General features: G+C 44.4%; 14 protein-coding genes across 18 annotated transcripts; 8 read left to right on the forward strand and 6 right to left on the reverse strand.

The window, feature by feature from the left end:
• The first annotated feature begins 1,567 nt into the window (after positions 1–1,567).
• On the forward strand, positions 1,568–6,591 carry LOC131263387 (DDB1- and CUL4-associated factor 11). 3 transcript variants are annotated; one of them, XR_009178252.1, is made up of 10 exons: positions 1,568–1,841; positions 2,159–2,524; positions 2,633–2,744; positions 3,040–3,463; positions 3,530–3,813; positions 4,102–4,339; positions 4,415–4,570; positions 4,662–4,768; positions 5,277–5,680; positions 5,807–6,591. XR_009178252.1 is itself a non-coding variant. In XM_058265579.1 (9 exons), exons 2-9 carry the CDS (start codon positions 2,346–2,348, stop codon positions 5,511–5,513), a joined length of 1,737 nt encoding a protein of 578 aa, XP_058121562.1. In that variant the 5' UTR covers positions 1,568–1,841; positions 2,159–2,345; the 3' UTR covers positions 5,514–6,591. The 3 variants fall into 3 exon arrangements, 2 of the variants coding, with proteins under 2 accessions (XP_058121562.1, XP_058121563.1); XM_058265579.1 differs by having other exon boundaries at positions 5,277–6,591; XM_058265580.1 differs by having other exon boundaries at positions 2,657–2,744; positions 5,277–6,591.
• A 1,915-nt stretch (positions 6,592–8,506) lies between these two features.
• Positions 8,507–24,569, reverse strand: LOC131263393 (F-box/LRR-repeat protein 20). 2 transcript variants are annotated; one of them, XM_058265587.1, is made up of 11 exons: positions 24,542–24,569; positions 21,421–22,220; positions 14,456–14,563; positions 14,288–14,371; positions 13,929–14,201; positions 13,744–13,846; positions 13,124–13,209; positions 12,833–13,024; positions 12,651–12,752; positions 12,371–12,583; positions 8,507–12,019 (listed from the first exon to the last, which is right to left on the reverse strand). In XM_058265587.1, the coding sequence occupies exons 2-11, from the start codon at positions 21,523–21,525 to the stop codon at positions 11,912–11,914; spliced, it is 1,374 nt and encodes a 457-aa protein (XP_058121570.1). In that variant the 5' UTR covers positions 21,526–22,220; positions 24,542–24,569; the 3' UTR covers positions 8,507–11,911. The 2 variants fall into 2 exon arrangements, with proteins under 2 accessions (XP_058121570.1, XP_058121569.1); XM_058265586.1 differs by lacking the exons at positions 21,421–22,220; positions 24,542–24,569 and adding an exon at positions 16,308–16,526.
• A 963-nt stretch (positions 24,570–25,532) lies between these two features.
• LOC131263404 (myosin-2 essential light chain) lies at positions 25,533–35,057 on the forward strand. 2 transcript variants are annotated; one of them, XM_058265600.1, is made up of 4 exons: positions 25,533–25,663; positions 25,768–25,795; positions 33,987–34,315; positions 34,394–35,057. In XM_058265600.1, exons 1-4 carry the CDS (start codon positions 25,661–25,663, stop codon positions 34,475–34,477), a joined length of 444 nt encoding a protein of 147 aa, XP_058121583.1. In that variant the 5' UTR covers positions 25,533–25,660; the 3' UTR covers positions 34,478–35,057. The 2 variants fall into 2 exon arrangements, with proteins under 2 accessions (XP_058121583.1, XP_058121584.1); XM_058265601.1 differs by lacking the exons at positions 25,533–25,663; positions 25,768–25,795 and adding an exon at positions 32,364–32,412.
• A 7-nt stretch (positions 35,058–35,064) lies between these two features.
• Positions 35,065–37,156, reverse strand: LOC131263397 (STE20-related kinase adapter protein alpha). Its single transcript, XM_058265590.1, has 3 exons — positions 36,159–37,156; positions 35,957–36,087; positions 35,065–35,893 (listed from the first exon to the last, which is right to left on the reverse strand). The coding sequence occupies exons 1-3, from the start codon at positions 37,034–37,036 to the stop codon at positions 35,808–35,810; spliced, it is 1,095 nt and encodes a 364-aa protein (XP_058121573.1). The 5' UTR covers positions 37,037–37,156; the 3' UTR covers positions 35,065–35,807.
• Positions 37,157–37,668: 512 nt separating this feature from the next.
• LOC131266728 (DNA-directed RNA polymerase II subunit RPB1) lies at positions 37,669–44,432 on the reverse strand. The gene is made up of 3 exons (XM_058269343.1): positions 41,835–44,432; positions 38,342–41,693; positions 37,669–38,274 (listed from the first exon to the last, which is right to left on the reverse strand). The coding sequence occupies exons 1-2, from the start codon at positions 44,151–44,153 to the stop codon at positions 38,376–38,378; spliced, it is 5,637 nt and encodes a 1,878-aa protein (XP_058125326.1). The 5' UTR covers positions 44,154–44,432; the 3' UTR covers positions 37,669–38,274; positions 38,342–38,375.
• Positions 44,433–44,856: 424 nt separating this feature from the next.
• Positions 44,857–46,944, forward strand: LOC131263088 (uncharacterized protein C19orf47). Its single transcript, XM_058265236.1, has 3 exons — positions 44,857–45,035; positions 45,123–45,449; positions 45,515–46,944. The coding sequence occupies exons 1-3, from the start codon at positions 45,017–45,019 to the stop codon at positions 46,537–46,539; spliced, it is 1,371 nt and encodes a 456-aa protein (XP_058121219.1). The 5' UTR covers positions 44,857–45,016; the 3' UTR covers positions 46,540–46,944.
• A 627-nt stretch (positions 46,945–47,571) lies between these two features.
• Positions 47,572–48,775, forward strand: LOC131263791 (peroxisomal membrane protein 11B). Its single transcript, XM_058266049.1, has 3 exons — positions 47,572–47,838; positions 47,916–48,037; positions 48,102–48,775. Exons 1-3 carry the CDS (start codon positions 47,783–47,785, stop codon positions 48,593–48,595), a joined length of 672 nt encoding a protein of 223 aa, XP_058122032.1. The 5' UTR covers positions 47,572–47,782; the 3' UTR covers positions 48,596–48,775.
• A 175-nt stretch (positions 48,776–48,950) lies between these two features.
• LOC131266463 (ankyrin repeat domain-containing protein 49) lies at positions 48,951–49,986 on the forward strand. The gene is made up of 2 exons (XM_058269005.1): positions 48,951–49,221; positions 49,292–49,986. The coding sequence occupies exons 1-2, from the start codon at positions 49,026–49,028 to the stop codon at positions 49,801–49,803; spliced, it is 708 nt and encodes a 235-aa protein (XP_058124988.1). The 5' UTR covers positions 48,951–49,025; the 3' UTR covers positions 49,804–49,986.
• Positions 49,987–50,000: 14 nt separating this feature from the next.
• Positions 50,001–51,921, reverse strand: LOC131266462 (probable aminopeptidase NPEPL1). Its single transcript, XM_058269004.1, has one exon. The coding sequence runs from the start codon at positions 51,771–51,773 to the stop codon at positions 50,193–50,195; it is 1,581 nt and encodes a 526-aa protein (XP_058124987.1). The 5' UTR covers positions 51,774–51,921; the 3' UTR covers positions 50,001–50,192.
• Positions 51,922–52,360: 439 nt separating this feature from the next.
• Positions 52,361–93,351, forward strand: LOC131263500 (kinesin-like protein KIF21B). Its single transcript, XM_058265705.1, has 15 exons — positions 52,361–52,514; positions 53,839–54,044; positions 63,320–63,403; positions 82,114–82,252; positions 84,120–84,203; positions 84,299–84,535; positions 84,614–85,082; positions 85,163–85,365; positions 85,464–87,457; positions 88,366–88,857; positions 90,282–90,428; positions 91,637–91,778; positions 91,859–92,148; positions 92,216–92,857; positions 93,156–93,351. Exons 3-15 carry the CDS (start codon positions 63,360–63,362, stop codon positions 93,349–93,351), a joined length of 5,079 nt encoding a protein of 1,692 aa, XP_058121688.1. The 5' UTR covers positions 52,361–52,514; positions 53,839–54,044; positions 63,320–63,359.
• A 7,678-nt stretch (positions 93,352–101,029) lies between these two features.
• LOC131263505 (uncharacterized) lies at positions 101,030–103,714 on the forward strand. Its single transcript, XM_058265711.1, has 2 exons — positions 101,030–101,544; positions 101,620–103,714. The coding sequence occupies exons 1-2, from the start codon at positions 101,030–101,032 to the stop codon at positions 103,310–103,312; spliced, it is 2,208 nt and encodes a 735-aa protein (XP_058121694.1). The 3' UTR covers positions 103,313–103,714.
• A 62-nt stretch (positions 103,715–103,776) lies between these two features.
• Positions 103,777–104,990, reverse strand: LOC131264105 (G protein-activated inward rectifier potassium channel 4-like). The gene is made up of 2 exons (XM_058266394.1): positions 104,829–104,990; positions 103,777–104,736 (listed from the first exon to the last, which is right to left on the reverse strand). Exons 1-2 carry the CDS (start codon positions 104,988–104,990, stop codon positions 103,777–103,779), a joined length of 1,122 nt encoding a protein of 373 aa, XP_058122377.1.
• A 539-nt stretch (positions 104,991–105,529) lies between these two features.
• Positions 105,530–107,875, reverse strand: LOC131264106 (ATP-sensitive inward rectifier potassium channel 11-like). The gene is made up of 6 exons (XM_058266395.1): positions 107,865–107,875; positions 107,477–107,677; positions 107,186–107,313; positions 106,920–107,119; positions 105,894–106,847; positions 105,530–105,811 (listed from the first exon to the last, which is right to left on the reverse strand). The coding sequence occupies exons 1-6, from the start codon at positions 107,873–107,875 to the stop codon at positions 105,530–105,532; spliced, it is 1,776 nt and encodes a 591-aa protein (XP_058122378.1).
• Positions 107,876–108,728: 853 nt separating this feature from the next.
• Positions 108,729–117,453, forward strand: LOC131263503 (uncharacterized). The gene is made up of 8 exons (XM_058265709.1): positions 108,729–109,553; positions 109,917–110,686; positions 110,818–111,073; positions 112,333–112,775; positions 113,255–114,181; positions 114,274–114,370; positions 115,043–115,189; positions 115,272–117,453. Exons 1-8 carry the CDS (start codon positions 109,337–109,339, stop codon positions 115,976–115,978), a joined length of 3,564 nt encoding a protein of 1,187 aa, XP_058121692.1. The 5' UTR covers positions 108,729–109,336; the 3' UTR covers positions 115,979–117,453.
• The last annotated feature ends 7,588 nt before the right edge of the window (positions 117,454–125,041 follow it).

The raw sequence follows: 125,041 nt of genomic DNA on the forward strand, positions 1-125,041 counted from the left end.
GTGAAATTGTGCGTGAAACCGAAGAAAATCAACTGCGATGAGCTCTGGGCTGGGCATCTACTTTGCAGGAGAGAATGCGAAAAATGGCAGAAACTGAAGAAAATACACAAAAAATATATAAAAAATCACACACAGACACAAAATTAATGAATAAACAAAGAAAACACTAACTTCAAATGCGCATACAAATTTCACATTGAAGAGACTGAAATGCCAAATTAATCATACCTTATAAAATAAAGAAACAAAAAAATGGAAAAAACAACAAATGAAAAAAAACTAGAACGCACAGTCATACATAAACACATGCGTGCGCTCAAACGTAGCCAGAAAACAGACAAGTATCATAGAAGAATATTGGTGCGGATGGTGAAAATCTGTTCAAAACCATCAACGAGAAAAGAGGACGAGGGTATAATGGTTTGGTGAAGAAAAACGGAACACGAATAAGCCAAGCAAACACAAAACAAAAAAAAAGTCAAGTTTTCGTATATTTATGACACAATGTGTATTGAAAACGAAAAATTGAGAAAATCTACTGTGAAAAGCAGATTGCATAAGAAAAATATGGTGCGTGCAGAAGATGTGGAGATGTGGTAGGAAAACTAATAGAAAGGAATAATGATTATTGATAGCAAAAGTAAGACTTTTTCTGCATACCCGACTCTGATAGAAGAAGAGTAACATTTATAAGGTTCTTAATGTTCAATAAACGGTCAAATAGTGCACACATTTATTATCGTTCTCATTCTGTCTAGCAGCAATATCTTATGTTTCTTGTTATCTTGCAGATTGGTACGAGAAATTGGTAAGATATGTACAAAGTTGTTCAAGTGGTTGGTTTTATTATGTGTCCTGTTTTAAGGTAAAGAACGGATGCCTATATTAAATTGCTTCCCTTGGAACAGCCTGTTGCCTGGATATATTTGCAATTATCCACAATACTTTCAATCAGTGCAGTGTTTAAATTAAACCACGCATAATCGGATTCATTGTCACTTAGCTTTGTACCGAATCTCAAGACTGGCCCCTTCCGGTATTACGAAAGGCTAACCACCGATCTATAATAAACCGTCTTTCGAACACAATAACTCTCTTCGGAGAGAGGCCTTGTCCCACTAGGGGATGTTGTGCCGTATAAAAAAAATCTAACAAGTTGTATATAAATTCCAATTTAAAAGCGGTATGTTATGTTTTTAATTAAATATATAGTTCTCAGCCAAAACAGCAATACGGGTTAGCTATCCATTTTAGTGGGGAGTCCGTATCTTTTACATATTTACTGCTAATCAACTTTGACATAACATCTTGAACAAAGCACATTTGCTTTGCAATACAGAAACGTACAAAATTATATGCAAAATGTATAGCTCTCTCGCAAAATAGCGATTGGTTGACTATTTTCAGTTGTTCACTTTTTTCAAAACCCGGGCGGTGGTTATAGCGCAGGTTAGATAAGCTCACCTCTGCCCAGGCTTCTACGGATGTAGCATTTGAACTTGCTATTATAAACACTAGCTTTGCATTTCTATCAAATGTCACTGTCATTTCAGTCCAACTACGTCGAAAATACAATACACACATTGTGCTCATCGATTCTATGATAATTTATCTGCGTTTTGCGTTTTGTTGTTCGCCCACGGTTGGGCGTATTATATTATCGTGATATAATCGGGCAAGAATTCGGCCGGTTGCCGAACATCGTCGTAATTCCGGAGAACAGGTGATACAGGGATTCGTACAGCTTGAGAAAAGAAACGTTTCGCTTCGACGACGACACGGAGCGAAAGCAAATCGCCTGCCAGAAGCGGTACATCGAGGTTGCAGAGCGTATCATCCGGGTAAATATCAGATGCCATAGGGAGACAGTATTGCGAACTTATTCAGGGCCATCAGGTAGACCTACTTTCGACTTTACAAATCAACTCAATTCAAGTGTTTTGGAGATGCATCTGTTGGGGCAACTATGGCCGCAATCTGTTTCTTGCACTGCTATTTACAACGTAGAAAATGTAGCATAAAGTATAGCATCGAGTTTTAGGGTGAAGGAAGAAAAATGGCTCCAGACCTGTTTTCCTTCCCAAGTAGGAATGATGTGTTAATTATAATCGTATCAGCAAGTGACATTAAATTAAAGTACTACTGTCATAACCTATAGGTCCTGGACGAAGCAGCTCCGCTGATTGCCTCATATTACTCAACTCAGTTCTATCGCAGCAGTGTACCTCAGCGGTCGCTTTGGTAATCGATCAACGCAGTGGAAAAAAAAGGAAACGAACGGAGGCGCTCGGTGATATCGGCGGGCGGCAACTTTCCAGGCATCCACTGGACCCGAATTTGCCTGCATGGGCAACAATTTGGTACGAAACCGTGTCCTGGACAACATGAGCGACGCGGAAAATGGAAATGAGGAAATGGCCGGCCATATCGCGGTCCTGCATGATCGGTTGTTGAACGACGAAGACGAACACGATGAGCTAGATGAAAACGAGTTTGCCTCCATCCTACGGCAACTGATTCGTAGGTGAGCTAGTGGGCCTCTGTTACAGCTGGCCGGTGGTTTGTACGCACCGCACCGGCTGGGGTGGGAATCCGGGGAACCAACCCGCCAAACCACTGCCTCCCGTAAAAGTACCGGTTTTTTACTCGATTTCAGTGGCGACATTATGGTGCTGAACTATGAGAACTTCATCCCAAATCCGCTGCCGGTGATCAAAAAAAAGCCAAACTTGGATAAACTGAAGGTAATGATGAAAAATGTACAGCTGTCAGACAGTTTCCTTCCGTTCACAGTTTACATGTAGCAAATGCTTCAGTTCCAACGTTTCGAAAAGTGTCCGTACTTGTCACAACCGACTTTACCAATGTTGTTGATGCTCTTGTTTACCACATATTGGCTAGAAAATATGTTCATCGACTCAGCCATTTGTTTAGAGTTGCCGAATACAGTTTAAAAGTCGAGATTATTTAGATGCGAGCAATTTATACGTAGCGAAGCAGGTTACTTAGATTCGATTTTCTTTTTTTTTTTCGCCACAGCAAAATGCCATCTATCATCACACGAAAAATGCATCGGGACACCATGCTATCGGTAGCAGCACGCCGGCCGATGGAGCCTTTTCGCTCGTACGCATGATTAGCGACCGGCAACGCGGTCTCGGCAAGCGGCAGGGTCCGTACATGCGGAGCGACCAGTGCAAAATCAACAACCACTTCCGCCCGAACGAGTTCACCGACACCGTACACAAGTGTGATGCGAAAGTATTCTGCGGTCAGTTCACAAACGACGGCAATCGGTTCGTAACCGCCAGCCAGGACACGCGAATACGTGTGTTTGATTCGTCGCGTGAAAACTACATCCTTCTGCGCTCGCTCGTGACGAAGCATGTGTCCTGGTCGATCCTTGACATCGACTTCAGCAGCGATGGGACCTCGTTCGTCTACAGCACCTGGGCCGATGCCTGTAAGTAGAGATGGCGCACCACGCCACAAATGATGATACCACCCTCACTGTGCGCGCCCTTCCTAGTGTTTCTTTCCAGACTGGACAACGACATGATCGACCGGATACACAGTCTTTATCTGAACCCGGACAATCAAAAGCTCGGCGTATTCACCGTGTGCTATTCGAGTTGTGGCACACACATACTGTGCGGTGCGAACGATGGAAACATGTACGCGTACGATTTGAAGGCACAGCGACGCTCGCTGATGGCGCCTGTTGCCCCGGACCTGTCGGACGTCAACTCGGTCGGATTTGTCGATGATTCGTCCAACATATTCTTCAGTGGCACCGATCAGGGCATCATCAAGGTAAGCTCCAAGAACAAATTATAAGAATATAGTAGGACGTCAATAATCCGGTGCCGGGGACTGACAACTTCGAAATTCCTTGTTGCGTAGACATACCCCATGCTCGATAAGTACAATCACTTTCGCAGATAACAAACTGCTAGTCATTTCAATTCACATCACCTTTGATGTTTGTTAGAGTGTAACGAGCGGAACACCTACCGATAGCCATATCTTAAACACTTATAGTTTATACACTTTCTTTAACCCTGATTTAATAGCGTCCATTTACTAATTTTTCTTCCGTAGCTATGGGATCGACGATGTACGAACGAGGCACACCCGGAGGCGATTGGAAAGCTGATCGGCCACTACGACGGTGTCACGTACATCGATTCGCGCAATGACGGCCGCTACATTATCTCGAACTCGAAGGACCAAAGTATTAAACTTTGGGATCTGCGCCAAATGGCGCCCCAGTCGATACGGGATCGCACGTTCCACCATCGCAACTGGGACTACCGGTGGGACGAGGTGCCGCGACGATGTGAGTAGTGGTTCAATATCGAATTTCGTAACATTTAATAACCTTGGCGTTTCTACAATCTGCATCTCGTTCCAGTCTTCAACGCGGTCAAACCACTGCAAGGTGATACCAGCATAATGACGTACCGTGGCCACAAGGTGCAAAAGAGTTTGATTCGTGCAAAGTTTTCCCCCGCACAGACCACCGGCCAACGCTACATTTATACGGGCTGCGGAACGGGTCGTTTGATAAGTAAATATGACCAATTTTAAGGGATGGGCTAATCCGCGTTTTCACGTGTGTATTTTACACTTGCACTTTCTCATTTTCTTTCTTAACACAGTCTATGACGTTCTAACGGGTGCAATTGTGGAAGCGATCGAGGGTCACCACGATATCGTACGCGATGTGGCCTGGCATCCACACCGCTCGGAAATCATCACGTGCTCGGTAAGTGGGGATACATATACTCTACGTCAAGTAGTGTCAAGATCACCTATATTTGAAAAAACATGTGAAGAAAATTAAATTTTATCGATGATTTGTAAAAATCACACTTCGTTTTATGTTAATTAAAAAAATGGTGCAATTTCCATCAGACCACTGAATACACGGTAGAGGTTAAAAAGCGTCATGTCGCGATTAATGATGTGCGTACTGAGTTAGAACGAATTAAACAACTCTAATGGGATGTTTAGCACATTAACGCAATTTCTGCTATTCATCTCGGATGCTCCAATTAGTGTTTTACTAATATGCAGCATGTGGGTACGAGATGCGGTCCATCGGGGCTAGTCAAGTTAAAGTTTTTTTCTACAGTGTAGTCATATTATTGTCTTCAAAGCTCAGAACCTTTTTGTATGTTTAACAGATATAGATATTTTATGATTTGACTTGATATTTGAACCAACATTTGATGTGTTTCTTTTACGCTGATACTTGTCCCCTTTCCCTCCAGTGGGACCACGCCGTCCACCGGCACACCTACTGCGGTCCCGTCGATCGGGAAGAGGACAAAGAGGAGGACGTGAGGAAGAAAAGCCGCCCCCGGCAGCGTAACTACGAGAACGACTCCGAGGACGACGACGAAGAAAAGGATCGACCGATACGCCGTTCTCGACGCTTGGCGGAGAAGAACAATTCCGTGTACCGGACGCTCCGATCGAGCATGCGAACATCATCAGGACGGAACTGAGTTGGTTTCTGTTTGTCCCAACGCACGCAGAATTTTCCCTCTAACTGTTACCCGATCTCTGGGACGACGGTCGTTGCGTCGGTTTCTCCACGTCCAGCATCATCTCTGGCACGGCCTGAAGTATTGGAAATCGGTTAATGACTGGAGGGGAGGGGATTGGCAAGAGAGTAAGTTATATCACCACCCCTCTTACAGTTGGATGGAACCCATGTTCGGGATGAAAAAGAGGGATAAGGGAAGATTAAGATTACCTTGGGTTATTTTTTAAAATATGCTATTATGTGCTCTTTCAGGTTTCTTTCAAAATTATCATTACTATAACGAGTTTGTTGAATGTAAGAGCTTTATTTTAGATGAAATGTTACGGTTTGCCCATTTGGAAAAGGAACAAAGATTGTCAGGAGGAGAAATAATTTTGCACAAACCTCCGACAGGTGTTTTCTAGCTAAAAATTTGAGTAAATCAAAGCAGGCTATTTCGAAGAAGCCAACGTTTTGTAATGTCAAATACAGTCATCAATTTCAACTTTAAGCCTAGTTATCTCAGCGAATACGTGACCTAGCACAACCACCTAGGAATACGTGACCTAGGAAAAAGTACTTTCACAAGTCACTTTGGTTTGAAAAAATCCACAAAAAGGCTCAAAATCGATGACAAAAAAGTATCCGTACATGATGAGTATTGATGATGTGCGATCCGTAGATGATGTGCCAATATGTTGCATTCAATGCCACTTGCTTCAATCATAGCCTGCAAGTGCCCAGGCATCATTTGTACCAGTTTTTTTTTCTAAAGATGCTGGAAATTTGACTCGTTTTCCATAATAGTTCTAAAGAGGTCTACTATGATCAAGTTAATGTCCCGTTGATGGTAAATCTAAGCGTCTTTCGACAAATGTTGTACAGTAGGTTCCCGCTGTACGCTATACTCGATATAGGCGAATTCGCAATACGCGATTTTTTTTACAAATGACAACGTTCATAGCGTTTACCGTTAATTTTCCTTTACATCACATGAAAAAGATAGTTCTCCATCGTTTGCAGTTGTTTGCCTTTGTTTTGGTATAATGAAGTTTTTAATACGCAGTTTTAAACAGCCGTTTAATGGACATGACTACAACGGCCTGAATCAACACACGTTGCTTCTTGTTTCATTAACCGTCACCCGTTCAACCAAAGTTACCTAAGTAGACTACCCGGGTAGTCCATACATTTTGTATGGGAGATTCCGTTTTCCTGTACTTCAGACCAAACAACTTTTTATTGAGATGTCAGATCGATTTGAAATTTTCAGTGAAGATACTTGAGGATGTTTTCCAAAATATTGTATAATTTTTATAATTTTAAAAATTCATTAAGTATGTTAATTTGAGGTTCCAAAAAATTTCACCCTTCACATCTATGCTTTCCTATGAAATGAAAAGTTTACAACGTACAATTATGCCATGTAATTGTTATTGCCGAACAACTTTCTTAGGAGTTGCAATCCAAATCATATGATTGATGATTTAGACATTCCGTTGCAGATGTCCGTTTGCAGGGTTTAGCGTAGTCGTAGCCTGATTAATTCGACAAATTATTAGTTCCCGAGACTTGGCATGAGATTTGCCATAGGGTTCATCAACTTTCCTTTACATCACATGAAAAAGATAGTTCTCCATCGTTTGCAGTTGTTTGCCTAGTATCACCGTCCATTTCACGTTAACTGATGATGTACAATTGTTGCCGCTATGATTTTAGACCCTTAATAACTCGAAATAATGGCTAGTTTGATACGTTGACTACTAGGACCTCACCAAACTGGTGTTTTACGTTCAGAAATTCAGGTGTACGGATACTTTTTTGTCATCGGTTTTGAGCCTTTTCTTTGGGTTTCTTTATAACAAAGTGACCTACAAGTAACTTTATCGAAATGTTAAGCACTCATTGTATGGAAAAGAAGTTTATCTACAATAGATTGTTTAAGTTATTGTCCTAGGTCTCGTATTCGCTGAGATAACCAGGATTAAACTTAAAAACGGTGACTGCACGGATACTTTCTTGTCAGACTGCAATTAACATATGTCCATTGGAGAATCAAGTCAGTTGGGGCGCTCGTACTCCTCTTTTTCAACCTTTCGCACTACAACATTTCACAGAATCGGTAGGAAATACATTTTTTCTATTTGTAATCTTTTTTTATTCAACCAATTTGGATTTACCGTATTTTAAAAGATATTAGGAGTGCATCCGTAGGATACTATGTTGGAATGGTGTTTCTTAGTGTCAATACCATTCAATGTTGACACGAGCGGAATACAGTTGTTAACCTTGATTTGCAAGGCAGCGATCCGGCGTTATGCAGAAGTGTATTTACGTTTAAGCCAGGTCAAAATGCGATTGTTCTAGAAAGAGGTTTCTATTTTAATTCATTCTATTCTATCCTATTCATCTCCTTTAACCATTAATTTAAAATTATAAACATGAACTTACCTCCTGTGATTATGTCGGTTGCGGCTGCGGGAGCTCCGGGAAATGGCGGCGGGACATCGCAGGCAAATAACAAAAACTACGCCCGAACCGGCTGGGTGGGAGCTATTAATTATTCACTGTACCTTTTATATGATGTTATTCGATCGACTGATTTTCTATCGTACCGTGTGGCCGTGTAGTAGGAAGGGCGGAACCAAATGTGTAGTGAAGCGAAAACGAGAAGATTGCTAATAAATTATGTTTCAGCGAAATCGAATAAAACTAAACGTAGGATTAAAACCACATCTGTTTCCTCTTTTTCACATCTGCTTCATCAGTGTGTTTTTCGTTTATTTCCTAGTTTTGAATACACTCTTCATGATGTTATGTTGCCTTTTTTTTGTTTCTGCTCGTGTTGTGTTCACTTGCATCTTACATTTAAACCACAAACTGCTTGCTTGTTGCTAACTCAAAATTACGAAAGGTCATTCAAAACGGATTTCCACCTCACGCACTGCATGCTTTCCTCGTCTAGCTCTCGCCTCCACAATGCACCCCAGGGCGCTCTGCACCTTTTCCCACCCTTGGCCCTATTCTATCATGGCGATTATGACATATATGAATCTTAGTGGATACCCTGGACGCTACAACGGAAAGTAAAATGGCATCGTAAGGCCGAATTGTTTCTGGTTATCCTTCAGACGAATTAAGAAACTTTCTGATGACAAGGAGAAAATCGTACTAAACACGGACGCAAAGTACGCGTGTTAGAGGCGCTTATACCGTTTTCCTCATTGTGGAACGCCGTTGTAAAACAAAATTGTGTGTTCTTCGCAGTTATCGGAAGAAAAATTTTATTTGTTGCTAAAGCGGACAACACATTCGAAACGCAAAAAAGGGGGGATGATAAAATATGACGCCGGTTTGGCGAAACTAAATGCTTGTCCAATGCACTCGGACAACTGCTTCATGGCGGCTGCATGTGTGTCGTTATAATTATTTTATTAATTTCTTATGTTTCTGCCAATACCAGGACGCCAAAAAACTATACATCCAACCTTCCTATCGCCTCCGCCGTATACCTTTTCTGCTTTGCGCTTATATATGTATAAGTATAAAATATTGTTCATGTATAAATCACAATCAAATTTAGCTCCTACCACCCCGAACAGTCGATCAACGTTACTGCATGTAAAATCGTTTCCGTGCTTCCAACATCCCAAAAAGGCGCATGGTGTGGTGGGAACAGAAAGTGATACTGTGTGTAACCACCTCCTCTACCAAAGCCATGTCGTCTGCCGTTTTACGTTTCCGTTCAAACGCACATCTTAGCTCGACATACTAGCGTTTTGCTTTCGCTTGCCTTAAGGGTGCATTTGCTTTTACTTACCTAATGGCTGCCATTTTCTTATGACTTCTACCGATCACGCGTATTACAGCCCATCAACCAAGAAGTGGTTCGGTGGCGATGAGAAAACGAAACTACGAAGGATAGCTAACCGCGTGCAGCGAACATCCCGGATAGTGTATCGCTACGACAAGCTGCACACACATCGAAGACTATACATCGATCATTTTAAAAATCCGACACTAGGTGCGTCTTTCACAATGTGATTGTTACATTCAGTGGTCCGAAGCCGTTATAGTTCTTCAGCCAACGGTGTGTCCACGAGCAAAGTTAGAGCGACACAAGTTAGTTTTCGTACTCCTTCTACGCTACAGTAAAAATATCTTTCCTTCGTAGTGGTCAATGTCTGTGCAAGCTGAAATGTTTTTTTTTAGTGAAAAGATTTAAACCAATGATTCTTCTACACCACCTATTATTAGATAAAAAAAACTGCACAGCGAAGTAACAACAACTTGAAGCAGAAAGGCTACGCCGTTTGACTTTATCCATCTAATTTCTCAATCAATATAGGCCGATTAGAGAAGAACCGTACACTATACCACAAAAGTCAGTACAGAGCAAGCCAAAACAAATGCCATTTGCTTCGCAAGGAACAACTGTTTAACAAAAATAAAAATGAGGGAAAAATTTGGCAAAAGTAAAATAAGGGATTGCTTTCAACGATGTTTAAAGTAATTGTGCAAAATGACGATGGAAAATGCACGTAGCCGTAGAAGGTGCACGAATTTCAAGTTGTATCACTGCTGTATGCCTTTTTCACAGCATGCTTGGACATTTATTCTTTTCTTCTTTGGCGTAACAAGCGCTACGTTTGAGACCACGTCAGTCCATGGCTTACTAAGCTTTCCTACTTGTACGTGGATAGTCAGTACTTCTGTTCGGTATTCGAGATACATCAGCTCTCGCGTGTCCTGTTCGTACCAGCTCGCCAAGGTAGCACCCACCCTTGGATAACAGAGTGGCTTGCAGCAATATATACCAAAAGCTTATGCAAATATACGTTTAGACCAGCGCAACCCTTTTACACGTTTCCTATCCATTTTTCGATTGTGTGTGAGCATTTCGCTATGATACTATTTTTTTAACTTTACAGTGATTTTGGTTAATCTAAGTCCACTTACATTAGATGCACAAGTTTCCGGTAAGAAATATTTGTTCGTACCACCCAACCCAATCGTGTGTGTCCTGAAAGGTTTCCCGCCATTCGTTTGATTTTATTGTGGGGTTTTAGTTGTTGGTGATTGAACTTGACAAAAATGCTTCTCTCTGATCTACGACGATCACCAGAACGGGTATCCGTATTGTATTGTTGTCCTATTAGATTTCCTGATTATGGTCTACCCTTTTCTTTGCTGTTATTGCAAAGGGGGAGTGGAAATGTCGAGCTTTACTCCCGTCTACATCAAATGAACACATTATGCTTTTGCTGCCGATGCAGAGGTTATTTTTCTTTTTCTAATTTTTCTCACGCGTCGCGACAAGTTAGACAATTACAGTAATTTTTTTTTTTAATCTATTTGGTGAAGCTTCCAGTGTTCGATTTCACGATCCCCATATTCGAATCCAACCTTTTGGGAATTCGATCTCCCACAACTCGTCCCACAAGTTAGTGCGCTGTTACGCGGACCTAGTGGGGAATGGTGATAAAAAAAAGTACGTGAGATTAGAATCGTTTTGCTCCTAGTTCTGACCATCTTTATTATCCCACGCGTATCACCTCGGTCCCATTTTCAACACTTATTACTTGACTTATTTCGTAGTCAAATTCAGTCACATATTTTAGGCAAAGCGTACCGGACACCCTTGGAGTCAGACGGGTTGGCCCCCCCGGGGGTGACCATCCGATCGGTCTTGTCAAGCGCAGGTGCATTGACAAGAAGAATGCACTAAAGCGGCCACACGCAATTGATGTACTCTACCTGCCTCTAAACTTTATTATATGCTACACATATACCGTGTGTCCGTGCTACAAAGCTTCAAACGCGTGATGATGATTGATATTTTTAAAATGAACCTATGTAGAAAATATCTTATCCCTCACACTTATCACGCAACCCGTGTGCATGCTTACGATGGACCATCTTTGGGGTTGCAGTGTGTCCTAAACATGCTCACTGTAGTCCGATGGTCCGGGTTCACACTTAAATGTCAGCATTTCGCTGACGTTGTCTCCCCTCGCGCTTTCTAACCATAGTTTGCCGCTTGTATGCGACTGAGTAGATAGTAGTAGTATTATTATTATTATTATTTAGTGTTTGTCCAGCAATGTTCCCTTTAGAAAAAATGTACTTATTGAGCATCGTGTTCCTTTCGTTCATTCTCAAAATCGCGATGCTATCGAAATGGATCATAAACGATTATGATTATTCTGATCCTTTGATTGGGATGGGTTTGAGTCTGACGGTATGTACTTGTGTGTGTGTGTTTGTGTGAGTGTGTGTGTATGTGTGTTGAGTGTATGTAGGCTAAGGTTACAAGTATAAATATCAGTCGTCTCTACTCCTACAGAGCACTTTTCTGGCTAAGCCAATCGCCTGATCTCAGAGAATCTCGCAACACCGGCAGTACCTTGGGCGCGGTCCGTTCGTCGTCGGTGGCGGTGTGACCGGGGCGAAGTAAGCGTGTACCTTTATGTTGGGAAGATGATTCTGGCGAGAGAAAAAGAGGTGGAAATAAAAGATACGTTAGGAAATGTAGCATAAAATGGAAGGGGCAAGCACGTTCATTGCGGTCTTCAATCAAACCCAGGATAGGTAAAGGTAATGTGAGGCAAGATGCACCGCTTAAGCGAAATTTCGCGCGAAAGCGAAATACTCCAAATTTTCAGAGATCGATTCTTTAGCCTATCTTCTTCAAATTGTTACCAAAACGAATGCTTTTAAGAACACTCTTCTCTAGCCGTCGTTGTAAATTGTGGGGTAAAACGTCCTAAATAGTGGGACAGGAAAATATATGCCACTCAGATGGCCATAACAGAACGTACTTCCGACGCTACTTACCCGTAAACGGCGAATAGCGTTCCTAGAGATAAGTTGGCAGTCGTACAGCTCTATCCGCTGAAGGTTGTGACAGGATATCAGATGTTCCAGAGTGGCGTCGGTGATCAGCGGACAGTTGTCCAGCTCGAGGACGGATAAGCTTTCCGCGGCGCATCCTCCCCCGGCTAGCTGCCGGATGCCTTCGTCCGTTATCAGTTCACAGTGCGATAAAGTCTAGAGACAAAACGAGGGAGCGAGTTAGAACGCGCTCGATCATTTAAATGCACCATGATACTCGTACCAGTTTCTCCAGACTAGGACATCCCATGGCCAAATGCCCTAGGGTGGCATCGGTGATTTGGCTGCACTCCTCCAGATCCATACGCTCCAAATATTTACAGTTCTATTGTGGCATGGAAATCAGTACAAGCAAGGGTTAATGTCATGTATCCAATTACGGACGGGGCAGTGGAAGCCCTTTACCTTTGCCAGCGCCGTGAAGCCGTTGTCCGAAAAGTGCGCACAGCCGGCCACCTCGAGCGTGTTGAGATAGTGATTATTCATGGACAGGGCAAGCAGGGACTGGTCGGTAAGCTCCGTGCACTTGGAAACGCACAGCTGCTTCAGATTGCAGCACTTCTCCGCGATCCTCGATATCGATGCATCCGTTATGCTCTTCGAAGAGAGAAGATGAAAAGAAAGTAGCAGAAGTGAAACAGATTAGCATACCGTGCCATTTGTCGGACAGGACAGCAGCAAAAAGGTGTTACTCACATCACAACTATGTAGATTTAGAACCTCGATGCCGGGACAGTAGAGGGCTAGCGCGATAACGGCTCTATCGTTCACCTGTTTACATCCTGTGTATGGCGCAAGGCAAAAAGTGGAAAGAAGATAGGGAAATGATAAATAAATAGACAAACACATTGTTGACCATCGCTCGCCGCGGGAGGGTAAACAACTCCGCCGGGAACAATCCGTGCTTCCTTAAAGGTGCAAATTACTGTTTGCAATGGGAAAGATTATTCTGTTTTTATGAAAATTATAATCAACAAGATACAGAAGCTTCCGCGACGGGTAACTGTGGTTGGCAAATTTTAAACACTTCAAACACTTTCCAACCTGATAAGCTTAAATAAATGTTCATCTTTTAATTATTTCTCGATAGCGCATGAAACTGCAAGTGGTTCAAGTTAAGTCTGACTCGTACAACATACAATCTTGTATGTTTTTTCTTCATTAGTTTTTTAAGCTTATCTTGTCCCAAACTATTCCGCATTTTCATCATTCAATGGATGGTGTGTATGAGGGCAATTTACGGCTTTGGCAAAAAAGTCGGGAGCTTTCCGTTCGAATAAAATGCTCTTATTAACCATCAATTACGGTTTGCGTACCTTTACTGCTAAACTTTTTAATTTTATTGCATCCCCTCGCCAGAGCCTCCACGCCGTTCTCCGTTATCAGATTGCACCAGGATACGTTGATTTCCGTTAAATTCTACCAAATAAAGAAGCAGACCAACAAAACGTTATATCAGTCAATCTTATTCCGTCTTTGCCAAATGGCTGGTTGGCCTCACCGGACACCCGTCGGAGAGTGCCTTAAGGCTGCTGTCGGAAATCTGCGAGCACGACTCCAGGTTGATAGCGGTCAGCTTGGAGCAGTGCCTGCTGAGCGGCTGTATGGCAACGTCGCTGATCTTCTTGCACTCGGACAGATCGAGGTGTTCGATGTTATGGCAGTGTTGGGCGAGCGTGCGGATCGACTGGCTGCCGACGGACTGGCAGCCGCGCAGCCGCAAATACTTGAGGAACCCGCCGCACCGCAGCGAGATGTTCTCGATTACTGGGCCCTGGAAAGAAACATAGTATAGACGACGCAGCCAGTAAACATTAGCCCGCCGACAGTGGCTTGGATAAAAATCGCTTCGAGACGTACCTCAATATCACGCTGGAAATCGAACAGGTCAATCTTTTGCCAGTTGGATCCATCTAGGGCGAGCATGTTCCAGTATCGAGACACCTGAATGGAGATATCAGCATATCGTTAAAGTAGAACAGAATACCATATGTTTTCCCCCTTCTTGACCCTAGAAGTTCACTTCACCTGTCCACAGCGGCATAAGGAGGTTACGTCGAGGTAAGATAAAATGCGAAGCAAAATTTCCTTTGGTAGTTTCCGTGAGATCTCGTCATCCGGTATCATGCATGATTTCTGCAATAAAAGCAACCGATTTATATAGTTAAACAAAACAAATGGTTGTACTATCACCCATACAATATAAGCATTTTGATAAAAAAAATAAAGCCAACATAAGTCAACCCCTTCTGCTCGTCTATCAGATCAAATGAACTTGATACATTAAATACTGTGGACATTATCACTTTTTTGGTAAAACATTTTAATGTAATCTACACGCTGATTCGGCAGTCCTGACAACAGACGTCCAAATTTGTCAAGTAAATTATTTTAACGTGTATAAAGCCACCTTTATAATAGCGATGACTGCTTAGAGAAGTAGGAATGGTGTTTTAAAGAAAAATTCCTGTTACTATTAAATAATTTGTAACTGATTTCTCCATGGTTGTCAGTTCAAAACTTATCTTTTTTTTAACTTCGCACGACATGAACAACGCACGAATGGCTTTCTAACCATATAAAAGAGCCAAAATATTTAAAAAAAATATGAAACATAACATTTAACAGTTCTATTAACATAGATGTAATTGGGTTTTGGATAAAGGGCTATATAACGATTCTAGTCTGGATGCTAAGTTTACTTGATCAATCTTTACTTATTCTAAAATACACAACAGAAACGAACAAAATATAAGCTTCAACTGATACTAAAGAACAAGAAAAAACCATTTTCCGGTAAAATGACCATTTGTTGCCTCAATGGCTCAAACACTTTGGAACATTTCAAATTACTTCTTCAAGGTAAAAGTAACACCAGTCGCATCTTCATCATCGTCGTTTCGAGAATGGTTGAGGAGTTCGATGGGAAAACCTTTAAAACGAAAATCCGTGTAGCAACCCAATTCAGCGATCAATCTTTGAAATGACAAAAAGCAAGAATACGCTCCGGCTCCTCCACACTGTCAACTGAGTTATAGTGTTATTTTAGCTCCACCGGACTTTCCCAATTTCTATCGATTCTGCTGACAACACGAAGAATGATTTCTTTGTTGTGGCGCCACGTTTAACATTCCTCCCCCCAAGGCGGTTCATGTTGTCGGGGAGTGAAAAAAAGGACACCCCACATCCAGTGTGTCCCGTGGAAACCGGAGACAAGGTGGCCAGGGGGCGTGGAGTCGGCGATAAAAACGGTGAGGCGTAAACGGTTACCCCTCGAGACCCTTGCAAACGGTTGGGTCAAGTAATGGACCGTTGTCGGAGGTCAAGGTTTGTGCAGACGCCTCGAAACGATGGGGATTGGTGTTTCTGCAAGCAGGGAAGAGAAAACGATATCGCGCACGCGGTCCCGAACAAAGCACCCGAAGCAGAGCTCGTCGTTGTCGCTTGCGATGGCGAGGAAAGTTTGGCTTATTACAGTTTCCCGTTCGACCACAGGGAGTCACAAAGTGCCCTAGGTCAGTTCGCCAAGGAGCGACGATATGCTGAGGATAATCGCTGCGCTAACCCGGGTAAGGGAGTGGGTGATGTTGTTTGGGGGGGGGGGGGCGAACATAAGCTAGTCTAGAATTCGTTTCACGGGGTTGCCAACAGATCCTTCATTTCTGTTCGACACGGGAAGGTATTTAGGCTAATGCGACCTTCGAAAAGCAGCACATTTTCACGTGCAAACACAAGGGTGCATAGTATTAAACAGGGCAGTAGTAACGGACATCGGTCACTGGTGTAACTATCGTCCATTCAGACAATATCATTTACGCCCAGACGGTATGAGGGTATTTTGTGTCGCCATGGACAAACTTCTGGTGTGGCGGTTTCAAACCTGCTGCTGCACACGCCGACTATAGACTTCGAGGCTGCGCTGGCTTTGATACTGTTCCTGGTACTGCAGGTAGTGATACTGGCGCTGCTGCTGATAGTACTGGACGTGTTGCTCCTGCTGCTGCTGTTGGGCTCGCACGCCGTTACCATGGTGATGATGGTGATGGTGATGATGATGGTAATGATGCAGGTGGTTATGGCTCGGTTGGTAACGGTTCATCTTTGGTCTTCTTTTGGGGAACACTCGGCGGATTGTCCTTGTCCTAAGTGTATGTCTAAGGATCTTCTAAGCGTTTGACTTTTCTATTCCTTTTCCCGACCTTTCCTTTATGACTGATCGCAGGAGGCACGGAAGGCACACTTTGCTGTCACTTTGGTACGAGTACACTTGTTGAAGTTGGAGATTTTTTTGTGAAACCTTCACTACGCCTATCCTCATGAATAGCCTTAATTCCCTGAGCTCTGTTAACTGGAGGAACTAGTATAAATGGCCAATCTCTTTCGATTCACTGATGAGTCCCGAAGGCAGCTATCCTTTTTGTGTACCAAACGGGATCGTCAGAAAAGCCCTTGCGAAGAGAAACGTGGCACACCGTTCGACTGTGGCAGTGATTCTGGTCTGGTTAGGATCTTCTTTGTCTGCTGCTGGAAGCCCTCTCGGCATCACAAGCGTCCTAAGGCGCGTTTCGTCTTTCCTTTTCCCACACTTCCCGCACACCGCGAGGAACTTCCACTGTTGCTCCCGTTTTCCTTCCGTTCCGTGCAGGATAGAATGCTCGGGTTGGAGTTCACGCGTTGGAGTAAATGCAGCGGCCGAAGAGTCCTGAGACGAAGTGGGTACCAGCAGCAACAGCTCCCGTCGACGAAGGAAGTGATGTGATGAAAGTGCGCTACACAACTGCCCCGATGGCACAAAGAAGGGCGAACATGAAACTGAATCCTTTTCAGCACAACCACCAACACCACACCGTCGGGGACGCTGTTGTGTGAATGCTGAATGAAATATCGCATGGTTTGGTGGGAGAGTCCGTCCAGACTACGTTGTTTGTTTTTCGATGCAGACAGGATCCGTTTTCGGCGTGCAAAAGGAGATCAGCGCTGGTGGCCACCCGAAGCGACGAGTGGACGAACGAATCCGAGCATTAATGCGCACGTTGTTAAAGTAGTCGCACACACACACACACACAAAGAGTCCCGACAACGCCATGAAACATCGCAGCAGCCGAAGAGCTTTCGCCGACCGACAAGTGGCGCGAGTCTTTCTGTATTTCTGCTAACCTTACGGCGTACGCTCCCAGTAGGTTGTGCCACGTCAGTATCGGGCGCCCCCAGCGCAGCTTCGGTTGCTATCGGCAACGGTGAGAAGGACAAAAAAACGGGCCACGGATCCGAGACATACTCGCCGCGAGAATGAAGCCCGTATCGCAACTAGGACAAGGCGTCGTCCTGCCCCGTAGCCGGAATGGGGCTAGCGCTGGCCTCTTTGAAATGCATCGTGAAAAGTTCGCCGTATGCCAGCCAGACGCAACCCACAAACGCTGGTTGAACGGCGAGTAGCAGACAAACATAAAAAAGTGTGTGCATCTCGAAGCGCTACCAACCGAAAGGGATTCACTTGCCAACACCAACCCAGACGGCGGGCAGACACGTCGTCGTCGTCTACCACCATCTCCAGCGTGTCCTTCGGCGGGAGCTCGTTATCAACACGCAAAAGGATGTGCAAGGATAACAAGAGCCCAGACGTGTGAGCGGGAGGTGGTGGGAGGTAAATATCTGCGCACGACACGCCCGACGTGGTTCCGGGAATTAATGCTTCCGGTCGGGAACTCGGGGACACCTCAGGGGAACTATCGCTCCCATTAGCTCCATTAGTTGGACCAAGCTTGAAGCCTGGTTTGCAGTAATAAACGGAAAAAAACAACGTAAAGGATTATTTATAAGTTGATGCATAACTTCTAATCTAAAACGATGCCACATTAAAATTGCAACTTTAAGGTGAAAAATGTGACAAAGCGCTTTGCACGCTGTTGCACAAAATATGTGTTGAAACATCCGTAGACGAAGCCGTCCCTCGATGGAAAAAGTCGATAATGTTAATTTGTGCAAAAGAAAAGCGACGCTAATTTACATAAATCATCCACTGGCTCGGGTGAGAAGTAGGGGGAACATTCTTTGTCTCAGCTAGTCGATATCAATTCGCTGGAGCGACACCGTTCCTTTCTGCGGTAGAACAATATTGACGAAGTAAAAAGGTGAAAAAATATTTATAAAATGAACACACCTTTTTTCTAATGTTTCAAAACGTATTCACAGTTTTCACAAACTTTGTTAAGGAACTGCATGATTTTGGTGTTGTATCGTTTGCCGCAGAAAAGTCCAAAAATGTACATTTTCATATTGGATCGTTTGAGCATGTGGCACAAAATGTACAACTCGCTGTGGTTTATAGTAAATGGTTTAGAATAACATTTTTTACAAACGTTCTAAGTTTTTACTTAAAAGAAACATTCGGGTGCAGCAGCTTTGGCCTTTATCTTTATCATTCCTTCTATCGTTCTCGATCGCAAAATTGCATTCTGCGACGTTGCACTTTGCTGACTTGGCTGACATACTTCTAGAGGCGGCAGATTGTGCCGAGCTTACTTGACCTATTTTTTCTTTTTTTTGCCAGTCTCGATTACTCCCATTTCTTATTCGAAACGCAAGCTGCGAACGATTCTGCGTTATCTGTTGGGGCTCAGATTCATGCCCCTCCACACTAACATGGTCCCACCCCATTTTTTTTTGTTTACTTCCTTTTTATTTTAAGCCACTCATAAAGTCACTATATAAATCTGAAAAAGGGCAACATTTTCTATCAAGAAAACCCATCTTTAAACGTCTTCCAAACAATCTACCATGCTCTTTGCCGCGTGTCTGTCTGTCGGACATATTTTGGTAAGCCGACGCACTTGGTTTGCTGAATCATCCGATGCAGCTTATCAGCGCACGCTAGCTATTAGTGCTTGAGAAGGAAGCAGTGCAAATGGCCGGTCCAAACATGGGTTCTATTTTTGTTTTGGTGGTTTGTTTTTTTCTCATTCTCTGTTGATTTGTTTATAATGAACCGTCTTCTGGAAGGGGCGACTTTTTGACCCACATTTCCACGCGGCCAGAGATAATGAGAGGGCAGGATGTTCCGGACTTTCGTTCGGGTACCGGAAGATGGTGGTACACATGCATATTGCATGATGTTGTACTTTCGTGCACTGCATGTCCTATGCTAGTTGGTACAATAAACCTAGGAGGTAGTAAACAACGTCGTTTAAGGGGGGAACATGTTTTTCATTTTAGTAAAAATGAGTCAAAAATATTACTTAAAATTTGACCCGCTTGCAATGATGTCTTTTCATGTACAATGTTTATTCGTTGTTAAAAAAAATACTGGGGATGAAGTTTATTTATAAGAACTTCTTATTTTCTGTGTTTGAGTAAATAAGTAACTTTTTTCAGAAGTACCTGATTCGAAAACAGCAGTTTTGTTTTGTTTTTTGTTATACTCTAACCCCAATATTGTTTTCCTTAGATTTTTTTATGAACTGTTTTGACGACGTATAATTATTTAAATTATAATTATTTAAATATAATTATAATTTAAATTCAAATTCAAAATCATGTTAGGTTTTCATAGTTCCAGATCAAATTGCACATCATATTGTAGCCATTTGGCATTTGAACCGTAACTAACGTTGAAAGGCCTTCGGAAATAAACTAAGATTTTTTTGGGGCTTGTGGGTTGCACTAAAACAAAACTCTTTCCGGTGCTGTTACTGCAGCTCTAATGGAGCGTAGCTTCAAAACTCAGACATCGCCACAAGAACGAAGGCTAGATCGGTCGAACGGCGCGACCAATCCGCGGAAGCAAATTGCTCGATGGTGAAATCGTTTGCAAGCCATCGCGCAACCCTCTCCACACCCGGATGGCCGTTGTTGTTTGTCCGTTCGCGTACGAGCCGCAGACACCCTACGGCCAACAACACGCTAAATTGATGCGCCCCGGCTAGGCGGCAAGTGCTCCATCGACGTGCGTTCTTCGTTTTGCCGTCGCCGTGTTCCAATGGAATCTTCACCTTCCCTACGCCAAGAGCGTAGAACGTTCAATGCTCGCCTTGACCAGCTTTATGTGTCTTGGCCTGATGGTAGTCGTCCAGTTTCTTTTTCTTCTTCTATTTAATGTGTTATTTCAGTGTGTAAACGATGGGCACCGAGCGATCGCTGGTTTGTACGGGAGGTCCACAAGAAAGAAATACGCGCCGAAGAAGGAACCATCTTCGCAATCGCGACTTTTCGTGTCTTCCGGGTGTGTTGGGAAAAATAATTACACCCCGGAAAAACCATTCTGCACGATATTAATGGCAGATTCTATTTTTGGGATGCTTTTTGATTTTATATAAGATACGAAAACCATTACAGTACATTCTAATAGAACAAAACCTATCGGACAATGTAGCTTATACTCCATTAGAGTCATCAAATGGAACTGATGGGTCCGGTTCATGGCATGTAGTTGAAACAAATCGTTACGTGAATCTCATAGAACATTATTTTCAATCAAAAAAGTTGGGATAGTTTAACAGTTAGTATAGGAAAGGTAATTGACATTTGTCCACATACATTAATTCTAGGGATGTAACTTTTTTAAAGGTTAATTAATAAAATAGAAGTCAAATACATCTATCATTTTCTTGTAAAGATTTGCAATTAGCATTTTAATCAAAATTAACTTTTTCATGTGGGATCATTTAAGAATTGAAATGAGACTGTTTGCATCCTGCATATTTTAGCTAAATGTATAAATTATTCTCCAGATAGAAATCATGTATCCTCACACCGTACACATGAATTTCTATAATTTGTGGATTAATTTTACGTGCTCTACAACTTTGTCAAACTTGTCGATACATAATCCCCCCTGTTAAAAAAACACGAATGGATAATAATCTAATTCAAAACGTTGGAATAGTAAAAACGTTTCCTTCTTAGTTAGGTACATTACAAATATTATTTCCCTTAAATAAAAAACAGGATAGTATCGTAGTATACATCGGTGTACTATTCCTTCCATCTCTACCCACCTCGAATCTGTTCCGGGCCAGCTGACTGTGGCTGTGGTTCATCTTGTCGTTCGTCGGCTCCTTGCCGCCGGGGCCCTTCTCCCGTTCTCCGTTGCGTGCCGTCATCCCTTCGAGTCGAGGGTCGCGTTTGTCGGGTTCGAAATGCTACCGGGCTGCCGGGTACAGTGTTTCCGGTGCGCGTTCGAGCGGATTCGGTGCGCTGGAATGTTGTCTATGGCCCACCCTGCTAACTATCCGCGGATGATGGTACAAAACCTTTTCACACACACGCACACACTTGCTGTTTCCCTTCGCGGGGCCAGAAAACAAAGTGCCTGGTAGTAACTGTCCGAACAGTGCCCCTTATCACATGCCGTTGGTTTATCCTTTTGCGAATTTTCTTTACCAAACCAGCGCTCCAGTAAGCTCGCTAACTACGCACTAGCGCAAACGGCACAGCGCCACCACAAAGAAGCGACCGACGTCACACGCGGGAAGGGTTGGGGTGGATCATAGAGGGTTCGGAGAACGGGTTCAAGGGAATCGTCAGCAGCCACGGAGGGCCACAGGGAATGTGAAGGTGAAGGCTGCTGCTGTTGCTAGCTGATAGGTGGAGAATGGAGCAGTCCCGGTGGCGCGCGGGAGTATCGACAGTTTCGGAGCACTTTTCTTTGTTTGTCGCGGTCCGGACGGTCGATGATGCACGCGCACGCACACGAATGCACCGCCGTGGGGTGCGCTGGAGAAAACACCGCGCTGGGAGTTCAGAATCGGGTTCGAATCACTGGACGCACATATCACACTTTTCTACAGGCAGAAAGCTAGAAAGGATGGAAGACGAACATTGGATTGCTGTGATGAATAGGTTTTTTCCATCCTTCACTCAATCTTTGCGGTAGATGAATTTATCACGGGCAACTATGTTAATTCAAAATTACAATCCTCAGTCATTTGAACGTGGGTTGCCTGGGTTAAGCTGAACACAAAAGTGCACCCTTATCTGTACGCGGTTGGAGATAGTAATTTCGTTCACTGAAACCGTCACAGACACATCGAGCTGCTCACGGCGATATTCATCCGCGGGTCGCGTGAAAAAGGGTCAACGGTGCCGTTCGCTTCCGCCTTTCGTATGGCCCAGCATCGGCAAGGACGTCGTTACACTGCAACACAGTACCACCGCACGGGAAAATCCCGAGGAATATGATGAGAATGACAGTTTAACAGCTGCTGCTTTACTACCGTGGCTGTCACTTTTTACCGTGCGAATGCGATTGAATTCTCGGATCGAAGAAGTTCACAATTTACTCATCTCCTTCCCTTTAGCATCGCAGTGCCCCACAACGCTCAAACATACGCACACACTGTCCGTTTTCAACCAAAGCCGTTCTCGGAAATGGTTGAATTGGACGTACCGCGAGCCTTTTTCGCGATCAACAACCCGCCGTCGCATTGGAATTTTGATTCAATATGGCGACGTTTAGTAATGTTTTTTTTTTCATGCTTCGTCTGTTGTTTTTGTTGTGCTGTGGCTGCTGCGCTTGTTGCTGTGTTGCGTTCCTTTTCTCGCCTCGGTGCTGTAGCTATGTTTTATCCCTTTCGCAGCCAACTAATACTCGCTCGCCTGCTCGCACAACCGGGTAAGACTTCGCGATTGCACGCAAATGTTGCCTGAACCGTGTTGCAGATTGTTTGGTCTTTCCTTTTCACCCCGCGGAGGATGGGGTGGAAGAGCATGAATGAAACCATTATTTTCTCGTATGTTGTTGCTCCTGCTCTTTCTATACACTAATCGCTGTTAAAAAAGGGCTTTACTTCGGCGTAGTGCGTGTGTGCGTACGGAGATGAATAGAAGGACACTGTACACATTTGTAGCACAACTGCATGGATAGAGCAATTCCGAAAGTTGTTTTTGTTTTGTTTTTAGAGAACAAGCAGCACTCATTCAATGGAATTGCAAGAAACCAGAATGTGTGATGGAACATGAAAAACCATTCAATAAATGGCTATTGAATTCCTCAAGGACGAGCATAGAAAACTCTATTGACGATGTCCGATTTTCTGAAATCGATCAATTGAATCGCAATCCACCTTGGCAAGCTTTTACCTATTCATTTCATTTTGTTTACAATTCCTTTTGGCAATTCTTCTGCTACAAAATATGGTTTTTGTGGTTACATTTACAGGAAGAGTTGTCGCAAGGACGAAACGGAATTGTTTTGATAATGTGTGTGAGTTCCACGTGCGTTTACTGGTGAGCGAGAAGGTGACGGCAATCGGTGGGAATGCTCTTCCAGTGCTTATATTATGATCGATCAGCTGTTTCGGGGCAATATTTGGCACCAGGGGAACGCCAATGCCATTCATTGCTACTGACCGTTATCGTTTTGTTGATGCCACGGGCTGGCGCTGGCGCAAAGCCTCGACTCGAAAATTCTGAAATGCTGTCTATTTACTTTATGCTCCTTGAACCGCACTCGTCCGAGTATGTCATGTTATGATTGATGTAGGCAAGTGTTGGGGAAAAAATTGGAGGATTAGCTGCAAAGGACGTGCAAGATTATCGATTTTCCACTCGCTCTAGTCACGCTCACGGTCCTGGGATACTAATTGGATAAAAATTCGTATTCTGTATCGCACATCATAATCAATGCTTTCCTTCGCGCAATCTCCACTCGCCCTGGGTCTACACAACACTACACAAACAGAAAAAATGCCTTCTACGCTGCGTTTCAAAAAGTTAGCACTTTGAAAAGCAATCTGGATTGCGGAACAACAACAATTTATGTAACACGCAAGTGGGAATGCTCCACATCCACATCGCAGGCGTCGATGGTTCTAAATTGTGTAAACTTGTTCACCCACAATGCAGCCTACACTAGTGAAGATATTCACTTTTTTCGTCTCCTCCTTTCTAAAACACTAGGCAATGCAATGTACACAACATCAAACGCACATCGGAGCACCCGCTTTTAGGGGCCGCTATTTATAGTTCATTAAGTTATTACTGGTTAGAATCCTATAAAAGGTCAGAAGGCAGGTGCATACCAATCACTGTTTCTATATCGAACGTGATATTTTCACAATTTATCGCACCACAAGCAACCGGCTCGGTCGCGCAACTGTGTCGAATGTAAAGTTTTACCATCGTTTCTTGTTTTTGAGAGAAAAAACCTGTGTGGGAACGAGATAGCACTTAGGGCGAAAAGGTAAAGCAGGTTGATTTGCAATTTAGGTTAAGAAAACTAATTTGCAAATAAATGTTTAGTTCCTCAACGGATTTTAACAAATGATCCCTCAAACGAATGGTCTATTCAAGACATGTAACTTTGTCTCAAGAATGTTACTATATTTTGACCATCTTTTCTAGTTTTTCTAGTCGTTCTCTGCTAAGCAAGAGAGAACAGTTTTTTGATTGAGAGATGAACCGGGTCACTAACCCATTTGCGTAGTATGCACCAACACACCCACATCCGTGTATAGACACCAACCGGGAATAATCGGTTTACCGGTTCAGGTCATCAAGTTTGACCAGGTCCATGCGTTTCAAGGTCATATTTACCGTTGATTTTTAAGAGCGTATTTCGCCTGAATTTTGGGAGAGAATTCGCCTTTTCGCCACAGGGTCAAGATTTCTTGTTATGAACTGCGCTTTTTCAGGTCGATTCATGTGGGGTGAGTTGACAGATTGGGGTTTTTTAAGCATTCAAATAGAGCAAATATTATAACAAAATGTAATTTCTCTTCTTAAACAAGGTCAACATATTTTGGATAACTCTGTGATGTGGGAAACTCTCAATGTGTAGTTAAATACTATATAACGGAAACAGTTGGGCCAGAAACTCGGTCTTACCTTTCGCGCGGTGGTTACCAGACACGCGGTGAATAGAATTAGCCACTCTCCAAGTCGATGTATTATGCTTCGAAAGGATTCAAAAGAACATCGCAAATTTGAGGTAGCTGCCCCAAAGAAAGCGAAAGTAATTAGTGAAGAATTTCTTTATTTTAAACAAAACGGAAAAACGCCTTCCCGTATTAATTAATTTTTGCTTGTGCTTATCTTGAGCTTGAATGACTTCAACGCGTTACGCACGTTACGGAGAAAGACAGCTAGCAGTTATGAATTTTACCAGAACTGTCAAACGCTCAGTATTCATATCCATTCCGCAAGTGTTGCTCTGGAATTTCTGCGAATTCTAGACGCTAAAAGCCTGTAATTTTGTGCAGTTTCCGGGAGTGCAAAAACACACAAACGTTTAACATAATGGTAAGTGTCTAAATGTAGCTAACTGCAGATTTCACCACTAAACGAATGCTTACAAGACTGATGTTTTGTTTTCTCCTTTGTTAACGCTTCCCTCCATACAACAGAGCAACCTAACCGAGGATCAATTGGTTGGTAAGTAATGCAAAAAACCCACGAATTAAAGCTTTTGTTTTGCGTTGAAGCAACCGGAAACGCAACGGGGTCAGGCGTGAACAGTTTATCTCGACGACGCATTGCCAAATTCGGCCAATTTTTCAACATCCTGTTGGCCCGTGGAATTCCATGGCAGTGACGTCATGATCGGGAACGCTCAGTTGTCATCCGTCGTACGTGCAAAGGTGAAGCAAAAGGCAGGCGGACGACAACGGACGAGGAAGAAAGGAAAGTCGCAACCGATGACAAATCACGATTTTCAACCGTGTACGACTCATCGGTCGCCGGATGCGATAGCGCTGTGGTACCCCTGTGGCATTTTTTTTATTTATCATTCACGGTCCGAAGCACGACAGTTTTATGGCTTTGTGAGCGCCGGCTTTTTTTTACACCAACGTGCGAATGATGCGCCCGGTTTGCAAATGTTTTACTCACATACTAACATTCTGTTAAAGAAATTGATGATTAAGGCTAGGCGAGAACATACTACGCTAAGCTGTTGCAGCAGTCCTCAATTTTTAGTCCTAATGTTATTTATGGACGCCATATGTTCGCTACAGTTTACATTAGAATGTATATTGAATATCCAGTCAATGGCATAAAGTGTCGTTTGATCTTAAGCCAAATCGGTGCACTAATAACAGAAATATTATATTTCAATGTCAAACATTTTATTACAAATTCAAAGTGTCCACTGGAACCGGTTAGTTAAATCAGTTTTAAGAAACTTTAACTCCTGCAAACTCGGAACATTTATAGAACCTTTCCTTACAATGTTTAACTTCGTGACTTTTTAATCACTTTTCAACGCAGCTAGAACAGTTTGTTATCACTGTTTCTTATCTTGTGATATGTTAGCCTGGGTCATACGCGGCGGTATTCTTGCGTTCCTACCCAAAAAGGTTGAAAAAGAGACACCATGCTAGTGTTTTCTCAGACCGATATTCACTATCATCACTTGTGCATCTTGAAACCACGATTGATGATTCCAGTGCAAACTATGTCGATTTTATCAGATAGTTGACGAAATTACAAAATACAACGGTTTATATCGGAAACAGCAGCCCACAGTCAAGCCAATCGATTTGGCGATAGACGGCGAACTGTTGTTGATAGAGGGCCGTGGCGCATTAGTAAACCCACCAAAAAAATGTAACCCAGCTAAATGCCAGATACTGGCATCAGAAGCGAGGATAAGAAAGCGAATCCAAAACGCAACACCGTGTTTACAGATTTCTCAGCCCTACGACGACGAGGTGTGTTTTTTTGCTTCCCTCCTCCCCTGTGTGCTAAACGTTGAAACGAGGTCGTGGCGATTCGTTCGCGATGCGTTCCTTATAAGGAAAACAAAAAGCTCGCTCACAAGCAAGGGCGGCGACGGCGGCGGCTGAAGAGGGGGACCGCCGGAACCCGTGCACGTGGAGTGACCTCGCCGAGTAAAGCAGAATTACTATTCGCCAGGTCGCGGGCTTGTCCTCCTGTCGAGACGGAAGGGGCAGAAGAATGGTAGGTTGTGCGCCGCCCGCCTCTTGGAACAGTCCACCGTCTCGGACCGGGTGACCCTTGAGCTTCAACATGAGGAACGCACAGTTTTATGATTGACCCTCTCTGTGTGATCGTTTTTTCGGACCAGCAAGATCACCATATGTTTGGTAGCCGGTAGATCGATACGAAAGGTAGGCAGTCACGCACGAATTCGGGATTGGTGGAGCACGAATTCACCAAAACGTTACTGCTGCCGGTCAATTTGTAGACGGTAGAAATATGTTCCAATTGGAGCCCCAAGAAGGAGAACAATTATACAGCTATATTTCTTCGCAGATTACACACTGACAATTAGGGGTCGAGTCGCACGACAAAGCGCCAAAGTTGGTTTAAACTTATTTACCATACCGTACATTCACGGATTTTGACTTGGTGATCGTTGTAATCTATATTACAATGGATAGTGTTTACATTAACTGTACAAGAACAAAAACTAAATGCACCTGTAAAGTCAATAACAACACTGTCCTTGCTCAATAAGCAATATAGATAAGGTTGATTATGCTAGAAAATCACACTATAAATAATTGGTTATGAAGCATAGAACGTTTACAAATTTTATGTTGGTGGATAAAATGGCCAACAACCATAGCTCAATAGCCCCCTGCGTACGTAACAGATGTCATCTTAAGTTCGCATGTGATCGCGATCGCGATCGACGAATCATATATGTAGCGTCTCGCGTATACTCGTGATCGAAAAAGAAAGATGACGGTGCTGGAAAGAAAAAGGAAACCTAGCCAGACGGCTCGGAGATGACTGCCGTTGGTTGCCGCGTTGGGTGAACGGGTGAACATAAAAGATTATTCAATTTTCTTCCATAAATGGTGCGCGGTTTGCCTTCTTTTGGTCAAGAAACGGTCGCCGATCATGTATGAATGAGGGCTCCAGCCTTTGTTTGTAGAAGAGGATGGGGCTCGGAGTCGTCCGGTCGCTCTTCCCTCTCCTCGTGGGTGGCTCGTTCCCCCCCTCAGGCGGACCTTCTCAGACCTTGTAACACAAGTGTGTGCAGTAACGTCCAAGACGAACGCACACCACTTTCGCAATGTTTATATTTGGAAATGGGGCGTTCTTTTTTTTTTTTACGTTCAACGCTGGTTTTATTGCAGTAGTTTTATTATTATTTTTTTACATGTTTCCCTTACCGGGCAAGTAAGACTGGGTCACCATCACCAACACCACCCCCTTGGTGACAAATTCCATCCCAGGGTAGTGGAAAAGCGAGCCCTGAGGGGATTGCCGTGTGGTCGCGAATTTTTACACTACAATTCAATTAATCGTACAGTGAAAAAAGGGGAGCCGGTGTAGCGATCTGAAGAAAGTGAGAACTGAAAGGACAATTATTTGTGAGGGAGTAAAATAAATCTTACTTATAGCCTATTTATTTAGTCAAAATGCATTCCATTTGATCTTCGTGAGTAATGTGTAAATGAAGTCGATCTTTAAACCCTTGTTTTTGGCCTCTAATCTGCAAAGTTTCGCATTATTCGTCTATCTCTTGAGCTCCAATAGAAATGGAGATGAAAATCGAAAGTTTTATCCCACCGGATCTTGTTGTGGTTCCATGCGATTTTTTCTCATTTCAATGAGCATTTTTTTCGATTCCCATTTACCAGCATTGTTGTATTGTTTTCCAGGGCAGGAGGGAAGCATTAGAGTAGGCCCTGTTAATTTTATATATCATTCCCCTGCCATCTTGGTTTTTTTTTGTTGTGTATACGTAGATAAGCACCTATTTTGGGACCGTTTCTAGTTTTTGAAATATTTTCCAACCAACTTCTCACAGTATTGCCCACTGTAGCAATTGCAGTATATGCAGCTCGAAAGTTGGTTCTTTTGCATAATTACATGCAATCAGTTGAAAACTTACCGTGGTCCCGGTCGTGGTTATTTCGCAGCCATCCCACAATGATGTTGTCTTCGGTGGTACGTCATAATTTGTTCGTTGAAAGAAACCCGTTGGATCCGAGGGTGAATCAGTTTAATAATTATGATTACCACCACCATCCTCCCCGATCATACCGCTATGGGCTCCGTCAAAAAGTCGAAACGTCACCAACGAAACGAAACGAAATCCCTTTCTCTCCCGAAAGATAAAATCCAATTTGGGCTATGGGCCCATCTTGGTTTGGGGGAGGGAGGGGGGGGGGGGGGAATGGTTGGTTCACCATCCCAAGCACCCAACCCGTGCGTTCGTGCGTGCGTGCGTGCTTGTCTTGTTGTGCGGCCAGCCCAGCAGTCTCCACAAATGGCAAAAGCCATTGGTACGAGATCTTACCGAACGAACTACCCAACAACCCTCCATTTGTACCCTTTTGCTTTGGGCTCCACTGAGAGAGAGAGAGACAGCATGTATTTAATATTCTCGTTACTTTAGCAGGCATTACCATTTAAGTCGCTACATTTGGCGAGTTTGCGAGCTGTCCTTACTCCTTCCCCCCGGGCGCTCGCTCCCCCTCGTTCGGATCTGATGGGTTATTCGTCCTTCAAAAAGTGGGCAATTTTATTTTGCCTGTGAAATTCGAATATTTCAGTCGTGCATTTGTAGTGCGAACTACAAGGGAAAGGGAAGGGAGGAAAGACTGAACAGATCCTAATAGATCCTTTTCTTATGCAGTGAGTCTTCTGTTTCGCACTGTTGAGTGTAGTTGAAGTAAAACCACAAAGCTTATCTCTTTATGTTGTTTACTTCTTTGAGAGCTTGCGGCAGATGCTTGGAATCCATCTGTAATGCGCTGGAATTGAGATCGAACTTAGACTTGGGATCGTAGTTAGACAGAAACTTAACTACAAATTAAGAAACAATTTAACTACAAATAAGATGTAAGATCGTAGGTGTATGCGACTTGACGATAGGATGGCTTTCGTCATTGCTAATATTGCTGTAGAAAACTATTCATTCAAACAGCTTCATTCACGTGTTGGAACACATTTTAAAAAGATAAGATTTTAATAATTGATACATTCAGAAATTTTTAAATGGTTGTATCTAAATGTGATTGGTCTCTTCATTTTTCGGAAGCTAGTTATTCGACAGCGATTTAATTCCTCGAATTAAAAAAGGGGCCTGCAAAACTTCTTATTAAATTTAGAAAGGTATTCAATGGGGTATCCTTTGAGAAGTTTCGTCGTACCTTGCATAAATGAATCATCCCAAAAGGATCATCTGTCAAAGGATAAAAGTCAGATTACAAATATCTAGAAAATGGTAAAAATTTGAGTTTTACTATGAGTCTTACTTGAGTCCCTGATATCCGTATTTTAAAAGTATCGTGTTCAGATATCCTGATACCTCTTATTTCCCTATTTTCTTTATCCTTCACAGAAGATGATCATCTTCTAATCAAATCTAAATCCTACCTTTGATTAAGTATGTGCGAACTAGGTTTTCCTCTTTCTCACACAATCTGTCCGCCGTAGTCCATAGTGGTCCAAAGGGGGTCAGAAGGCGATTTGGCAGGAAAGTTCGACCAACTTCTCTCACCCCCTTCTTCCCATGGTCTCCTCCTTTCCATCGCGTAGTTTTATGGCGCGCGAAATATATCCAGAAATGACCATGTTTTTGTTGAGCTGGCCAGGCAGCCCTGTTCGTTTTTTGTTTTGTTTTATCTTCCGTACCTCTCCCGCAGTTCATTCCGGCGCTTTACTTCCCCAGATGGTAGTAAAACCGCGCAGTTCGCCAAAGTTGCAACCGGCTGCGTTTGTGTTGGCGCGTCGTGGCCGTTTTTTTTTTGGTTTTTGCTGTCTCCCTTCGCCTACCACCACCGTTTCACCACTCCCGGGTCGGGGCCCGTTGCGCGTGAGGTTGGCGAAGGGCACAACAGTCAATTGGGTGTCTTTTGTGTGTGCGTTTTATGTGCGGATGCTGCGGTTGCGTTCCGATCGCTTGCCACACTCGGATCTCTGCCGGGCTCTGGCGGACCTTCCACTTCCACGGAGTAGTACACTTCGCTTCTATACACTCCGTAGCCAAAGCGCACGCCACCATCACACACCACCGACGAGAGAAGGCGAGTCCCCTACACGACGGGGAGACGACAACCTAAGCGGTGTCTTTTGAGGCAGTTGCAATCGTACTATCGACCCGACGACACACACTCGGGTGCCAGGGGGTACACTTTCCTCTAGTAAGGCCTACCGAAGAGGAGGACAGTTCACAGCTGATCTTAAACCGTCCCCCCTTTGGATTTCCTTCGAGCAATCGCGATTACTCTAAAGTCGTTGGCGCGGTCCCAAATTGGAACTGAAAAGTTTCCACTAACTTGGCCGTTTAGTGTTGTTGCAGTGCCAGTGTCTGACCTACAGGCAATTTGTTTTTTTTGTTCGTTGTTTCTACCGCCTCCGGAAGTGTGACCAACGCGACCAAAAGCGTGACCGCGCGTAATTGTGCACACGGTGCAGACGTGTCTTCCGCTCGCCAAACAAACAAAAAAACACGGAGGAAAAAGCTCGAGGGAAAACCTCGGTTCTTCGGTGGTGCCGTTGCAACACTCCAGTGTTTTTTGTAGTGTTGGCAAGGTTTTCCACCGCTATCCCAAGTGCAAAGCGGTGGTGGCTTAAGTCGGTGTGATCGGACGGAAAGTAGTGTATTTTTCCACCTTCCACCAGTTGGTTGATGTAAACGGCACAGAGTTAGAGGGAAACAGACAGAGAGAGTGAAAAGCGGGACAAGTGATCGTCGGACCGCCGGTACACCGGAACAGGTTGCTTCACAGTAGTGCCACCAGCTGTCCAATCGTTTCCGATAGTGTACGAAAGAGGCTGCCCGGTCTGCGGTGTCGTGTGGAAAACTTACTTTAAAACCACGTTCTTTCTTCCATTTTTTTTAAATCAATTAAATCAAGGACACAATTGCAGGCAGTGTTACAAGCGCTTATATATAGGTGGCGTCAGCCAAGAAGTATTGTTGTCCGTCCGTAGTGAGAGGTAGTGGGGAATATATTTACAGACAAATTTACGCGATCAGCGAGAAGTACGCAAAAACAAACACACCACCACCACCATGTACATGTACGATCCACCGAAGAAAAACAACTTCACGTCCGTGGAAGGTAAGATCGGATTTCCACTCCGCCGCTCGGTGCCCGGCTGTGCGCCACCGGAAACCCGAGCCCGAACCTTCAACGTTGCACAAGCCCCCCATACGGTCGTTGGCGCGGATGTTGGCGCGGTATTTTGCAAACAGTTCGAGTGACACGTTGTATTAGAAGAAGCGAGCTGGCCAGCAGGTGTCCCTATCGGGTGACACATTTTTGTTTTGAACTGACAAAACAGATAATTTGGGAAGTTTATAAACGTTGAATAAAGTGACTTATTCAATCAATCTTTAAAACACAGAACCTAAAGCTGGACTAGAATGTTGATATAATTATAAATATCCTGATTTATGTGGACATACGGACTTCTGTTTTTGGAATTTTTGAATTGAATCTGAATGCTTCCTTCACGTGCTGACCCGTCGAAAAAAGATTCCTCCACGTGTCCAGTAAGATTTGGATCTTAAATGGGATTCTAATTTGAATCCTAAGTATTATTAATTTTAATTCACGTAATATTGGTCTGCATCTGTGGGACTTTATCTTTCAAGTGGAGTGATCTTGTTGTTCAATCAAGTCCTTTGATCGTAAATGATTATTTTGAACTTTCATTTACGCAACTAAAAATAAAGTTTATTGAAAAATATGATTTGGCCTGTATGGGGGATAGGGACGGACACCCCTTTTTCACTATGGTTCGTTAATTAATTCCAACCCGATTATCTCGGACCATTTTTGCTGATCGATGATCTTTGTCTAGATTTAAAATTGTTTAAAACCCATTTTGTTAGATTTTATAAACAATTTAAAGCAAAGCAATAATATATAAAATCATTTAAATTTGAATAGAAAATTATAAAATAGAAATTCCACGTGTTAATTCAAAAGCTTCAACATCAATGAACCAAATTTTGAATGTAAAATGATAAAAGGCTTCCAAAGAATGCATATCGATGTCCAATGTATAATACTTGCGACCTACGTGTTGAAAACAACTTACATTAGAATCGCATCTTAACTCACTACAAAACAACCATCATCAACGACTGTGAATGCAAGCGAGCTTTTCTTTCAATTAAACTGCACAACTACTTGGCGAAAAAGGGAATCCAACTGCTCTCGCTGGATGCAAAACGACCCCGTCAAATGGCCACGATGGCAACAAGTTTCACTTCCCGCTCGTTAGGACGGTCGAGGCAAAAAATGAGAGGAAAGAATAGGCCGCTCGCTTAAAATTTCCTCCTCGGAGACACCACGACAGCACAGAGGTGTATGCAAAGTTTGTGCATCGCAATTAGAATATTTTCTTTTTCTGGCCGTGAAGCCGTAGCGGGACGGAAAAGAGACTGGGATGAAAGGCGGCTAGAAAGAGCCCAGCATTGGGCATTAATCGTCGAGTTCCCCCACCGCGAAATGGAAAAGTTTGCTAATTTTGCCGTACGACATTGAACCAATATTTAGCCAATTGAATGTTGTTCCTACTCAGAAGGGAAAAAATGAGGAAATACCAATGAGAGCTTGCCCTAGAATTCTGTTCATTAATTCCTCCTGTCTGTGGTTACCTTTTTTCTTTTGCCATTTGCTAACAGAATTCCAGGAGGCGTTCAACCTGTTCGATAACCGTGGCGATGGCAAGATCCAGCAGCAGCAGATCGGCGAATGTCTGCGGGCGCTCGGCCAGAACCCGACCGAGTCGGACGTGAAAAAGTTCACAATGCAGCTCAAACCGGACGAGCGCGTCTCGTTCGAGGTATTCCTGCCGATCTACCAGGCCATCTCGAAGCAGCGCACGGCCGAAACGGCGGACGACTTCATCGAGGGTCTGCGCCACTTCGACAAGGACGCGAGCGGTTTCATCTCGTCGGCCGAGCTGCGCCACCTGCTGACGACGCTGGGCGAGAAACTGGGTGACGATGAGGTAGCAACGGGGCCAGAAGCAAAATCCGGAGCTTCTTCCAACCGTTAATCCTTCCTTCGATGCTCTTTGCCTTTCTAGGTGGAACAGCTGCTCCAGAACCAGGAGGATTCGCAGGGGAACGTGAACTACGAGGAGTTCGTACGGATGGTCATGAGCGGCTAGAGGAAGCTAGAGGAAACGACGGAGGAACATCAACGATGCGCGATGGATTGGATGTCGTTCAGGGAGGAAAAACACAGACCATAAACTATCGTCCACCCCGCCAACAACGTTCGTGTCACACAAGCTACACCTAAACATACGAACGAGCATCGCGTGTTTACTTAAGCACCTTATTTTTCCATTCCCGTGGCGTTTCAAGTAGTGTTCTGCAATGTTTTTGCATTTACCCAACCGTATGTGTGTGAGGCGTCTGAAAAGGGATTTATTATTATTTTCTTCTTGTTAACAACACGGTAGAAAAACGTACACGAAAACAAACATTAAATTGGAACACTTATAACATGCCATTAAAATTGCCCAATGTGAGAACGCGTGCGCGCGAGCAAATGTGGATATCAACATACATTCTTACGGTTTGATGGCAGGCAAAGTATTAAAGCGTTTTACTTTATTTTGGAACAAACGTTCTTCAGTAACTGTGTCACATTCTTACTAATTATTTCCAGTTTAGGTGTGACTATGAGTTTCATTTATCTAATAAAGGTTGCTCCATTCGTGGAGGTACGTGACAAAACAAAAACAAAAGTACGACAAGTGTGTGTGAGTGTGTGTGTTCGTTTTCTTTTAATGTAACAATTTTATTTTTATGATTGTTGTTGTTTTGCTCTGTTTCTAAATTGCAGTTTAGGATCGACGAGTCAATTGTGTAATTTAACAACCTCTACGAGCTTCTCGCGCCCCATATTCCACCGGGTTTTGGTTCGCCTTTTCTTTCATGCAAACATTCAAAAAATAAACATCGATACAAAGCTGCTAATTTTCTTTAAGCCTTTGCGGTACCCCATCATTCCGGTAGTATCAATTCCAATTGTTCCTATCTTTTTTTACACGCCATAATTTATGAAACCTTTCAGAAATTTCATCCTTGCCTTAAGGAAACCAATAAACACCAGCGTTAACTCTAACGTCCCACGGATCTTGAGTCGATCATACTTTAACCTCAATTAGAGTTCATAAAATGTATAACCCGGTATAAAATAAACTACCCGAAACTATGAGACTTTTTATGCGCCTGACCGTTTGTTTGTAATTCGAGTTTAATCGACGCATTCGACAGTACGATCGACCAATTTTAGTCCTGCCAGTGTTACGCAATCACCAGTGTGCTAACGAATAGGACATATTTCGCCAGAATTTAAAAAGAATTGTATTCCATCTATAACCATTGGGTAACAACTTAAAGCGCAAGGATTTATCCGTCTTCATGTGTTTGTTTCACTTTCGTTTCAACAAATCGTATCGAAGTTATCCCGTGGTCGCATCTTTTGTGTTATGAATCGTCAAAATCCCACTCAAAACCACCGCCCGTGCCCATCTGGAGCTGCGAAAAGGTGTTACTAATGTCGACGTCGTGATCTGCAAAAAGTAAAATTGTATTAAAAGAAATGATTCGATTTGAGTTGTGGAATTTCGATGTACCTTGGATGGAGTCAAAGTCGGTCGACTGTATGCTGTAATAGGCAAACTGTTCCTTAATGTTGGTATGGGTGACCTGCTTAAACACTGGATGCGATAGCAAATCGGACGAACTTGGGCGACATTTGGGATCTCTGTAAAGAAAACCCCACACCAATAAGATGATGTTCTGTGTTGGCTTGAAATCGGATAATGGTGATCTAACCTTTCCAAACACTGCTCGGTAAATCTGTGAAGCGCATCGGAAAACTGTCGCGATGTGTAGACCATCTGGCGTGAAACGATTTCGTTCGATTTCGCGTCCATCGTCTGCGCCAGTACGTCGTCGCTCGGGATGGTGCTGCTATCGAGCAGCGTCGGCAAACTGCCACGCATCTTCTCCGTCAGCATCAGCGTGGTGGTGTAGGCACAGAACGGTTCCAGCCCGTTCGCCAGCTCGCACACCGTGATGGCCAGGCTGTACACATCCGACTTTTCCGTGTAGCCGAGCAGATTCTGTGCCAGCACCTCGGGCGCGAGCCAGTTGAGCGATTTGGTGGAGTGAGCGGGCAGTTCGTGCAAATTCCGGACCCGCTTACCCTCGCCGAGAAAGCTGGTGCACACCCGGAACCCGCCGAGCACGGCACGAGATTCGTCGAGGAAGATGTGGCTGGCCCGGATCGACCGGTGGATGTAGCCCTTCCAGTGCAGGTACGCCAGGCCCTGCAGCACGTCCCGTAGGATGCACACGAGGATCGGCTCCGGGTAGCCCGTGTCGAAGTAGCTCAGCATATTGTCCCGGCTGGAACCGAAGCACATCAGCGGCAGCACAAAGTAGAGGTCGAGATTGTGCACGAACGCGGTGTGGTAGCTGAGGATGTTCGGGTGGTCGAACTCGCGCAAGTGTTTCGCCTCGTCCATCACGTAGCTGATGTCATTTTTGAGGTCTTCCACCAGGAACTTCTTAACGGCCACGTGCTTCCGGGTGGGCCGATGCTGGGCCAGGTAAACGGTTCCGCAATTGCCAAAGCATTTCCCCAGCTCCACCTTCAATGTGTAGTTGTTGATATTATTGTCGAACGGTATCTTCTGCGGTTCGGTCATATTTCATGACTTTTCTCACACACGTTGCATTGATTAGCGCGCGGAGGATCTGGATTTGGGATTGAGCAACAACAAATAATTGACTAGATACGTGCGAAACAATTGGGATCTGCTACGACCGTGCCGTGACTCGTAATGTTTGTTTACTATTGTGCTGTTTGTTTTGAATAACTATTGTCAGCCGTCAAACCACAAGAAGCAGCCCTGCCTACTAGTGATGAGAACTTCGGAATGGATTCGGAATCCACTCCGACTCCATCTTCCTAAACCACATCCGACTCCAAAAGAATGCTGGATTCGACTCCGGATGCTCCGGTGAATCCGTTTTGGTCCGTCGAAACCGGAATGCTCTGGTTGAATCCAGATAGATCCGGTTGAATCCTGTTAAATCCGGATGAGTCCGGTTGAATGAGGATGTATCCGGTTGAATCCAGTTGAATCCAGTTGGATCCGGTTGAATCTAGATGGCTCCAGTTGAATCCATATGGTTGTTGGCTACATTTTTGGAACACATTGTTCCGACTTGTGAAATACATACGTAAATACGCACAACAAATAAATTCAACACAGCCATTTTTCTCTATAAATTGTATTTATTTGAATGAAATTGTAGCGAATTCTTTACCGTACCCACTACAGCAATGGTTTGTCTTATAAATAACATTTACAACTTTATTGACCGGAGATATCCTCCTAGATGGGACACGGTGCGCCACTGATCAGTAGAGCAAGTTAACTAAAAACGAAACTATTGGATGTCTTACCGATCATTTCGTCGATTGTTTTTGCGGATTAAAAACTCCCCACCCATCTTAATCAACCCGTATGAGGGGCGCTATTGCTATTGCTAACTTTCCGGTTGCCAATGGGTAGGAGTAAAATTACACACAATGCAACCAAGTTTCGGCGCTCGTCGTTGGGGAAACAAAATGCACTTGAAAACTCTTCGCACTGTCAGCTGAAGACATGAAGAAGGGAACTTAAGAGATAGAAAATAAGAAATAATGTATATATGATCGTGTCTAAAAAGGAAAAACACTAAAGTCCCTACGAATAAGATATGATAAATCGCGTCCTTGGACTCTATTTGACTTTGTAAAGCCATTTTCCCACCACTCAGGGGGAGTGTTCCCAGATTCAGTGATCTATCACCATTATTATGCTGCCAACGCGATGAACGGAGCGGAGAACCATCTGTTTTCCATTGTGTTGCGTGTTCGTGTTTTCCGCGGTTCAGCCTAAATAGGAAGAAGAGTGAAATGGAGTTAGTAAAGAGATCAATATAAGTCGACATGTTGAACCTACCTCAACAATCGTGTCGTCCTGACCCCACCTCAGTTTAATCCTCGTTGCTATCGTCGTACGAAGGGCTGGTCGGTGAGTAGGTTGGACTTGCCGGACTCGACGGACTGTAGCCTTGCGGTGTGGGCGAGTACGCCGGTGACGATGGCGAGTAGGTAGGCGAGCTGGACGTGTAGACGGGACTGGTCGGGGAGTACTTCGGGCTGCTCGGTGAGTACGAGGACATGTTGGGCGAGTAGGGAGCGGGTGTCTGCGAGTACGAGGATGAGCCCAGGCTGTAGTGGTTGCTGCTGCTGCCGGGTGAGTGCTGCGGCGACGAGGGCGAGTAGCTGGGTGACGTTGGCGAATAGTTCGGGCTGGTTTGTGCGTACTGCGGGCTGGCCGGGGTGTAGTGCGGGCTCCCAATGTACGACGGGGAGGTGGGCGAATAGCTCGGCGAGGTCGGTGAATATTTGGGCGAAGAGGGGGAATAGCTCGGTGAGGCTGGAGAGTAGTGCGGTGAGGTCGGGGAATAGTTCGGACTGGAGGGAGAGTAGGACGGCGTGACGGGCGTAAAGTTTGGCGATGTTGGCGAGTAGGACGGCGAGGTAGGTGAGTACGAGGGGCTGGTGGGTGAGTAGGACGGGCTGGAGGGTGAGTAGGAGGGGCTGGTGGGTGAGAAAACGGGTGACGACGGAGAGTAGGACGGTGAGGTGGGTGAATACGAGGGGCTGGTGGGGGAGTAGGCTGGGCTACCGTAGGCGGAGGCGCTCGTCGGATGCATCGGAGACATGGGCGAGTACGAGGGGCTGGTGGGAGAGTAGTTCTGGGTGGCCGAGTGAATGTTAGGGCTGCTTGGCGAGTAGTTCGAACTGCCGGGGGAATATTGTGGACTTGGCGGTGAGTAGCAAGGACTCGTCGGAGAGTAGGACGGTGACGCACCGCCGGGAGAGTTCGGGGCATAGTTTGGACTGCTCGGTGAATACGATGGCGACATCGAGGGTGACGATGGTGGGTACGGCGACATCGACGGTCCCGGAGAACTCGGTGATCCGCGGATCGGTGACCAAGATGAAGGTGACATTCCCGATGCGTCCGATTGTGCCGAGGGAGAGAAGCTTGGACCTCCCGGCGTCATACCACTTGCTGGTCCCGACGGAGACCAACCACCGTAACCGGGTGTGGCCGACTGCTGCCACGGCGTCATGCTTGGTGTGGCCGCTGATCCAAAGAACATTCCCGTTCCGCCCAGAATTGAAGTGTGCGGAATCTCCATACCAAGCTTACACTTTTCGGCGTCCAGCAGTAGATCGAAGCAACCGGTTCCCATGCGTGGCAGCTGACCGAGGATGATGTTCTCCGACACACCACGCATCGGATCGACCTCGGCATGCGCTGCCGCGTCGTTCAGCACGTCCACCGTTTCCTCGAACGAACATCTCATCAGCGCGCCCGTATCCTGTCGGTTAATACCGTGTCGGGTGATGGCCATCAGATGACCCTTGGCCGTCATCACGTCACAAAGCAACGCCAGATGGCGGTAGTTCACGTACAGACCGTAGAACTGCAGCACGTTGTTCATTTCCTTCTCGACCGACTTACGCACCGCCTCGATACCGAGCACGGAGAAGATCTCGCAGATGTCGTTACTGTAAGTGCGTACCGGGTCGACGTCCCGCTCGCTCAGCACCTTCATCATGGACGTACCGTCCGTCTCGAGCAGCCACTCCCCGATCGGCTTGAACTCACCCTCCGGGGTGATGACGATCCGCTTCTTCGCGTCCGTCTGCGGCAGATGCATGTACACCTTGCCGATCGCCTCGATGCCCTGCAGCGACATGTCCGACAGCATGTTCGCCTCGATGCACCGCAGGAACATGTCGTCCTCCATCTTGTCCATGTTTTCCTCCTCGTTCTCCTGGAACTTGTTGTCCTCGTTCATGATACGGATGCGCAGCACCAGTTTGTCCGCGTTGTCGTCGTTGAAGATGCAGTTCAGATCGTCGCCGAACCCGGCGTTGATCTTCTCCGCGATCTGCTCCATCGTGAGCTTCTTGTCCGTCATGCGCTTGCGGTCCAGCTCGATACGCAGCAGCCACGGCGAGATGCGGGTCGGATCGAAGTCGGGCATCTCGTAGTACACGTTCACAAACTCCTGATCCTCCGCGATCACTGTGCGCTGCGGGTCGGGATCATAGTAGATTGCCGTATTGGCCGTGACCTTGCGCAGCGTCGTGTGCTCCAGCCGACAGAGCACATTCTTCGCCTTCTCCGCGTCACGGGCCGCACCACCGGTAAGGAACACCGTCAGCGAGGGGGCCTTCGGTCGCTTGGAGATGTTGATAATTTCCTTCAACCGAGGCACACCGAGTGTTACGTTCTTCGACGACACACCGGCAAAGTGGAACGTGTTCAGTGTCATCTGTGTGGCCGGCTCTCCAAGGGACTGTGCGGCCAAGGCACCCACCATTTCACCCGGGTTAACCTGGGCCTGCTGGAAGCGTGTCTCAATTTCACCGATCAACCACTCGAACGCCTCGTTGTTCAGCCGGAACTCTTCCGCGACGTACTTGGTGCAGAGGGTCGAGCGAACGAGACACTGGAACAGCAGGGTTGCGTTTTCGTTCGCCTGCTTCGACAGCCGATCCGTGCCGGCCACGATGACGCAGCGCTGCAGCAGATCTCGCACGCCTTGGATCACCTTCAGTGGCGACAGATCCGTCGGTGAGCGTTTGTTGATGTGGAAAATCTTCTGCACATTCCAGATCATACGCTGCAGGTTGCACGGCAGTACCACCTTCGACTCACCGTTCGGGAAGATCTGCCGGAGCGCTTCCCGGTCGCGCAACAGCTGCTCGTACTCCGCCTCGATCTCTTGGATGACCGAGGTCGATTCCGTCAGCTCCTTGATGACATCCTCGTTGAAGATCCGCCGAAGCGTGCGCTCGTTGGTTGGATCGAATCGGTAGCGCTTCTCGAACACCTTGTTCGAGAGCTTGATCGTCGGTAGATTCTGGAACTCTACCGCTTCACCGCACAGCCCGTCTTCGCCGTAACGCAGCTGAATTAGCTGACCGACCGAGTTACGCACCGTACCATCATAGTTGACCATTACCGACTCCATCGCCTTGATCAGACGACGCTGGATATAACCGGTTTCGGCCGTCTTGACGGCGGTATCGATCAAACCCTCACGACCACCCATGGCATGGAAGTAAAACTCGGTAGGCGTCAGCCCGGCCAGGTACGAATTTTCCACGAAGCCACGCGACTCGGGACCGTAATCATCCTTGATGAAATGTGGCAGGGTGCGCTTGCGGAACCCGAATGGAATCCGCTTACCTTCGACGTTCTGCTGACCCACGCAAGCAATAACCTATGGAAGGGAAGACGGTGAAACAAACGGTGGCTATTTTGCAGACAACTTCATATTTCTTCATCGTTTTCAACTCAAATAATAATAAATGAATTACGACTAGTTACAAACAATTTCTTGGGCCTTCTTTTTCGTCCTTACCTGTGAGATATTAATGTCGGAACCCTTCGAACCAGACACGACCATAGCCTTCAGGTTGTTGTACTCAGTGAGCGACTTCTTGGCGGAGCCACCAGTTTTGTCACGAGCGTCGTTCAAGATACGGTTCACCTGGTTCTCGAACGTCTGTCGCAGCGTGTTACCGGGCGTTGGTTCGAGCTCCATGTTGTGCGCCTTTTGGATCACGCCTATCACGTCCTCCTTGGCCTTCTTGATCGCACGCTGAATATCGGAATAGGTCTGCGGATCGGCAATCGTATCACCGATACCGATACTATGACCCTCCAGCAGCAGCCAGTTGTTGACGACCGTCTGAATGTTGCCGTAGAATCGTCCGGCAATTTCGTGGCCCAGCTCGAGGAACACGATGTGTAGCAGCGAGCCGGCCGACGTTCCGAGGGTCCTTTTGCACAGGATGCCCATGATCAGCTCACCGTGCTCGACCATGACCTTGGTGTCGCCGGGCGAAATCCACTTGAACGGCCCGTCGTTTTCCTCCTCCGGGTGCGTCGAATGCGTACGGATCATGTTCACGTTGCCGGGAATGATGAGGGTGAAGATTTGTTTACCCGACCACAGTGGTTTCGGTTTGAGGATGCACGGTTGCGGCATCTTGCCATCCCAGGTCGGCAGGAACATGAGCAGGTTCATCATTTGCTCCTTTTCGATGAACACATCCCGCTTGGTCATCTTTCGCACCGCCGTCAGCGTGTCCTGCACAATACCCATGACAGGTTTATTCGCCTGCGGCGTAATAATCTGGCGCGGGGTAATGTGAATGTTTTCGATTTCCGCACGCGTCTCCATCGATTGCGGGACGTGCAGGTTCATCTCGTCACCGTCGAAATCGGCGTTGTAGGGTGAGGTACAGCTGAGGTTCATTCGGAACGTCGACCAGGGTAGCACCTTCACACGATGCCCCATCATACTCATCTTGTGTAGCGTTGGCTGTCGGTTGAAGATGACCAGATCGTCGTCGCGTAGATGGCGCTCCACCTTGTAGCCGCACTGAAGGTGCAGATCGGATGACTTCGGGTGAAAGCGCAGATCGATACGCTCACCGTTGTCTCGCACGATGTACTTAGCGCCCGGGTACTGCGAATTTCCTCTGCGCACTAGCTCCTGCATGCGATCGATGTTGAACGGGGTCACCAACTCCGGGAAGGTCATGTTTTGCGCGACTGAACGCGGCACTCCGACCTGATCGATTCGCAAGTTTGGATCCGGTGTGATGACGGTACGGGCTGAAAAATCTACACGCTTACCCATCAAATTACCACGGATACGACCTTCCTTTCCCTTCAGACGCGCTTTGATCGCCTTAAGCGGTTTGCCGCTTTTCTGCATTGCCTTCGGCATTCCCGGCATGTCGTTATCGACTAGCGTGGCCACGTGAAACTGAAGCATTTTGATGTTTTCCGCAATCACGTGTGCCGCGGCGCCGGTTGCTTCGTTTTTCTTCAGCTCGTTGTTCGCCTTGATGATGTCGGAAAGTTTGTGCGTCAAATCGTCCTGATTTTTGGTCGCCCCGAACATTACGACGGCCGGCCGCACGGCTAACGGTGGTACCGGTAGTACGGTGATGATCATCCAATCGGGACGGGCGAACTTCGGATCCATACCGAGCACGTAGCACTCTTCGTCGGTAATGTGCTTCAGGATCTCGTACACCCGCTCGGCCGAAACCTGGATTTTCTTCTCCTGATTTTCGTCGTTCACCTCCTTCCACTCGGCCATCAGGTCAAGCCCGGTGCGCCGGATAGAGGGCTGATAATGACCGCAACCACCGTGGCCCTGCTTTTTGCTGGCATCCGCAGCGCTCGGATCTTTCGTCATGTCCATATCTTCACCACCTTCGCAGATTTTCTTGCCTTTGCACAGATCGTAAACGTACGCGAGGCGCTTGCGAGGTTGCCCTTTCGACTTCATGACGATTTCCTTAATCTTGGGGTTGGTCGGTGAGACGAGCATCTTGGAGCAGTAGAAACAAACGCAGCGAAGGATTTTTATCGTCTTCGTGATGAAACCGATGTGAAAGACTGGTTTGGCGAGATCGATGTGCCCGAAATGGCCCGGGCATTCGGTCATGTTGCCCGCACACGTCTGACAACGCGACGTTCGCTCGATAACACCCTGCCGTGGGTCCATCAGGCCACACAGCTTCGGCCGCCCACCCTCCATCGTTTCCGCATACTGTATGCCACCTTCCGTCACCGACATCCGGCGGATCTCGTCCGGCGATAGGATGCCGAACTGTACGCGCTTCACCGTACGCAACGGTGCCTTCGAATCTCCACTCATTGTGTTGTCCTTGGATTTCTTATTCGGAAAACGCAATCAATACACAAGCGCGGATGACTAAGGTCGTGCACAGCTTCGCAGAAAGGAGCTTCTTTTTCCTTTTTGTCTTCCCCCTCACGGGCAACCAAGTGCAAGGTAAATGGATATTTATCGTCTCGAACTATGTCTCCCGGGGCCCTACTTCGCACTTTTCCGTGACCGGAGTGCTCCGGGAACTGTTTGCGAATGTTTTCGATCGGTTTGAGCGCGGTACAGTCGGTGAAAATTCAATTTTACTTCTGATAAAGCCTTCCCGTGACGGAATACACGCGTCGTTTCGATCTAGTGAAATCTACGCCGTGACGGTACTAACACATCGGCATTCTACGTCAGAAAACGCGCGAGATGCTGTCATTTTGCAAGTGTTCGTGACAACCAATCCATATCGGGGCCGGCAATCGTCGGTATATGCGGTGCTGTCCTGGATGACGATACGTGAATAACTTTGCAATTCAACTTGTTATTATAATTTTGAACAAATAAAAATGTTGCAATAAATTTTGTTTATTTTTTAGTGGAGCGAAGACCCACAAGCAACAATAATTGCTTAGTTATAAATGGAAAGTTATTTAATTTGAGAAATCTGACAGCAAAATCAAGCTTTGACAGTTGCAACAGACATTTTGTTCATTTTTCTGTGTTTTGCTACCATCTTGACAACCAAACTTTTCCAGCAGCAAGCTATTTTTGACCGAAATTGGTCAAACTATTTCAATGTTGTGCATTTCTATCGGCTGAATTTGTGCTTTCCAATCTTCTCGTGGACAAGGTGATTATCACGCCGAAATTGGCTAAAGGAATAAGGAAGCAGTTACATTACAACAATGCCATCGCCTTCGGCAGGTATGTTGACGATGGAAATCGCCATAGGCTTGATCTTGTAATGGGCTTCGCCTTCCAATGATTAACATCTCGTTCAATCTTCCTCAGCATCATGGGTAAAGTTCTTTACAAACGCCGATATTCCGTCTCCCGCTGCAGCAACGTACGCTCACGTGTTCGTCGAAAACCGGATCCAGCTGGACATGCTGATGGATCTTAACAAGGAGTATCTCCGGGAAATGGGTATAACAACGATGGGCGATATTATTGCGATCCTACGCCATGCTAAACGAGTAGCCGAACAGAGTGCCAGAGAAAAGGTACTCTCTGTGCCCGAGAATGAGCCTGGGGTTCCTGTGGCCACGGTGTCCGGCACGCCAAACACTGGAACCGGTAGCAATGTGAAAAAGACAGAGAAGCCGGGAACTGCATCACGTACGTACTCCTATAACTTTATTTGTTCAGATTCTTTTCAATTGTCGATTCACCTACCTCAACAGGGACAGTTTCATCAATCGGTCCGGTATCAACCGAGCCAAAACCCAGACGTGTGCTACCGGAGCATGAAGGAAAATACAAGATCACTCTCCCTACCGGAAGTACAGCGCGTAGCAGGCAAATTCTTGAGAAGAAGGAAGCAAAACCAACACCTTCCATAGATGAGAAGCCAACCGGGAGGGTGGGTGTCAAACGATCCAGCATTTTCGATCGACTTAGTAGTGACAATGAACCACCAGCAAAGTTCAGCTCCACAACGCCAAAGGTGGAACAAACAGTATCGTGCTCCATATTTGCCCGACTTGGTGGCCGAAAGGTGGATAATGGCAAAGATGATCTGGCAGTTTCGTCAGCGGGAATTCTGAAAAAATCCCCAGCCAAACTACCATCAATTACTGCGGACCACAAATATAACCCTTCGCAACAGAAGGTTATTTTGGTAAAGAAAATACCAGCAAAAGCGGTCGCAGTGTCATCGGACGAGGAAGCTATAGACTACTATCCAAAAATGTCTGGCTATAGCGTCGACGTAAGCCTTGGAGGAGGCCTGAAGAGCGTTTCGTTTTCCGAGGAAGATGAGGTACTCGAAATAGCCCCCAGGAAGGTACGCATCCAGGGGCAATCCGATGGAGCTGCTGGAGGGGTTCGACCTCGTTTCAGTGAAGAGCCAGTTTCCGTTAAGCAACGGTTAGGCGGTGGAGGAATGGGAAAGGCGACGGTAGCTGCTGTCAATCGGGTGTCGTCCTTACACGGTACGAAGAAAGTGGTTCAAATGAAGCACACAACGTCTCCGAGGGCTGCGAAAAGGGTGTCTCCATCGCGCGTTAGTTTGCAATCGGATGCCATGATGCAGGCGCCGAAACAACCGATCAAAAACCGCCTCAGCCTAGGCTCACAGGGTGATACGAAATCATTGTCGAAACGCGTTGAAAGATTCAGCCTCGATTCTAAGCTTGCTAAAGTTGGTAAAGTGGCTGGTAAGAGCAACGGCAGCGTTTTTGATCGTTTAGGCTATAATCGGAAGTGAATGTAACATAGGATAAGTTCATCGTCTCTCAAATAAATATAATTCAAAATGTGTACTAACAGGAAAAAACAGGGATTTTCAGATGATATCATAACAGCAGCAACATTATTTCTAACTGCAGCACATCATATTCCAATTGCACCAGTTGATTCAATGTTGAATCCGTTTGAATCGAATAGTGAATCAAAACGGAACTTGTCGAACTAATCGATTTTTGCCTGCGCATTCGTGCTTCTTATGCAGCGATGACCTATGCAAGTTGCGTACTTCGCTCAAGCTGCTATACCAGGATTATAATATCAACTGCTACGATTCTGACTTCAACTGACAAAGTTATAATAAACATGATCGCGTTATAAAATCAACTGATGCAGTTGGAATGTGATGTGCTGCAGTTAGAAATAATGCTGCTTCTGTTATGATATCATCTAAAAATCCCTATATGTGCTTCAAGTAATTTCCAAATCTGCTACAAAAAAATAAAAAAATTTGAAAATACAGGTGAACGTCGATTATCCGGGGGTGTCGGGACCGGGAGGTCCACGGATAATCGAATTCCACGGATAATCGAACATATACGTAAAATTCGTTAATACCTGGTTTGAGTCTCGGCTAGTTCACTTTTAACCAGTTCCAGTTAGTGGATTAATCATAAAAAATGGTTGAATTATTTTTCTATGGTAGTTTTTATTGCTATTTTGATCCGACAAATTTTATTTGACACATTATTGCTAAAACATTTTGTGAACAAACCTGAAATTCATGGAAATATTTCAACCCGGTTGTGCAGTTGTCAGTTGCAAGACACCCGGATAATCCGCCCCCCGGTTAATCCGGCCCCGGATAATCGACGTCCGACTGTACCCCGACTTTCACAATCATCGTGCTTTCTCGTTCTATCTCGTTGCCAATTGTTGCCAACAAAACGAGAAAGCATGATGATTCTGTCAGCCAGGAAGTAATCGACAAGGAGAGTAGTGAAGTGGGACGTTAAAACGAAGTGCTGTCAGATTTCGTCAGATCAACACCACTCTACACATTCGGTATTGTTATCTTCGTTATCAAAGAACAATTTTACTACATTCCCTACGCGCAGTTGGTTGATGCAAAGTGTTAAATTTTAAAGCATTAAATTTGCTAGAGGTTTTATATTCAAAGTGCATTTAATTGACCACACCATTCTGTGGAGTGGCGTGTGTTTTGCGTACCGTTCCTACTACCAAAGACGCAGTAAACCAAAAACATGGACATCGTTATAAAGTTGAACAGCCAAACAGTGGGCAAAGACAAAATTGCAAGGTAATGGAGCGGACGTGGAAACATCGGATGGAGTCAATCCTTTTAGCGGCTTCTTCTCTCTTTCGATTTATTTCAAGGTTTTGTCAATATTCTTGCCGGGCCTTGTGGGCCGCGAAGGTCGCCAATAGCACATCACCCACAAACGAATCCATTCAACTGTTAAAACACATCGAAGGTATTCTCAGCTCATTCCGCAAGTGTAAGTAATAATTGGTAGCATGTCGTTCCTTTTATAGTTATTTTAGAAGTTTGTCCATTTGTAGTGCTGCGGTTCGGAAAAGGATTCGAGGTGCTGTATGGCGCAGTGGCAAGCATCGAATTGAAGCATGTTTCGCAGCAACTTTTCATCGTACTTGGGAAACTTTCCTCGGGGTTATTCCTGTTGGCGGATCACGTAGTTTGGTTGTCGCGCTCCGGTATCAGCAAAGGTGTGGACACCACAAAATGGCTGAATCGTTCAAATCGATTCTGGCTAATTTCGATCCTGATGAATCTATGCCGGGATCTACAGGAACTTTATCGACTTTTCGTGTACTACAGTCGTTCAAATATCCGCAATCTGCAGCAATCACTTTCGGTCATCTACCAGGAAAACAAGCCGCTGCTAGTGGACACGGTGAAGAACGTTTGTGATGTTTTCATTCCCCTAAACGGATTGGGTTATATTGCAGTTTCTAACCAAACCATCGGCATACTCGGTGCTGTATCTTCAATCATGGGTCTGTTGCCGTTACTGTACCCAAGATTAAAGTTTTAGCGCATCATCTTCTGGGGATGCAAAATAATTATTTGACCAGAGATTATCTATGTAAATAAGAAGCAAGGAACAACTAAAAGAAGCACTAACCTGGGATATTTATAGGGCATGGTAGGTGGGTAATTTTTGAGAAATTTTCTTTAAATTAATCGGGAAGTGGGCTAAGAGCATTCGCAATAAAATGTTAAAACGATAAATTTATAGGCATGTGCATTAGAGATTTTTAAAAAAATCACGATCGTTCGATAATTTTGTGTCATTTGAACATACGAGCAAATGTTTATGCGTACGCAGCCATTGGCTGCGACAACTTTCATCGATTTGAATTTGACAATTGGTTTATTTGTAAACAAATCATATGCGATAGTGCCGGGAAACTCCATATTCGCATTCGATACATAAATCCGCATTAAAAACAAGTGTCTAGACAATGTCTAGCCGTACGTTAAAAGATTGGGATAATATAGCGAATAGTCTTACCAACGACGAAGCGCCCGAAGGGGAAGATGAAGAGATGGATACGCTTGAAGCGTTGCAGGAGAAAATGAGCAAAGTGCCTCGCGGAATGTTCGTCAGCGGATGGGATGATCCGGATGATTTGATCGAAGAGGATAACGATCCAACAGGTAGTGTAATTTGGAAACAAGTTAATTAAGAGACTAATGAAATCATTTACTGTAATTTAATCGTTTCTAGCCACCCTCGAAAGGTACGCCCTGTGGGCTGCTGGTGAGAACAAACAAGAGATCCTGGAAGATATTGTCAAACGAAAGCCATCGGTCGTGCACGCAATCGATAGCGATGGGTACACGGTGCTACACAAAGCGTGCTACAATGATAATCCTACGATGGCTAAGCTGCTTCTTCGATATGGGGCGGATCCAAATGCACGTACCGCGATGGGGTGGACACCATTACATTCTGCGTGCAAATGGAACAATGCGGGATGCGCCGCTTTGATGCTACAGCACGGAGCTGATGTGAACGCTCGCTCGGACGGTGATCAAACGCCGTTGCATATCACGGTGACCGTATCGAATTGTCGATCAACCCTAATCACGCTTTTGATGAACGAGGAGTGCGATCCGGAGAGTAGAAACAATTCGGATGAAACGGCAGAAAAGATAGCGAAACGTAGTGGAGAATCGTACACACTATTTGAAATGGCTTACTCTGCTTTCAAAGTGGAGACGGGAATGATTGATTAGGAGATGAGATAACAGGAAGTACTGTGGATTTTTGAATACTTCGAGTTGAGGTGTCTAGTCACTTCATTGTTCGATGCCTTCATCCATTATCTTGGTTCAAGTTCATTAAATCGTAATTTATGTGATATTATAAAGATCCAATAAAACACAAAATCCTACCTTCTTAATAATTTATTGTATTAGTCGCTTCAGATGCATAGAAAAATAGAAACGCACAACAATTATTCGTTTCATAATTTAGTTGATTTATTAGAAAAATCCACCTCCAACGGTTGAAGGTAAAGTATTTATTGAGAAAAAGTAATGAATTGTATTTAAGATGTGCAGTATAAATCATCGAAAGAATCAGCTTTTGAAAACTCACCCCCTCACGTGATGCGTTAAGGCGTTCAATCTAAGCAAGCCTTTTTCAACGGAGGTTCAGTGCAATTTCCGGACGCCTTATTTCTCAGCACAGTTGGCTGGCTAGCAATGTCCCGCAAGATCGAAGCTTTGCTGTGTTCGCCGAACAACCCGGCCAGCAGTGCCACACCGTACCCGGTCGCCCGTTCGCCATTGTGCACTGGTGCAGCCATGTCGACGTGCATCCACGATCCACCATACTCGAACCCGAGATGGGCACCGATGAAAAGACCGGCACAGCTGACCTGTGCGTTACCGCGATCCATGACGGAGTTTTTCATGTCGGCAACGGCCGAATTGAACTCGCTGAAATGCAGTTCCGGGCAGTACGGCACGGGGCAGAGCATGTCACCGGTGCGACGTCCAATTTCCATTGCTTTCTCCTCCCATTCATCGCTGTTGGTCAGGAGCGCCCCATGATACTTTCCGGTGGCGATACCCTGTGCTCCCGTGAGGGTGGCCATATCGAGAATGATGTTCGCCTTTAAATCCCGATCGGCGTAAACGACCCCATCAGCCAGCACAAGGCGGCCCTCGGCGTCGGTGTTGTTGATCTCCACGGTGCAGCCCGAGTAAAGGCGGTGGATGTCGTCCGGGCGGGTTGCCTCCGGTCCAACCGAGTTTTCCGCGAGGCAGAAGACGGCATGCAGGTTCTGCTGGAATCCACTCTTGACGGCAGCATAAAATCCACCTAGAATTGCAGCGGCACCACCACAATCACGCTTCATACCCGGCATTGCGGTCTTGCCCTTGATGCTCAAACCGCCGGTATCGAACACGATACCCTTTCCGACCCAGGCAACCGTTTCGGTAGCACCTTTCGGTTCATATGATAGTACTGCGAGAGCTGGTGGATCAGCAGCCGCCTTTCCGACACCGTAGATACCACCGAATCCTTGTTCGTGCAGTTCCTTGCCACGGATTATTTTCGACTTCAGTCCGAGCTCCAGTGCGATCGCTTCCACCTCCGCCAGGAAGCCAGACACGTTCATCTCATTGCACGGTGCATCAACGATTCGTGCAGTCAGTCGGATGCCGACGGTCACGTTCGCCATCACAAGGACATCCTCTTCGGTGATTTCCTCGGGGGTTTCCGACTGACCGTTTACCAGCACGAACTCGATGTGCACCAATGGCGGTGGATCAGCAGTCGCCGCCTTGGATGTTTTCCGACTGTACAACGGAAAAGCCCGGGCGACCGCACTAGCCGATGCAAGCAAGTCCTGCTTTTCGCACACAATCACGATGGATTCGCTCACATTCGTCGTATTCGTTTGAATAAGTTTCGTGATCGCGTGAGCCCGTGATGCAGTGTTGTGGCGTGATGCTTTCAACGGAAGCGCAGCGACCCGGGCCTGGTCGAGATACAACGAGCACGTATCGGTCGGCGCGGGATGAAGGCAGGACACTGCTTTCATGTACGTTTCCCGGTCGACACGCGGTTCCAGTTTTGGGCTAATCCGGTCGAACGGCAGTTCCGTCAGATGACGAAGCTGGCCAATGATGAGGACCGGTAGGGCGTGCGGATCCGTCGGCTGAAGCGTCCGATGAAACTTCAGGCGGCTCATCTTGCTCGTAACTAGCGTCCAGCCAGGTTAAGAGCAGCCTCCTAGCAACTAATAGATATTGGATCGACTGATGAAACTGATTCAAGTGCTGCCTTGAAGATACTTTATCTAGTGAGTACTTGAAGAATGATTTGCCAATCTGAATAGCAGAAACTTACAACCAAGGAGATGGATGATAGGGTGCTTCAGTTTTCACCGCAATGACAATCTGCTACACTACAGAATGCCGTTACGAGAAAATTGTTAAAAAGCCGAACCAATTTTAGTAAGTCTCAATAGCTCAGCTTCGGATGAACTAGGGATATTTGTCGAAGATTTGTAGAACGAATTTGCTTATTCTGTTATTTTATTGTTCAAAAATATCTGACGTTTGGCAACTGATTTGTTTGCAACTTTGATTTGAATGATTGTCAATCTAACCATTTGCTGTCAAATGCTGCTGTTGTTTCTCTATCTCTTGCTCTTCCCTACCCGCTCACTCTACCGCAATTCGAGGGCCACTGGCTTTCGAAAACAACCGTTCGGTTGCTACCGCGTACAAAGCACAACGTTCCCATCAGTACGGCGTAGGATAGCAAAGTGGTCGAATCGCGTATCGTGTTCGTACCGGAAAGTTAGTGGAAATTGGAAGTTCAGCTTTGTTTTTTGCTTCATGATGTGTTTTTCGTTCGCCTTGCTGGTGGGCCATTTTCTCGATACTGCTATCCACTGCACGTGAAGTTGCAAAGTCTTCATGCGTTTGTAAGTCGTGTTTTCGCAAAATCAACGAGCGGCTTAGTTTTTCTCGCTTTCGACGCCTTCAATTTCGTTTACCCCTCCGGCTCCGACACCAATCGGCAACTTTGTGGTGGAAAGCATCTACCGCAGCATGCGAAGGGCACAAAAGCGAAAACCACTAGCGCAGAAAACAAATGGTTTCCGCCGTTAGCTTATTCGGTTCTACCGATTTGGTAAAAGGGGCACTCTTGAGATAAGGATATAATGTGTTTGTGTTTGTGAAAAAGTATGTACAAGAAAATAGTTATCAAAAATAAGTGCCTAAGGACGTGTGTTTTCCCCCAAAACACGGCAAAGGAAAGCTGCCAAAAAATGGTGTATGGGAAAATTTTCCAACGAATAAAAATCAATAACAGTGATGAAGGCGACTGGTCCAGTTGGCCCGGGTGCTCAATAAACGTCAGACACATGCATAAATCACAAAAGAGGGGTTTCCTAACTTATTCTCAAATACCCTTTTCCTTGAACAGTTGGTCTTTCATTTTCAAGCAAAATTTTAGCTTGGTCTTATCGCACCGGTAACAACGAATGTTTGAAATATATACAGCCCCTACGAGCACGATCTCAGGAGCGTCTGAACATATTCACGATAAGCAAGGAAGAGTTTCAAAAGATACGGCTGCTGCGGTTTATATTTCCTTTTTCGCAAAAAATCAAAGGTTTTCCACGAGTGTTCTCAAAATTTTAAAGGGACAAAAAAAATCATCTGTTCTTTATTTACCGTACCCACTCCTGTCGTATTTTGTTTCTGTATTTATGCATGTGTGTTGTTTTGTTAAAGCAAACAACTTGTTTACCAACGGGACTCCTTGTTTTTTTTTTGCCAGTGCTGCTGCATCGAGAACGCAAGATGGAACAGGTTTTTGATCGATGGCTCGATGCATTTCCCGTGTTTTAATGGTGACTGCAACTCGCCAAAAGCGCTGAAAGTTTCCTTCTTCCGTAATTAGGTGTGTTGTAAAAATGTTTTCTATTCTTTGTTGCACTTCATGAGCGGGTGTTACAACCTTTCAGAGGTGATGTGGGAACTGGGATTTTAAATTTACCAACTGACCGGCGTTGTTCTAACTGGAATCAAACTGGAAAGGGTAAATTGGTACAAGTGTAAATTATAAAATCAATCATGTAAAAGTGATGCGAAAAAGGTGTCGTACCGTAGCAACGCAAGAGGACAGTGAATTCGTACATCCCAGTAGTAGGCTGGATACATGTTTCTCAAAGCCCTACCGAAAAGGGTTTCTGAAAAAAAAGATGATTTAATGTTGAAGTTTTCGTTTGTTTCAATTAGTACGAAATCGTCGTTTGTGAAGTAAAGAAATAAGTTGTGTATATTGTAAAGTGTTTGAAAGTGACGCAGGCGGAAGCAAACCTTTTCCGCGTATTGCCGAAAGAAGCGGATCGTGATCGATTCTGTCGCGGTGGAACGACCGGAAACCGTTGACCGAACCGGAAGTGCGCAGACCAACAGGGAGACCAGCAGTAGCAGCAGCGCAGGTAAGCCAGCGGGGTTGGTTTTTTGCTTGCCACGTGTGGGACGAATTCGTGGGACGCGCAACAAACTGGATGGCGAGGGAACGCCACGATGTCGACGTTGTCTGCCGCACCGGTTTCTCTGGCCAGCTGAATGGAACTACCCCCGCATATTCGCGTTTCAGTATCGAAAAGGGGCCAACATTTATGCACGGGCTCTAGTTAAGAGCGTTGCTTAGGGGACGCAGACACGCTAGGGCACAAGAAAAACGTCACCCTACACGATAGCTGGGAAGTTGTAACCCCATGATGAAGTACGGCATCATTTACAGTGCAGATCGAAATAAACGTGTCATATAGTTTCTAAATTATGCTATATTCAACGTTTTGCAATGTATAGGCACTTTTGCCATGGTAGAGATTTGAATTACATGCACATTAATAGCTGGATAAATTTAAAATATTTCAGTCGAATGTGTTTGGCGCTCACGAGTATGGTGTCCAGAAATACATGCCGTGTACAGATAGAGGCATCTACAGAACCAACGACTGGTTATTTCGTCTCCCCACACCAGGGAATCCAGTTTTCATCTGTCCGATTCAAGATAACCTCCCTTTTGGTCCGCAACTGTGAACGGGCGCTGGCGTTCGAAATGGCGTACGAAATGCGCTTTGTTCCGATACCTGCGTGGGCCTTCCGGAGGCCGGAATAATCTCGTATTTGCCGCGTAATACCGTGAATCGGATGGTGGTGGTGCAACCTGATGGAAGGGGCGCGAGTAATACTTCGAAGTTCACCGATCCAGACCATCCATCCTGTGACCCTGACTGACTGGGCTTGCTTGTTTGTAGGGGAGGGTTTTTCTTTCGCCCTGTTGGAATTACATAAGCGCTCGTTTCATTCAGAAGAATCACTGATGCCGTAAGCAAAAGTGGACGGACTCGGCCGAGGGTGGAATGAACAAAATGACGTGAGGGACAGAGATTCCATGGTGATCTCCGAAAGAGCATCGTTCGTACGTGAAAGGCACTTCCAAGTTTGAAGTCTGTATAGTCCCTATAACCAACTACCACTACCATCCCTTCGGTTTCCATTTGAAATTTCTGCAATTTAACTCTTGGCACGGGGGTGAGTGATATTAGAAAATTGTTCTACAAGTTTAAAGCTAGGCATCGTTGAATTGCAAAAAGACATACGAATTATAAAGACTGCTGTTCACTAGTTATTGCGCAGGCACAGGAAATACTTGTGTCCTAGAGGCGACCCTGACCCTATTTGAACTTATAAATTTGGTGGCAATCGGAAGAGGGATATCTTGGCAGAAGATAATCTTTGGCAATGATTTCCTATGACGCCTGAACCGTCAGTGGAGTTATTCAAAATAATATAATCAAGATTAAAATTAAGATAACCTTTGTACCCTCCAAGCAAAATTATGCAATTGAGTAAAATCAAATGAAAACAAATGCCTTTTATGGATTTCACCACGATCGTCACCGGCCCAAAACTCGACTAAACTGTTGAAGGTTCAGTCAACAGATTGTTACGACCGACCATCGTCTTCCTCCAAACGGAAGAACTCGCCATCCACCATCGGTAGTACGTGATATTGCGTGATACCTTGTTAAAAAAATCGAATCACGAAGATATTTATATGATTGAGGAGAGGAACAGCCGAAGGAAGCAACAAAAAAAAAAAAAAAGACGAAAGATGCCAGCCAACACAACGAGCACAAATGGCAAACCGGTTTTTCGCGGATACGCGAGACTAAACCCAAGATATCGAACAGCTTACGAGAGCTCTATTGATTAAGGCTTTTATCGGTTGGCTGTTTTTTCCCCCTTTTCCTTTTGTTAATTTCTCGCACTCTGCTTTGTGATCGGGGTTGGCTTTGAATTTCTATGAAGATTTGCCGAATATCCGGATTTTGATGAGTACCGGTGTGTGTACGGGTTGTTGGAATATACAGGTGTTTTGAATTACATGGTGTTCCATACATGTTTCAAGAGGCTGCAATGGCGACCGAGCAATAGGAAACACAATATTATATCGAAAAGTTTCTAAAAGGATTTTTTTACCTTATGTTTAATTTGGTGCTCTCAATTTGATATGCACTAATTTGTCAGCTGATTTCTCACTTTTCGTAATGATGTTTTCGAAGCTATTTAAAAAACTATTTCTATTTCTATCAAGTATACCTTTTATGTTTTCTTCTAGCACATGGAATTTATACATTACAGAGTTATCATATGTTTGTTTCCCGTCAGAAGTATTTGATCGAATTTATAGTTTGTTAGTTGGCTGCCATATTCTCTGCATAATATTCGTTTCGGGGCCGGATAGTTTCGATTGTTTTGTTTTTTCTACCTTTTTTGTTTTGCTTCGCTGCCAAAATCTTCATCGTCAGCTCAATCTATAAAAAAGGGGCAATGCACGCAAAATCGTGGATACAAAAATTGGATTTCAAAATGACGTGGCATTAAACCGAATGCATCGAATTAAAAAAGAAACGGCGTCGCAACTCCCACCATCCATTTGCTGTATTTGAACGGCACCTTGCCTGCCCGGGGGGAGTTCCTCGCGGTAGGTTTTTAAATGCTTCGAGAAACTTCCCCCGGCCTAACATGAAACCATTGCGAGCTTTGGTAGTCTCGAAATTGGTGGAAAATATGGTGGAAAAAGCTCTTCGTGCGCCTCGCCTCGAAAATAATAGCTGCAGCAATAGGCAGATACATCGCCGCTGGAAGATAATTTCCACCTCCCGGCGTTATAGTTTATCTTTATAAAGCTATGCCCCCAATAAAATTGGCTATTTTCGCCCAACTTTTTGCACCTTTGTTTCCACGTTCGCCTCTTTATTTTCCTCCGGTGGATAAAAACGCTCCAAAATGAGTCCCTTGAGAACGGCAGTCGAGAGGGCAAAGTTCAAACCTTGTTTCCTGAGGCTATGTTAAGTTGTACCTTGCATGGACTATCTTGTCTTTTAACTTTTAGTTTTTCTTTTCTATGTTTATTATCTTGAATAGTTTAAGCTCGTCGCAACCCGCGCAATTTCGCGATTGGAGACGTCAAGATATTTGTTTTTTTTCTTATTTTTTTCCATTCCGCTGTCGTCATGTTGGGTATTGGTTATTTGTGCAAAATGGTGCGAAAGAACCCAAGATGAACTGGCGGTACAGAAGGATAGTAAAACTGTGTACAGCAGTTTTATGATGATGCCAAAATTACTGTTTTTGATCTTGATCGGGTTTGCCAATTTTGCTGTTGGCGGTTTATCCAGCTTTTTATTGTTCGTTGTTACATTCTGTATTGTTGAACAAATTGAAGCTTTATGTTTTCCCTCAGTCTTCTTCGTTTAATATCTGCTGTCGGATATTGAAATTACTTACATTTGTATTTTAAATAGTATGATTTTACGAGTTTACTAATCAGTTTTTGACAGTTTTGGGTTTGTTTTTGTCGGCATATGTAAAGAATCGCAAACCGTCAAATGGCACCCATAGTGCAAATATTAAAATTTTCTAACCTCAAGTTCAACGCTCGTGCATTCGGCGTAGATCTGGGTGAAGTATGGCAAATCAAAATCAATTTCCTAACCCGCAGATCGGGGCAAGTTTTGCGTTTTCACCAGTGGTGCACCTCTTTGCTCCGGAGGGGCCACGGTCTCCCTCGCGAGGCTTGGTAAATCGCGTTTATCTTGGCACCCCCGGCCTCGATAGTTTGCTGTGGAAACGCTGGCTGGTTGCGGTGTTGCGGGGGCTGCTCTAGTGGAAGGAGAAGTGCGTGCACCGGTGGCTCGATAAGTAAAGTAGCTCACCGTGCAAAAAAAGTAGGTTTAGCCCGTTGGGTGTATGGGTTTCTGTTTTCCCTTTTTTTCTAAACCACACACTTCCATCACGGAAAAAGGAAAAAAGTTGTGCAGACTTGCAGAGTGGAGGGAGCCCAATGAAGATTTTCTTATTCGCACAACAACGGCGAAGCTATCCCGCTGTCATGGGTGCAATTCCGCGTTTTCACAATGGTTTTTATATTTATTTTTCGCTCTCAAGAAGCAGAAATGTGAAAATCATTTGTCAAAAAGCAAAAGAATCCAATTAGGAACACGTTCTACTAATTCATTCGATGCCGAGAAAAGAAAGCTATACATATCTGTGGATCAGTAAAAATGTTATCTATCCCGTCCGGGATTGTTACCGGAGGCTAGAAAAAAAGTTGGTGGATTTTATAGATAGTAGTTTTTCGTTTCGTTTTGTCGCAGAAATCATGCACCGTACGTGCCATATAAACAGGGAATATTAGTATATTTTGGTGATCGTTACGATATTCGCCTGCCAAAAGGTGAAATCGAACTCACTGCCGCCATGTGATAGTTATTTTTTGAACACGGCGGGAGGTAGGTTTGGTTATTACGTTGGGGCTTCCACGGTTTCATGGGAATTTTGGAACGAAAATTTGTTCAAAAAAGCACTAACAGGTTAGCGTTTTGATTAGTTTCGATGTTTTCTATATTGCGATGTTCCAAGTTTTCGTAGGTCTATCTTTCATTCATTGACTGCTAGTTCACCTGAACTACATCCTGCCAGTATAAAAAAATAGTAATATTGTAGTAACATCTTACTTCTCCTTAAAGCTTACTTGCTGAACATATTTTCACTTTACCTATGGTTGAGTGGGCCAATTGTCACGTCTTTCCTTCCACCACACTCGTAATCAATCAGTGCCGGCATCGATCGGTTGAAGGAAACGTTTCGAGGTGTTGACACCCGGGTGAAATTTGGAAAACAGCTGTTGATAGCTGCCTTCTCTGGGGTTTGAAATAAAATGCCTCCAAAGTCGTGCACTAAAATAACCCCAAAGCGCGTGTGTTTGTGTCACAACAGAGGCCGGGGAAGGCTGGTCGCTTTTTGAAAGTAAAACCGGCACGGTTTTTTCCGGTTCCTATTTCCCTCCGTCAAGATGGAAGTGAAAAGCGATGATGTGTTGCTGTGCCGTAAATTAGTTCAGGAAGCAAGTGTGTGAAGTGGTCGCTAGTCATACATTTGTTGTAGTTTATTGCCTTAGACAAATTCCACGAATTGTTCCCAGATAAATTGTGGTGGCAGCAGTTTCAAAGTCCACATATTCGTTGTTGTGTGAAATGCAAAGGAAAAAGGGAAGTTTTGCTGAACATATACCAAAGAATTTTTTATTGATAAGATTGCACATTTTGACTGTAATTAATCAAACTTTTTCCACAATTTATTGCTGGTCTTGCGTCATTACTTCCATGGACAACAACATGGACTATAGTCGATTAGAAAATTTAACACCGTGTACGTTATTTTAATGGGCTGTAAATGATGGATAATTTCCTGGAAAAGTGTTTTACGTTGCATGATTGAAATAGTAATGAAGTTGCTTGATTGAAGTTGTTGTGATTTGGTTCGAAGGTTAAAAAAGAATCTGTTAAAAAATTTCGATAAAAACTGTGTGAAGGGGGTGTGTTGATAACTAGCCATTTAATAAAATTTTAAATTGTTTTGAAGATTTCAATAATATAATTCGTTCTTGAGAAGGCAGTTTTATGCACATAATATTTGAAATGAAAGTTAAGAACCTTTTGGATGCATGGAAATGGTCGCAATTTGTCAACAACAACTAAGACCAATTAAAACATTATCGTTTTATTGTTTTGCTTTCTATTTTTTTGTTATGATTCATAAAATTTTTATCTTGTGACTTCACACAAATTCATTAATCAACCTTTTGGAATACTAGCTTATTTGCCCGGTTACACGGGCACTATGATTTTTTTTTATGTGAAACCTATCTTCTAGGAAGTGGAATATAAAATTTTAGTCTAATATAACATTCAACGTTTTATTCCAAGTCCAGATATCACTTGTTCACTTGTCGAACCATTTAAATCGGTATTATACAACTTCATATTAATCTTAGGAAGCTTTGAAATATTTATTGCTAAGAAATGTGGATCAATTAAATCCTTCAGTTTTCTCGTGTTTGTCCATCGGAGTGAGCTCTGGATTTCGTTCTGGTTGGTATGTAAATCATGGCGATATTTTTGTATTGTGTGTGACTATATTTTATATGAAATTTTGTTTTGTATGTGTTTCGAAGCTCTTGAAGAATCTTGTATTGGAGAAAACAGTTCTAAGGAAATTCGCCATCACTTCTGTTGGTGGTGCATTTTGTTTTTCTTTTTTTTTTGTTGAATGATACGAAGACCATTGCTAGTTACCTGGTGTCGAGTTTTTTTTTACTTGACTCTATTCAACGTATTTTATAAGGTCCGGGCCCGGTGCCGCGCGAAAATTTTAAATTGCTTCAAAACACAATTTCAACATGAAAAGTGTTTTGTTAATCCAAGTATCTTTACTCTTTCCCAAATCAAGCTGGTTGCTATAGCAATCAATGTAACTGTCGGTACTTTTTGTCAAAAGTAAATACGCTTCGATATTTTTGTTCATGCTTCATATTTATGGACAAACTGAAAATACTAAACATTCGTGGCAAGTTAGTGACTTCAAACCGAGAACCAAGCGAATCAGGACCGATCATGAAGACGCTAATTCAGTTATTCTGTTGTGGGATTGTTGGTTTGAATAGTTTTCCCTATTCCATCAGCAGGTTACTGGTTTCATAGCACACTTGCATGCAACTTGAGATTGCGTGCAACATGAGAATGTACAACTTGCAAGCGCACTTTACTAAATTTTATAATTTGTAGATAGATAGATAGAATAGAATAGAATAGAATAGATAGATATAGAAGATAGATAGAAGATAGATAGAAGATAGATAGAAGATAGATAGGAGATAGAAGATAGATAGAAGAAGATAGAAGATAGATAGATTATTTCATTCCATGAACAAAACATATAGAGTCCAAGTCACCAGATGTAGCAAAGTCACTGTAAGGTGCCCATAAAACTATCAATTAGTAAATATCAAGGTAGAGTTCGCGTTTCTTGAGCAATTTCGGTGACAGCAGTGATTAGAAGGGAAGTACTTTTCACCTTCTTCGAACTAAACCCCAATGCTTCGATGAAACCTTCCGTGAGACAAACTGAACAGAGGGATCAGAGGGGAAAAAATCTTCGTTTCAGTGGCGGCCTGAGTTTTCAACCGCTATCTGGTTTCATAAGTTTTTCATGGCTTCATGGTCGGTTTTGGTTGGCTGGCCCGACACGAAAGTGCTCGGGACGTAATGGCCCAGGGGTTTCGGGCCGTTTTTCAGTCAAGTTTACACACGCTAGAGAGGCTGATAGCGCATCACGATGTGTCACGCGTGTCCGGCCATGCTGTTACTCCGCGCCTCCTTCTGGCGGCATGAAAGTTTATTTTTATATCGCGCCCTGGTCGGCTTTTTCGTTTTCGAAGAGTGATGTGAATTGTCCCGATCCGAAACATTAAGCCTCTTTTCTGTTTTGTTTTGTTGAATGAAAGTTTAGACGGAAGGAAAGGAAAAAGTGTGTATTTTTTGGCGACATTTAATGGGACCCCAATTAAATGGGCACATGGCCGCATACCGAAAATAAGGAAATGCAAACAGTAACTGACAGAAAACATGAGTGAATTTTATTTACAACATTTTATGTTCAATTGTTGTCATCAAATGATGTTTGGTCGCGAAGAATACTATATGATTGTTCATCGGTTAGCAGTGCATTATTAATTCTAATGCAACCGGCAAAAACAACATCACAGCGGCAATTGGATCATTTTCCGATCAACGATGTTTCTTCCTTGACTTTGTCTTTTGATTGACTTCGTATGCCTTCCAGTTTTATGTCCTGTGACGTGTGCGTGTGTAGGTGGAAGTGCAATATGCAATTAAAATGTTGAGGCGCATAAAAAACGTCACTTCCTTTAGGGTCTTAATTTATGGTAACGATAAAGTTGTTTTTATGTACCTGTTTAATGCGGCTTAGAATCAACAAGCCTTGGTATGGTTTGTTTTTACGATTGTGTGTTTCGTATTTGTCACAAGTGCATGTGCATAGGGGTCCCCAATGCAGAGGTTCGAGAAAATGAAAATTTATGAACCTTTTTATCGAACTTGAATCAAGAAACAATTCTCCCCGATGGTGGGTTGTGTGTTTAAACTTTTTTTATGTGTTACGATAATTCTGGCCTGGGTGAGGAATAGACGCCTGATTTTTGTCGCTTCACGCATCGTTTCTTATGCTTACTTTGTTATAATGACCCCCTAGGGATCAGCCCGATAGCAAAGAAGTGTCGCTGAGTGTGAAGTAAATTTATTTTAGTACAAAAACTATAAAAAACACTTTAAACAATTCGGTTGATAAATTGAAGTTTCGAATGGTTAATGAATTTAACTGTTCTCGGTGTGGCTTCATGTGGAATATTGGCTTTTTTTGGAGTTGAATGTTGACACCATTAACCATTTCTTTTGAGGTTTCTAATGAGGTTAAAACAAGAGACGTAAAGGGTTTTTCTTCGACACTTCATGTAATACAGACAATCCTTGTTTATGTTAACAGTATCACATTTGATGGATAAAAATGTTAATCAATACTAATGTTCACTGCAATATAAAAATGTCTAAATTAACTCTTATATGTTGTCTCTAAATAAGTGATTTATGTTAGTTGTTTCATTCGCACAATTGTTTCAATGGCTGTTTTCCGGTTCGATTCCCCACCGAGGGAAGTAAAAATACATCTCTGTAATTTACGACACGCAGTTTATTCTTTCCGCTTCGACATTAGACCCTTCACCTTCACTATCGTTCGGTTCAATCTTCCCGAATATTTTTTTATTCAACATTCTTCACCGAATGTTTGGTTCGGTTGCCGATTGAGCAAGCCAGACAGCTACCTTTCTTTCACTTGATGAATTAGGTTCGGGCTGGAAACTAATTTGTATTTGGTAAATGACTGGCTAACGAGGGACACATACCTCATTGAATATGATGTTTTCCCTGCGTCGCCGCGGGTTACACCATTTGGTGGTGTTTTTTTCTCTCTTCTGTGTGTTCCGAGTGTTGTCGTTAATATTCATGAGCATTGCTACCGGTTATATGGTATTTAGATTTGTTTCTTCTTTATCGGTTGTCACAGTTGACCTGTCATTCATGAAATAATTCCAGCACGGACAAGGAACCAAATTTTGTGTGTTGAAAGAAGGCTCACAAGTTAAATACTTTTTCTAGTTTAAGTGTTACTTTTTACCCAGGTGAATGTTCAAATTTTAATATTGGATGTATTTTGTTTCGATGGTGTGTACTTTTTCAAGTAATTTATTTATCTTTGTCTTTCTTTTTTTGTCTTCTAGAATCTGAATCCGTCCAACGGTACACAACAAAATCGGCATCATGCCAGATGATGATAAGGAATCGTCTGTACGGGTGGCCGTCAGGTGAGCGAAATTATGCTTTAATTTAACGTATTGAATTTAAATATAACTCAAAGAGGAAAACAAGGAAAACAAAAATTATCAGTGAAGATATTCTGATAGCTTGCGAGTATCTGATTGATTCGTTGCGGTTGATGGAATATTTTAAAAGAATGTTTGAAGACAGAGGACCAAAAGCAAAAAACCACCATTCATCATTTACTTTCCCCATCACGAGTTTGTTCTGTAAACACCTGAAAGGATGTTGCTACCGTCTATTGACTTAGGTGTCGTTGAATGTTCTATCTGTTTCAAGACATCGGATGTCGTAGACCCTTTCCACCGCCATTTATTTCGTCTGTCCTATTATTTTGGGTCTTTGTTGCCACAGTAGCAACACGAAACCGCGCGAGTCCTCTCTGTTCGTCGGTGGGAAATGGTTTCAAATTTTCATTACCACTTCCGGGAAGGGAGGAAACCTCACACGCTCTTTGAATAATGCAGGGAAGCGGTGATCACGACCACGATCCCGCTGATGGTGATGATGATCGTCATGTGTGTATGATAAAAACAAAAATTATGATCCATGTACCGAGTCTTGCCTGGAGCCAACATGTGGAAGTAAGCCTGCCCAGTACTCGGATGCTTTTCCAACGCCATACGCTGCCAGCCGTCCGGTGCAGTTTCAGTGTCTGCCATCTCAAATGCTAAATTATGTTTCATTTGAGTGAGCTCTGGCTGACATTCACTGTGTGTTGCCCGGGTGTGCGGAGTTGAAGTCGGCAGTGAAAGGAACGCTAGAATTGGTAAATCGTGCGTTGTGCGATCGTGCGATGCACATTCACCAGAAATGCAACGGCGGTAACCAATCATTCATAGTTTGGAGTGTGCTGCTTTGCCGGCAATTTGTTGCAAACGTTCGGTAAACGATTGATGGTGGTCTGTAAAAATTAGCATACAATTTACCAGCAGGAAGCCTTTTACTTTCGGCAGATGGTTCTCTTGTTGGTTCGCTTCCCGATTCGTGTTTGCACAGTTGACATTCAGCCATTCCTTTGCCATCATTACGTCAAGGCTTTTGTGGCAGGGGAAATATAGCTGAAGCTCGCTTTCGGTGGAGTGGATTGTTTGGTTTTCCAACTTTCCTTGACCGATGGCAAAAAGAGCGTACGAGGTGGATTCTATTTGCCAAAAATGTTTTCATACACTTCCTACCTTCCTGTGGACGGTGTGCGATGACACACTCACTCCATATGAATCTCGGCACCTAACCGGTATGGTGTTGTCCACTGAGGCTACTTCACCTTCATCGGTCATCAAACTTCATAGTGCGCTTGGTTCTTTTGGTTGAATATTATATTATTAGCATGCAACTGTGAACTTTGGCCACTATTATTTATAGACTTGTCAGTGGCAACCGTGAAACGTGTCACGCCCCTCCCGGTAGTAGGCGAGCACCATAATCAGGTGTGGAAGTAAAAAGAGTATACTTGCGAGAAGTATTTGGTGTACACTGGCTCTTTGTATATTCGTTAAGAAGAGTTATCATTTTAAACTCAGCCTGTCCTATATTAAATTCTTGCAAACCTAGTCCTCTATTGGCCAATGGCACAGGGAGTACGTTATTTTGTAGCAGTACCTCCAATATCCCGGGATCTCCATAGATGGGCCATCAGAGGCAATCAATTGTATCCGTCCTTCCGCTGAGGTTAAGTGCGTACGTGGTCCAGTTGCACAAAACACCCGGCCGGGGCCCTAATGAAGCGGTCAGACAGCGGGATGATCAGTATCATCGGCTAAACGACCGGTCGCCCCCCATTCGGACCAACTAAGGTCACGCGCAGGTCCACCTCGTCTTGAACGGTGCAGTAGTGTTTTGTGACTCATCCGCTCAATGACTGAGTGATTTGTGTGTTTGCGGTCGATGTAACCTTAAATCTTATCATACATTTACGCAACTCCTGCCCGATGAGAGGCCCTTTGATCGCAGCGGATTCTCCGACTGATAGCGAGATAAAGTCTCCCACGATGTCGTCGTCGTGTGGTGCGTGCGGATTAAGCTCTGAGGCAGCAGTACGCACCGACTACGAGAGGGAGATTTATCGCATTTACGTACACACATCACACTTCGTCAATCATTCACGCGTACCAACTTGGCTTGGTGGAGCTGGACGGCTGCGATTACCTCATCATACGTCTAGAGAGGACGCGAAAAAAACAAGCTCGCGCGCGCGCGCGCGTGAGCGTTTGTTTGGGACTTGCGTAGATCGGAGCGTCAGGTCGTCTGGCGTCCGTCTCCAACGGTCGAAATCTGTCCGCCCGAATCTGATCGGTGATGCCATAGTAGAGAACGTCGCGCCAGTACCTCCAAAAACTCCCCGGGTGGGTAGTCGAGAACCGAACCTCTCCGGGGTGTGTGCCCCCTTCTGCCAAATCCGCCAAACATCCGTCAATTTTTGGCCAACCCCCAAATCGATGGCTTGAAGCAAGTCTGGTCCATGCCTTATATGAAGATTTCTGACGAACGCAATGACGCTCTGAATAAATATCCGACATCCTCCGGGATGTGCATATCCGTCGAAAGCGGTGCGTAAGTAAGTGTCCGTCGGCGCACACTGCTGGATCTTCCTCCCTTAAGGTCGATGATGGAGTTGTTGATATTGTTAAATTACCCCGCAATCGGTGCTGCTTCATCGTTAATGTTGTTGTTGATTCTCAGCCGGTTCTTTCTGGACCTACCCGTTTGTTGCGTATCGCCTCGGGCGGTATCGACACATTTGGGTAAATATTAGATCATCTTGTTTTCTGAGCAGCTTTGCTCAGGTGTCAACGATAAGCAGCGGTGGTTCTCCTCGCATTCCCGTGGGTTTGGAACTGGGACACTTCCTGGAAGCGACGAAGTATGGGGTTATCGGTAGGAGGTTGTTTGCCCTGCATGTAATGTCTTATTTGTATTCTTGCTTAAGAGAACCATCTTCGCTCTCTAGTAAGCTAATTTATCCAGAATTAAATTTTTCTCAAACCGTAAGTCCTCTTATAGGAAATCAGTTTGCTCCAAAACGATACAACAGCCCAACGTTGTTTGTGGAACACTTTCATTCGGCTGCGCGCATGATGCAGTGCACTTCAGTCGCAGCCATTTCTGCGGTTAGTGAACAAGCAGGTCATTGAATGTATCTAGCTCACCGCCAACGTATTACCATTAGACAGGCTGCCATTTGAAAGAAGTGAAAGATAGAAAAGAAGGGGGAACCAAAGAAAACGAGATTGTCTGCCTGTCGGTTGGGTTAAAATTAGGCGTCAATCTTGCGTGACCTCCGCAAAAACCTAACGCAATTACCGATGATTGTGGAAAATGCATTTGCGCAATGGTCTGTTGTTGAGCTGCCTGAGCTTAAATGTTGGCCAGTCTGTTTCGTATCCTGCTCAGTACGTGAATCGGGGAACGGAACATGCTGCGTATTAAAATTAAGCTGAGAATGTCAGATCCGATTGCTACATCGTTAAACTCATCTGCGGAATTGAAGATTTGAAAGAGACCTCACAAATCGCTTGCAGTTTAATCCTCTCCCGGTTCTCCTGGTGATATCCATTACCTCAACGAAGTTTTATGATCACCAGCTGACATCTCTCCCCGTGTGCCACACATCGTAACGGCCCCGGAGAAAATTGATGCTTGTCAAAGAAAATGGATCCGATTTCCCTTGAACTGTGTCCACGGCAGTGGCAACCCCCGGGTGGGTGCTATTTTCCAATCTATTTTGGTGACAGCTTCGACCATCGATACCGGTCTCTAATACGCCAAAGCCTTGTCCGGTCTCAGGCGGTCCAGCGGGAAAAGTCAGCAGCTTGTAGTTTGTGAAAGTACTTTCACTAGATTTACTCTGCAGGAAGACCAGGCGAAGTGCCAGCAGGAGACGCACTCGATCGAGAGATTAAATTGTGGCGAAGCGTGTGTGATGGGTGCGCGCCATCGAATGCCAATTCCGTTCGGGTATGACCGTAAAAAACCAATAAGTGGTCGGATGAAGTATTTTCATTGGAGTTTTAATTAAGATTAAATCAACCATTGTGTGCTCCCGTCGGCTACGGTTGGTTGGGGCTTTTAATATTTATTGTGCTCCGTTTAACGATTGCCGGATGAATCGTTACAGGATTAAGGGTGATATCCACTGCTTTTTTGGGTTGGTTTCGGAGGTTGTAGATATCGACAGTTTTGGACACAAGTTGAATTTGTAAATGGAAAATGCATCTCAATACCGACAGAGAGACAGCTTACGCGAAAGAGTTCGCTTTTGCTTAATTAGGGCATGTTTTGAATGCAATGTACCGGGAATCGATCTACTAAATGTGTTACTTCCAATCAGACACGAACCAAGATGCTAATGAACTGCAATGCCTTAGTCGAGGCAAGAAACTGCACGCACGTAATTCGATACCGAGATGCTTGCTGAACGTTTCTGCCAAACGTCTATTTCCAGTCTTCCGGCAACACAGCTACTCGTAGTCGGTATGACCCTTGCTGCGGTTTTCTTGCTTTGAAAAGGAAACAAAATCCAAACACAGTACCGGGGATATTTTGCGTTGCCAATCGTGCCGCAATCGTTGCGGTCTCCTTTGATATCGGTAGCGGCAAAGCAAGGGAGCCATCGAGCACCGCCATCTTCCCTACACTGCTACCGGCGGCTACTGGGTACTTTGTGCGCCGCGAACGTGATCCAACCTCGGTGACGCCGCCACATTTTTGTCACCTTAAACGATGCACTTCACGGAGAGTGCGGTGGCCCAGCGCCGGTGTGGCATTGCTGGATGGATGGATGCCTAGAGATAGCAAATTTGCCAATCGAGGAGGGATATTTCACGGTGCCCAGCGTTCGTTGTTTGCCTAATCGGTTACGGGTGTGCGGTGTCGAGAGTGAGAAGCTCGGGTACATTAAAGCTGCCGGTGGCGGAACAAACACGAAAGGTTCCACACGTATCCAATGCTATAAGGCACGCCAAAGGGTTCTACGTAGCACCGTTTGGGTTCGGGGCGAGAACATCTGACGCTTTGTAGCTGTGTGGCGAGTGTTACAAACTGTCGTAACACGAGAGGGATCGATGAAACCGCCTCGGCGGTACCTCTGCAACCTCAACAAACGATTATGTGCCGCCGTACACACAATGTTAAGGTCAGGTGTTATGCCATCCAACGGTGGTGGAAGTGCTGTAAGCGTTTGGTTTTGTGCGTGCTATACCTGTTGAAGTCTGATGCGCGATTGGCTATAAATTTTCCCATTTTTCTGGTTCGATGGATTGATGGTTATTCTGCTTGGCAGAGGGTCCTTTCAATGGCTTCCCAATATCCGGCCAAGTTCAGTAGAATGGCTCCAACTATTCAATAGGGCCATAACTATTAGATAACCTAACGTGAAAAGATGTAAACATGTATAATGATCTCGCGGCGTATAGCACTTGTGTTGTGGCCGCACCCTTTTCGAAGCAATAAGACACGATTGGGGAGTCATTGTGTGGCCTATAAAACGGTGTAAACAGGTCAGTACGCGGTGTACGTACCAGCCAGCGTGCTCTGTGATGGCGCTTTGGTGATCACACGGGTGGAAACCTGTCCGAGGTTACAATCAGACCTTGGTGTGGTAGAATTTCAAGAGCAAACGCGCCGCATCAACCGGCACCTACCGACTCTGTGCCGTAATTGCCAGACAAATCGTACAGCACCGCGTCAGAGAGAGTGGAGCACCCGGTAGCGTCTGATTGAATCATGTGTATGTTTGGGAACTAAAATAGGATTCGGTTGTGGTCCCGAAAATGTGAGTGAAATGATGTTTTTGGGGTAAATGTAGTCAGGCGTTGCCGGCCTCCCGTACCCCGACGTTGTGCTGTCTCGGGCCTTAGTTGTCCTCCGTACCAACGGTGGACTAAAATAGAACACTTCAGAGAGATCGTTCACACCGCTACGTCGTAGCGTTACGGCACAAGGTTGTGTGATTCGTGATTCGAGTTACGATTTTCGATAGATTGCGACGGTTGGAGGCATAGTACTCGGTTTCTAGTACACTAATTACGTCACTGTTGATGTGTGCGCTACCAGCCTCTTGACACACAACTGTGCAAAGTGGAACAGCGACCGAAGAAGATGTCGCCAAATTCTCCCCGGCGAGCCGAGTTCGTGCCTGGGGTGTGTTTGTTTTCCTTTCAAGGGACTGTGTTGGTTTGTTGTTTGATTTCGACGAAGTGTGACACTTGAAACCTCCTCCATTCACCAGCAGCAATCAAGTGGAGCATCTTGAGGGGTGGGTAAAGGACCACCAAGGAAGCCTAGGGCGCAGCTCTAGCTAGCCGCGCTGAGTCGTTCACGCTTCGCCGATTCGTTGTCAACAGGTTGGCTAATTTTTTGTCCATTTTGAGTCAAATCAAACCACGAAAAGCCCATCAACCGTGCCGTAAAGGTTGTCGGACTTTCTGGTGGTAATGATGATGATGTTGTTGACGGTGAAATGAGTGAGTCCGAGCGGCTGGCAGGCAAGACCTCGCATCAAGCACGCAGTAGCATGCGGGTGACAATTGTTTCACTAAATATTGTCATTCGTCCACAAAACAACTACTTTAAACAAGACGTTAGTTACCCGAAACACGCCTCCACTGTACGATTCCAACAAGAGTTTCGAGAGTCCTAGAGAACTTGGACCTGTCCGAGAGATACTCATGAAACCTTGACTGGCAGCGACACCGACAAAGTATAGGCCAAATAATGCGTACTTTGTGCGTAACTAAACACACGGTACCGATAAGTCGCACTCGGGTCGGGAAGGATTTGGTCCCAAGGTAGGCTGACTTGGTCACAGTAAGAGGTCGTCGAAGTAGCACCAGCAGCAGCACCAGAAGACAGAGGCGTCGTTGTTCATGCTCAAGCTCAGCGTGCTGTTTGCGTGAGGCAATGATTTGGTAAATATAGGATTGGCTTTGGCCGCTTGCTCTCTGGTGGCGTTGTTGGTTCGTACTCTTGCAAGAAGAACGTTATGCTGTGCATGGGGTTGAAGCATGTTTCATAAGCGACCAAAACACACAACCACAAAATAAAAAGACACCACAGGTACGCACTTTTGACTGGGTGGCGTAACGTTTGCGTTGGACTTTATCTCTTCGATCTGAGGGTAGGGAGGTGGTGGTGGTGATTATTTTTTAGAGTAAATATTTGACCTTAGTGCTTGATCTTTCGGGGAGTTTTTAACTATTTCTGTTCGCGCCTCTAGATCAAGAGTTCATTTTATCTTGGATGCTGGGACCCTTAGGAGTTTTCGTACACGGTCTTAGGGTTGGAGGTTGATATCCCGATTTATTCGTGTTGTGATCCCTGAACTGTCTAGTTTTGGAAATAACCTTGGATGTCATATTAACATTCTACCTCGTCCCAAGTCCTATTAATATCCGTCTCGTATGTTTTTACTTAATGTACATTAAAGGTTTTTGTTTTTAAATTCATAACTGAGGATAGTTGTATTGTACAAATGATCCTAGTTTGTTTTTTGTTTGCTGTTCAGTTTGATGAAACAAGCAAAAAACAACAACCCAATAGGAAAACCCACCCGTTTTGAGCATTCTCCTTTCTTTCGCCCTTAATTTCCTTACCTGCTTTCGCAACCTTCGCCTCGCATCGTTGGGCTCTGGGGGGGGCCACTAATTAAACGCCCCATTTTGGTACCGCAGTCGCGCGGGGGGAGCCTTAAAGCGGCTCGTATACATTTTGGGGCGAGTAAGCTTTGACGCCTTTTTTTTTTGATAGTTCAACCACCACCCCGGTTGGTGGTTTGCTGCTACATGGGAAAAATTGAGTGCTTTTTATGTCTGAATGTTTAAGTATCAAGACGTAAAGAAAATGAAAAGGAAAAAACATTCATCACCCGCAAGTCATTGCCCTCACGATGCAACATTCGCACACTGAGACTTTTCTTCAAGGAAAAGGGACCCCAGACCAAAAAAAATGGCCACACGAATGTAAACTGCTGCGGCATGCCGGAAGAAAGATTGCGCGTGATCTATTCTCTCACTTTCCTTGTAACTTTGGGGTTTTTTTTTGTAGCTTTGCTGGTGAAATGGTGAAAATGTCGGCGGCACGTGTTCACAGTACACTTCCAACTCGATCGTGTTTTGCCTCCGATAGGAGGGAACGAAAGCGCCTAGCGTCCCGGCCCACATTGCGTGCCCGTTAAATATAGCCTTGTCCGGTCGATCAAGCCCTAATTTGCCAACCCTGTTGGTGCGATCAGTGGGCGGCGATTCCGCTCCACAGTAATTAATAACGGCGTAAGGAAATGGCAAGCGAAAAAGCTTGATCGACACTGGGAAATGGAGCGCTAAATTCCGGCACACCCCGGGAAAGGTGATAGTTGCAGGGTGCCAGTTGTGCTGGTGGCGTTTGCCGATGACGGATTACTCCCTTTGCTTCTAGTTTTGTTTCGTTTTTCCTCTCTCACCAGCTTGAAGCTTGAACGTGTTTTCAAAAATACCTTTTTGTACCGTGTGTGGAGGTGTGTTGCATGTCTTGAAGACGTACGCCCGACGCGTTGCGCTAAATCTGTGCTGGACGTGCTTGAATATGCAAGTGGCTCGAGCAGCACCGGCCGATAACGCCATGCAAATTGTGCATGTACGTATAAGTGCACCATTAGGACAGAATTAAACTGCAATAGATGCACGAACCGTTTGGACCACGTGCCGTATGGCTTGGTGATTTTTTCTTGTTTGTTTGTGTGTGTGTGAGAGTTGATGCAAGTCTTAAATAATTAATAGCCGTTTAGCTCTCCACATCGATGGGCATATCGCTTCAATTTTCTGCTGCACTGAATAATTATTATTGAATAGAAAAAATGTTCGACAGGGTTGTTTAGAGCCACTCCGCAAGAGAACGTCATTGGAGATGTCAGCTGTAATCGTTTCAATACTTTACGATGCTTAAGCTACCCCATGACGTGACGTGAACGATTAGTAAAAGTCTTCTGTGAGTGCCCAAGACAAGCGTGCAGCTTTAAACCCTTGAATGAAACGGTTTTTATTGCAAATGATAAATCAGGTAGGCTTTGTTTTGCTTTTTAATTTGAATTTTCCAGAAGATCGAAAAACACTTCTAGTCTGTTTAATATCGCCAGCACCACACCCTAAGAATCCGCTACATCAATCGCTCGTTGCATGGGGTTCAATTGTGCGATATTAAAGGTTGTGTCGTTGCAGGATAGTTTAAAAGCGGCTTATGCAAATAAAATAATAATGATCGACAGTCGCGATCGTTCGACCCAAGTTCACCAGGGTCTCCATCCGGTTATGATGAATTAAGCAGCACGAACTACTCGACCCCTGGGTTGGCCAAAGCACTATTTCTAGACACCGAGACCACACATTACTCTCTTGCCTGATGTGATATAACGAGCCTGAGCATGAGTTGCACTTATCATCGGGCAAAGAAAACCGCCGTTTGATTAAACGTAAGAAGTTTGCCGCCGGCTTGGTTGATTTTTGTTATTCAATCCGGTATCTAAATTGACTGGGAGACTAATTGATTAGCATGGCATTATTAAATTACGCACTTTACGTGCACCACGTTATCGATCGGGGGACACAACACGGGTGACGTTAAGCTTCCGCCATTCGGATAAGATGGAGAATAAATAAAATCACTAACGGAGACTGGCTTGTTTTTTCTACAGCGAGAGGGCGTGGTGGAACTAAGCGAAGTACCAGTTTTCATTAGGCGGAGGCTCATTAGTGGTTGAGCGCTCAATTAATCCGATTGTGCACGTTAATCTTTTAATTAATTTTCAAACCATAACATAACAATGACTGTGAGAGGTCTTCTGGAGTCATCTCGGGTCGAATGTCAGTTGGTTCGTAAGCTCATTGATATTTACATTTATGTTTGATTGTTGAGTTTTTCTCTGTCTGATAATGTTTCCTCATTTCTTAATTGGATTTGTTTCCGTTATATCATCTAAGTTACCCTTCATTTACAATGGTAGTGATTGCTTTTAAATCAAATTAAATATTTATTTAATCCTAGAGGTTTTCACATTGATACGCCGTATAGTTTATTACCTAAACAAACTATTTGACCCTTCATTCAATTAGTGGTAGCATCAACATAAATGCTGATGCAGCGGTTCCCCAGAAATGCTGTCCCCAATCGAGTTGAAATGTGCTTAGGAAAAAGATGAATATTTTTCGACAGAAACTGTGTCCATTTGGCATCGTCTTTAATTCTTCTGGCCGCATGCCAGCGGACAGTTTTCCGTAATGGAAACAGACACATTCAATGTGGCACTTATTGCCATGTGTCCTACCCTACAGATTGCTGAGTGGCTGATTGAACATCAATGGTGATTTATATTGATCGGCGGATACCACCAACAGTAACAACACCAGCTGTATCATTTTCATTAGATCGAAAGTTGGTGGCGTACGTCTGTTTTCACTGCACTTTCATATTGATAGTTGCTTCATTCCGCTCGCACTTTAGAGCACGGTGCAATTCAATCGATTCAATTAGGGAACTGAAAGGCCACAAGACACGAGCAATACGATCTACAACAAATGTCACCGAAGTGTCAGTGTCTGAGGTTTTGATATTGATTTTGCCCTATCGGAAAAAAACATCTCGTGAAGTTGTCGCGTACACTTGAGATGCCCAGATTTAGGTTTCGGAAATCGAAAATTTTTGGCATCCCGCCGACCATCGTATCGATTTATATGTCGCCCACGCTATCTACAAGAGTTGTAAGAAGACATTCCAAAATTAAAAAGTTCTCGTAGGTGGCCACGGTACGGTAGCTAGCGCGTTGTCGTGGTTCGAGGTTGTCGGAGCTTGTTGGCATTGATTATTGATTAGCATACGGATTTTAACGATAGGCATTGAGTGTGGTGCTGAAACAGTGGGCTCTAGTGCGCAGTACTCTAGAGTACTTGAAAGCGAACCCGGCGGAGGCCCATGACTCGCCTCGATCGAAATCCCACCATGGAGGATGGAAGTCGAAGTCGTAGAAATGGCCTTACGTGCTAAAATCGTTTTCTGAAAAGTGGCATTTTAACATGCTAATTTAGTACTTTGCATGGTAGGCGTTTGACTCTTAACACGAGGGCGAACTCGGGAAAGGAATAGCAAATCTTATTGCCTGGTATCCCTGGAGTTATGTAATGCTTTTGGCCGGTTTATTCCTCGCCAAAGGTTATGGTTTTTCTTGGCTGCGCTATATTCGCAAATTTTTCATCAACTAAAAAGAAAAAATCCAAATTTGTTCATTAATCTTAGCCTCTGCGATCATCCGATGAGAGATGGACGTAACTATAACAATTTCATCTTTGCCGTCGAATGGACAGCTGGCGGAAATCAAACGGTGCCATCTGCTGACGGACGCACCGAACTGACCCTGCGCTTCGTACCTCTTCCTTTCCAGCTAGATTTTATGGCCGACGGGGGCGTCGACAACAAAACAGCGACAAACTACCGCTCCGCTGATGGAGAACCTGCTCGTGCACTGGTCCCCATCCTCCAGGCGAAGCGCTTCTGCTCCTCTGGGTGATGGTCGGTCGTTGGCGTGGCGTAGTAGTAACACATCTACTCCGTTGGCGCCATTCTCGCCACTCCTACCGTACATTCTTCATAACCCCGAGCTCAGCTGTTTTTGACTCCATACTAAAAGTCCACGGTACGGCATCGAGGATAGGTGTGTGCTTCGAGTTGGATCTCTACCTCGGGTGCTGTTGGGCAGTCGGTGCATGTCGGTCGAGGTATGGTTTGGTCAAGGACGACCAGTTTTTGTACGGCCGACTTTTGCTGGTGCAAGCGTGGAAATTGATCGTTGCGTAGAGTTCTTCTTCGGCGGGGCCGTTTTCATTCATTCATGAGCTCGAGTTCGTGCTTCTTTGGATAACTTTTTTTCTCTGCCGTTCATCTTGGTGGCTCGAGTAAACCGCATACGGCGAGCGCAGAAGGAGTGAAGGGATGATTTTTTACCCACATCTTTTGCTCTCACGATGGAACCATGTGTGTGCGCCCCCCGGCACACACATTATGGGAGGTTTGATGAGTTATGTTATGGCGCTCCGGGAAGTAGTATGCCACCTACGCGATGCGTGCAGTTATTAACCTTCTTTTTATGTTGGTTTTTTTATGTTACTTCGCCCATTGAATACATTTTACCCTTTGGCGAGGGAAAGAGTTGTGTCAGCTTAGGCTGATTGCCTGTCGAGAGGAATTTCGGGTGGGATATCTTCTCACCCACAGTTGTAAATGTATCTATTCTCCTTTGTAATTGCTATATGAACGTGTTGATGTGAATTAGCGTTATGTAGGTTGATCCATAGATTATACAACCCTTCGGAATACTTGGCCCTTCGTTTTTTTTAAATTAAACCATCATGGAACATTTAATCTATTTTAATAGGGCTTTTAAAGTATTTTTTTCACAGCATACAAACATTTTTTCATTTACTGGAAAGAGTTGTGCTGAGAGAGAATAAGTTCGAAAAAACATCCTTAGAGTAGGGCGAGGTAATATACATACATCCCTCAAATGGAAAAAGAATTATCACACTCCACATTTCAACATTGTATCATGTACCTAAAAAACATTATCGAAAATGTGTGCGTTACTTAATCAGAATATCTTGAGTTCATTTAGTTAGTCATAGTGAAGAGTTAGTTTAGTCATAGGGAAAAAGTTTTGCATTTTTTCAGTGTTTTGCCTCTTTTTTAAAACTTTAACCAGAATTTCTTCCCTTATAAGCCGGTGCATGTTTATATCGGATGAGGGTACTGAATATACCTTATAAATCTTACATGATTTCATCCTCAATTTGTTTTATCACGTTTTTGACGTAAAACCGTACAGAAATATTTTATGATGAGAAACGACACTAATTAGTTACTATCCGCATACGAGGGAAAACTGATTCAACAGCAGGGCAATAAACTAACAAAACGGAAGTAATAAAATATTTTAAATTCATGTGAGTTCATAATTTTGATTTTAAAATTATATTGCAAGTTGATTTGTTGGAAATGGCAGTAAACAATTTATGTTGATCCAATTGATGCCTAAGTACGTTTCAAATTTATTCTTAAACGGTAAAATCGGCCGGGATGAGAAACGAATGTTCCATTTACGATCGGTAATTAGGGCGAAGCGCATTTCTACTCGTTGTGATTTCATTTATTAGCTTCATCAGTTTGCCGGGAGAGACCAACTATTGGTCTTAACCCCTCACCTGCGTGATTGCTTAGCATAAGACTGTAACGATCTTATCGTCCAGTAGAAAATAAGTTCACCGAATGGGAAAATGATGCGAAAGGTGTGGTGCACCAGTAATTCCACCCGAAATATTCCACCCAGGGGAGCCTCCGCTCCAGTTTAGGTTCAACGACACGGAAGCTCCTCGAATGAATGAATGAACGGCCCCACCGGGGTGGGAAGCAGGTCTCTATAGCAACGCCCGGTTCAAATTGGGAAGGTGATGATTTTCATCGTCTTCCCGCCGTGCGAGCACTCGTGTCTTCCGACGGTAGAACAAAAGCTAGTAAGCGTGGTAAAAATGTTCATCAAATTATGTTGCACGCCCAATTAATTAATCCATCGCCCGTTGAGTTTTCGGCTGTGCGCGCACATGACATGCCGGGGATGAGAGGTCCACCGGCGTAACGAATGTGTGTCGTGCACGGGTTTTTGAATCACGCTTTGAATTTCAACGGGTGTTGAAGCGGGAGAGGAAGAGCAACTGGAGCTGGGTTTAAAAAACATAATCCGTTATCTCTATCCCAGCGCGCCACGATCGGGGAAGGTTGAGGGTTTTTTTTTGTCTTTTGGGAAAATGGTTCCACCTAAGTATAACTTAGAGAACGGCAAGAAAATGAGCCTTTGGTGGTTCACACCGTGTGGTGAACGGTGTGTCGTTAATTTGGTGAATGCACTGAAGCAAAGTTCAACCCGTGTGGGGAGGCGCCTCGGGAGGCGTTCGGATGCATGCAAGAGAAAGGCGTGTATTATCCACGGGATACCAGCTTTGCCACCGGAGACGAGAGGTGCACTTATGCGTGTACCAGCTTCAATGCATAATTCATCGGTACAAATTTCCATGTTTGACATGCGCCTTCCCAAACCCGGGGTTAGGAGGGAGTGGAACGGGCAGTTCCCGGCCGTTTGTCCAGTCATCGATCGCGTGGGTAACAGGCGGAAAAGGTGAAACTCCCCGCGAGACGTGAGAATTATTTTATACACTTGGAAGCGAATAGACGGGCAATGCAAACACACAAAAAATTGCACACTCTAAAACGAATGCAAATATGACTTTCCTTTGATGAGTTACGGTCGGTCGTAAGCCTTAAGGGTGGAACTTTGTGCACCCCCGGGTTGTGCGAATGGCTAACGAACGAAGAAACCTGAGCCCCCCGGAAGCAAACAAAAATAGAATATATTTTCTCTCCCACAGCCAGCCTACCAACTTCCTGGTGCTTGTAAGGTCGTTGTGACTAACATTATCTTCTTCCTTTGTAGAAGGTTTCCACCTTTCTAACTCTACGCCAGATGACAGGAACCACTTGTGTCGATATATGTATGACCATAGGACATGTTGCTCGCTTTTGCCCATCATGCTCTGAACTGATGTAGAAGAAGTGCGAGCAGACACAATTTAGCGCATCGTAACCTTGACATTGTGCTCAGGTGGGATCGATTACTTAAGGTGTACTTTCTAGTTTGTTGGTGCACTTGTGGTAGTTGGTAATATCGTGAGGTGCATAGCTAAGGCGCGCACGTGTATGGAATATGGAGGATTGACACACACCGGTAATTCCATCATGGTAGCGGCAACGGTTTGAGGTAACAGGTACATGATAATTAATTGAAATACCATCCATTTCGAGCGGGTTTGTAGGAAAAGCAAATTACGTCAAAGCAAAAACTAGGACGGAGCGGTACCAAATAAGTAAATATAATCATGTGTGGTATCTAATTAGCTTCCAATGGTGGATTACTTTTGAGGTTTAAATAAAATACTTACACCAGGCGAGAAATGAGTTATTTACATGCGTTTTTCTTTGTTTTACGCTTTTAAGCTACCAAACAAAGTTTGTGAGTTATGCTACCCCAGTTTAAGGTCTTCCTTTTAAACTTATCTATATATGCTATCATACAAGATGTCTCTCTTTTTTTTCTTGATCATTATAGAATCACTAAACGGACAGTTTCGGCCGTGTATGCTAGCATAGCATATGGGTCAAGATTACAATGGCCGATACAATTCATTTAACTTTTTTTTGTTCGCTATCGACGTGGCGATAAAACACCTTATCTATAACCGAGTCCTCGTTTGTTTTACGTAGTTCGCGCTGATACAAGACTCGAAAGCGTGTGGCCTAATGGGACAATGATTATGGTTAGAAGCTGTGGCTGTGACTTATACAAACCTAGTTGACTCATAACTGTTTGTTTGTATGGAATTTTTGCCTTTCAAAGTTCGATCAGCGCAAGAAACGGATGTGCGTTCTTTGTAATGGTTGAGCAATCATGCTCAAATGATTTTTTCAGGTTGGATATTTCTGAATCAGCTTAATACTTTGCCTTGGTCACAGGCGTTAATGTTATTTCTACACTGCGGTCCGTTAAATTTTTTATGACAGTTTGTGGTGCTAAATCGTCTGAATGTTGGATGAAGAAAACCAGAAAATCCAGTAATCTGCCGTAACAGATTTTAAAGCGGTGTGCAAGAAAGTTTGCGTCACGAATCCCATGTCTAGACGGATAGTTGCTCTTCTTTTAGCACATTGTTACCATCTTATATGCATTACACGTACGTTCAACTCCATCCGACGTAGCTCGCTTCCCTCAGGTGCATTATCGTTACAAGATGATAGACGAAACATGCTTCATTGTCGTTATCTTCGATTTAAACCCTTTCCATGTTTGACCAACTTAATTTTCTACTAACCACTTATAACGGAATTTGAGTACAAGAAACGCCACAAAAATAATTTTTGAATCTTATACATCGTTTATTTTTGGAATTTGCATATTGCTTAATTCTTCAATGATGGTACTCCCTGTCGATACATCAAGGGACACAGAGTATATCTGTACTCAAATAACTAACCGACAACATTAGCCCGGGATTCCGGTATGCTAATGAGACGACGGTGGTGATGTCATTGTTGAGAATGCCAACAAAGTAATGCCGCCAAGTACTATTGGTATGCAGATTCCTATCCCTTTCGGTTGAGGAACCGTCAGCAGGTCGCGCTTCCTGTGCGAAATTCCCGAAAAGGTATTGCGGCACCGTAGTGTCCGATTCCGATTTCAAGCGCTGGGGTGTCCGGTGCATTGTGGTGGCAGACCGATTAGATGGAAGTTCTGCACCGATGGCGCTGGATGGTTGATTAATGGAGAAACAAGTATGGAAAAACGAAAAACTGCATACCGGCGCAGTTGTCCGCCGGCGGTGGCTTCGTTGCCGTGGGAGACTCTTACGACTGTTCCTGCAGAATGTAATAAAGTATTACATGGTTTCTTTTGGCTGGAAGTGGGTTTCACATGGTAAGGCTGTTTGCGATGTTTCGAAACGTGCGAGACGTGTCGCAATTGCCATTATCATAAAACTCCAAGAAATGGCTGAAAAGCGGCGCTCAACTTCCTCATGCTTCCAGGAATGTCTCGTTTCCATAATACAAAAAAAAACTTTGTCCCCCAAACCTTTCGGTCAATGCAGCGGTAACTTGACACCACACACTCTGGGGTCTGGTCGTGTTCAGCCAGTCGGAAAATGGCGTGCGGTGAGGAAAAAAGTAGAGAAGAACAGAGCGAAACGAGATCGGTACAAATTTAGCACGACACGTGTGATCAAAAATGCGCAAACCTCTACGGCTTCCACTTAATCAGCTAAAGGTGTCCAAGTTTTAAGTTTCCTTCCCAGACCGCTTTTGCTGCGTTTACAGCAAGCGCCTTCAAGGAATGAAGTTTTCATTCTTCAAATTAAAAGTCACTGCTGATATCGTTTTCCCTAGAACTCGTGCCCGCTCAGTATGTTTAAAAGATCCTCAAGAGAATACAAATAAATATCCTTCCGATTATGGCAAACCCGTTTCGTGGTGGCCTTTTTGTTTTCAAGTCAGCAGCCAAATGTGTCCATCCGGGGAACACGGCGCTGGATTGAATTGAACTTCTCTCGTCCGACCAATCACGTAAAGATCATTTTTATATGAAACTGCCTGCGTGATTGAGGTTGATTATGAGCTTTTAATAGTTTCCGGTTAATGGGGCGGTGTTCGTGGCAGAGAGTGTTCATCTACATAATAGATGAACTAAAGGAGAATGCTGCAGTTACATATACCTTTATATGGAATTAGCATCTTTGCCTATGAAAGTCAAGCAGTACTGCTTGCCTTTGCTAAGAGAGTGCAAAATTTGAATGCTCCATGCAAACATATATGCTCTGTAAACACATTTAAATGTGTCTTGTCCAAACGTCATCCATCAAATTGTGACTGCAGTATGAGGGCTGGGTACAGACATGCCTACGGAAGGAATTTCTCGTATCAATCATACTCTACCCACCGATAGTAAAAGACGTTGGCAGTCTAAAACAAGTCCACCGGTACTGGGTCGTTAGTATCGCGCCCCCTCTGGGCAGTTTGTCTGGTCTGATGGAAATGGGGTTTCCTGCATTGCCTTTTTTTGCCTTCCGATACCGCATTAATGCCGTCCGCCGACAAGCTGTCTGTTCTTTTGTGCCGCGAGCTAAACTTGTACCACCTAACCTCAATTGACCAGCCAGTGACCGGTACACTTCGAAGCCGCTTAGCAAACCTTGGTCCAGCGCGAACTTTACGGTGCTCCAGGGCGGCGTACTAACCACAGCGACTCTAGCCGAAGACATGGTTGCACACAACACAGTGCATCAGCGTTAGCCCTAAGAATGATAGAGGAAGAAAAAAGAAACACTTACAAACGGTTAACGCGATTAGGAATAGTCGTGTACTTCTTAATCGTACAGAGAACGTAACAAAGGTCTGCAACATGTGTGACAAAAAAGAGATCCATATTTAATCCATGGTGTATGAATGGACAAGGAAAAGTCCAACGAAGAGAAATGATGCCTTTCATGCTTCCTATAAGCAACTTGATATAAAAATGTGCATATGAATTAAACGTTCCTGGTCACACTGGGTATTCCCTTATTATGAGTCAAAGTCAAACACCTCACGGTTTGATTTAGCAGAGTGTACGAAAGCACGATAGACAAATGCAAACCAGTTCCCGTTGCTGATAGACTCTGGCTTTTTCCACTGCAATGACTAGAATCGATTATTCAATTAATTAGCATACAGACGCTATATAATTTCATTTCATCAACCGGGAGTTTCTAACTTGTTGTAGCAGCTTTTGTAATAATTTATAATTTTAGAAACTCAACGATACTTGTGCTACCGTCTCCCCATTCTAAAGGGGGGGACTCAATGTGAACGTACTTCTTCCAGAACACAAAAGAGTCGTGAATGCAATGTTTTGGTATCCGGATGCCTAAAATATCACTGACCCTCCTCAGAAGGATGTTCAATTCTTTCTACATTATCCGTTAATCGGTTACGGAGCTATTCTTAGCAGAGTTCAATTTCATATGCGTGCATTACATATTACATGTGTCCCAATATGTATTACATGGATTTTCAATTTGTTTTTTTGTTTCTCCGTTCGTTTCAGAATTCGTCCACAGATACCGCGTGAGCTTATCGACTTCTGCCGGGTGTGCACCCGGGTCGAGCCTGACGAGCCACAGGTTACCCTCGGATCAGATAAGGCCTTTACCTTTGACTATGTTTTTGATATGGACACCACACAGGTAAGTGCGAACGTGAATTGCGATATGCGGAGGTAGGGTGCGATGTGTAGAACAATATTGCCGATAGGCCGAGCCCTAAAGGTTGCCTTCAGCTGTTGATACGGGGGACATGGCATATCCATCCTCTGTTTCAGTTGATACCTTGAATAATATTGCGGCGGCAGAACGGTAGAATATGTTTACAAAATCCATCTTACAGCTGATTCTTCGCCTTCTGTTACGCAAAGTCGGTATGAGTTTTTGTTGGTCACTTTCCTTTCCTTCAACATGCAATAATAGCATGTTATCGTGTTCCTATATCTGGCTATCGTTGAAACAATATGCGCAGTTTAAGTTTTTCGATAGCGGAATGAAGCATAACGTTGATACAGAGATCGATTGGCGCTCGTTTAGTATGTTAAGATACTGGCAGCAGCGAACGGAAAATACATCCATTTTAACTCATGTAACAAGCTGATTGATGACCTGATGAAGTATTATCTATCAAGGGTTTTCCTAGCGTTTCCTTTTTTTGGCTCAATATCGGACATAAAAAGTGGGAATGGTTTAGACAATATTTATTTACGCTAGTTCAAAATATAAATCATATTTCCCTGATATCGCAGAATTTGTTGTAATAAGAACAACTAATAGAAACATAATGTTTGCACGTTGCTTGTGCGATATCAGGAAACCTGTCAACATCAAATCTTTTGATACGTTCAGAGAAAAATTGTCAGGAGTCTTCTTCAAAATAAATAGACGAATATGTGCCGTATTTTGTATCTACTAACAACGGCAGGCTCCTGGCCTTATTTGGTAGACTTTTTATTCCCTCGAATGGTGAAGGTGGCTACTGAAAGCATGGAGTGCTGAAGCCACAAACAAATGACATCCGGCGCTCGATAACAGTCACGTTTACGTGACTGGCCCGAATGTGTGAGATATGTGATACTTAAAGCGCGATGCATCGCAACCAAAAGTGTAGTACGATTTTCCTCCTAAAGCTGGCTTTCTCTCGTGTGATGGATACGTCTCCATTTGCCTTATGAGCTAAGAATAACTGTTCGTCAGGCTTGTGCTGTGCTGCATCACATCGTAGCACCGCGGCAGCAAACTCGCGTGTTATGAGGTCTAGCCTATAGGCTACCGACTGGAAAAGCAGCTTCCTCTTTATGTTCTCATGCCGAGGGAATATCTATATCTCGGAAATTCAGCATGACACTACCCGAAGACGACAGCCTGAATGCATCAGTTGGTTGAAACGCGTAGATGAATGGGATGGATGTCAAAAAAGGGTTTTCTTTTCGAATGTCTGCTTGCTAGGCTTTTCGCTGGCCAGCGGGTTTATTTATTCGAGCGTTCCCACACAAGGAAGGATATACCGTTTCATTTTGCAAGCATTCGATTTTACTTGCTGCAGAATGTACATGTACATTACCATATTGCCGGTGTAATGTGGAGCGTGGAGATTGTCAGGTTCCATTTGTACGGAACGTAGACTGGAGCTTGTGCTTTTGTGTACGAACCGTTTGTACCTTGTAAAAAATGTAAACACAGACAAATGATTACAAAATATTCTTTAAGTAGTCGTTTTTCTTTCAACTTTTTGTACCCTTCCATTTCGGTACATGCATTTTGTTTGGAATGACTGCACACTTACTTGCAGGATACGTCGTACGGAGCAATCTTTTACAGTTGCCGTACTTGTTTCATTTGTCTAAAAGAACTGTGAAATGGTGGCAACGTATTATTTTTTTCCCTGCAAATAACCTACCATGGTTATGGAGATAGAACGAAACATTTCATAGGCATGATAATTATGCATACTTTAAAACTACATCGGATGGATCAGAAACTCTTCATTTGTTAATTTTTTTTTTTGCAGGTCTCGGTGTACAACAAATGCATTGAAAAGCTAGTAGATGGCGCATTGAAGGGTTTCAATGCGACGGTGTTGGCTTACGGTCAGGTGAGTAGTACTCTGAATTCTTATGACCACCTTTCTATAATTCAATTTTACCATTGATTGAATTGTCAAACTCTTCCCAACGTTTTCCCCTTTAGACTGGATCTGGAAAAACATACACGATGGGCACTGGATTCGAACGGTCACTACCGGACGCTCAGGAAGGGATCATTCCAAGGGCGGTGAGGCATCTCTTCGAAGGCATCTCCCAGCTTCAGGAAAACCCATACGATGAGGATGGTACTTATCTCGGAGCGGTAACATTCAGTGTGGCAGCTCAGTTTATGGAGCTCTACAATGAAGAGATTATAGATTTGCTAGATCCATACAATAAGGTATGTCGTGCATAGGGAAAACTGCGTTGAGCAGAAGCAACGTAGCACAAGTTTTCATTACATCTTTAAACTACGCAGGATGGTCGAGGGTTTAAAATATTCGAAGATACTACCGGTGGTATTTCGGTTGCGGGCGCAACATTAAAGCCCCTCACGGGGCCACAGGAAGCGCTAAACTGCTTGCAGCAAGGTGCCCTCGCCCGTACGACAGCCTCCACGCAGATGAACGAACAATCGTCCCGCAGCCACGCACTGTTTACCATCCTCATCCGGAGGCAGCGGGTCATGACACCGGAGCAGTGCGGCAACGTGGACGGCGATACGGAGACGCTCACGTCCAAATTTCACTTCGTCGATCTGGCTGGCTCGGAGCGATTGAAGCGCACGGGAGCGACGGGCGAACGGGCCCGCGAAGGAATCTCCATCAACTGCGGCCTGTTAGCGTTAGGAAATGTGATATCTGCCCTAGGTGATAAGACGAAGAAGGTGTCCCACGTGCCGTACCGGGACTCGAAACTGACCCGATTGCTGCAGGATTCGCTCGGAGGTAGGGTTCGAGAGAATGCATTGTTGAACAAAACCGATTTTACACGTGATGCGCACGTTTCTTTTTTCGTTTTTGCTCAGGTAATAGCCAAACCATAATGATAGCCTGCGTTTCGCCAAGCGATCGGGACTTCATGGAGACGCTCAACACGCTCAAGTACGCAAACCGGGCGCGAAACATCAAAAACAAAGTGCAAATTAATCAGGATCAAAGCTCGCGAACTATTTCCTTGCTGCGCCGAGAGATTGCTAGTTTGCAGCGAGAGATCCTCGATTACAAACAGGTATGCTTGTAGTTAGAAGACCTAGACCCCTGTGCCATGTATTTTTACTATATTATCTAAATCCTTTTTAACCAATTTTAATTTTCGTCTTGTTTCAGGGCAAACGGAGCGTCGATGCAGAGGGCAATGAAACTATATCCGATGTCTCACTGGAAAATGCCATCCTTATGCAGGACAATGAAAGATTACGGCAGCGCGTGCGTGCGATGCAGGAAACAATCGATGCTCTGACGAGCCAGAACGCACGCATGCAGTCGGAGCAGGCGCTCGCTCAAATGCGGCTTGGCAGTAACGGTGGCGAAGCAAGTGCCACCGAGTCGGATACGCATGGCTCCGGCGACCCGATAACCGCTTTCGGCAACGAGGGTGGAAAAGATACGGGAATGGAAGGGCTCATACACGGTTATATCAGTGAAATCGAAAAATTGAAGGCCAAGCTGATCGAGTCCGAACAAATGTTCAAACAGTTGAAGCTCGTTAAGGCTTCCCAGTCCAAGCTGGGCAAGGACGTTACCCCCTTCATTGAGGACAACAAGGAGAAGATAATCAACATGTTTAAGCGCGAGCTGGAACGAGAACAGGAATCGCACATGACCCGGTCGCTGCCGGGGCTGGAAAATGATCCGAGCAGTGCGTGCCTGGAACAGGATTCGGACAGTGAGTCGGACACCGAGTCTGATGACAAGACAGACGAGTTGCGGGCGGAGATGTGTGACGTCAACACTGGCATTGAGTTGAAAATGCAACTCATCGAGCGGTTGGAAGAATCCCAGCAGCGCATGCTGATCATGCGCCAACAGTATGAGAAACAGCTAAACATGATGAAGGAAAGAATCACCGTTACGGAACGTGAGCGGGATCAAATATTGGCAAACATGGCGCATGGTGGTGGTACCGGTAACAACAGAACATCAGCAAATGCCTCGACAAACGACAACGCGATTCGGCGAGTCAAAGAGGACTACGAGCGGAAGCTGGCCGAGTTGAAGCGTCAGCTGAATCAAATGCAGTCCGCCAACAAGGAGCACTTGCGCATGCAGCGGACGATGCAAACACAAGATGCTCGAATAAAAACGCTCCGGCAGGAGTTGACCGAACTGAAGCAAGTTAAAACGCGTCTCATGAAAAAGATATCGGAAGAAAATAATCGCCACAAGGAGCAAGACAGTCGGAAGACCCGTGAAATCGCTCAGCTGCGGAAGGAAAGCCGGAAACAGGTTAACATGATCAAATCACTGCAGGCGCAGGGTGCTGCCAAAGATCAGGTGTTGAAGCGCAAAACGGAGGAGGTGTCCAATCTTCGGAAGTCTCAGCGCGGTGTGATGAGTCTGAAGGCGTCCGGGCGGGTGGCCCCGAAGACGTCGTACGGTCGGGTCGTGCTTAGCGGTACGAAGCATTTCCAGGCCCACTGGTCAGCAATGCAGCGTGCTATCATGAACGCGGCACGCGCCCGCCAGACGGTAATGGAACTCGAGCGTGAGCTGGAGCGCGTCATCCAGGAGCGGAACGCGCTGAGCCGCGAAATAGCAAACGTTCGTATTCGTAAAAATGCCAATGGGGAGTCGCAGGCGCTGCAAGATCTGATCTCGGAGGAAGACACCATGATCGCCAACCTGAATTACTTGCACGATACGGTTACGCAATTACAGGAGACCATCCTGCAGGTGGAGGATGGCAAGGATTTGTCTACCGAGCACACCCTGTTGCAGAACCTCACCGATAAAATTGACTCGCTCGATGAGGCCCGGTTTTTGCTGATGCGACTGTGCGGCGTCACCGTTGGGCATGTTTGCGAGGCGGGTCTAGCGCAAGCGAAGCTTTCCGAGCGGGAGGCTCTGATGATGCAGTTACAGCAGGACACGTCGATGCACCAACAGCTGCTGCAGTACATGCTTGTTAAGGAGCCCGCAGCTGCGACTTCGGATGCCAGTTTTAGCTCGGCCCAGTCGGCTAACTCGTACGTTCAATTGGGCATTGAAAGAAACAGCGAGATGGAACAGCAGCAGGGAGGATCGGCGTCGCAGCATCGGCTGCCGCATGTTGTTGACTCTACGACACGTAGTCCATCGCCGAGCACTAGCCACACAGAACTGTAAGTTTCAAAATTGCGGGGCAACCGATATTTTCATAACAATCGTATAACCTTCCTTGCTTGCATGGGTTTGTATGGTGATGTGTGGGAATGGTGGTGGCGGCGGCAAATAATATACCTTTTTCCTACAAAGGTTTACTGGTGGTTGTTTTTATAACGTAAACTATTTACCAACATCCAACATTTGTTGTGTGTTTTGTTTGTGACTTTTAAACTTCGCCATTATTTACTATATCGTTTTTTTTTCTTTTTCGTCAGCAGTCGAACAGAACAAATAAATATAGGTTACGAAGAGATTATATCTGAATGAATTAAGTAATGTTACAGCTGATGATGCATGAAGACAGAATTAATTATGTACAAATTTCGAAGTGCGATCCACTAATTTTGAAAAGTAGAAATGGTAAAAAATACACAGTCCACTTCTAACATATTCAACAAAATTCACTTATGTTTCTTGCTCCCATTTATCTTGGAATACACCTTCTATTCGAATAATAACGCTTAAAATGTACAACTAAAGCAAACACATTGCTTATAAAAATTACAAATTTATTCAAAGCGTTTTTTCAAAAATACTTTCAAAGAGTAGTTGTAACACACTGTTGATAGCTTTGTAATTTACCATTTCTTTAATGTATTTCATTATTGGCCGTAAACGTCATTCATTACCTGTGCGTGTGTTCGGTTTATCATTCTATCTAAACCACTTAAATTTATTAGTGATATAACACTTATTTTACGATTGGCATTAGGTAGATAGATGTACAGCTTTCATTTGTAAATTTTCTTTCTCCCCTGATTTATTTATTTACTTATCCGTTTACTTTCCTCCTTTACACACTGCACATTGTCCATACTTGCTGACATACGACGGCACCGACCCTTTTCCCTCGGATACAATTTAGCGATAACATTGTCACCTACAGGAACTCCTCGAGGCAACGACGAAATCCCGCTGTGGTGCCGTCGGTGGCTACCATTCAGGACCTACTGTACGGCAGCAGCTCCAGCTACGTCGGTCCCGCCGGACACGAAGGTGGTGGCGGAGGACCCGGTGGTGGTGGTGGTGGTGGTAGTGGCTTCGATCGCAACACCACCGCGGCCTCATCACACCATGCCAACGGAGGCGGGGGCGGCAGTAAGCTCGAGAAAGTGGGTATTTGTATTTATCTCGAGGATTCCGCAGATGACGATGACACGAAGCACCAACCCCCCTCTCTGCAGGACCGGCACTCGGACATTATGACCCGCTCGTACACGATACTGGGTGGGGCGACGGATCCCGTCGCGGCCGCCAATGCCGGGCTTCCGACCGCACCGCCGGTGGTTGCGACCCCCGCATCCGCCAGAACGTTTGTACCGCTTTCACGTGTTCCCAGTGCACCGGGCTCGCTAAAGTAAGTAGTTCACATCGGAAGCACCGTTTGATTGTTGTGTTCATCCATGCAGCTTTGGTTTATAGTTTGTTCTGTGTGCACGCTTTTAGTGTGTGTTATGCGTGAAATTCTTTAATGCATATTTCTCTGACAGTTCAATACGATCGACGAGGTCAAACGAAGTGAAGCTCCAGTCCATATCGAAAGCAGAATGATATAGTTGTGTGTTTATTAAAACCCCGTCACGACGTTGCGGAGCGATGTGCAAGAAATAATACGAACAGGAATAGAAACTGTACCATACTGGAGCCGAAGTGATCCCATTTTTGACGATGCTTACGATGAAATCCCACAGGAACCATAATAAGGGAAGAATGTTTGGAATTTCGGGAATGATAATAATGCTTGCATTTTGTATGGATTAACCAGTACCTAATTCAGTTGCTGGATCGATACGATCAATATCCTTCTTTGATGCATGACTGCGTTTGCCGAATTTGGCCCTTCCGGGCTACACTGAGTGTTTGTAATGCCTCCGTCGCTGTTACGTTTCGCTGTTCTTTTTGTTTTAGAAAAATTATGCTGCGCCTGCTGGCCACCGTCGATCTGCTGTATCGCCTCCTACCGATACAGCCCTTTCTAGAGTTTAAGCGACTGGTGGAATATAGTTTGGTCACCATCGGCGAACAGCTGCTGCCTCCAGCAGTCGCTGCTATGCCAGCCACCAGCAACGGCCCTCCGCTCCATACGCTACTGAAAAAGTAGCTTTATGCATTAGTTTGTATCCTACAAAAAAAACTATCTCTAGCCGGATTGATTCCTGATGGTTTAGCGTTTATTAGGAATATAGTTAAACTAACTAAGTTCTTTGTTGCTTAGCCAACGGCGATGATATTTGGTTTCTTTTCGCTTACGAATCTAACACCGATCTTTGACGCGTATGATGTTCGTGTTTGCGAGGTGTTTTTTATTGCTGTCGCTTGAAGGCATATTTTGTCCGACATCCTCTGCCTGCCTTACTCACTGCCAATGTTTCGCTGACTGTTTTCATTGCAGAAAAATGACCCTCAGTTCTGATTTGCAGACAAAGTTTTGAGACGGTAAACTAGCATCAGTTACTGAATGTTTGTTGATCTGAGAAGAGCAATATATTCGATTGGTTGTAATTGTAGGGTGACTTTCAGAAAACAAAAAAATGTATAAAAGTATCAAAATGATTATACACGAACGCTGCGGATTGAATAAAGATGATTTGAGGTTAGCACCGTTGCATTTATTTAGTATACTATTGCAACTGATTTGGTGAAACAGCGATGAAATGATCTGAAATTTAAAACATTCTTATACGACAAAAAGGCGATGCACACACGAACACATCTTTTACTCAACATTTGCGCTCATCATCAACACCATCTTAAATCGACACTTCATACCGAATCTTACAGAGGGCTACAGCCACACCCGAACATATCGCGCCAGAATAGCACTGCATCGCCGCTGCTTTCCCGGAAGTCGTTCGAAACGAGCGGCGGAGCTCCATCGTCCCCCAGGATCAGTCGGAGGCCGTTCCCCAGCAAGGTGTCTCCGGGAATGTAAGTATGACTGTTTCTTGATGCACTCCGATTCACTACAAATGCAAACCAGGACTGTTCTGGCGAGGTTCGAATTTATTTTAAAGTAAAAGGTGAATTGGAATTTGCGTAAAACGATTCAGAGTAAGAGACCAACAAACGTATAATTTGTTATAGCCAAAGGAAGAACGATGGTGGTGCGTTGTTCGTTCGTTGTTTTCTCACAATCCCAACTTATTGCCCTTTCAGCGGATTGATAAGTGACCAGCAGTTTAAGAACGCGGCAGTTTACTACTACGGCAAGCGATAAAAAGGATATTCAAGCGCTTTCTACGAAGTTGAAACATATATAAGCTGAAGTCAACCTCTTTGCACCGTCGTGTAATAACGATAAAAACCGCCTAGCTCAATTTAGTCAAATAGTTTTGATTTGTTGCCCATCTACTACCAGAAGTCTTAACCCCTACATAAGTACGTTAACCTTATACTGAAAGTATAAAACTCTACCATATTGAGTAAGATCTGGATAGAAAAGTAAATCATAGGCCGAGAAAATATTTTGCTACGACTATGGTGAAGTTGTTTGTGTTATCTCCCGTTACATGTTTGATAGCAGTTACATTTTAAAATCATTAAACTTAATTTACAAGTTTTAATTTGATAAATAAATAACCTGAAATGTAGTTTCCGTTCCAAATATTATTCGAATAAGTTAAAACAAACATTAATTAATAATTTCTACATAATTTTTTACCGGCATAGTTGAATAAACTAATGCATTTTGGTGTCTTAATTAGTCTACTATTGTCAAAGCCATCGCTGCCAGTGAGAGTATTATTTTAAAAGCCAAAGCGCCAACTTAAACTGCCTGGAACCAACCATTTAAAACAACAATAATCTAATTGGAAACGTTTGCTGCTTTGTGCTGTTCGATTGTCGTATTAATATCAGCTAATCTTGTTTGACTTTTGTCTCTTTTGGATTTAACTTTCATTGCGTGCCTGTTATTGCCATCTTGTCATCTTTAAACCATCATGTGCGGTGCGACCACTAACCTAAAATCTTGCCACAATGCTCTGCTCCACTCTGCGCTACTAAATGTTGTGCCGCGATGTGTGATCTTTTGGCTGCGTTCTTTGATGTTAAACTGGCTAACAATAACACAAAAATGCACCATAACGAATACACCAAACGTACGGAATCGGGAAACATGCGGGTCACCTATGCAGAGAGGACTCGAACGATGTGCCGACGTCACCACCCGTCTACCGTCGTGGGATCTCACGTGAGGATGGCGATGTGTTTTCGCGCCTTGGCGCAGGAACGCAGGATCCGCTTCCCGGGGGAAACATTAAGGAGTTAAACGCAAGGGTAAGATTGGTTTTAGCAACCGGCGAGCAGTTACCTAGCGAACTACGTATATCTCTATATTTTTTGTTATTCACTTTCAGTACAAAGCTGGAACTCCGCTGATTTGCACGCACGTGGTCGATGGGCATACGAATTCCGTGCTGTCAATTAAGGTGTGCAATCAGATGCTATTCACGGCTGCCGCCGATCGGACGGTAAAGGTTTGGGATTTGCGTTCAAACTCGACGCCACAGTGTCTGACCGGTCATTTGGGCCCGGTAGCAGCCGTCGAGTACGACCAGGCGAACAAACTGCTCTTCTCGGCTTCGGGAGCTTTCATCAAGGTGTGGGATCTACGAAGCAGTAACATTCGTCCTATCATTACCTTATGGTGAGTTTGAGAGTGAGACGCATTGAAGATTGCGTGATCTTATTATAGTTCATTTTTTTTGTGGCAGTTCTTCCGGCACAACCCTGCCAGCGAACGCCACCCTCTCGGATCTGGTGCCGGGCGAAAGTTCCATTACGGCGCTCACGATGGGTCCGTCCGGAAAGCTTTACACCGCCGCCTCGGATAAGGTGCGTTTCTGGGATTTGCGTCAGTTTGCTTGCCTTGGCCGACTGTCCGGTGGACATCAGGCCGCCGTAATGTGTCTCACCGCCTGGGAGGGTCCGAACAATACCGATCTGGTGGCAACCGGCTCGAAGGATCACTACGTCAAGGTGTTCGAGGTGAACTCGGGCGGGGGTGTGGTACAGCCCCTGCTGCATCTAGAACCGCCCCACTACGATGGTGTGCAGGCGTTGGCCGTCGCAAACGATGCGATCGGGGTCGATGCGGAGCTGTTTTCCGGGAGTCGCGATTCCGGCATCAAAAGGTGGGACCTGCGCAACGGCGAGCTCAAGCAGTCGCTCAACAACGCCCACAAGGGCTGGGTGTCCGGGATGGCTATCTACGGTGATATACTGCTGTCTAGCTGCCGCGGTGGCGTTGTGCGCCTTTGGAACATTAAAACTTGCGACAGTCTGGCCGAAATGAAGACGGAACAGTCGATCAATGATATCGTGACGAGTGAGAATCGTGTCTTTACCGCGTCCAAGTGAGTATAACGCTTAAACGTAACCATTTCATTCGTGTTCAATTATTATTTTCATTTTTTAAATGGGATTTGTTTTTAAACTTTCGTTCTATGTTTTTTGGAAATATTGTTCTTAAAATCGGGTTGTCTTGGTTTTTTTGTTGTTTTTTTTATCAACGCGGTGATTTGTGGTGCATTTGATGCAACGGGTTAGTTTGACGGTTTTCTCTTTCTCTTTCTCTTTTTTCTCTTCTCTTGCTCCCTCGTTTGCATACGTCCCTTTCCTGCCCTTTCTTGCTCGCTTGTGTCCATTATCTAGTTCCGGTGAGGTACGAATCTGGCGGTTTGTAACCACCGAGTTGGACTCACTTATTGCATCGACCGCCGGTGCGGGGTCCGTTGCCGCTAGTGGCGCCACTGCCAATGCAGGTGCAGCAGCTTCTAGTGCTAACAGTAGTAGTGGTGGTGGTGGTGGTGGTGTTGGTGGCGGAGTTGGTTGCAAAGCGAAACGCTAAATGCGGAACAGGAAAAGAAGGACACGACCTACGTCGATTTCAATTTAATTCAATTTAATGTCAAATTTTAAAACACCTAAGCAGAGTATGCGAATGTGGTCCGAACGTGTCGTAACGTGTGTGCCGGCTTACAGTGAAAGTAGGATAGTTAGAAACTAACAGACAAAGTTACTACTTTCGCAGCAAAAATAATCAACAGGTTAAACTAGTAATTAAGTGGAAGAAACAAACAAAAGATTTTTTGCCATCGCACTGTAGGAATAGCGTTCAACCGATGCCAGGGATTGGAGAAGACTTAGAGTTTATAGACTGGACGTAGCGTTAATAAGATGCTGAATAACCCAAAGAGCAAAATGCTTAAATTATCATCACCTTATTCTATTCGAATATTATTCTCTCTGTCCTAGGAGCGCAAATGAAAAAGAGACACTGATGCTTGGTCTACACGAAGCGCAAAGAAACCTTTGCAAACGGTAAAATGCTGTGAGTTTGCGGTAAAATGCTGTCAGTTTGTCAGTCAACTGTCAAAGTAAGCGAAAATCTGTTTTTCGGTCGGCGAGTAAAAAATAGATTTGCGCACCTGGTATAGAGTGCCGGTCGATGGAAAATAGTAGTTTGTGATGATGTACAGTGGTTGTTGATAAGATTTCAATACCTCTGTGCTGTTTTTTTACAATTAAACAATCTAGTCAACATTGAATGCGCTTACATCTGCATCGGCTCACGAATAGGAACGTCTACACGAAGCGAAAAAAAGTGACAGAAAAAATGATATTTTCGCCTGGGTTTTCAGAGTTTTGCGCATCGTGTAAACTAAGCATGACACTTTCTTCATTCTGAATTAAACTAAATTTACATTGCTTTTGTACGATTTTTATTGTTCAAATAATTCGTGTGATTGTGATTTGTGTTGTTGCTGCTTTCATGGTTCACTAACTTTTCGTAAATTGTCATTATGCGGTGCAATCTTATAACAATGATTGATACCTTTATTTATTGTTGTTTTATAGTAATGCGGTTCGCTTTAGTAGAACTAACCAATACATTGCAAGTTAAACGTAGATGTATGAAAAAAGATAGGTCATAAATTAACATTAAATATAAAAGCAATATGTCAAACAAATAAGTAAATCTAACGCAGGGTACGGCAAGTGAAAAGGTAACGGTTTTGCATAGAGAACTGAATTGCGAGTGGCCTATAGAGATAGAAAACGATCGTTCCAAAATAGAGTTTGCAGACTGAGGTGCCGGCGTCCAGAACACAGGTCATTAACAGTTTCGTTCTGTATTTTAATACCTACGTAATTGTCTCTGCTTGGGGAATCAAAAACACACTTAACTGATTATGAGTACATTTCTTCAATCACAAGGTTATGGGCAAAATTAATTCTCTGGATGATGGTGTTGGTGTGGACACTTCAGCTGGTGGTATTCTTCTTCTGTCCCATAAGCTGTAGCCATAGGGCGTAAGAAGGATGAAAGTACTAATGAAAATAGCACATCTACGTGCTCCTCCGCATGGCATAAAAAAAACTACACATTTTTAAGCGATGCACGTGCCCAATCGTTATTTATTAGTGGCAGGTTGTGGCACCACTTCCTATCATTGCTGCTATCATGCACAGCAGCGGTCTCAACTATGGAGTAGAAATGTTATTAGTAAGTCTTTGCTACTCACTTTTAACTACTGTTTAATCGTGTTGTCCGTTTTGTTGGCTGTTTGTATCACCATTCACGTTTGCATCCATCTTTCTTTCTCATTTATTCATGGCTTACCCTCTGTTAAGCTTTGTTGTGCGCTATATTTTCCTGCTCTGCTGTATACACTTACCTGATACTTGTTGGAGAAACAAACTTTGTGTATAAACCCTATGTGTCAGTTTGACACATTTGTCAATACTGAAATACATTATGAATTCATTCTGTGTTCTACCGCCAACGAAACCACACGTGTTTTTCATTACGATATCACTTTAGGTTATGGTCCCAGTGTAACAAAATGGAGGATGAGAAAAATGATCGTTTTCTGCTCCCATTGTTTAATGGCTCTAATTACAATGCCTGGAAATTCCGTATGCGTGTGTTATTGGAAGAGCGTGATCTTTTAACGTGTGTAGAAACAGAATCGGCGGATATCGAGGAGCTGCGTGATGCTCCTGGTGATACAGCAGAGAAAAGTAGAGAAAAGGCTATGGCGCGCGAGAAAAGGATTAAAATGGACAAAAAGTGCAAAAGCTTGTTGGTGTCAAGGATACACGATTCCCAGCTGGAATATGTACAGGATAAACCTACACCAAAAGCTATTTGGGACGCTTTGTCTCGCATTTTCGAGCGGAAAAGTATCGCCAGCCGAATGCACCTCAAGCGACGAATGCTCTCATTGCGTTTTGAGAGCGGAACACTGCAGGATCATTTCCTAGTATTTGATCGCTTAGTGCGGGAATACCGTGCAACAGGGGCAGTGATCGAGGACTTGGATGTAGTTTGCCACTTACTTTTGACTCTTGGATCCGCGTACTCAACGGTAGTGACCGCGTTGGAAACCATGCCCGAAGAGAACCTGAATCTAGAATTCGTAAAATGTCGTCTATTGGACGAAGAGATTAAACAACGAGGCTCAGGTATGGAACCGGCTTTAGTTGAAAGCGGATCACCGGCTTTTGTGAGTACGAAGAAAGTGTTTAAGACGAAGAAAATGTTCAAGTGCTACGGGTGCCAACAAGAAGGCCACAAACTTTCAAAATGTCCCAATAGAAAGCCAAAGGCGAATTTGGCAAGCAACGGCAGTGTTTCGTTCGTCAGTTTGGTCAGTAGCAATGAGTTATTGGAAAAACAGGAGAAGGTGCAATGGGTTATTGATTCGGGGTGTTCAGACCACCTAGTGAAAGACAAAGGTCTTTTTGAATCATTGTCTCCGTTACCAGTTCCTATAAGAATAGCAGTTGCAAAAGATGGCGCGTCGATCGAAGCTCGGCACATTGGAACAATACGGCTCGTTTCAATAGTAAATGGTGTGTGTATTCCGTGTACGGTAAACGACGTTCTTTTTGTTCCCGCACTACGCTTCAATCTGTTCTCGGTATTGAAAGTTGAACAGAAAGGTATGAAAGTAGTGTTCGAGGATGGAAAAGTGTGCATATGGAAAGACACAAGGCTTGTTGCCACAGGTTCGCGTCGGGGACAGCTGTATGAACTGGATGCAGTCAGTGAAAAATGCAATGAAAAGAAATCTTTGGTGGCATGCGGACGAATCACGAAAAACCTTGATTTGTGGCATCGTAGGTTTGGTCATGTGAATAATCGAACACTAGAAAAGTTGATTAGACATAATTTTGTGAAAGGCCTAGATTCTGTGAAGTGTGACGATTCGGATAAAATTACTACCGTGTGTGAAACGTGCGTAATGAGTAAACAGACTCGTCAACCTTTTACAACATACGAAGGAAAACGCTCAACACGTATACTGGAAATGATCCACTCGGATGTATGCGGACCAATTACACCAGTGGGTCCAAATGGTGAACGTTATTTCGTGACGTTTATTGACGACTGGAGTCATTTTGTCATGGTTTACCCCATGAAACGTAAGGATGAGGTGTTTGAACTTTTTGTAAAATATGAGGCGTTAGTGACAGCAAAATTCTCTACAAGAATATCGCGTTTAAGGTGTGATAATGGAGGAGAATTTAAAAACCGCCATTTTGAAGCCTTTTGTCGTCGGCAAGGAATTCAAATAGAGTACACAATACCATACACCCCACAACAAAATGGCACTAGTGAAAGAATGAATCGCACACTTGTAGAGCGAGCTAGGGCAATGTTGGAAGGTGCAAAGATCGACAAATGTTTTTGGGTACAAGCGGTCGAAACAGCAGGATATGTGGTTAATCGTTGTCCAACAAGAGCGAATGACGATGACAAAAGTCCAGCTGAGTTATGGGAAAGTACCAAACCTGATTTGTCTAAGTTGCGTGTTTTTGGCTGTCCGGCGTTCGTCCATATACCGAAAGAAAATCGCAAGAAGCTAGATGCTAAGGCATGGAAAGGCGTATTTGTCGGATACGCACCGGCAGGCTACAGAATATGGAATCCTGAACAGAAGTCCATCGTTGTAGCGCGAGATGTTGATTTTCTGGAAATGGAAACTCTGAAGAACGTCGAAAGGAGTGAGTGTTCCAGAAGCTACGATAACATTGATGTAGTTGTTTTAGATCAAGAGGAAGCAGAGCAAACAAATGAAGGCAATGATCATAACATAGAGGTTATGAATGATCAGGAGAGCACAGGAAGCGAAGGAAACTACGACACTGGTGAAGAGGAAATAATTGAAGGTGAAGAAAATTCTAATACCAGGCCTGTTCGAGAACGAAATGCTCCTGTGTGGCATAAAGATTATCAAGTTAATGCCAGTTTTGCTCTTAATGCTTTGTGCTATGTTGATAACATACCTGGATCAATATCTGAACTAAAGGAAAGAGACGATTGGATATTGTGGCAGCGGGCATTACAAGAAGAAAAGGATTCAGTGCGCATGAAACACGTGGATGTAAAGTATTTCTTTGTAAGAGACCTAGTAGAAAAGGGTACCATAAAGTTGCAGTATGTTCCAACAGTAGAACAGGAAGCGGATATATTGACAAAAGGTCTACCTGCACCAGCTTTCACGAGATTGCGTACATGTCTAGGATTGTCCGATTCTAAGGTTTGAGCGGGCGTTTTTGGGACTACAAGGTTTGAGCGGGCGTGTTGGAGAAACAAACTTTGTGTATAAACCCTATGTGTCAGTTTGACACATTTGTCAATACTGAAATACATTATGAATTCATTCTGTGTTCTACCGCCAACGAAACCACACGTGTTTTTCATTACGATATCACTTTAATACTTTAACACTCGTTCTGAGCACAAAGCCAGCACAATATCCCTCAGAAAAATAATCTATTTGAATCGAATGACACAACAATGCGTAGCACTTACTTTTTACCGCTCGGAAATGAACTACTTTATCAGTGCAGTTCATTTGTTTCGTATTCCGTTTTAATCGTAAACCATTTTAATTGTGGTATTCATACATAATCCATCGCTTTTTTGATGTTCAACTGTGGGGTTTCGCTTTCCAGTGATGTGGATTTGCGAGAGATCCGCACCATTTGTGCATATTATTTTTGTTCATAATTTGTCATTTTGAAATTGTTGTTTTTTAAACATTATATTTTATTTTTCTCTGTTCCTACGCTTTCTTCGTTTTATGATCTTTATGATTTACCACCCGCACCTACAACGCAGCGATGGAAAGGTTCGCCTGTGGCGCGTTTCTTCCGCAATCCGACGCTTTGGACCGAACGACAGTATATGACGCCAGCGCACGGAAGCGATGCCAGAAGCTGCCCGAATGTATCGGCGGCATAACAGCGCCGGCGGCGGCAGCGGCGGCAGTGGCAGACGGAATAATCTCATGACGCAGTCGATGGAATCTGGATCCGGGATCAGCAGGACTTCGCCTAGTGCAAACGGCGCCGTAGGGCAGTCTTCCACGCAACCCTCGTCGTCATCGTCCTCGTCGTCTTCGTCGTTTGGTGGCTCCTCGATCGTGTCCTGCATGGCAACGTCCTCGTCCACCACGCCGTCGGTGGCATTCGCTTCAGTGCCTCCTCCAGTAGCTACGGCTTCTAGACCGTTAGTGCCCGCCAATGGAGTCCCGGCGATGGGCTCCGCTTCGCCGGGATCGTTGCGAAACAATAGGCTTTATCGTAGCCTAAACCATAACTATCTCAGTATACTGAACCGCACAAACCGACGGTAATGGGTACTATCAGTCCAGGATAGATGGTTGTACATACTATCCATACGGGACTCATTAGTTAGGATTTGTCCACGTTGGCCAATAATACCAACAGTGCACCATGTGTACCTGGTTTTCATTTATGATTGTATTTGCCCCAGCAAAATCCATTTCTAGCAACTTTCCTCTGTTTATCATTCTTTACAACAAGCTGAACCACTATACTTTTCTGTTTTACATTTCCCGTGGTTTTTGTCATGCAAATGTTGTGGGGAGGTTTTCAATGTTCGTACAGCAACTAAACTTAATCTAAAATGTAATTTTTTTTTTCGCGGCGACGAATACTCATTTTTTCTGAACATGACAAACAAAAGAGCTTAAACCCCTGTTGCGAACTAGAACAAAAATGGTGTAACTGAATGTTTAGATTACCTTTGAAACTGAGGAACTTTTCAACTTGATTTTTCATCGTTAGTTCGGTTGACATTTACAATCTAATATTATTAGCTCATTTACCTTCGTGTATGGTAGTTTTCCAATACTTTCCAATTAATCCCAAATATAATTTAATATTGGTTGTGATTTTAGTTGATAGAGAAGAAATCGATAAGTATTTACTTCGTTTTTTCCGCTATTACTTTATACTAATAATTAACTCTCGCATACACGCTCGACCGACTGTTCTGTGTAGCATGAAGATGATGTACAGAGCGTGCTTATTGAAATGACAATTTATGCTTATTTTTAACAGTATTCCCAATAGTTAGTATTTCGGAATGGACGTCGAAATGAGGGCCCACTTCGTCTGACACAGTATTTAGCTAGGCAGTTAATTTTTTGTGTTGATTATTTTCATCTTTTTAAGCTTAAGAACCCACCAATGCACCAACACGCATTCCATTAAATGGGTTATATGTATCTTTTATATTAGTTGTACGGGGTATGCCTTCCGTGGACTGCTGGATAATAAAAAATGCGTAGAAACTGACCTATGCTGAATGTGAAATACTACAACCCCAGATACTAAAGATTACAGGAATGCTAGAGAATGAAATATGAGTAAAAGAAAGTGTCCGATGAACGATAGGATGTTGATAAGAGCATGCCAGGGATAAGAAGAAATTTATGGTTCGACTAATTTGTGTAAAGGCATGAACTGAAAGACAACAGAAAACTGCATAGATGCTACTTAGGAATGTTTAAATTCAACAAATAATAAAAAAAACTTACTAATTTTGAAAATAGATGCTTTTTTCTTATTCTTGGTTTTTTTATTCAATAGCCTTATTTAAGCATATGAATCGCCAAAACGGTAATTTTGGACATACATTTATAAACAATTAAAATGAAGATTGCCCTATTTCTATCGCCTCATCGTCTAGAAAATCTTTCGTATACGGTGTATATTATGTTGTTTTTTATTCTACGTCACTACGCACAATAAACAAAAAAGGCTATTGTTGAAAGGTATGAGAAGTTATACGAATGTTTATATTTAAAAAGCAAGACTTTTTATTTGTGTAAATATGATCAAAACCGTGTTTCATACTTTCGGTAATTAACGAATTGTTGATCATTTCAAAAACTCGCCATGATCAGATGTAAACAAACCATGACAGCACTGTCAAATATGTCTAATTATAATTAGTGTATACACCAACCTCTTTGTTGCATGCACTGTGGTATCCCCTTCGCAACCGAAAAATCCAAACAACTGCCATTTGTTTGAATCGGTGCTGCTGAGGCTACGAAGGATTGCGGATCGCCATTTGTTCTAGGCACTAGGACGAATCCTGTGGGTTGAGTGAATTATTGATTTAGCTTGGTTAAATAGTGTTGATTGAGTGTTTTAAGTCGTGAAAACGTTCGAATGAATGCTTCTATCCTGTAAAAACTATGGCAGAGATAATTTCATGCGCCAAGGATACGCAGCTGCACAGCTTCCCGGAGCTAAAACAGCTTTCCACTAGTGCCCATATCGACAGCAACAATGGATCGGATTGTCGGTTTTTCGGGTCCTCGAAGTTATTCGTGCGGGCGAACAAGAACACCGGTATCGAGCTGCTGCGCATCAAAGATGGCGAAGCGCCGGTTGACGGCGCTGCGCCCACTCGATCCATTGCGACCGTAAAGAAAATGATGATCGATAATCTGTACTGCGTGGCGTGTCCAAAGACGGCGAGCAAAGATGAGATTGCAATCGGATTGACGTCCGGCACGGTACGGTTTATGAACTACAAGAAGGCCAACTTTACCAAGCGGTTCGATTCCGAGCGGATTACGAACAGCGTCACGTTCATGGACTTTAATGCGACGGATGATTTCCTGGCGGCAGTGTACGAAAATGGGCTGGTAAATGTTTACGGAATGAAGACAAGCTCAAAGTTGCACACGCTAGCATTCGATAAGAAGTAAGTCGTTCGTCACCTTTACAACATGGGTCCGAACAAAATAAAAATATCCATCACCAACGTTCTTCTTTACAGCACAAACAAGGCACGCTTTCATCCTACGAAACGGTTCCACATGGCAGTAGCATCGGACAAAGGTGCGGTCGTGGTTTACGATTCTCAGGCAAAGAAAACTCTGTTCTCTCAACCAACGGCTCACGGAGCGCCCTGTCGCGATGTGGGCATGGTCGAATCATTTCCGGACTACGTTTTCTCCGTTGGCTATGATAGTGTGATCAATGTGTTTGATACACGCCGCAAGGACGTGGCTTACCATATACAGTCAAACTATCCCTTCGAGTCGCTGGCGATCGCGGAGGATGGTCACCACTTCGCTGTGGGCAATTTGAAGGGTTACGTGTACGGTTACGACTTGCGCAACCTGCAGCAACCGCTCAACATGAAGCAGATCCACCAGAGCAACGTCACCAGCTTGACGTTCGTTCCCAAGGCCAAGGACGGCTCAAGCAGGCGAAGTATGATCGAGCTGGACGAGTCGCGAAAGGTTAGCTCTCGCGGAGTTAGAATCAGTGAAGGTGGTGTAAGGGCCAATGGAACACCGGAAATGGGACAGGCAGCAAACGAAAAGGAAAAACAGCACGACAGTTTCATTGGAGATATTGATCAGTTCATGCAACGACGTGAGCCTACGTTGGGCTGTATGTCTCGGCTGAGCACATCGTCCCGGTTGAGTGGCGAATCGCCGAATCGTTTGGCGGGAAACAATTTGCTGGGCTTCTTGGATGATCTTTCTGACTGTCATACTGATCTGGACGATACGGACGGATTGTCGGAATCGAATCATGCACGTGACCAACAGCATGCTTCTGGGTCTACGCCTGAGCCAGAATTGAACATTGATGAAAGTTTCATCAATACCACTCGTCTGATAAAGCGCATCAAAGCGAATGGTGGTGGGCGACCGAATGCCAGCGCCGGTGATCGCCTGAACAAGAAAGGAATGGTCGACAATTTGGAACACATCAACGAAGAAGCATCCGACATCGGGGAAACTGAAAATGAAGGCACTGAAGAAAGTGGCGTCATTGTGGTTGGTGCTAAAAGCGAAACTAACAAGAAACCACCACAGCTTAGCATTAATCGTGTGCTCCTCGAAAGCCAGCAGGAAAACAAAGCAGTAAAGGCTGTTACGCAACAAGATAGCCGTAAGTTGCTGAGCGTCCCTAGTGAACTATCAACTCCTACGGTGGATGGAAAAGAAAACAATTCTCGTTCGATGATGGCGGCCGCTGTTTTCCGGCATGAGGATTGCCCCGCTACGGCCGCAGAACCTTCGACGACCAATCACCTTGGTCCGGAAGCGAATGAAGATTCCCTCAAGCGACCGGCCATCGATCAGCAGCCACTGACGAAACAACAACAGCGAACTAGTACAAGTGGATTGCAGGTCCCTGTGCAGCAGCAGCAACAGCTCAGTGCCGAAATAGCCGAGCTGCGAAAAGCAATGATGGACCAGTTTCAGAAGAGCACGATCCAGCAGGTGGACGCGGAACAAGCGATGAGGAGCCACCTTTGGATGTGTATGTTCAATCTGTGGAGGGAAACGCACCAGAAGCTAGAGTCGATCGAGCAGACCGTAAATGCCGGCTTTGGGTTGCTGCTGCCGAGGGATGAGTTTGCTCAACAATTCATAAGCATGCGAGCAGAAAATGAAGCTTTGCGAAACCGACTGAGAGAGCTGGAAGAACAAGGGAAGCGTGGAAATTAGCAGCAGCGTAGAAAGGGTAGATCATTCAAGTCCCTCCGGGGTTTAAATAATACACAGTAAGACTAGTTCGATTTAATTGTCAGACTTTGCTGCTTCCATTTGAAATTCGTTTATTTGAAGTTTTGTGTTGATATAATGTTTTTTTTGATAAGGAGTAATTCCGTATATGCTGAAAAACGTACCATTAAAATAACTTTTATAGTATGGCATTATGTACAAAATATGGTTTTAAGGCCTATAGGCAAATATTCTCCGTACAAATTCGATTATCATCTCAGCAATCCAGTCTGGCTTAAGTAGACCGAACTCAACTGAAAGCTATGAAATAGACATTTTAAGGATAAGTTTAAACGTGAAAATAGATCTTTCGTTACAACGAATCAAGGAAGCTTTTCTTTTTGATGGAGCAATGATGTAAAATAGGATGTGTTTCTTTTACTTCTGGCTTTACTGGAAATGGTTTCTTACGCTTCGGTTTCGGGGGTTTGAACCTGGGTTCCTGGTTGCTCGTTCTTGGTTTGGCTTTGGCTTAATTGGCGCCTTATTTGATCCAGGTGACGGGCGCTGCATAGTGGCGTATCGACCTGTTCCAGGTCGTGCATTTGCTCATTAACTGCGACGTAGCTCTGCTTTCTCGAATCGTACTCGACGATGTTGCGGAACCGATGGCCCCAGCAGATCTCCGCCGGCATGTAGGACGTGCGTGCCTGGTTGATCTGCCCTGTCGTCATTGTACCACCCGTCATCGTGATAACGATTTCGAAATTCCGCTCCAGCAGGTCAGCTGCCGACACCCCGTAAAGCGGGCTCTCGCTGTCGATCACGTGACACACGGTGACGGGCCACAGCAGTATCAGCCGACCATCGTTTTCTAGCTTCAGGTACGACTCGTGCTTCTCGATCTCCTCTCCCTCAGCCGTACGGCGTGATTCGAGGAGTACCGCCGAAACTTTCGTTTCGATCGCGTGCTGCCAGCGACGATCGCAGATGCGAAATACAAAGCACAGCTTACCATCGCGTAGGCAAACGACCGCCCGACGACTGAACTTCGTCTCTGAGATCTTCTGCGGGGGACGGACCATCTTGGCGTATACTATGCCAAGGATCGCTGCGTCGATCAGCAGACCGACTATCAACTGTATCGTGAGCAAACCGAACGATTCCGGGCACTCCTCCGTCGGCACCTTGGCACCGTAACCGGTGGATATCTGTGTTTCCATACTGAACAGCAGAAAGCCAACAAAATCGGACACACCGTCCACACAGGGCATGACACCGTCGAATAACCGTTCGCCGGTCGCCGGATCAAGTGCTAGATCCCCGTGTGCGTACGATAGGATGTACCAGAGGCCGGCAAAGAATGTCCAACTGCCAATGTAGCTCAATACGAACACGGCCAAGGCATAGCGCCATTTTTCTTCCACCTGCAGACCATTTTCAAAATAGAAACTTTTCATTCACTATGGCGATGTTCCTCAAAGATCCCTTGTGACACAAGGACGGGTTTTAAACTTACCAAAGTTGTAACAAGATCCTTCACGAAGCGGATGGATCGTTGCGGTAGGTTATAGATTCGTACGTTTCGTTCACCGATTTTATTAACGACACGTGACACCTTCGTAAACGGTTCACCGAAGTTCTCTTCGGGACAAAGCTCTACTTCCTCCGGTTGACCCATCTTTTTAACGACGGACTTTCACGACAGTTGTTCCGTCTTCCAACCGTTGTTGAAGGCAGTTTTCGGCGTCACTGATAAGATATTACAGATGCACAGCTCCAAGCGACCGCTGGAGATGTGGTTATCAGCACGAAATGTTTGTGTAGCTGATCCCTTGATAGGTTAATTTAAGCCGAACAGAATGGTACGGTACCTCCCACCAAGACTGAGCGGACGGTGCAAAGAATTAAGCCAATTGCAAACGAAGCTCCATTCGGCAGAGAATGAGAGAACGAGGTCGGTCATGGAAGCTGAGCCGCGTGGGACTGTATCTAATCTTGTCCATCGTGTAAAGCAGATTTTGGATCACATCATTTGAAGGTCAGCAATATGGCCAGATAGTATGAAGCGTCGGATAATTGAGCTACGTTAATTTGTTTTCTTAGTTGTCGACTAGGTATGTTCCTCTTATATTCATGAAAATATTCAACTACTTTCACTTCTACCGATAGTAATTGCTAAAATAAAATACAGTATTTACACATTTCATTATTTGAGGATTACAGAGGCTTTCCATTTTCCACATTTGCCTCTTTTTCAGTTATGTCGATGGGCTCTAGATCGGTTTTTGCATGCGCAAGGTTGCTATTCGCTTCAGTGGACTCTCGATCAACCACTTTACCGTCGTCAACAGTAACGCAGACAGAGTTACCTTCTTTCTGTCTATCGTCTTCCACCGAGCCTTCGATATCATCCTCCTCCTCGGAATAGATATCGTTGAAGCGCACGTAGGAGCTGGGATTGCTACGTAATCGGTTGCTGATTTTCGATCGAAAAGATGTCTGGAAAGAAAATGGTTTCAGCATGAAATGCATTGGTGAACTGTTTCCTTGAGAAGATTTTTCGTCCCGGTGAATAACATACCCCTAGCCTACTGTCCTCATCTGCTCGTGAAAACTCGTCAAAGCGGTTCCGTTCGTTCTGCAGCTCGTCGATCACCTCTTCCAGCTGCCGGGCGCTACAGAGTGGCGTGTCCACCTCCTCCAGTAGATCGAGCTGCTCGTTCATGGCCACGTAACACTCGCGCTGCGCATCGTACTCGATGATATTCTGAAACCGATGGCCCCACAGGATCTCCATCGGTAGGTAGGACGTGCGTGCCTGCGTCGTTTGGCCCGTCGTCATCGTTCCGCCCGTCATCGTGACAACGATCTCGAATCGCCGATCGAGTAGATCGGTGGCCGAAATGTCGTACAGTGGGCTGTATCGATCGATCACGTGGCACACCGTGATGGGCCATAGGGCCAAAATGTGCCCATTGTTCTGCAACCGAAGGCGCGATTCACAGCGTTCCACCACGCTCGTGCCCGGATGGCGCCGGGGTTCGAGCATCGTTGCCGTCACCTTCGTCCCGATCGCATGCTGCTGCTTTTGGTCGCACACACGAAACACCAAGCACAGCCGACCATCCCGCTGGCAGATGACGGCCTTTCGGCTAAATTTCATTTCGAAGCTTCGCTTGGGTGTGCGAATCATTTTGGCATACACGACACCAACCATCGCCCCGCCAATGACCATCCCGAACACGATCTGCACCAGCAGCAAAAAGAACGCCTCCGGGCACTCCTCCGTCGGTACGATCACACCGTACCCGGTCGAGACTTGCGTTTCGACGCTGAACAGCAGAAAGCCGGTGAAGGTGGTGGTACCCTCGACACACGGCTTATTGCCGTCCCCAAGCCGTTCGCCCGTTTTTGGATCCTTTTCCAGATCGCCGTGGGCGTACGCGATCAGATACCAAAGGACGGCAAAAAACAGCCAGCTAAGGCAGAAGCTCAGCACGAACAACATCAGCGTGTAGCGCCATTGCTCGTCAACCTGGTGTGAGTAGGAAAGAGGGGCACAGGTGATGGCTACAGATAATTTGGATAATTCAACACTTTTACCTACCAAGGTTGTGGCAATATCTCTCGCAAACCGAATCGATCGTTGAGGCAAATGGGCCAGGTGTACGTTGCCTTCACCTTTTTTGGTGACGACACGTCGGGCTTTGACAGCACGTGTCCCTTGATGCTGTGGATCACGCCGCAGTCGAAGGTTCTGTAGGCTTCGAGCACTCTGTATGGTAATGGGGAACATAGGATCCCTTTCTGGGGAGAAAAAAAGCAATTTAAAAAAATAGATATTTCGGAGTTCATTTTTAACGAAATAGTTACCTGTTTCCGCATTTGTGAAAGCTGTCCCTTGGTCGGGATTACTGCTACCATCTTCCGGTCCAAGGTCGTTGATGATATGCTGATCTTTGCGATCGATTTCCGATTCGGAACTCACATCATCTTCTATCCTAAAAAAATGTGAATATTTTCAAAATTGTATATTATAGCTTAGGTGTATAAAGAATGAAACAAATCTACAAAACACAATATTTCTAATCAGCTGCCCGGTTCACGTGCGTGTTTGTTTGAAAACATTTCCGGATGCCGTTCGCGATGCGTCATATGGCTTACCATAGTCTATTTCTATCGAATGCCGGTCGGCGAATGTGATAAGGACTGCCAGGCGCGGTCCAGGAGTTTCGCTCGTTATCGTAGTCCACTATCTTGATCGGCCGCGAGAATCGATATTCGATATGTTGCTGTTGCTGTTCCTGTACGTTCAGCCAGTGCCGCCTTTGGGAGTACGGACTTCCGTCTAGCGAATCCATTTTACTGTAGCAGGAGAATAATGTTTTAAATAAATTTATTTTATATTGACTTACAATTGTACATTGAGGCTGAAACACGTGTTAGAATGGATGAAAATCCAATACACTTGTAAATGAAAGTGATAACCGTAAGTAGATTTTATGAAATAATAACTGTTGCGAAAGAAAATACTACAATACTGGATATTTACTCTAAGCTCATGTTCACCGTCACTTAGATCACGGATGACTACACCGGGTGGACATTCGAGTTAAAGAGAGTGTGCGCGACTGAGTAGACGATTTCCAAATCAGATTTTGATATGTAGTAAACATCGGAACAGATAGACGGACCGTAAAAATGGTTCCCCTATTCCGGGTGATTGATGATAAGATATGGGGTCGTCGTTGCGTCGCACTTATATTGTTTCTAATGTGCGAATATCAGCTGCAAGTTGGGAAATGATGAAGGAAAAAATTGACTTCCAAAAATAAAATAAATTGAGTTCGAGTGGCAAAAATTTTTGATGGGTAATGTTTTGAGTTGAATTTTAAATCCGTTATTTAACGATACTCCAAGGCAACCTCTGAGCAAACAATGCAAGGTTTTAAATTTATTTAAAGCAGATTTACAGAGATAACTACCAATTTTTAAATTTTTATTTTTAAAATTTACGCACATGAAAAATAACAAGTTCTACCATCTAGGCAAACTGTCAAAATGATCGACGATTGTCATGTCATGTCAGAGGTGTCGTTCGAGACTCCCCTTCTAAAACTATCCCCTGGTCTAAACAGAAGAAGAAGCTTGCACGATTTTGACAGATCGCCAGTATTTTGTGAGAAAAGTTGACTTTTTACTACGCACAGAGTAAGAACGAGGAGTGTTTGAGGCTAAACTTTACGATAACAAATCCTTTAACTATTTGCTAGGCGAAGAACAAATAGCGCGGGAGTGTTTTCGTAAGCGGGAGGCGGTTCTGGTGCATTCTGTTTCGTGCACTTCGAAGTTTCGATGCCAGTGGCGATAGCGTTTGTTGTTCTGTTGGGTCCTCGGAGAAGGCGAATGGTGGTACTCGATCAACACGAAGTGCTTTAGCGAAAAAGGTTGAGCACAACAGTTGAATAAGCATTTCTCATCGCTACAAAGACCAACGATTGCCTGTAGCTGGTGAAACTGATTGAACTAAGTTGTATTCCACGTCGAGGTGCACCAGCGTGTTATGCATCTTCCTTTGCAGTGTTATTTATGTCCGGTCTTTTAAAGATACCATGCTGCGCGTCGAAAAACGCTTCCAGTGGTCCAACGGTAATAACGATCGACTGAATAGAATGGCCCACTAAGGCAAAACTTTTCTTAAGTTACAAAATTTTGTTTGGAAGTGGCTCGTTGTTAGGGAAAGTGTGGTTCTTGACGAAGCGGTTCGCCACGCCTCCTGCGAACCGGTGCAGATGTGATGCCATATCGGAAAAGGCGGCGGTTTGCGGTTTTGCCTACGAGTGAATAGCGAGTTTGTAACCGTTCTATTACCGTAACAATGGCTGTCCGGTGTGTAGTTTCCACACCGAAAAGTTAAACGAGAGGAACCAGAGTCGAGCATCGACGGGTCGCGAAGCGTTTTGTGGGACGCACATGCCAGTGTGCCGCACCTGCGGACGACGGTGGTAAACAAAAACGAACGAAATGTCGACAAAAACAACGACAACCACTACGACGGTGACCGGTCGAGGTGGCAGTAGCAGCAGCAGTTCTGGGGAGTTTGATGTGGCCGCGTTCGAGAAGCGGCTCCGAGATCTAAAGGATACGCAGGAAAGTGTACAGCATCTGTCGAGCTGGTGCCTTTCGAAGCGGGCGCACCACAAAAAGATCGTCAGTAGTTGGTTGAACGTGTTGAAGCAAGGTAAGTCCTGCCAACGTTTATCCGGAATGTTGGCACCATATAGTTCATCTCTGGTAGCTCAAGTTCACATGGGAGTATTTTGTATGGTGGTAACATGAATTAACTTGTTTGATTAAAATAATTTTCAAGTGTTAATCTTGATTTAAAGGCTTCTGGTTATACTTGTTCTAACGTTTAGTAATTCTGGATGTGACAGGGAAACAAGACGAATATTTTAAGTTCAGATAGAAAATCTCATCGAATCGACTGATTATTTCAAACGATTTCTGTTTATGCAAATACTAACAAGAATGGATTTAAAAATGATATCATCAAGATCGCTTTAAGGCATGAATTAAGAGGTTTTATTTTGTCTTGTTTCAGTGAAAATCGAAAGCCGCCTTACGCTGTTCCACCTGGCCAATGATGTTATACAGTACAGCAAGCGCAAGAACTACGAGTTCGTCGACAGCTGGGGCACGTACCTGCAGAAGGCGACCACCCTCGTCCGGGACGAGAAAGTCAAGCATAAAATATTGCGCATCTTCAAGATCTGGGAGCAGCGTGACATCTACAACGAGGAGTTCCTGGCTGACCTGAACGGGCTCCTTAGCGCGACCACATCCTCGGCCAAAAAGCTCCAACAGCAGCAGCAACAGCAGCAGCAGCAGCAACAACAACAACAACAGCTGCAGCAACAACAACAGCAGCAGCTGCAACAACAGAAAGAACAACAGAAGGAAGAACTGAAACGGCAGCAACAGCCGGAACAAGCCTCGACATCGGCACTGTCCGGCGTGGTATCGACGGACTCCAGCAAAGCGAAGCACGTGTGGGATGATTTCCAGGCGACGCAACTTGCAACCGCGATACGCGACTGCGTGAAGCTTCAGAGCGATACGGACCAAACGTTCAAGGGTCTGAACAAGAAGCCAAGTGTCGAGGTCGAGCCGGTGATGAACTCGGTCAAAGGAAAGGACCGCAAGCGGGTGGAGGAGGTTGTGCACGAACTGGAGGAACAGGTCGAACAGCATGAAAGCTTTGTGGAGGTGCTAAAGGCGGAACAGCAGTCGAGGCGGGAGCTGCTGAATGTGCTGCAGCAGGCACAAGCGTTCTACGACCATCAGCGCGCTGATGCGAAAGTTGTTGTGGTTGTAAGTAGTTTTTTTCTTCTCCCCCATGCGCTATCTTTCCCTTCATCCTTTTCTGTAACCCTTTATTAGTATTACTACAATGGTAAAAAGAATACCCTTTTGTAAATTTAAAACTGTTTATTTCGTCCTAGGCATATTCGAGGTTTTCCAGCCATCTGCGAAGCATGAAAAAGCGCTTGGACGACTTGACGGCGCTGAGCCCGATACCGTCGCCCGATGTGAACGCACCCTCGCCGGTTCCAACGGACGGGGACAACATACTGCCAAACGAGGGAACCTACTTCAACATACAGCAGCACCATCGGCAAAGCTATATGGACGGCGGCAAGCTGCCGTTCGATTTAAACGACTTCAACCGGAGCGATTCCCCTCAGGTTCACCACAGTGGTAAGTGCCTGCCCGTAGAAATGTGTTTGTGTGTGTATGGAAGGATGGGGATGGTATGGTAACAATATTAGAAAAGTCAATTTAGTATGATATATTGCAACAGGGAAAGATTGTGGTACAATTGTTTTTTTGTTTTTCAATACTTAATTTACTGTAAAACATTTTGGGCAGTATTGTTGTTTTATTTTTTGTTTCCGTTTCAAAGACTCGTTGAATTAAGCCATGTCAACATTGACTTAAACAGTCAATGCTTGCACTGTGGATTAGATGCGATTCGATTACAACTTGTTTTGTGCGTTATTTAGTATATTTTTTTTATGTGGCTTAGAAGATGTGTAACCGATGCTACCTATTTTTCGCAAAAAAGAATTAAATGCTTCTGCTTTCTTATGTGTTTCATATTGATTTGAAATTGAACAAAATTGTATGTTGAAGGCTATTTAGTTTTAGCGAAAATCTTTCGTCAAAACTATTGACGACCTCGTCCTTCAAAGTTAATGTTAATTGATGGAAGTTATGTCCAAAACGTTCCAAATTTGCAATATTGTTTAGGAATCTTATTATTCAGTAAAGTACACTACAGTTTGTTTAGACCCACAGCTTATGTCGTGATTTTATTGATCATGAGCATTGTTTCACGTTTTGGTCCTTGCGTACCCCACACTCTATTCGTTAAGGCTTTTACGACTACACACCGATGCGATGATTTCATTGTCCCGAAATTTGAATTGTCGGTACACTTTTTTCAAAATGTGCATTTAGAAGTTTTTTTGTTTGGTTTTTTCTTCTAGTTTGATTTTGGGTTTGATTTATATTTTTCCTTATTTGCTTGAATTTATTTCATTTGTTTCGCTTGCACTAGTTAATTTTAGTTTCAAGTTTCTATTTTGTTTAAAGCTGTACGAATTATTAGAAAAAAGTGTTTCGCTGCTTAGTGAAAGATAAGTCTAGTGTAAGAAAATGTTCTTTTGTTTTTGTGGGGAAAACATTCAATGATCATGTATTTGGAAGGTAGAGCACAACGCACTAGCATCAACGAGCTACGCACGATTCGTTACGATAATGATGTTGCTGATGTAGTTCTTTCATCTTTTTTCTGTCCGTCTATCTTTTTACTCCCCCTGTGGCAAACAAACAAAAAACCAAACATTGCGCGGTAATGTGCGGGACAGTGCAACCGATTGAAGTGATACATTCGCGTAAGGAGGAATCGGAAGGGGTGAACGATTTCCTGAAGACTTTTTTCCCCGATCCATCAGGTTACCACGGTGGCCAAGCGGTACCATCGTCGTCGGCGGCGGTGTCGTCGGGTGGCGTTGGGCTTGGGCTAGGCGGCGGTCTCGTAGCGCCCCCGCAACCCCCTCCCGGAATGGTGCCACATCCGTACGGCGGTGGTGGTGGTGGTGGTGGGGGAGGAGGAGGAGGTGGTGGTGGTGGTCTGGTGAATCCGTGGGTCACGTCCACACCACGTGGCCCCGGGCCTGGCGTAGTTGGTGGTTATGGAAATCTGCCTCCGCCACCGTACGGCAATCCGGGATTGCTGGGTGACTACGGTTCTCCGCAGCCGCCACCCGGTTTGGGACGGAATGCCGGCCCCGTAACGTCACCGCTTCTTCCCCCTCCGATGCCACCGCTCAATCTCGACGAGTCCGATGAGTACAATTCGACCTGGGATATGCCAATGACATGGGATGGAACACATGTAAGTATAATGCCATTACAAAGCTGGAAGTTTTTTTTTAATTTTTCAGGTGAATTAAGGGTTCTAAGGGGAATAGTTTGTTTCCGGTGAACACTGTTATTTTCGCATATAACATTGAATGACATTATTTTTAAACTTTTCTCCATCAAAATCCAGATAGTTCAGTTGCAACATTCTTTACCTTTTTCAAATTTAGTCGAAAGTAAATTCAGAAAGTCATCAAGTATTTGATGAGATAAGTAAAAAAAAAGTTTGGTAAAATATTAAATAAGATTCCTACTTTGAATTTCGATACAAAAGGTAAAAAGCATTGGGTCCTGTAAAGGTCGGGGCCTAAAGCAGTTTATTAGTTTACTTGGGCTTTGATTCACCAACAAAATACTGTACATAATGTTGTCCATACGTTACGGTCTGGCTAAAGTAGAAAGAAGCATAATAACGTCATTTGTTGCCGATAATATATCTCTTTTTGTCTCTAGGATTCGTCCGGATTCCAGAACCTAGATCCAACGGTGTCACCGTCGCATTACGACCGGAAAGGTATGAATGCCAGCAACATTATGATCGACTACGGCGACGGCAGTAGTGGCGACGGCGGGCATCAAGACGTCGACCATCGGCAGCTGCAAAACAGCATGACACTGTTCGCAAAGGACAAGGGACGGCTTGCAGACGTCGACCACCGGAACCTCATCTCCCTGACTGGCTCGCCGGGCGGTCCTCCGCCGAAGGGTGGTGGCATGAACGACATGGACATAGACGACCATGACGACGACAACGCAGAGCACCATCATCAGCATCATCGTCGTCACAATCATCATCAGCAGCAGCAGCTACATCATCAGCACCGAATGTCATCGACGGGTGCCAGTAGACGGCCAACGACGGCGGGTGGTGGTGGCTACAATGCGCGCAAATCCGGCCCACAACCCGTACCTGCCCCACAGCAACAAGCCATCTGGGCGACGGGGAACGCATTTTCATCGACGTCACTCGACGTCGACCAGCGTCTTCCTGCCACCAGTGGCAACGGTTTGGGCTCGTCAGCATTGACAGTCGTAGTCCCGACGGCGGCCGATGATTCCGGGGACGAGAGTGTTGCAACCGGTGCCGCCGAACCGCCGCCGGGTGATGAGTCAAAGGATCTCGACATGCGAATACAATCGCTGCAAGACGCGATCGCTGCCCAAATAGCAAACAATGGTACCGGTTCCAACTTCGTCCTGCCCAATTCTTTGCAACGACTCGGGGACGGAATGGCTTCGGACGACGAAAACGTAGCTCCGCTTCGAGAGGCCAACGAAGAGCAGCACGGTAACACAACGCTCGACGACAGTGGCGAAGGCGATCTGAGCCTTCCGGAGCTGCAGACACCGGTTTCGTTGCTGGAAATTGATGACTTTTTGGTAAATTACCTTTGCGACTAGTCACCGCCACTTTTGTTTTATTATTTTACAACTAATGTTTCACATTTCTTAACCTACATGCTTTACTTTAGCAAAATTTCGAACGGGAACGCTTCGACCTGACCAAACCGCCAGCTTTGCTGATGAGCAATCAGACGGAATCGTCGCAGTCTCCTCCACCTACCTCAGGTGAGTGTGTCGTATTATGTTGCACTTCTATTGCTTTTGTTTATTGCATGGTTTTTTTCTTCTTGGCGTAACGACCGTATTCGGATATACCTGCCATATCAAGGGCTTACTAGATTTTTTCCCTTTGGGAAAAAGTGGGTTCGGTCTCCGTTGGGATTCGGTGCATATCTAGAACAAAATGCCCTTAATGTTGGGGCAGCGGTCACGGGCTCATACAAACAGTCCCCTGAAGTTATATGAAACGACGGCATTTGAGAGGATTGTCTAGTCGATTGTCTAGACTCTAGAGGGATTTCAGTGAAAGATTGCATTCGTCTGCTAGCACCATTGTAATTTGCTGATGAAGTTTAAATAAATAAATCCTTTACACCTGTTCCGGTGCGAAATGAAAATGCGGTGGCTGACCAAAGCTTCTACATCCTCACGTTTTCTGCTTCTTAGTATTTTTTTTCTGGTTTCTAACACAATAACCTTTCCAGTGCTGTCAGATTTATCTTTACATTTGCTTAAATTTATAGCAAAAATTCGTCACGCGCCCTGTATATGAGCACTTAACCATATTACCTTGCCTTATTATTTATTCTATTAATCTGTCGTCCTCTTGTCGTCGTCAATCTGACTCTCGATTTTTATGTGACAACCCTTTTTAATCCTTTTTGCGTTTTCATGTAGAACACTCCGGAACGGGAGGAGATGGTAGAAAGAATCCCGCCGATAACAACGAGAGTGTCGACATGGACCTATCAGACGAAGAAAACGACGGTCAGCAGCAACAGCATCATCACCAAGCGATCCAACGATCACCGCCAGAAGCAGCAGGTAATTGACACTTTATGCGGTTCATGTTTCCGTGTACCGTTTTCTTCACCGACACATTTGTTGCATTAATTCCCTATTGCAGCTCACCTTCCAAGCGCCATGGACGAAAACAGCAGCGACACGATTGGCAAGGATGAGTCGGTCCAAGGTCGTACACCGGCGAACAACAACAGTAGCAGCAACGGCCTCGGTACGGCCTCCAACAGCAACAGTGGTAGCGATACGCCAACACCACCAAACCACCAGCGACCACCACTACTTCCCGATCCAACCTTCCCACCGACCGGTGGAAGCCGGGCGAAATGGGATCTTCCACCGCCCAGCCTGATGAGCCTGACCGGGCTCGGTAACTTCGGTGCGGTTCTGCCTCCCCCGAGTCTGGTGGGCAACCTTAACCATCCGCCACCGGGAACGTCGTCGCATCTGCCGCAGATCTGGGCCGACCAGCCACCGCCACCGGCAGGAATTGACGTGCCGACGGGACTGTTCAGTTCGCCCAATCGGCCTCCCCCATCGCTTCCGTTCGGCGCCGTTGTTGGTCAACCGATCAAAGGCAACAATAACTATCGGGGAGGAACCCCACGCGGGCGAGGACACCACAATCGTAACGCGCCGTACTTCCGCGGCGGATTGATGATGGGTGGCGCTGTCGGTCCGTTCATGGCAGCGGGTGGTGGCGGCGGTGGAGGCAATGGATCCCCGGGAATGCGTGGCGGTGGCTACCGGGGAGGAGGCGGTGGTAACGGGGGAAAATTCCGCGGCGGTGGAAACAATCGTGGTGGTTGGTAATAAAATGGCAACGACAAACGTGGGGAGAAACAGAAACGAGCAGGAGCGGATTGAAAGAGAGAGAAAGTAAAGCGAAAAAGGATCAGCATGTAAAATTGACTATAATAATTCATAATGTTTACGAGTAACACATTATAACCCTGAAACATACGTAGTTCCTTGAGGGGAGAGTTGGAACAGAACAGCATAGTACGAATATACAAAAGTGTTTACATTCTTATTGAGAGTAAGCAAAGTAGGTAGAAAGAAGTGTTAAGGTGTTAAGGAGCGTAGGTCAAAGGGACCGCACTGCGTGCGTGAATCCCTCGGATTCGGTAAGGATTTGTAAATATATAAATAGAGGATGGCAGGTGAACACAGAAAGCAACAAACGAGGAAAATAGTTTAATTATGCGATTTAAAAGGAATGCAAAAAATGATCTTTTTATAGATATATTTCACTCTCTCTCTCTCTCTTGCTCCGATTCTCTTTCGATTCACGGATAAAGTGCATGAGAATGTCGAAGGCAAAGAATGGGTGCGCAGAGTATAGTGTCAGGGAAATGTTTGTCAAAATTGTTTAGTTTGTAAGAGACTTGAATTTTCACACACACACACACACGCGGCCAGGGACAAAAGAAGACGAACCCGACCGGACGACACGGGAGAGCGATTGGTGGGTAAAGTGGCGTGAATGGATGGGAAGAAATCATTACATTACTCGATGTTTGTATACAGTCCTGTAGGGACTCCGCTTGGTTGATACAATAACGGAAGAATAACGGTTCTTCGCGAGCTACTAGATGTTAGCTGTAAGCAAGTCTCTGAAAAAGTATAACGTATCAAAGCAGTCCCCGATTCATAATGCGATAGGATGGAAATGGATTACGAACCTTGTAACAGATCGTGTTTTTTTTATTTGCCTGAATTAAGCGGTTTGTCTATGGTTTGGTGAAACTATCATGTTTATATCACGTTTGCTTTCGACAATGTTTCGCATTGTTGGTATGACACATTTTTTCGCGTTTTTATTTTATTTGTTTGTGAACATTTTGCACGATCTCTAGACCGGTAATCACGAACGATCAGAAATTTTGGGTAGATTAGTTTTGTTTGTCAAACGTTTTTCCCTGTGCACAATCAAAGTAAGCAATACAACGTGGTCGTAGAACAGCTTGTGTAACGTTGTATCTATTGGAAAACAGGACTATCCCTGGAGGTAAATAAGAAGGAAGTAGCAGGGTGCCCTTTAGATAAACAAACGAACCACCCTGAAAAGAATAGAGGGTAATATGCTATTTACTTTGCTGGAAATTTGTTTGTTAGGATTAAACAGGCTGAAAAAATGAAGAACAACCAACCGATGGAAACAGCTTTAGTTTCTTCTTCACATCTCTTCAACTGATGCTTCACCTTAGAAACTAGATGTTCTGATATGGATAATTGAACGATAGAAATAAACTGAATTGTGTTAAACTGGTGGTACTCGGGTGGAATGGGTGCTTTTTCACGCGGTTGACACCGAAGAGGGTAGCACGACGGTAGAAATTAACCCTTATATATTTGAGATATCATTCCTTTCCATTGCGTCCTATTGTTATTGCTTTCTTGACCCAAGCCTTTTTCGTTCTTTCCCGGGAGAAGGCGTTTTAATTTTTACAAGCCTTTATGCTTTGATTTTTTTTAATTCCATGAATTTTAACTTAACTTATGGTTTTTGGATTCATTTTAACGAACAAAACCAACAACACTCAACACTGTTTTAATATGGTGTTATATTGTTGTGTCCAACTATTCAATTATGTGCTGTTTTGGCCCTGGTTTCGGTTTGCAGGTTTCTAAAATAATCAAATTTTTCAAATGCTCATGGCGTAGAAGGTTATTAGAGCTTGTTTTTGCTGCTTCTGAATGAATATGTACGCAAGCATAATTCAACAAAACATATCGCGCGGGCAAACAATGCTTTTATTCGCTATCAACTATTTTGAAACCCATTTTCTGGTCGATGAATGGTTTGATTCCTGCTCGCAAAAGCTCTGTTGGCATCTTTCCGAAAAGCAATACAAAAGGTCAGACACATAATTAATAGAACGAAGCTAATTTAAGGTCATGTAGGGCTAATGAATACGAAAAGGAATCTAATAAATTTGGTAAGAAGCAACGATGAAGCGAAACCAATAGTTGCCGAACAAGTGGTTGAATTTATGAAATCACTTATGTAACGACCGATATAAACAAATTTGAAAAGTAATGTACGTCAAGAAGCCGTTATTCTGAGAACACAGTTTGTTTTCATTTTGTGTAGTTTGTCTGAATCCCCTGGCTTAATTTGTATTTTATCACACGTTACGTGTTAAATGGTACGAAAATATAAATCAAACTGCGTACATTGCAAAAGAAATGAAGGTTAATTCTGTTGGCAAACGCAAACTAATGAGAATCGGCTTGCATACTGTTCGTTGGTCGTTTCTCTCAAACCTATTGGTTCTGAACCTCATAATTAATACACATTATATTCCTTTTTAAATGATGCATTGTGTCAAAATGTTAATAAAATTTCATATTTCAGTTTGTATCATTTTCAAAATGCAAACTAATGAAAATCCAGCGATCATGTAACGTTGGTCTGTAAGGTTCGAAGTTTGGTTTTTTGAGTCAATCATGAGCGTCTGTGAAATCAAACTGAACTTTCACGTTTTTTAAAGCACAGTTTCGTTAAACGTTGATGTTTAAATTTTAATTGTTCAGCCTTGATTTAGGGCATTGCATAATTTAAAACGGACTGTTGATAGAAACCAAAAAACCACTTTCAGGTGGAATTCTGTTTATTTCATATCAATCCCATTTTCACACTCATCTTCTTTCATCTGTGCTCAAAGTATCCCCGTGTCGGTGTTCGCTTTTCTGCTGGCCTCTCTCAGTTGGATCTCCTAGTATAGTTCAAAAGCACACCATAACAATCCGTTCCAGTATCGAGGTGGTCTCTATGTAGCTCGGTAACGAGCTAGACGCATTGTTTTTTTATCAGGATTATTTTACTCACAATAGGGAAATAAGTTCAACAGTGTTCCGTTAGTCGTAGGCAAATGTGTGACGAGGTTACTCCCATTGATGAACATAGTGTACAAAACAGGGTTAGATGTAAATGATACTAGTAGGCTAGTGTACAGGTTGCGCTAGTATGTTAGTGCATTTGCTGTTAATTTTTGTTAGCTCTAGATAACAAATGTACAAAAAATACGATAAGTGTGTGGATTGTATATAAGAAAGGGGGAAAAAATAAAGATTGTTGTCAGCAGGTCGCTGGCAGTGGCTCTTCAGGACAGTGGAGAGTGTAAATGAAATAAAAAAAAAGGATTTTATTAATTAAACAAATTATAAAAACTCCTAAATAGCGCTGTAAAATTCACAAACAACCTTTCTTTGTCTGTTTCATTGTGTTTTCGTTATATTTAAGTTTTCGGCAAACTTATACTAATAGCTGACATTATTCCCGATCCGTTTTTGCTTTTATCATCATATTTCGCATACATACTACTCCTTTCAGCAACTGGGACACATTTGGAGTTCAAGGATCGTGGATAATGGCGTAAAAGTTTCTTCAACAGACTGAACTAGTGATGTAGTGCTTTAGATAGAGTTCAAAACACATAAGCAAAAAGACGGCGAATGACTGGAACAGAATGCCAAGCAAGTGGCGGGACAAAGTGAAAATATAATTGGAAACATAATACAGTGATTGACACGTTAATGATTGGTTGGGGCCGTGTCTTCAATGTGTCCTTTGCCCTTTTCTCTGTACCTCTCGTTTTCCTTTATTCTTTCTCTTCGGCTTGAGATTCCCAAACAGGACCCTCTACAGTATTCGATGACGTAGCGTAGGGAATTCACTGTCGGTGTTGTATTCCGTTCCGTCGATCGAACGTGCGTACCGAAAAACCTCCGGAAATTCCGTAACCCGAGCCGAGGGCTCATCTCCATCCGCAGGAAAATACGTATGCAAAGTCAGCGCCCTCTGCTCGCTAGACACGGCGTTCGGCATTTTGGCCGATCTCCGATCCCCGTGCCAGTGATAGCTTGTAGGAAGTCCTGCCGACGCTTTGAAGTTAATGAACCCCATAAAGTAATTATTTTATAATTCCCCAACCAAACCCTTTTTGTCACTTTTGGTGGATCGGGCAATTCTACACTCTACCGTGAAACAACGTATTCCACGACGTATGGCACGTAGAAGTGGCGGGATCAGTCTTATGTTGGTGACAAGTTTGAGAGCTCCCTTCCTTGGCGAGGGCGGATATTGGATAGATGACAGCCGGATATGAAAGCGGTTCCAAAACAGGTCGCAACAATAGAAAAGCTTGTTGAAGAGTTTTCTAATGAATTTGGTTCAAAACATAACCATGGGACGTTCACGGATTTCTTTTAGAATTTAAATTAAGGCTTATAGAAGACTCTATCGTTTTTATTTGTTTGTTGAAGCTGTTTGATCGAAAGTGACATAATTCAAACTTTATTCGCGATACTAAAGTGCTATAAGGAAAAGTCCAATTTCCTTATTCATACAGACTTTTTACAGTAATAAATTGTTGAATAAAGAAACGGCATAACATTCACGCCATTCTTGTTATAAAGTTCTTTGACAATTTTCGCCAAGTCACTACATCAACGATACATTGATATGCTTAAAGAAATAACACAAACAAGTGACAGTATGTTGTAAATTTAACTTCATTGGCCTTGACAATCCTGCAGAGAATTCGTTTGAGTTGAGCGAATGCTGCAGGTATGCATGCGTTGGTTTACACATTTTTGTGTAAGGGAAACACATGAACTAACAACTGCCTTGATACCTGCCTCAGCATGCAACACATGTGCGTTCTCGTTTTAATTAGTTTGGCATAATTTATGAACTCTTCTGGACGGTGTCTCTACGCCCGGACATGGTATGTCCTTTCACTGTACGCAAAGATTAATGTGAGTGTAGATCTGTTCGGACGTAGTAGGTAATGCTTTTCAGATTAGTAGTTATATTCATCTCACTAACAGAGAATTAGTTACCAAAGCATGTCAATTGTTTAGCAAACTGTTTTTAAATCTAAATAGTTTACTTAACTTCTGATTTGAAAAGAGAAATAAAAGTTACTTAAGATAAAACTTTCACTACTCTACTTTTTACATTGAAATTTCCATCCTTATTAGTTTTCGAGCAAGGTAAGCAGTTGCTCAACATCGTTTAAGTTTGTTTAAAGTCGGGAAAAACAAAATGGATCCGTCGATGGCGCAATTTGTTGCCGGTATATTTATTGGTAGATGTTTCATTCCATGCTTCATGTGCTCCATCCTTATCATCGTGTCTGGCGAGACCAGACGAAAGCACTCGAATCTTTTTCCAGACATTTAACCCCGACTGAGCGATAGAAAACTTGGTCTTTTAGATATGATTTTTAATGGTACACACATTTATTTGTTTATAGACTTTCACATTTTGAAATTATAGGAGGAGTTACTTGCATTATTAAGCATATTTTCAAGAGCTTAACCATGCTACCTTCATGCAGCACAGATGACAGTTTCTCGGCACTGATTTATTGCTCGGTGACTGTACTGATTAATTGAATATTCAATTTACAGTCTGCCCTAGCCGACGCAGGTTTCTTCTCGCTTTTTTTCATTCTTCCTGGTCATGAAATTGGCTCCCGAAAAGAGCCCCGTTTCGTTCCGGCATTCCAGGTCGTGAATTGTAATTTAATTGTGAAACGACTGACGATAAACGCACGATAATCAACGGTGACACCTTTTTAATGGTTCTGACTAATTTTGTTTCCCGTTTTGTTCCTTCTTTTCCTATCATCAGCATGGCAGTTTTTCCCTTCGAACCCTTACGACACGTTTCGCGTTCATGCTAATTGACCGAATTCGAGGAAAATGGTGATGTTTTTAAATCGTTTTCTCTCGTCTACAGCGTCTGAGTTTTTGCTTTAACACTCAATGCGTGAATTGAATGGTTTACTCAAATTTGATTTAAGATATCAATTACACTGATCAAGATTGCTTCATTTACCCATATTTTGTGAGTTAATAAAGGTGAAACGGGCAAAGATCATTCTTGATTACACCTGATTCCGCCAAAATGGAGAATAAGTATATACCTGATGGTTATGAAAAGGTCAAGTATTTGAAATATATGTCGATCTGGTTTACTGTTAAACAATTTGAGAAAAGTAAAATCAATTTTCCTCTTGTAAATGTTGTAGCCATTCAAGGTAAATAAATAGTTTAAAATCTAAGAGTAATCTTCGTGAAGAAAACGGTTGTGTCACTGTTTTTTGGTGAACTTTCTAACCAAGACAGGAAGCAACAACATATTTTACAACCAATAAGAAACCGAGGAAGAAAATAAGGATGAACTGTGCGTTGAAAAAACAAACACATGCCACACTAATCCTACATCTGTCACGCGTGCTGGGTAAACACATGGCGGCCAGTACTACAGCTAGTATGTGTGTATGTGTGTGTGTCGGTGTGGTCGGGATGCTCCAAAGGGTGATGGGAAATAATTTAATATCGCTGGTAACACGTCCTCCCTTGTCACCACGGTCGGCTGATGGGCTCGGGATTATCCGGAACAAATATAGATTCGAATGTCACATGGATGACATTTCTCACTTCCGTTTCGCAGGTGGCCGCGCGTGGTGGTATGTGTGGCGGTGTGTGGAAGTATGTCTTCCCATAGGATTTCCGGGAATTTGTCGCCCACCAACGCAGTGCATCCCGCATTGTGCTGTAAGATCTCATTTTCCAAACCGTCGATGGCCATCGGGGCCGAGAAACTGGAACTCTCGCTTCCGGTGGCGTACCGGTTCTGTTGTTCAAGTTGTTCAGTATCTGGTTGTATTATCTTACCCTTTCCGGTGATTGTTTCTCTGGATCTGTGCAACTTCTTGTGGAAGTAGAGTTGATTTTCACGACGTTTCCTTTTTATTTATTCTCCTTCCTCTGACCGGTCACGGTCGATTAGGTTGTTCAATCATATCTTGTCGGTTAGTTCAAAGATTTCCACCGGAGCAATTTCAACCACTAATCGTCACATTTTTCCATGGCTTGCTGTAGAATAAACGAGCGTCAAAAGTCATCTGGGAAAGGATGTGGTTTTTCCTCCACTTCCTCGCTTGTGTCCGGGCGATGCGATTTCTTTTTTCGCAAACCCGGGATACGAAACGGGGCACATTTTCCCCTGCCAGAAGTCACACACCCTGGCGCGATGTCAGGAAAACTAACCCAAGCGTGGGACTCGTGGGCTGAGAAGATGGAACGGTGCGGGTCAGCCACACTCATGCATGGCAGCCGCCCGTGGATTCGTGGAATTTGTAACAGGAAGCCCGCTCGGTGGTGGTCCACCCCAGGACTGCTGATTGCGACTGCTCAAGACCACGACGCGTGACATCGTGGTGCGAGTGTTACGGTACTACGGTATCTGCTTCCAAGGGGGCAGACATAAAGTGATATTGTGTGCACGCCGTGCACAGAAGCGTACAAATAAAAGAATGTGTTAACGTCGCAGTCACCGAAGATGCCATCATGGCGACCGTAGGATTCGTTTAATTGTTTTTAGTGTCCATACTTTTTTGCTCTCTCTCAACTTGACTTTTTCAACATCCATGAGCGAGCATGGCTATTGTTTGTGCAACAGTTTTTATTTAATCATCTTCCATGCATTTATTGATGCCGGTTAGTTTTCATCGCTTCTGCAATGGAGGCGCCTGGTGGTTTTGAGGGCGTAAAGTAATGATAACGGCTCATCAGTTTTCCTGCTGTTTCTACAAACAGACTATTGCTTTTATTTTTGGGTCAATCGCCTTCCATTTGTCTCATAAATGCCATTTATAAGCAAAATGCTTCGTATAATGGTTTCTTATTTTTCCATTTCATTCCAGTCGCAGATTACATTTTAAATTGCCTTTATAGGCTAAGTAAACTTTTACAAATCTCGTTTATTCATGTGTCTGTGGAAGAAAATTCTGCACCAGTTCAAACAAGCTCAGGTACAAGTAGTTTAAGCTCATGCAACTTTAAAACTTCGCTTCGTAGTAATGAAACATAAAAGTAAAATATTACGAGATTCGTTTTCTCAACCCAGTTTTCAAGGGGATTTAGACTTTGTCGGTGCTTGAGTTCGTCCCAGAGCTTTATCCTGGCCGGGTAGTGTGATTAAAATGATGTAATTTAATATTTTCCTTCGAGCGTTGGTAATCCCTTCGAATGAGTTAGGCCGCAACGGTTTATTTTCTTGTGTGAGTGCGTCATAGGAATAACCCATGGCAAATGAGGTTAAGCTGCCGGCTGCCCCGAATGTGATTCATCCGAAATATTGTGCAGTGCAAAACGATGCAAAAATGTATATTTCATTGAGTTAACACCTTTTGCTATAAAGAGTGGAAATACACGTTAACAATATAAGCGAACTTTGGAACAGAAACAAGGAAACGAATTCTCCTGAACATATGGTAACAAGCGAAAAATAGTTTTATGGACGTTGAAGCCTACACAGTGGCGATGAAAATGCTCTTTTTCCAGATGTTGGAACGCCAGACAAAATCGGAAGAAAAAAGAAAGTGTTTTTCCTTCCTGTTAAGTATCTTTGCCAGAGAATAAATCCAAAGCTCATCGAATAACCGGGCGGAAGCGTGCACTGCAGTGTCGCAGAGAATTATTATTGGACGCAGCACATCTGGTCTGGTCTGCCGCCGTTATCGTCGTTATCGTCACTCGACTAGCGGAGACCCGCTACGTCTGCTTGATTTTCCTTCTTTTTCGTCCGTTTACCCTTTTTTTTGCGAGCCGTGGGACTTACAAACTCCGCTATCGCAATGCAAGCATCGAGTTACAACTTATCGATGGAGACGCATGGTGGATGGAAAAGTGGAATCGAGCGAACGATGATGATACTTTATCGCCATCGCGTTCCGCCGTTGCCGCCGCACCATCATCGCCGAGCGGTGTTTCCTCCAAGTAGGCATAGTGTGGCCCGAAGTACTTTCGCAGCCGAGTGAGTGGGAGAGGAGGATTGTGCTTTGAGGTAAGGTT

This window comes from Anopheles coustani, chromosome 2, assembly GCF_943734705.1.
Source record: "Anopheles coustani chromosome 2, idAnoCousDA_361_x.2, whole genome shotgun sequence".
Taxonomy (NCBI): domain Eukaryota; kingdom Metazoa; phylum Arthropoda; class Insecta; order Diptera; family Culicidae; genus Anopheles; species Anopheles coustani.

Excerpts from the sequence above, each read along its gene's own strand:
- LOC131263387 (XM_058265579.1), top strand. The coding sequence starts at position 2,346 with ATGGGCAACAATTTGGTACGAAACCGTGTCCTGGACAACATGAGCGAC. Across the intron at positions 4,340-4,414 it reads GGACGAGGTGCCGCGACGAT|TCTTCAACGCGGTCAAACCA; the intron begins GTGAGTAGTGGT and ends ATCTCGTTCCAG. Across the intron at positions 4,571-4,661 it reads CGGAACGGGTCGTTTGATAA|TCTATGACGTTCTAACGGGT; the intron begins GTAAATATGACC and ends TTCTTAACACAG.
- LOC131263393 (XM_058265586.1), bottom strand. The coding sequence starts at position 16,526 with ATGAACCGTTACCAACCGAGCCATAACCACCTGCATCATTACCATCAT. Across the intron at positions 14,564-16,307 it reads GTCGGCGTGTGCAGCAGCAG|AAATCATGCATGATACCGGA; the intron begins GTTTGAAACCGC and ends CTTTTATTGCAG. Across the intron at positions 13,025-13,123 it reads TAAATCTACATAGTTGTGAT|AGCATAACGGATGCATCGAT; the intron begins GTGAGTAACACC and ends CTCTCTTCGAAG.
- LOC131263404 (XM_058265601.1), top strand. The coding sequence starts at position 32,364 with ATGTACATGTACGATCCACCGAAGAAAAACAACTTCACGTCCGTGGAA. Across the intron at positions 32,413-33,986 it reads CAACTTCACGTCCGTGGAAG|AATTCCAGGAGGCGTTCAAC; the intron begins GTAAGATCGGAT and ends ATTTGCTAACAG. Across the intron at positions 34,316-34,393 it reads AGAAACTGGGTGACGATGAG|GTGGAACAGCTGCTCCAGAA; the intron begins GTAGCAACGGGG and ends TTGCCTTTCTAG.
- LOC131263397 (XM_058265590.1), bottom strand. The coding sequence starts at position 37,036 with ATGACCGAACCGCAGAAGATACCGTTCGACAATAATATCAACAACTAC. Across the intron at positions 36,088-36,158 it reads ACCGAGCAGTGTTTGGAAAG|AGATCCCAAATGTCGCCCAA; the intron begins GTTAGATCACCA and ends TTTTCTTTACAG. Across the intron at positions 35,894-35,956 it reads CGACTTTGACTCCATCCAAG|ATCACGACGTCGACATTAGT; the intron begins GTACATCGAAAT and ends TACTTTTTGCAG.
- LOC131266728 (XM_058269343.1), bottom strand. The coding sequence starts at position 44,153 with ATGAGTGGAGATTCGAAGGCACCGTTGCGTACGGTGAAGCGCGTACAG. Across the intron at positions 41,694-41,834 it reads CCGACATTAATATCTCACAG|GTTATTGCTTGCGTGGGTCA; the intron begins GTAAGGACGAAA and ends TCCCTTCCATAG.
- LOC131263088 (XM_058265236.1), top strand. Across the intron at positions 45,450-45,514 it reads GAAGCCGGGAACTGCATCAC|GGACAGTTTCATCAATCGGT; the intron begins GTACGTACTCCT and ends CTACCTCAACAG.
- LOC131263791 (XM_058266049.1), top strand. The coding sequence starts at position 47,783 with ATGGACATCGTTATAAAGTTGAACAGCCAAACAGTGGGCAAAGACAAA. Across the intron at positions 47,839-47,915 it reads GGCAAAGACAAAATTGCAAG|GTTTTGTCAATATTCTTGCC; the intron begins GTAATGGAGCGG and ends ATTTATTTCAAG. Across the intron at positions 48,038-48,101 it reads TCTCAGCTCATTCCGCAAGT|TGCTGCGGTTCGGAAAAGGA; the intron begins GTAAGTAATAAT and ends GTCCATTTGTAG.
- LOC131266463 (XM_058269005.1), top strand. The coding sequence starts at position 49,026 with ATGTCTAGCCGTACGTTAAAAGATTGGGATAATATAGCGAATAGTCTT. Across the intron at positions 49,222-49,291 it reads AGAGGATAACGATCCAACAG|CCACCCTCGAAAGGTACGCC; the intron begins GTAGTGTAATTT and ends AATCGTTTCTAG.
- LOC131266462 (XM_058269004.1), bottom strand. The coding sequence starts at position 51,773 with ATGAGCCGCCTGAAGTTTCATCGGACGCTTCAGCCGACGGATCCGCAC.
- LOC131263500 (XM_058265705.1), top strand. The coding sequence starts at position 63,360 with ATGCCAGATGATGATAAGGAATCGTCTGTACGGGTGGCCGTCAG. Across the intron at positions 84,204-84,298 it reads CGGTGTTGGCTTACGGTCAG|ACTGGATCTGGAAAAACATA; the intron begins GTGAGTAGTACT and ends TTTCCCCTTTAG. Across the intron at positions 88,858-90,281 it reads AGTGCACCGGGCTCGCTAAA|AGGGCTACAGCCACACCCGA; the intron begins GTAAGTAGTTCA and ends CGAATCTTACAG.
- LOC131263505 (XM_058265711.1), top strand. The coding sequence starts at position 101,030 with ATGGCAGAGATAATTTCATGCGCCAAGGATACGCAGCTGCACAGCTTC. Across the intron at positions 101,545-101,619 it reads ACGCTAGCATTCGATAAGAA|CACAAACAAGGCACGCTTTC; the intron begins GTAAGTCGTTCG and ends TCTTCTTTACAG.
- LOC131264105 (XM_058266394.1), bottom strand. The coding sequence starts at position 104,990 with ATGGGTCAACCGGAGGAAGTAGAGCTTTGTCCCGAAGAGAACTTCGGT. Across the intron at positions 104,737-104,828 it reads AGGATCTTGTTACAACTTTG|GTGGAAGAAAAATGGCGCTA; the intron begins GTAAGTTTAAAA and ends AATGGTCTGCAG.
- LOC131264106 (XM_058266395.1), bottom strand. Across the intron at positions 107,314-107,476 it reads TTCGATAGAAATAGACTATG|GATAGAAGATGATGTGAGTT; the intron begins GTAAGCCATATG and ends ACATTTTTTTAG. Across the intron at positions 106,848-106,919 it reads GAGATATTGCCACAACCTTG|GTTGACGAGCAATGGCGCTA; the intron begins GTAGGTAAAAGT and ends TACTCACACCAG.
- LOC131263503 (XM_058265709.1), top strand. The coding sequence starts at position 109,337 with ATGTCGACAAAAACAACGACAACCACTACGACGGTGACCGGTCGAGGT. Across the intron at positions 114,182-114,273 it reads TGGAAATTGATGACTTTTTG|CAAAATTTCGAACGGGAACG; the intron begins GTAAATTACCTT and ends GCTTTACTTTAG. Across the intron at positions 114,371-115,042 it reads GTCTCCTCCACCTACCTCAG|AACACTCCGGAACGGGAGGA; the intron begins GTGAGTGTGTCG and ends GTTTTCATGTAG.